Here is a 111,006-nt window from a genome sequence, read left to right on the forward strand (position 1 = left end):
TTTTAAACTCTCTCTCTATTCCTCAGAATGTGAATGACAATGCTCCAGTGTGCGACCCTGTTTCTTATGAGTCAACCATCTTCTCCACTCGGTCTGAAAAGTTGCCCATCCTCACACTCAGCTGCATCGATGCAGACAATGATGTTCTTACAGCTACCATCACCAACGGTGTGTTGCAGGTTACAGAATTCCATAACAGTTTCACATTATGCAAAGTTGTTTTGTGTCTTTCTGTTACACACTGTTTCTTCACACAGGTGCTGCAGTGGATCGTTTTCAAATGACTGGTTTGAGTCTGTTCTCCAAGAATGTTTTCTCCTACGTAGTGGACGGTGTGTATGACCGCACCGTGTTTGAGGTGACCTTGTCTGTGTCCGACGGCAGACATCAGACCAAGGCTGTAGCCTATATCTACGTAGTCCCATGGACTACCACAGCTCCTACCACCACCACTACCACCACAGTAGGTGCAAGTCTATAGACGTGTTGGAACGGGTTACTCCACAATCACAGATCCAGAATAAATGGACACAGTTACTAAGAAGCAGAATGGAGTTTCACTTTCTCTGAGGCAGAGCTGCTCTGGAGGCTAGCTAACTGGCAAACTTTAATGGCAAAGATGGAACTCTGGTCAAACTATAAATAAAAGAATGTAGTTAAATTAAAAGCAGTGATCAGAGCCCCAATTTTTACCAGTGGATACCAGGTGTGATTATAGAGCCTACCGTATATAAATGTGTTGGGTAGATTCATTTACTAAATTGTGTCACTGAGGAAGACGTGATCCAAATGTTTGAGCACTTGAGCACTTTGCACTTTATAATTTGAAAAGCATCATGAATTATTAAAGAAAATATATAACACCTAAGTGAAAAGGATCTTTTTTCATATTGTGGAGCAGTGTGCAGATTCTTTGCATGCTCCTTTATTTATATTTTGAGTTCCTTCTTTGCCATTCCAGTTTGCCAGTTAGCCAACTGAAATACTGTGGTTCTTCTGTAGCTCAACCAATAAGAATATTTCATATTCCTCAGAGAAAGTTTGTATGACGAAAACTCCAACCCTGCTACTACAAGGTTTCATATGTCTATATATGTATGGATTAATGTTATTTCTGCTGTAACTGATGGGCCCTCTTGGCACTGTCCATCCCTCAGACTAAAGCTCCACTGGTGGTGACTGTGAGGTCCGATTACTGGGATCCTGACCCCTGGTTTGTTGCTGTGGTGACCCTCACTGGAGGGCTGCTCATCCTGGGCCTCAGCCTCATCACCTGGGCCTTTCTGAAACGGTGACCAGCTTCCTCCATCTCTCTCTCTCTTAATATCAACTCAAACATTTGCAATAAGCATGTGTATCTTAATACACTCGTAGTAACGGCCTTATATACTGTGAATGACTGACAAATTTATTTTGACGGATGTAAACATGCACCACACAATTTGTCATAACAGACATCCAAGAATAAAAAAAAGTAGTCTGCAGTTCAGTTAGGCTGTAAATGCATTTCAAATGAATTTGTGCTTTTTCAACACCTACAGAAAACTTGGCTGTGGGACAAAGGACATTGCTGAACTTCCACTTACTGAGATGTGAGTTTTATAATCAAAAACAACAAAAATGCTCATTGATTTTGATGTGCAGTAGGCTATATTTGCTGGGAATTTGTTCAATCCAACCAGGGAGGAGATCAACAAACCAAATTCCCCTGGAAGCAAAACTGACTCCAGTGAGAATGACCAAGTAAGTCTGAGCCAGCTGGTTATTGTTTTGTGTATGATTTTTTTTTCGGCACGCTTAACCATTGACTCTCTCCATCCCAAAAGTCTTCACTAGATGGCGCCCTCAGCCTGTCTAAAGTCAGCCTCCAGGATGAAATCATGGTAGGTGCACAAATGTCAACTGTGAATTTGTCTGCATTGAATTGAAGCCTGAACAGGAGAACTGATCCACTTCTAATCTATTTCCCCTCATTCAGAGGTTTGATGGGAAAGCTCAAGATCCAGGTAAGCCTCCTTGTATTTCACAGGTTTACGTATACTATACTACTACTAAGCATTTAAAAGAAAGTATGCATTAACCTAGTGTAAGCTGATAACCTCAAACACTTGGACAATCTCTCTGTGCAGTTTCAGGGCGATGTTACCTGTTCAACTCAACCACTGGTGAGCGGCGATGGCTTTAATTGGAAAGCTGCTGTCTCCTTATCATTCACCTGAGGAGAATTTCAATGGACGAGGATACACACACACCTGTATATTAGAGCAGTGTTTCCAAACCACGTGCTATCCCAAGAGTATACAGGTTTTTATTCCAAACAAATACCACAGCAGCTGATTTCACAGATTAGTTCCTTCCTCTCTGGTTGAAGGTGTGGGAATGGGTGAAATCAGCTGCTGTCATGGTTTATGGTTGAGATCCACTTGATTAGAACACACTTTCAGTATGATTGATGGTGTGAAATTTCAACCAACTCCTTTTTAACAGCAGTATCATGGAAGTTATGATTGAGAACCCACGCTCTCTTCCATTGTATTGAAGTTTGTAACGAGAGCCTCCTGTGTAACACCAGTGCAAACAAGCACGTGTAAAGCCTGCAGTGTACTTCAATTACAGTCTATTGTCATCATGAAACATGAGTTCAATCAGTGTTGTTTAACCACTAATAACTTAACACCACTACAAATGAAGAACTGATGCGTTAAAAATACATATGTAACAAACCGGAGAGGAAAAACAATGTACAAGAGTCAGGTGATCTCTACTTTTATTTAAATTAAATCATATAGGACTTTAAAGCATTTTAATATTTACCAAAAACACTAACCTTTTTCTCAATTAGATTTTGTCTCTCATTAATAATCACTATATATCCATAGGTGGTATGCAGAAACTGGAAGAAAAATATAGGCGCACAGTAGGTCAAACAGTACTGAAAGCATATCTGAAGGCACAAACATACTGCAACAGACATGGAAACTGGTACTATAAAAAGTAATAGAATGTTAGGTACACACATACTTTAAATATCAGTTAGAATTTTGCAATACTTTCCCCCTGGTTGTGAAGCAATTTTTTTTCCTTTTCAACTTTTTGTCATTTTTTATTTAATTTTGTAGGAATGTTAAGATAATTTGTGCAGATTACAGAGCTAATATATTTGCCATCTTGAGTCATGCAGGACAATATGCGGGTTGGCTATGAATGATGAACTTATGTAAACATTATAAAAAAAGCACTTTCCTTTTTCGATCATATTCTGTGTCCATGCCTGTGCTTTCTTTTTCTTAAAAAATATGTGATTAAAAGTTTAATAATTTGCACATCAGAATTTCTAAAGTAAAATGTATGCATTTATATAAAAAAAGTTTTCCTTTGCCTCCTCTAGTAATTGAAAATAAACAAAGAAGAAAAAGAACAACAAAAATACAATAATAAATGTTGATTTGTGGTCATAGCCCAAAGAGTTAACAATACGAGCAACTGGATCAGCAATCATTGAAATTCTGCAGGGCTCGTTGAGTTCTCAGTCTCTTAGGTGTCTTTATAAAAAGCAGATCGAAGCAGAAATCGTGGTTGGCCAGTGCAGTCATTCATGATGTGTATATTCCCCCATCTTTCTGGTCATCAGAACTGTTCAAGTAACTGTTCAAACAAACAAAAACAAGTCAGTCATTTCAAACAGGCTTCATTGTGTAACTAGTCAGACAGCTGTGAGTCTTTTCTCCTGGCTCACCTTGAATCTTCCCCACACTTCGCTCTAGAAGAGACCACAGTCCTTCAGGTTGTTCTTGATGATGACGTCGGTGACGGCATCAAACACAAACTGCACGTTCTTGGTGTCGGTGGCGCAGGTGAAGTGGGTGTAGATCTCCTTGGTGTCCTTCTTCTTGTTCAGGTCCTCAAATTTGGTCTGGATGTAGGCCTGGGCCTCCTCGTACTTGTTAGGGCCTGAGGGAGATGGAGAGTTAGGAGAGGTCTGTGAGTTTGAGACTCCTTTCAGGCTTTCAGCTTAGAAATCTATTGAACCCTCTTCTACAAATCTGGTCATTAATAGTCAGAAGATGTTAAGAAGAAATGCAAACATTGATTTTAATTAATTTTAGTACTGAGTCAAAATCTTATTTTCCTTAATACAGGTGAAAGAAATTAGAAATCTGCCAGTGGGGTCAGACAATTTCAACTGCTTCCAATGGAAATGTTCTTGAATTGTGGTTTTCTTGATACTAGTGGATTTACCTGCCTGATTCTACCTTGTTTGAAGATACTGACACAGACAAGTAAAACTAAATTGGAAACAAGTGGAATTATTTCACCCCATTGGCAGAATATTTCACTCGTTTGAAGAAAAATAAGATTGTAAAGCTAAATTAGACTATATGACTTTTTAAGATGGACATTTTTTGCATTGTTCTTAATTGGTTGCACAAAAGAAAACAAACAAACAAACAAAAAAACCACTAAATGGAAACAGTCAAATGTCAGTCAGCCCTGGCCTGTGGTCGTATTGAGATGGTCCTACTGTACCAGAGTACTCAGGGAAACAGATGGTCAGAGGGCTGTGGGCGATCTTCTCCTCAAACAGGTCCTTCTTGTTGAGGAACAGGATGATGGAGGTCTCTGTGAACCACTTGTTGTTGCAGATGGAGTCAAACAGCTTCATGCTCTCATGCATCCGGTTCTGGGTGGGACAGGCAGAAATGTGGAGATAAAGAGATTATTAGAGAGCACAACTAGGGCACATAAACGAAATGAGTTTGTTGAATCCCCCCCAGATTATCCTGGGAATGGGTATGGACTGCAAAATGAGTGTGAAGCAATTTCCTTTGGGGGGGGGGGGGGGGGTGAGTGTTTAAATCTAAGGAATATCAAGCCTAGTCTGGCCAGGAGAGTCTGCGGTGGACTCACCATCTCCTCATCCTCAGCCAGCACCAGGTCATAAGCACTCATGGCTACACAGAAGATGATGGCTGTGACTCCCTCGAAGCAGTGGATCCACTTCTTCCTCTCCGACCGCTGGCCTCCCACATCGAACATCCTGCACAGACGCAGACAGTGTAACTGTGCTGTTCTTATAGGAGACAGCGGGAAGGACTGAACACAGCACAAACAACACTTTTTAATGATGAAGCATCCACTCTACCCTCCGCAGTCGGGTCAGAGAGACAAGTGAAGCAGCTTGAAGGTCTCCCTCTGGAGACCCGTGCTTGCTCCCGCTCTTTCTCTCTCCCCGTCCTGTGAGTGCGTCTCCCCCTCTCCCTTACTCAGTTCAGGGCAAGGCTTTCACTGCACAGACCTTGTCATTTCCCTGGCATTTGTTGGCATTTTGGTACAGTGCTGTTGCTGTGGCAACGGGCAGCCTGAAGACAGGCTGAGGCATGGAGGCTTGTTGTTGTTCACTAGGATCCCATATGACTTATTCATGAAGATGGCGGGTACGTAGACGGATGAGAGAGGCTGGCCGTCTGGACAGTGCCATCGAACATTGACAGGGATCCTTTCAACTAGCAACAAGAGGAAAGGTAGGGGAAATCGCAGCGGTAGAGGAGTAGAAGTCTAACCATTTTTACCATCTCATAGTGACACTTTGTTTTTCATGACGCTTCATTCTTCATTCTTAGCAGCTTTAACTGTGCAGAATTTGGTTCATTAGAGCAGAAGTTTGACTCTGATGGACTGCCAACTTTTGGCTGTGTAAGCACAGCTCATTATAGCAGTGAGTAAAGAGTGAGTGTTTACCGCAACTGCACGCTCAACTCCAGCATCCCTTACAGTCAGCTAAATACATCACTGCACTGCAACACTGATAAGATCGCTGGAGGTGAACATAATGCTAGTTGGATTTGTGTTTTCATCATTTCCTCTACAAAGAAACAACCATCCACAGACATATCTTAACACATGCGCACAGACATAAATATCTCACACAGACACATGTAACAGGCAGATATACAAGCAAGCGCACACACACCTTTTGATTTCCACTGTTGTGAAAAAGTAACGAAAGTGAAGACTGCCAGGAAGCGTTTTTTGATCTTTGATATTTTACAAGCAATTTCCTCTGCTGCTTCCAATGCCTTAGTAGTGCCTAATGTCTCCATCAGATACATATATATATATTTATCTTTATTTTGTGTGTGTGTGTGTGTGTGTGTGTTTGAAGGGTGGCTATAATCTTCAGATTTCATGATGTCACAATAATGAAGATACTATTAGCACAGCACAGACACACACTGACATAACATGGATATTATTTATATTGTAAAAGACAAGACAAATGTTGAGAAATTATCTGTAAGTTGGCATTCAAAGTAACAAACACAATCAATGCAGATTGCTAGGGGGAATGGGGAACACATTTTAGAGACAAGCTGTCATCACTGGAGACATGTGACATTCTACTGTGTTAACCACCCAGTCACTAAAATCATCCATGTATCCTTGTTTGTGAGAGGTAACATAAAACATAATTTCTGCTGCTGTGTTTGCACTCGAGCGAAACAATCGATATTCATGGTTAGCTCTCCATTGCAATTGGTGGTGATGGTTACAAAGCTGTTAATAGAATTGAGTCTCCAGCTGTGATGAGTGTCTCCTCTGTTTGTTTTTTGTGGGGTTTTTTTTATATTTTACAAAGTGACACATCATTTTGTAAGTTTGCAGTTTTTTTTTTGTGTTTGGGCAATAAGTATGGTGTTCACAATGAAACAGTATTGAGTGGGGCCAGCTGTGTCTGGTGCAAACAAGATAGAAACTCCACAACAGCTCCACAAATCAGTGAGGAAAAAAAAGCTCTTCTCTCTGTCTGAAGTGGACTTTGTGGAATTTGAAAGAGGGGCTTCTGATTAACAAAGGGGAGTCATTGTGCATGCATGCATGCACACATACACACACACACACACACACACACACACACACACTTTCAGTGAAACTGGAAATGCATTACACACACACAAGCTCACACACAGATTAAAAGGGATGTCTTACTTGAAGTGTAGGTCCTTGAAGGTGAAATGTGTTTCCACAATGCCGGTGGTCTTGACCCGAGTCCGCAGCACGTCCTGCTGCGTGGGGATGTAGTCTGCCTTGGCTATCCTCTCCAAGTCATTTAGGTAACTGATAGGACCACACACACACACACACACACACACAAACAAACACAAATTAAATATATACCAACATAAAAGTGTTGTCCTGAGATGGCATGGTCATTGACAGAGACAACAGAGAGACCGGAGCTGTGTTAATGTCTCATCTGAAACAGATTACCCATCCGTTCCCTCACAGGGAGCTGAGAAGTGAAGTGCGGCCTCATGACGGCCCTCCGACTCTGCTGTGTGCTCTCAACACAGTCCGGCCCGGATTTACCAGTGGAGTTATGTGGGGAGATGAGGTGCTGCCATAAACGAATAAAAGGCTGCTTATTTGGATGCTATTACCTCTGCTTACCCATCAACTGAAAACTCCATCACCATGCACACTGAAGTGCATAATATCTGCAGCCACCCTGTTTCCCACTTAAAGGTCACCTCATTTTTAACCTTTTTTTTTTTTTTTAAATCCTCACCAATCAAGATACTGAATACAGAGATTGTAAAAATTTATATTACATAGCATCCAAGCTCTGGTAGTGCTTGAACTTACATAAGCAAGTTGTTTTTCAAAGTTCTGGGCTGTTTTGGGCTCCAGTTGCAAATTACTTTAGGGAGGATTTTTAGGAGATAAAATGGCTCTAAAATCTTCAGAATCTCCTAAAGATATTCATACTCTTCGAAAATGTTCTCCTAATCTAAAACTATTCACACTTATGTGTAGTCATTATTTAATGCTCCAAGATGTTAACAGTCAACCCTACCAAGAGACACTCTTAGCTTGTAGCGTATTCTCTCTCTCTCTCTCTCTCTCTCTCTCTCTCTCTCTCTCTCTCTCTCTCCCTCTCTCTCTCTCTCTCTCTCACACAAACACACACAGATGACAGTGACATTAGAGGAAACCATCTGATCTGTTGTCTTTTGAGAGACAACAATTCTGTTAGTCCAAACAGTGCAGACAGCCAGGGCAAAGAGCCCAATTCAATTGTAAATTATTACTGTCAGATTCCTCCCATGTTCCCTCTCCCAGCTAGCAGGAAGGTAATTGAATGGTTTTGAGGCCTTTAATTCATGGAAATTCTGCTTTGTTTGACAACACTGTCTCCACATTGATTGTTTTTTTTGTTTTTTAAATCTATTTAGAAGAAGCAGACTGTGGCGCAATTAGAGGACACTTCCTGGTCATGCCTACAAGGATGACGGACAGCTCCTTTTCTCTCTCTGTGTGTGTGTGTGTGTGTGTGTGTGTGTGTGTGTGTGTGTGTGTGTCTGAACAATACAGACATCTGCCTCTTCACACCAGTGTACCTAATAACCTGATTGAAAGAGAAAATACAAGACCATGATCTTTCACAAACATAATATCACCATGGAAGAACCTGGGAGAGAGACAGAAGGGCAGAGGCCAAAGGATTTTCTGTCAATCTTTCAACATAGTATTCAATCGCACAAAAAGGCTGTGTTGTATAACAAAGTGTTGGTGCTGGGTGTAATCCCATGCAAGCCACAGCCTGGGTGTAGATATTACAGCCTTCGCCTCACTACTTCATCATGCCACGTGTCTGACAGTAGAAGCATAATCCCACACCCCACAGAGAGGGTTAGGATGCTTTTGTAGTCCACAAATCAGATATTGTAACACTGCTTGATTAAGCCTTTTGGTTTATAAGCCTTGAAGATTAATTGAATCCGGTAGGCTTACACTCTAATAAGAAAAGGTGGTGAATTGTGCTAAGTTGTGGTTCTGAAGTTCATAGACATCGCTGAACCTAGACAGAACCTACTTTTACGGTGCTATACAGAAGTGTGAACACAGTGCTATACTGCAGCAGCCCAACCAAAGCAAATCGGTTCTTTATTCCGATTCAGTGCAAAACACTGAAGTGCTTTTAGGCAGTGTGGTGGAGGCCCAAAAATGTGGTTTGAACTTCAGTCATCAATGGCCAAATCAAGGCGACTTCAAGGTTTTAAAGCAGATGCTTAGACCACTTCATCGCCATAACATGCATCTTTTAGTCCGTTGGAGTAAACAGCTATCAAAGAACCACTGAGGAACCACAGTAGATTCATATGGTTCAAAGCCAGCAAATATGGCTATACAACATGGAACCATTACTGTGCAATGACAGACCATTTGATTCTATACAGAGGCACTTGTGAACCACAGTGAAAAGGTTCAATTGTTTTTTTCAAATGGTCGCTATAGGGTGAAAACATCATAACTCCAATTTGTTTGATTTTCCTGTTTTAACTTCAGTTGAAGGATTACATGCTTCAACTGACATTTTGGAAATATAAGGTTTATACCCGACCCGTGAAGTAACAATAGCTTCACGCAGCCATCTTTTTTAGAGTGTACAGTTCAAATCATTTTCTATCACTACAATGAGAGGGGAGAGAGAGGTCCCTGTTACTGTGAGCTGTGCCATCTCGCTCTTTATCTTTGCCTTTCTTTCTTTCTCTCTCTCTCTCTCTCTCTCTCTCAGCAGGTGCTCAGATATGGATCATGGTCCAGTGCCAAACTCATATAGTCCGCCCCTACAGAAACTGTCTCTCTGTAAGCGCTCTGGAGAGCCATGATGAAACGCAGTAAATTGTCCTCTCCCCCGGCTCCTGAATGTGAGGCCATCTCAGCAATATGCTTCCGTCCAGCGCACCCCTGCTTTAATACGAGCAGTGGAGTGGGGATTAAAAAGTTATGATTATACTGGCTAATATAAAATGGGAACAATATCGCTCCCACTGGTAGTTAAATATTGCCTTGACTGCAAAGCAATCATTTGTGAGATATTACCCTGCCGTAGAGTTTATAGCACATTCTGGAGGCGGCATAGTATCACCGAGGCCCGGTGTGTTCAAGAGACAAATGCAGTCCATTCTGCGACAGCTTGCAGGAGGCTGGTGGTGAATGAAGGGAGGCTCTCTCTGTTTTCTCTGGATTTCCATTTCAGAGTAACGGTGCATCCCAGAGGGTCAGAGTGATAACAACCTCTCACCTCATACCAGAAGCCTCTCACAATTACCTCATGCTCCCCCTGTCATTACAGCGTTGCCTTATAGCAGCACGGCGAACAAATGGAGCACTCAGAGACGAGGGTCGCCGAGGTAATGAAGACGTGCGTCAAGGGGGCTGAGGTTGGCTGTGTAGTCACAGATTAGCAGCATGACTGGTCCTAAAACCAGCAGTTAAACAGAGGAGTAATGTCTTCTCTATTAATCACCGTCACGGTCTCTGTGGGGCCCTTCACCATGGCCAGTGTCATGATGCGGAGAAATGTAGTATGATGGCATATTAACAATGTGAGGAATATCAGAAAAAAACAAAAACAGAATCCAGCATAGAAAATACTTCAATGACTATGAAATCAAAAAGGAGAGGTAGGAGTTGTATGGTGAGAGATAAATAGAGAAAAAGAGATAGAGAGAGACAAATAGAGAGAGAAGCAGTGAGATACAGATTACCCATCACTGTACAGCTGTATGTGTGCTTATTAAAAGCAGGCAGGCAGGGTGGAGGACATGGTTTTACAGTGACTGCTCACATCCTGCTCTGCCCATCACGCTCTTATATAAACCTAACCCCAGGAGCAACTAAATGGATCTTGTAGAGCGAGTGCTTCCATATTAATACTAATTGTAATTTACCACTATGATAGTGATGACATTGTTTTTTTTTTGTAAATCAATGCAATCCTGTTATCCTAGTTTTGTCAGTGCAATGCATTCGTCAATATTTGCTCACTTGATGCATAAAGTTGAATTTAAAGCTGCACACGTCTTATCAGCCTAAATCAAGAAGTGAGGCGGCAACAGAGAAGAGAAGCCCATCAGCCCTAATTGATGCCCACAGATTTGCCCTACTTCCCTAAATGAAATTCTGGTGTCAGGTATGGTCACTGGCGGGAAATCTTCTCTGTGCACAGAAAGTGAGAAATCAAAACTTAAGAGCTAAATACTAATCTGTCTCAGAGCTGGACTCACCAATGTAAGATCTTTTGGCTCTCGCCTCCCTTTGGTGTCCCTTGGCATAATGCAATCAGAGCAGCTGGGTTGGTAAACATGAGTGTGCTGCTGTGTGTGACATCATGTTACATGATTTCTGGGTATTGGAGTCCTTATATTTTAACCTCTGCCAATTGCGCGGCTGCCAACATGCGAAATTGCCAAGTGCAGCTTTAATCACGTCTACAATGCCTGCTGCAGCTAGCTTGGACTCCGGTCTCTCTCCTCACTCAACCTAATATGAAAAGCACAGTGAAGGGCTGCATCTCTCATTTGTCTCCCATGAGCTGTTCCAATTATCTGTTGCAATGCCATTTACACCTTCCGCAAAGATCTCACAAGCACTTCTCAGTTCTTTACTCGTACAAAACCGGTAAAATAGGCTGAACTGATATATATTTTGACATTATTTTGACACCGATCATGTTAATATCAATAGATCACCACTAACATTTGTGCATGTCAATTTAGCTATGAAACATGATTTTTGTTTAAAAGCTTCTCTCTCTAATCTAGCATGCACCATGTTCCCCTAAACAGGATACTTCCATTTATACTCTTATCAAATTGGATTGATTCAATTTATTATCTCGTAAACAACTCCCCTCATCAAAAATTGATTTAAAGGAAATTAGGCATGAGAAAATCCCTGGAGGTTCAGCCAACCTCACCCCTATTTCAAAAGCAATTGGTTTCTCAATGAAGCAATAACACACACAGCACCCACTGGCTTGGTCTCTTGATCCCCTTACGATATTTATGGGAGATGAGGGGAATTCAAAACCGCCGTCACAGTTTCTGTGGGCCTGCCATACAATCATTTTCTTAAATTTTGCTTAAATGTTTTTGATAAAAGTTTTTAGGAGAAAACAACATGGGGTTGATGAAGCATGTGTACAGCATGGATTTCTTTCTGATTTGCAGAACGCTCCCTTTCCAGCTTACTGGTTTGCCGTGATTAGACAAATGACACAAAACGCAATAATGTTTTTTTCCAGGCATGTGAGCCTGTTAAAGTAAATTGCTAATGAGGAGCATCAACTGCAAACGGTGCACCTTGGTTGTGGCAAAATGAGAAGGTGATTATTTGAGAACAAACAGTGGGACACATTTGGTGAAATAATCATGGCTTGTAGGTAGGATTTTTTTTCATGAGAAAAAAAACCAGCTTGCAGAGACCATGGAAAGATTGAAACTGTAATGCATAAACAACTATAAACAGCGTCGTGTGAGGTGCTTTCTGAAAAGCTAAGCTTAAGATACACAGTATAAGTTATACAGTTCATCTTGTATGTTGTCATGAGTCCCGAGCACCAGTAGAGTTTGTGCATACCAACAGACAATTCCAAATTAAGAAAACTCGTTTGATGTCAGAATTTTCTTAAATTTGCTCTTACATTTTCAGATCAAAGCCTTGGATATGCTTGAATGTTTTACTGTCCCATAACCACAAAAAAAAACATAATGACTGCAGGAGTTTGATAGGATTATTGATCAGCACCAATGACTCAACGATTACTTGGCCAGGTGCTGACATTTCTGCCTTTCAAAACTCCCTGTCTGATTTATACTCTGTTTTGCAACAAAAACTTCCCACCCATTGGAATGTCAAGACCCACCCAATCACAAGCCACCATGAGCTGTGCCACAGACCTGTCAATGTTGCTGTAATTCCTTGGTTGTCGATACAGGTCGATAAAGGTCATAGATTACATAATGCCCTTTTAAATAATCAATGTAATGTGAAGCTGTCAATCAAAGCATCTCCAGCACTGATATTCGGAAGGTCAGTTGGTGATGCAACACTCTTCCCTACTGCATATCATTAAAAAATGTGCTTGCTGGCAGTTAACACTAAAGGAAGGCTACACATCTAATGTCGTACAACTAGCAGTTGTCTGTTTTAATCTTTAATTATTTTCTCTAACCTTTTATTTATTGACTTTTTTATTTATGATTCTAACTATTTTGTATGCACTGTCTTCTCTTTCTTTCCAAAGAAACTGTTTAAATGCTATATTATTAATAGTAACAAAAAAAATGAAAGGTGCTATATAAATTAAGTTCATTCATTCATTCATTCATTCCTTAGGTGAACATAGGAGTGTCAGTGCTTCTGCTAGCAAACAATGATTTTCTCTCTTGTGCTTGTCCCTTTTTTAATTTGCCATGCCCATCGGTCTGGGGTAGTGTCTAGTGCTCAGTGTAGCACAAGGTATGTTGGGAAACTGAGTATCTAAACACTTTCAGAAAGCTGGCTACTCTGTTTCATGCAGTTTCTAGCAAAACTGGTGCACAATCCAGGCTGTTTTGGAATATACAGGGATTGTTAACCCTGTTGATGTCTGTTAACCCTCCCGGTGTTAGCCCTCCTTTAATGTTATACATTTAGGTGTATAGATTGGACAAGCCACTCACTAGGCTGCCGAGTCGTTGAGCTGGTACTCGCGGGCCCGTGTGAAGCAGCCCTGGACACCGCCGTCGGCCCACAGCCGCTGGATGACGTTGGCCAGGTCATCTGGCAGGACGCCCTGCTCCTCTGCTGCTGCTGACAGGGCAAACAGCTGGCGGGCATCATCCTGACAGGGAAAACACACACACACAAAATTAGATAGGTGTCTGGAAAATTGAGAGAAGAAATATAGTCCATCTTACACCTTCATTATTTTGCTTGACTAGGCAAGGCTGATAATAAGCATACCATTGCAAGGTTTAACATTAAGAATATTTTCCATTTGGCCAATCGAGCCAGTAGGTTGGAGTTCTACTTGCCCTTGGTATATGCCAAGCACAGCACTACTGGCCCAGCAGGCAAAAATGAAAGAAAAAAAAAAAAAATTTCAAAAATCTAACCGATTTATTACTAGAAAATATATGATATTCACAGCTGAAGCAGCAAAATTAATTAAAAATCAAAAAGTAAGTAAGTGACTTTAGTATAAATTGTCCCTTGCTGCATTTACGAGTACAGCATCGTAACGAGGAAAAACCAAACAAAAACCATAGTGGAGATTCATGGTGCTGGTAGTCTTCTCCATTCATCTGTCTTGCCAACAGATAAATCAGATGTGATGAGAGGTTGTCAGCTGGCTGCTTTGCCAACATGCAGCCTAGTTGCTGCAGGCTGTTGTGGGCAGTGAGTGTGCACTTGAGGTAATTGTCAGTGCTTTTTTAAAATTAGCTAGTGTGATCTGCTTTACTTGGAAATTGTTGACAAATGGTACAAACAGTATGGGATTGATTCATCCTTTTCAAACCAAGGACGCTGTTGCTTCGTCAATGAAAGCACTATTTTTCTTTTCATGTCATATAACGAAGTTGAATGAAGTAGTCATGTAGGCCCAAGTCAACGTCTCATTGTCCCTGGGCCATCGGGCAATCCTTACTGTCAAACTCTGCACTGTAATAAATAAAATAAAAAGGTGCAGTGGCCTGAAAAAATGGTGAGGCATTATACGGCAGAGTCAACATATCAGATAGCAAATCCGCCAGGGACAATAATTGTCCTTTTCCACTTACATTTACAGTACATTTGAGGCATTTAGCTGACGTCGTTACCCAGAGCAACCGGCGATGAGTGAGCAGGTAGGGGTTCAATATAACTCCACTACTGCACAAACAATGGTATGAAGCAGTTGTTGGCGGGTGACTTGGCAAACAACTATCTCCTCCATATTTGTTTTGCCTCTCTATGGTCTCATGGTCCCAGATTTCCTTTTTCCTGTCTAGGGGTTCAGTGTCTTGCTCAAGGACAGTTTGACAGTACAGATGGCTGTTGATGAACACAATGTTAGGTACTGAGGGGTTTAGGGTTAGGGTTAGGGTTAGTCTCTTTAACCACAAGGCCATCATGCTATGCTATCCATTTCAGATGGACTGTTATGCTCACACACACACACACACACACACACACACACACACACACAGCCTTGAAATGCACTGTATGCTTTGCCTATTTGAGCTGTGGCCTGGCCAGCTGAATAGGAGCTCATCAGTCAGTGTGGGAACAGGTAGCCACCCAGGAGGAGGACCATTTTCTCCTCTCACCTCCAGAGCAGTCTGTGAGGACAGGATTAATTACATCTAGGCAGCGTCAGGAGCCCAAGAGCGGAGGAGGAGGGAGAGAGGAGGAAGAGAAAGAGTAAGACTAACAGCTATGCTCGTGCTGGTGCGGGTTTATGTGTAAATAAACATGTGGAGTTGCAACCGCACACACAAGGAGCATGAGAAGGGCATCTTCCGCAGCTCCCATCAGCTTCATCATACCACCCACACACACACACACCCTGACCCTTCGTGCCTTGACACTAGACAAGGACTTATATAAACCTCTGATGTTGGCTAGCGAGAGCTGACTTCCGTGTGTTGGTTAACCTGTCTGGCCCTTACCTCCATCAAGGTACTGGTTAATGACCCAAGAGTGGCGGGGGGAGAGAGGGACGAAGTAGAAAGGGATATGAAAGGGATCAAAACAATCCCCAGCGCCAGGTACTCTCAAGGCCTCTCAGAAGTAGGGCAGAGGAAGTCAGCAGCCCTTTACTGTGTACCACGTGGTAGTAATTAAAGCCTGTGATAAAACACAGTCTAGTTTTATGTGGACTGTCAGGAAGAAGAATAGACTGCAGAGTACTGTTTGTCTGACACCTACGCTCTCTGAGACAAACCCACAGAGCAGACCTTCAGTCAACTTAAAGACTAACTCTAGTCAAGTAGAGTTGTAAACTGAGTTGAGTTGTAAACTGGTACTTAGTTCTATGTAGTTATGAAATACGACAATGCAGGTCATATTGTCAACATTTGAGCACAAATGTGCCGATGCCGTCTCACTAAACCTGGCTCAGTTCGCCCTCAAGTGGTTAAAACAAGCAGCCGGTGTTCACTTGGAGATGCAACCGTGTACAAGGACAATTGTTCCAACAACTGTTCCAACATACGTCATTTGGTAAAAAAAAACATTAGACACTCTAACCCCGTTCCTCTTCTCACCAACCCGGCCCAACCCCAAACCCCCCTCCTCTGACCTCGCTCTTCATGCTCACTTTCTTCCATTTTTCAAAACCATGCAGTAGGCGGAGAGAAGCTCAAACTGGCTGCAAAATTACTCTTTAAAAAGGCATAATACTAAAGGAAAATTGGGTTCTAACAGTAAGTGGAGAGAAAGCAAAACAATATAGCACGCCATGATACTGTATGCACGTGCGGTGGTTGCGGAGGGTGGCAGCCCGTTCCATTTAGAATCAAACTGAAGAACATCCATATCTTTGGCCCTGGAGCTCGGCCTTGGATGAGAGGTCAGCTGATGCAGCACCTTCTCTATAATCTGACAGCTGTATCTGCAGCAGTAGAGCGGGGCTGTGGGCATATAGAACTGCAGGACCCCTACAGAGCAGCACACGGGCTGAGTGAAAGAGCTTGTACAATACCAAGAGGAAGTGTTGAATAAGTGTTAAATAAAAATGGCCAAGCGCGTCTAGAGATAGAGATAATAGCTGAGCAGGCAGGCAGGCAGGGAGACAATATGAGAGGGGTGGGAACAGAGGAGCACAGAGGGATCTGACACAGAAATGATCCACAATCTATTCCATCTATTAAGAGTCTCTTCACAAACTGGGATATTTTCCAAAATTTAACATAGCGGTTTGGAAAAGGGGTCCCTACAGACTCCCATACTCCCATCTACTAAAGGCTTAAGAGGCACTGCAAGCTATACACTTAACTTTTTATGACATTGCAACAGCATAATAATGTACCAGCTATCGGCTGTGTGAAATTCAAACAGAGCTCTTCTTAGAACAACATTTATAAACCTTCCAGCATGTTGTTAGAAAGCAAAAGCTGTCATGTTTTGTAATCTGCAGTGTAATCTCCTAAGAGCTCAGTTACACTAGACAATTTTCTACGGCAATTGTAAGTCTGACTGGACCATTCCGACTGTCGGGGTGAGTGAGGGCGATTCGGGGCAGATCTGAGGCACTCAGGACGGGCAGTCAGAGCGGATTATCCTGTAGTGTGAAAGCGTTCAAGACTCTGGCCCTCCTGACTATTCCAGACCAGAGCGATCCTGGCAACAGCCAATGGAAGATCAGCTCAAGGGGGGAGAAAAATATGATGAACTGGAAGAGATGTCACCTTTAATAAACACAACAACAGATAGACAAAAGGAAAATGGCAGGAGCTAACACTGTAACTCCACTGCTACACAAGCAATGATAAGCAGATATTGGCAGATAACTTAATGGCAACTACTATGAATTTTGAGACAAGATGCTCACAGAATGGGATAGTGTGTGATCTCTCATCTTCATGTGTGTGACGCCCCAACTGACAAGATACTCTTTCTTCACTCATTACCAATAGCTTTCACTAACTGCCATGTTTAGGCAACAACAAAGGCATCTTAATCCTTATATAAGTAAATAAAGAGAACTGCCTTGCTCACCTTCCCTCAAACATAAAAACACACACAACAGCTCAGTCACATCATGACTTCTGCAACATTGCTGAATGTTGATTACGTGCCCTCCGGCTGTGTGAAAACTACATCTAAGATTGATTGAAATCTGTGAAATGGTCCAGGATGCTCAAGGCTCTCTGAGGGCAACTAGTTTGAGGGGAAAGATGTAGCTCAAATTCTAAATTTATTCACGACACACTGCCAGACCTACAATATGGTCTTGCAGAATCTGCCATGCAAAGCTAGCTGCCTCATCTAAACCAATTCTGACACACACCAGGCAGTCAAGTCTTCCCACATAAAACCCTGTTTATCCAAACCCTCTGGAATGAAGGCCATCCAGAAGAGTGAAATTTGGAAGGAGAGTTAAGTTTGAAATAGAGAAATATCCTGAAATTGTGAACCAAACATTATTAAAAAATTAAACCAATATTCTAATATACTTTGAAGAGTCTTATTTGTAGAATACATGCTATAAGTTGCATGTACAACAATTACACAGTCCATCCATGGAAAACTTTCTATCACTAATGCTTTACTCCTTGGTTCAGTTTGGCAGATTATTTGACAGTCTGAGGTTCGGATACACCAGATTCCCCTATACGGCACTTATCCACAGTTATAAACATAGATCTAGATTAAAAACAAGAAATTATGTCTACAGTATGTGTTTCTATACATCTATGGTCTCATGTTGAATTGAGACAGTTCATATGTTTCGGACGGTGTAAAAGCCAGCACACCGTAAGCTTCTCTCTTTCTCCTCATTTGATCAAATCAAACAGTTTATTCAAATTTACTTTGATGTAGGAGTCGACAGATCGCTTCATCCTCTATTACTTTGAAAAATTATCTTTCAAATGATCTGTGAAGAGAGGATACATAAATCACATTTGCGAGATGGAGGTGCCAGGGTGAAAGGATTTTTATTCTCTCTTCCTATGAGTAATTGCTGGATTTTTATTTCTCTGATGTTATCTTCTCCCTGGGTGGTGCCGCGTTGGAAGGCAGCTCTGCACAGGTCTCTTTAACGGCACACACACACGCATGCACACAAACACACACACACACACACACACACACACACACACACACACACAGGCACAGAAAATACATGGCACTGCAGGAGTCCATCTTTAAGCATCTGCTACCCGGAGTAGCTTGCTTAGTATAAACTGTCACATTGCACTCGAAAGAAAAATACTCGAGCAGCATAATTTCCTCAGCCTCACCTCCTCAAGGTTAGACGCAAGTGGTTGAGATGGATGAAGAGCGGAGAAGTCTTTGGTGGGGATGAGGTGAGATTATATCATGGAACAGAGTGCGGCTACATTATACTAAACTTCAGTGTTCAAAGTGTTAGCACATTAACAGCTACTTTTAAACTACATTACGTTTCAAATCACAAACAATACGCAATTTCAAGATGCGTTTGTGTCCGTGTTTAACTGCATGTTTGTTGTCAGAGACCTACCGCTCTAGCAGTGTCGTCGTAGTCGATCTTGAGGTTGGCCATGGCTTTGATGATGGCCATAATGGACTGGATTGTGTTGCTGTAGACCACGGCTCTGTACTGCTTACACTCGTCTTCTGAGTAGCCATCCTCATGGATAATCCTGAGAACAGAGGAGAGAGGGAGGGAGGGCGGGAGAGAGCAAGAGAAAAAGGACCCATGTGTAATTTTTGCTGAAATCACAATGTGACAATAAAACATGCACAGAAACAGTGACGTTATTCCTATATGAAAAAATAAAAACAAAATAAATATTGTACTCGTGTCGTCCCGGAATAGAGAACCTAGAATTGATATGTGCACTGATTCTTTGTTGTTTGGCAACAGTTACCAAAGAACACACAATACTTGCCAAATAACATCTCTCACTAGGAAAACTATGTCCCTGTTGTCTATTATTTGTTATAACAAAACTGATCTATGGTGCATTTTAAGTATTTTATGGGGATTTTCATCAGATTCATCACAGATGGTCGAGTCCTGCATATCTGTTCATTCAGAAATCAGAATACTGCTGGGCTGAGGTACAGGGGGCAACTCAGGCCTTTTCACATCTCTCAGCTAGAGGACACTAAAACAAATATTTACAAGAGTTTGGAGTTGGGGAAAGAGACAGAGAGAAAGAGGCATACGGTTGAAAAAGCATAAGGCTGCTGGGCTGTAAACCAAACAGAACCGTCTCCCCTGGCCTGTCGAAGCCCAGAGGACAGAGCCGCACAGCCAGGATGCTCATTTGTTGTGTGCTGTGCTGAATGGGACCTCATTGAAATGCAAGTGTGCCCACTGTGACACAAGAGCACAGCCAAAAAGGGCTGAAAAAGTCCACAAGTGGTTTTTCCCCCATTCGAACAATAAATTGAATAATTTAATAAAAGGTTTTTTGTTTGTCTGGATTATGAAGCACTTTGTATACTTTGTTTTAGAAAAGTGCTGTTCAAATAAACTTATTTAATCCAAACCTAACATCAAGCTGGCTATGTGGTCTGGCTAGATGTACGTATGACAAGGCGTAGCTGGACAGGACGGGTCTAGAAGTTGATGAATTTTTTGTGCCCCACTCATAGATGCCGGGCAAAATTACAGCAATCCTGTGATCACTGGTGCATATTAAGCTGGTGGCTTGAAGGCATATTTCACATACCGACACAAGCATACCTGACTAGGAATGCTATCTTCCAGATGGCTGCAGGTATTCATATATGACTAATTGTTAATAGTCAATGTTCTTCACTAACAGACACGTTTGCTACGACACTGTGAAGATACACATGCCGACAAAATCATTATTTAGTTGGGATACACAATGCTCTAAATATACATTGTGTTTGAGAGTGCCAGAGACGTGTGCTTTCCGAGGCTGAATACCCTGTCTGTCTCTATGCAGATTTTACTTATTTAAAGGTAGGTTATGTAGGATTGTCTTTAAATATGTCATTGGCAGATGAATTGTTAACACAGCTACAACTTCACTCTATAGCCCCTGTGGGTTGCTTCCTGTGCATCTAAATATTTCATTGTTGTTGTGTTTGAAGCATCTAGTGTCGGTCAGAGGGGATTTTTCACATGGAATCATGGAGTCATAAAAACTCCAAAATTGGATCAAATGAGCACATCACTGGTACTGCTGTTTTTTGTGAGCATAATTATCTTTTTTGCCAGCATTATTTATAAGAAAATCCCACACATAGCATCTGTGAAATATTTTGCTTTGCCCATCTTAGAATTACAAGAAAAACTTTGTTCATAAAAGCATGTTCAAAGTTAAAAAGCAAAACAAAACAAAAAAAACGCGAACTAGCCTCAAGCTCAAAGGGGACCGAGCATTTCTCATATACTGTGGAACAACCTGACTGAGGAGCTTAGATTTGGTAAATCAGTCTTTTAAATAATAAACTTTTTTTCTGTAACAATTCTTTGATTTTTTTAATGTATATTATCTGTAAGCACTTTAAAAAGTAAAAAATAAAAAGTTTATTATTATTATTAGAGATTATCTTCTAGATAATTATTATGATTATAGAATTTCTTCTAATGATAGCTGTATTTAGAAATGCTAAGATTATTATTATAAGTCCCATAAGTTATCTTATTATCTATTTTCAGGTATAGCGTTCACTCAAACTGCTCTGTGACAAAGAGAAGAAAGTGATGTTGCACTTGTGTCACTGCAGTGTCAGTGAAAGTGGATGAAAGATTGAAAGCATGTCACATGCAGGAACTCAGAGAAATAATTAAGCCATTGAGTGACACGTTTGTGTGTGTATGAGCATTGCGTGCACTGGCATGAATGCTTGTGTGTGTTTGCTTATGATATTTCAGGAAACAGCATCATGTGTGTATGTGTATGAATGTGCACATTTGTGAGACTGGGATTTAGAGTGCAATGCATTTGAGTGATTTGTGAGAGTGGTTTAGGCTGAGCAGCAGCAGCACTATACAGGGACACCAAGAACTAAACAGCACTGCACATTCATAACCATCAGCTGCGGACATGCAGATTTAGCCCCATCCTCTTAACCCTTGGTTCAAGGACAGGTGAGGAGGGTTTTAGAGAGAGGCAGGAGTGAAGTTACACAGGCAGGAAACAGGAAATTTAATTCACGTTTTGATAAATACACAAGGAGAAGCTGGGCTAAATAGAACAACAGGAGAAAACATATGCATGTATTTTTAGATTGTCAGTGAACCCAATCTAAACATCTTTTTTTTTTTGTATTTTTGTTATCTGCCATTGGCCATGTTGACTTGACCAGAATAAGCGATTCCCACTGTCAACAGACTGTAAAATTGTTAGAAATAATGAGTCTGTATGCGAGAACCGTAGCATCATTAGTAAATTAGATGTACTCCACAAGAACCCAGATGGCCCATGTGAATCTATCGGTTGTGTAGCACAATGACCTGTAGCATGTCTGCGCTTCACAATATATTTACAACTTTATCAAAAGACATCTGTATTCTATGCAGTAACTGCCTGCTCCCCAATATCTGAACAATATGTCTCCCCCTTAAAACCACTGAACATCTAGATAAACGTTGACAGTGCATTGTCTGCATAAGAATAGCCTCTTTCCAGCCTGTTGGCCCTCAGCCAAGGAGTGCCAGGCTAACTGGGCCAAACTTTATATATTACACACATTATCAACTAGCAAGAAGATTGTATTTATCAGAGGAGAGACACCCCTATATCAGCTGCAGTGCAGAGGAAGATACAGCTGGCCTGTGTGTGTGTGTGTGTGTGTGTGTGTGTGTTTGTGTCCCTAACAGAGCAGAAAAGGATATCCTCGCATATTAAACTCAAGTCATCAATGGGAAACTAAGAGCCTTCATCTGGAACCTGCATTCCTGAAATTTGGATGTTGCATGGCAAGCACCTAAATAAACGTAACATGACTTTCAAAATCATATTAACTTCCAGTACACATGTATTTGGTAAGGTTAAGGGAAAATTATGATCTCTTATAGATGAGGTGTGGAAAAACTGATAGTTACTGGAGCTTAAAAGTGCCCATCACCTTCTTGTGTGCCTTGTGTGCCTATTCCCATCTAACTGTATGTTGTTTTTGATTGTAACCTGATGCATCAAAGCAGGTACTAGATGACCATGTTGCAGCAGGAGGGGGTGTTTTTTGGGCCTTGAAAGTTTAATTTTCACGCCTCCCAAGATGCAGCCGTCACAAGTTATACTTTGCCAAACTCATAATGTTTTGATGCATATCGTCCATAGTCTTTCAAAGGTCCTAAGGATCATAGTGACAATTATACATACATTAAACACATTTGTGGCCCTTAATATTTAACTATGCACAATTCAAAGCACAGCTATTATTCTTCAGTTTACATTACATAATGCTCCTAGAATAAATGTTGGAAAACCATGTATTGCACCACATTGCCATCACATTAGTTTATCAAGCCTGTGGCCTTGGCTTAAATTATTCTGTATACATTTAATTATGTTGACAAAGAAATCTCAGTCTTGTTGAAATACTGTGTTAATTTGTCAGGCGTGATGGGAGGAACAGCAAAACAATGAGAAGTCACTCACTTCATCTGCTTCACAATGGTGCTCTTCCCTGACTCCCCGGCACCTGCAGAGAGAACAAAAACAGGCAGAGGTTAAAAATACGCTCCTGTTGGCTGAGAAAATGTAAACAGGCAGCCAGCGAGGCCGCCTCACATCTGGACCCTTGTCTTGCTGCCCTCCCTTTACCTCCCAGCCTCCCCCTCCTACGGCCTCAGTGCTGCAAAACACATCTCAGCTCTCCTTCTCGTCCTGATTCAACCCAGCAGTCCTGTTCATCTGCAGCCTGCATGTAATCAGTAGTATCTGGGTGCCTGGGAGGCTTACTTCAGTGCATCATCCTCTCATATGGTTTCATAGTTTCCTATAACCGTCATTCCTCAATGCCAGCAGTGCACCATGTGCCTCGACCTCTGAAGGAACTCAAAATTCTGAAATTCACACCACCCGGTATTCCCTCCACCTCTTCTGCTTTTGAGACAAGGCACTTTATCATCGTTAACGTTTTAATGGAAACGTCTGAGCGCTTGCACCGACAGGATATGGGCTTTTCTTATCCACTGCTGTGTTTATTCTAACAGCCCGAGGCGACCAGAGAGAGCTCATCTGCCACAAGGATTCTCAGTATACACTACACACACATAGAGACACACCCAGGGGTGACTGTCAGCACACTTTCCACAAACATACTCGCCCAGGGTGAAGTCTTCCTGGGATGACCCTCAAAATACACTACTACGCAGCATGCAGCACGCACACGCACAGTGAACCCCCCCGGGTAGGACTGGGCTAAGATAGATTCTACAGACAGCTGTCAACCCATACTCCTTCATGGTATATGAACTCTGACGGGGTAAGAGAGCAGATATATATATATAGTTTGCCTTGAAATAAAGCCAGTTTGAGCAAGCATGCACCAGATCTTAATGGTCTTCTAAAGTTCCTTGTTGTGTATTGAAGTATAGGAGGAGTGGTATAGATGACGTCAAGAGAACCAACAGGGACACAACGATTTCCCACCACTGACCAATTGCAAAATCTGTATAGCACTCACTTATGTATTCCTTCTCTGACTAACTACACACCACTGCAAATGGGGTTGCAATGACCGCAATTTAGGTAGAGAGATACAGATACATTCTGACATTCTCCATTTAATGTCCTTATCCTCCTCATAGTTTTGAAGTACCTACTCTCCCTGCCAAGCAGTTAGCATATCGCACGGCAATGAAGCACTTATCCATCCGCTGTACAGTATGTGGGCCATATTGTTGAGCAGGATGAGAATAAAGAAAGAAATCGTATCTCTGGCTGCATGCCTTGAGAGTGAATTGAAATTGTAAATAGATTCCCCGCTGAACAAAATGGGAAGTAGGCGTACACAATGGAAATGGCTTGAAATTGTGTGCATGCAGTATGCACTCCATATACATTTATTTTGTCAGAATGCAGATGGAATAATAGCTATGAATAAATACTATGTGCCATGTCAGAAAAGTATTGTTCCATCTCAGCTGAGCTGGCTAAGAATGTTATATTGGTTTAAGCAAAAAGGCCATCAAAGCAAAGGTAGATATAAAACAGTCATCTATTACCTAAAGTCTGTATAGTCAAATTTATCAAACTCCTTTTCGGTTATTGTTGACCAGAATTCAACACCGGTACTGGAAACTAATAATTTATAATCTTAGGCTAAAAGAGGAGAAGGGAAAGACACAGCTGGACAGACATGACAGAGTTTGTCCCTGGAGCCTCTGTGGCTCAGCCACAGGTATGTGTGTCTGGAGCCAAGCTGCCAGAACAGAGAGTTCATAGACCTGTTTATACACCAATGGAACTGACCAGAACCCAGCTAGCAGGCCTTTCTCTCACCACGCATGCGCACACACGCACGTACACACACACACGCACGCACGCACGCACACACACACACACACAAACACACACACACACACACACACACACACAATAAGAACATGCTCTGTTGATAGTAGTAAACATGCCCTTTGGAGTTTGTCCAGTGAACCTGAAGCTGCGAAGAGCCAGAAATGAGCGGTGAAGTTCTCCACATACCTGGGTGCCAATGTTGTTTTGATTACCACTAAGACAGTAACTCTGTTGACTGTACAATGTAAGTACACTTAACCTCTTGGGCAGACTCTCTATACCATGAGTAAGTGTATTAGTGAGTTTGCAAGCATGCGCATGTGGAATTTGTCTACAGTTAACATTTTTTGCCCGTAAGCTACAATATGTTCCCCATTACACATGACAGTAACTTTAATGTGAGGGGGCACACACACTATCTCCACTGACACCAACCTCATCCCAAGTTGTACACAATAGGACAATAAAAGCTGATGCTGTTATGCTCAGCAGAACAACAGAAACACAACAGAAAGCATGATGGATTGTGGAATCGAATATAAACTGAGATTTTGTGTACACTCCCCTACAGATGAACAATGTGCTGGTGTAATCATACTCTACTGCTGCAGGAGTCCAGAGTATCTCTATTTCAATAACCACAATCTGCATGCACGTCTGCAGAGCCACAGTACAGTCCTGCAGTGCTCTGCGTAGCTTTAATATTTCATATTTGTCAGCCGGCAGTAAAAGGCTGACAGGAATTGCACACGCACATGTACTTTAATAAGACAGGTTAGCTGAATTCTTTTGGGTGCTGTATGCACTTTTTGCTAGATTTTCCCTTGGTTGTTGATGCTAAGATGTTAACTGAATCAAAAGAGCATAAATGAAACACACATCCCAATTTAGCGAGACAGCCTGGACTGGGGTTATGCTGAAGGATCATAGAAGATGTTTTGGTCTTGGTCTCAGATGTGATGTGAGTGGCAATTGCCCTGGAGGCCGGAGTATGTTTCTGACGGTTCCATGGGAAGAAGCTGTGGCAGGAGCTCAGGGCCTGCTGAGAGTCGGACTGATAGCACTGATCCTGTAGCTCTTACACAACAGGCTTTGTCTGATCTGTGGCTAATGCTGCATCACCACCATATCTCCCTCTGGACTGTGGTGGCTCGGCACTACAGCTGCACGGACCGCACACGCACACACACACACACACACACACACACACACACACTAAGCACATGCTCTATTGATAGAAGTATTTTCCTACATATGGTGTTTGGAAAAAATGTTTTACAGTCTTTTATGACTCACTGTTGAACAGACGGAGCTTCTCTCTGTGCTTCGACTAGTGGCCACACTGACTGGCTACACTATCAGCATCATCACATCTCACACACTGTCTGGGTAAACCAGCCATCTGGAGTACTGCACTGTGTTTTTCTGTGTTTGTGTATGTGTGTGTGAGTAAAGTTAATTCTTCATTCAACACACGCAGAGCAAGATGACTAAAATTAATAAGTATAAACTAAAACTTGATCTTCACAAAAAAAAAATTAGTAAACTGACCTCAAGCCCATGCCTTCTAAACACTAACTGATATGAAAACTGAAGTTGAAATGAAAACAAAACTCAAAATTAAAAGAAATACTAATGCAATCACTAAAGTGTCAGAACCCAGACACTGAGGGACCAGACTGCGTGAGCAGACCAAGACATTTCCAGAATTTACAGGAAAATAAATACAACCCACTGCCTAGCAACTGGGCAATGTAGGAGAAGTTGTGGTTGTATTTGACTCATGGCGGAGGCTTGGACTTTCTAAAATTGAGAGAAAGAGGAGAAAAAAGAGGCAGAGGGGGAAAAAGGGGGAACAGCCAGTTCGGCTTGCAAGTCCATTTGAATGAGATTAGTGGGCATCTGTATGTCTGTCACGATTACCTCACCTCTCCCTCATTGATAAAATACAAAAGATGTAGAAATAGAGAAAAAGGGACAAGAATGTGTGTGTGTGTGTGTGTGTGTCTACCCTTCTGTGTGTTGAGGGAGAAGGGGGTATTAGCATGAAAGTATGTAGTACTGGAGGAGAGCAGCAGGGAAGTTTGTAAATCTCTCAGCGGGACTCAGGAAATTGCCTGATTACCAATGGGTTACAATGTGACTGGCAGAGAGGCAGGACCAACATGGAGATGGGTGCCAGCGAGGGAGCCTGTGCCAGGGAGCCCACTGGACTAATGGGGTCCAGCTGCAGCAGGATGGAGCCAGAGCCTGGTCCATGATGGATGGACTATATTCACCGGTGGTGGGTGTCATTAGCAGCGAGACAACCAGGTCAGTTGACACTCACATTAATGCAGTTCAAATGGACCTGAGGAGTATTGGTAGTAGCTGTGGATGCGTTCCCTATGCACATTACATAGTCACATACAGTCTAAACAGAAGTTGATTTAAATCCTGAGTGGCCAACGACTAATGCGAATCATCACTAATTACAAAAAAGGAGAGAACACATTGATCCCTTTGGGTCAAGAAAGACATCGATTTCAATGTGTGTTGTTGCCCTAGGGTACCTGGTGGTTTCATTAATTTAATTGTTAGAGAGGTGATAAAGGAAATTACTCCTGCTTGTATTTCTAGTCAACATGGGACTCTACGGAATATACCTGTAATTGGACATGTAACCTTGTTTGAAGAGAAGGTAGCTGCTTTTGGCCAGTTGGGAATTAATAAATACAATTATTATTAGACCAGGGGGAATCCGCCTGCTGTACAAACAAGTAATGTTGGGGCTTTGTCACAAATTATCCAGTATAAGTGTTAATTGCTAAGTCAAGATATAAAAAAGTCCAGTAGTAGACCAAGGGTGTGCGCACATTATAGCATAGAAAAGGATGAGGCAGAGCGAGCTGCTGAACACAGGCTGTCAGATCACAGTGGCTGGGGAGAGATGAGGAATAATAGCACTGTTAGTATTTCAATGCCATACAGGCACACTGTCAGCTTAGTGAACTTCACCAGCTAACACAGACAAATGATTCACTTGTCGTGTATTGTATCAGCGGGCCTTTGAGCCATAGCTCAAAGAACAGTGTTTTGTGACTTGTTTGCCTTTATAAAGTCAAACTTTTTTTCTGTTGAACAATAAGGATTTATTTTACAAAGGCACTGAGAGAGTGATTACATTCATCTCTTTGCTGAAGCTGCATTTTTCTTGGGAAAAAAATAAAATAAAATGGCACCTTGCACTAGCAGCTATCATCATGCGTAGGCTAGAACTTCTCAGGTGGTCCAGGAATCTACCAGTGCTGTCCCAGACAGAGAAAGGCTTGATGACCGATTGAGGCTCTAGTGGTTATGTGTGACACGCTGCAAACTAGGTAGATCTATGAGCAGTAATTAGCTCTCCAGCCTGATTAGAGGGTAGGAGAGTGAAGCAGTGAACACCTGAACATCTGCTGATGGCTGGGATACTCACCAGGCCTGGGAAACAGGACCATTCATTACCAACAAGACTCACAATGAGTGCCCTGCCATGCATAAACCGCTCATACCTATTACACACCAGCTAAGACTTGCAATGTTGGAATGACAAACCTAGTCTGATAAGGAATGTGTTTTGTTCTGCAGAAGTAGGATGTGAGAGGAGCTGATGAAGGCTTATCAAGTCACACATTTGACCAGTGACGAAACCTGAGGAAGAGTGCCACCCAACTCTTCTGCAGAATTCCTAGCATGCTCACTCCATCATGTCCAGAGCTCCACGCTATTCACTGGAGCATGATGAAACTGAGTCCAGACATAACAGGAGGACAGACTGAAGGGCACTTGCCACTGTCCTGTGCCAAGGCTGAGGATCAACGGCTTTACACCATCAACTGATTTCTTTATCCATCTATGTATAACCAAAAGGGCTACAATGCCAACATATTGAAGCAGCATCCTGCAGCCAGCCTAATCATTTTCAAAATGGAACCGTTTCTAAGGTCTGCTTCCCATGGCATGCGGTTGGCTTTGACTTGGTTGGTGTGTGTGTGTCTGTATAAAAGTGTATGTGTTTTGAGCTAGTGTGTCCCATCCTGGTGGGACTGAGAGTGGGACACAAAGGCAGCAGTGTGGGGCCCCCGCTAGCAGAGAACACAGGGCCGCTACTGTTTACATTCAGGCCTGGACCGTTTCAGCCAATGGCACCTCACAACAGGCCCTCACCCTGCTCCATCCCCTTTTAGTCAGCATGACAGCTGCCTCTGCCAGCCACAGCGGATCACTAGCAAGAGAAACAGGTCGAGGGGACAGTTAAATCTTATTGTTTATCAAAGGAGCATATTAAGTTGAACTGTGAAGTACGTTCAGACAAGAAGTACTTAAAACAAAACAATGTTGTAACCAGGACAGTTAAGCTCTGATTTGACTGCTACACAGGCTGTCAGTGCACATCCTGTGGATATTTTCACCTGACACAATCACTGCGTATAGGACAGTTAATTACTGATTCAAGTAAATTATTTAATTCAAAAGGTGGTTAGAGATGCATTTGGCCCCATTAACAACAAAGTGTAAATGCAATGCATCTCCAGTTCACATATAGGAGCTACTTAAACGTAAATAGACATTTGCACTGGGTCCAACCAGGAAGTGCAAGGCATGCAAAACAAACAGGCAGCTCAGATAGTAACATACTTGAACATGCATGAAATTAAGGTCACCCAGATTCTCAATCTCACAATCTGATATAATCTGCTACTTTTATTTCTGCTCTATTCCTATTCCTGCAGCAGGCAGTTTGCTATAGGAATAAATCAGTCTTGCTGCACATTAGTTTACACACTCAAAAAAACAAACATGCACTTATTAGACATGTTAGATATCTATGACACACCAAGAAGGATGTTAGCTAACCTATAATGACCGCTAAAATGCTACGTTCAGCCATCAAGTGTATTCATCAGTGGTGTTGGGCAGTCTGCTTCATCACATTACCTACGTTATGATATGCCATTGATTAAACACATCTAATCTTGTTCTGTTTAATGTGTTAACTTATTACTGAATTCACATTCTTGACTTTCCATGTGGAGTTCAAACTCAGTTGTCTACTCGAGGATTAGCAGCCAGTGACACAGTGAGAGGATGATTGAATGTGGGAGGAGGATGAGGAGGAGGGACATACCAAAGTCAAGAGCGCTGATCAGCTGGGAAAATTACATCACACAATTGTCAATCATTCCAGCTTCATACCTTGGCTACAATTTTTTATCAGGTTGAAAAAAAAACACAGGGGCGTACATTTGGTGTATTTTACAGTAAGAAGTCGTATCAGTGATGTTAAAATGTGGAGCTGTTACGCAAAATGCAAACAGGCTGGCAAGTCTGCAGAACAATCCTACAGATACGAAAGTAAGTAGCCTTTTCTGGTCAGAATATCCATACTGATAGAGGGGATTGTGGTCGATATTACTCCCCCACCGTATTCTAGTAGACTTCCTATGAGAGGCTTTTACAAGCTATGAAAGTGTCCAAATGAAATAGGCTGGCTGACTATAATTACTGAGGTGCTGTGTTGTAATTGTGGTGGCCGTTTGTATTGAACCCTCAGGCATGCAGACAATGTACTGAAAAATTTATAAAGCTTTGGCTCTGCTCTGTAAAGCATAAATATCACACACTTGAATGAGGGAGTTAATCGCTCAGTTCAGCAAAAGTTGAACAAAAAGTGAAGAAGATCTCAGATTAAGGTACAGTATAGTATAGGATTAAGGTACAGTATAGTATAGGATTAAGGTGCAGTGCAGTATAGGCCCACGGGTCCTTCCTGTCCACTTTAGACCAGCACTGTTAAATCTGCTTAATAAATCAATATCTCACCCCCTGGAGGCTGACCCATGAATATCAAGTACGCATGGGCTTCAAAGCTCAACTCTGAAGACAATAAAGACAAACCCTGGATGTTATGATTCTTCAAATCAATATCCACTTAGTGAAACAGAGCCTAAACGCTGTGTAGCTCATTTGAATGCCATTTATCCTGCTCCCCTCGAGCACTGGTAAATACTAGTCGCAGTACAGGCGGGGCTCGTCTCTCTGTTAGACATCACCTCTCACAGACTTGTCATCTCCATTCTCACTCGCAGCAGCCTGAGACACAGAGACTCAAACAAACAACACAATGAGAGACTCGCATTCTCACCACCCACTCGCTAATGTACATACACTAATTATGCAGGGGAAAAGTGTTGAGACGGCCTGTGTTAATGCCAAGATGAGTGGCGAAAATGAGGGAGGAAGGAATGGGAGTTCAACAGTACAAAGAGATAGAGAGAAGAGGGGTACAGGCGTGGCGGGAGAAAACTACAATAAAAGCACTGACTTAGCAATTAAGCCCTGCTGCGGGCTCCAGTGAGACAAGACAGTCTCACTATGCTGAGCTGTCTAGCACACAGACAGACACCTCTTATGCAATAAAATAGCCCTTGTCACTTCTCTATCTCCCCGGGGGGACCACTCTCTGTATTCTACTATCTAATTCATCTCACTTCCATCATTCCTTAAACTCTTCCTCCCACTCTCCTCAGCCGCCTACACACCAACCGTGAACGGCCCAACGCCGCCTGTCCCCTCTGCTAAGTGTGGAGAGAGAATCTGTGCCAATCCAGACTCTAGAGACCAGAGGCCCTCTGAGGGACGCATGTGCCACTTCCTATTCTCAGCTCCAATCAGGGAGGAAATGGAAGCAGCTTGCGTGAACACACATGTATAGAAACACACACACACATATCTGTCCATTTGAAAGACAGAGGGAGGGAGACCTTCTCTCTGCTCCGACAGATGGCTACCATGCCTCGGGCAAAGAGCAAGTCTGGACGGCACACTGACAACTGCTGCCAAAGCAGAGAGGGATGAGAGGCGAGAGGACCCGATCTAAGTCCTATATATCAGGGAATGTGAAGCAAGAGAGATAAAGATGGAGGGAGAAAAGGAGAGAAAAAGTGACAAATCTGTGGGACCATAAACATGGACAAAATGGATCAGTAGAGTTTGAAGTGCTATGTGATAGATCCTCAGAGAGGCGTCAGTCACAAGAGAACCTCATGTACATTTTGCGCTTCCCCAGCAAAACACTGTGTCCTCCTTGAAAGCAAGGATGCCTCACAGACAGTCTTCCTTCCCTCACTAACAGACTGAGGCGGAGAGGGCTACTGAAACAGGAAACGAAAGTGAAGGAGAGGGCAAGTAGACTGAGGTATCATGTTGAAATGCGTCTGAGAAATGTTGAGTCGATAATGGAGCTCGCCAGAACTCTGGGTTCTGTCAACCTCATGTCGCGGGCTCAGATGGAAAAGGAGGGGAGTTTGTCATTTCAAACATACTGTAGGACACCGTCATATCTGAAGTATGTGAGAGGTAATATGTCCTGACAGGCTACTGGGACCTCCGGAACAAAATGTCTCTCTCTCCCTCTCTCTCCCGACTCCTGCTGAGCGATGTGGGGAGCAGAACATCGAGAAGGAAGCAGCTGTCTGTCTGACTGACAGACTGACAGCTCCCTGCTAGTAATCTCTTATTTACGCTTCTCCCCTCCTGCAGGTGCTGCCTCACCATTCCAGGCCTTGACAGCTGATCAAACAGCTGATCAGGGTCCACATTGCCGAATAAAACTCCTAACTGCCCATCTTATCTTATCTGAAAAGTCAAAGACAGGGAAAGTCCCATTTTCTGCATTACAGTAGCCCATTTGTAATGGCAAAAATCCTAAATTGCATTTTTTAGCGAGATAAGATTTTGCCGTTGGGATGTTTCTGCAATGGCGCCCCAGGTGTCAGCAGTTTTGATGGGACTTGGATGAAATAACAAAGCGGGGGAAGAGAAATATGACATTTTTCTTATTATTTCACACAGCGGTTGGGCAGAGAAAATTTCCAAGGTTAGTTTCCGAGGAACCTCCAGGCCTTGCCCTATCCGCTGATCTCCCTCTCTCCAAAGGCAATCTTTCTCAACTCCCCTGGCAACCGTTTCTCCCTTCTATAGAGATGTAGCATGTAACACGCACACACACACACACACACACATCACACACTAGTGAGGCTGTTAAAGTAATTAGGAAATAATGTGCTTCTCTAATTAGATAGAAGGAAAGAGGGATGTGGAGCAGGTAATGTCTCGAAACCACCTGCTTTCCTGTCTTTGGGGAGGGGACGCCAGGGCCTGCTGAGACAGAGGGCTGAGGGAGAAAGTCAGAAGAGCACAGTCAGAGGTGGAGAGAGCTGTGTGGAGGTGGGAAAATGGAGGTGGGAGAAAGTCAGAGTGAGGGTTGAGGAAGGAGAGACCAGAGAGAGAGAGAGGAGGGGGGGGGGGGGGGGGGCAGAGGGAGAAGGTGTTGATAGGAGACTGAGAGGAGTGAGACAGCAAACCATTAATCGTGGCAGACAGGAGAGAGGAACAACAGAGGGGACGGTGAAGAGAAGAGAGGAGGGCGAAAGAGAGAGAGAGACAGAGAGAGAGAGAGAGATGGCCTTAACAGGCCCAGAGGGGACAATGGAGTGAGATCCCACTGTGCTTGTGCTAAATTAACTGCCCAGTCCAGGGCCATGGATGGATGTTTAAGGCCCAACGACCGAAACATCCTCCAGAATCCACAACACTGCTAAAATCAACATGAGGAACACTACATGATCACTCGCAACTACACATCTCTGTCAGCTGTCTGAAATATGTTAGCGTCCTGCAGTAGCTAGTCTAGTCTGATATTCAATAATGTGTGTCAAGTATGTATGCTAAGAACAGCTAAGTGTTTGTCCTCACTGACTCACTGGCTGGCTGGCTCACACTCTCTCTCACACATACATATATACACACACACACACACACACACACTTTCTTCTTGGCTTTGATCCAAGCGTCTCTCCCACCTCCATTTCATCAGGTCTAAAGTCCAGTAGTGAAACTGTTTCACAGAGCTGTGAGCAAGAGCTGCTATCAGGCCCACTACAGTACCAGCGGCGCTAATCACAGCCCGCCAGATGGAATGACTCCATAATTGATGTTGATTAGCTGACTGTTTGTAGGAATGAAGGAGCGTCCAACAGAACTGTGTTGAAAATCTGCAGTAGTCTGAGCTTGTGGTAATATGTTGGAACATCTGGAGCAGGCATAATTGGCCATGGGGACACTCTAAAGCAAATAAACAAGCCAATCCGTTTCCTGATAAAGGATGACTTCCAAACACAATGATGACGTGTTTTCCTGCAATGATTTACATAGTAGCTGGCATCCAGTGGTAAAACCATATTGGGGCAAGGGTAAATACGTGTATGAAAAGGTCTCATGTCTTTCTAATCAATGTGACAAGCACGCTGCACTAAAGGCCAAGTTCAGCTGCTCATTTGAACAAAAAAATTCTGATTGTTTTAAGCATTTGACATTTGGTATGTGTTAGCTGGTGCTGCCTTATTTTTTTTTGGTGAACCAACAGGCTCCACTGTCATGAGGGAGACGCGAATGTGACGGGAATGCAAAGAGACGTGCGTCCATGTTGCCACTTTCATTTTATTTTCTCCCTTTTTCTCACTTTCTGAACACGGCTCTACTGTTATTGATAATTGTTTGTAGTTTTGACTGATCTGATTGCATAGACCCATTTACTAATGTACTTTAGATGAACTTTGTCTACTTAGAATAATGAGTTAAGAGCATAATAGACCTTTGCAAAGAGATATTTTGTTTTTGGATATCAACCAGCAAGCAAGTGATCGGTGTTTTTTATTTTTAATGAGCAGATCACTACAGTGTATGGATAACTCAAGAGTATTCAATTTGAATCAATGATTCATGGGTGTGTTCGTTTGTCCATAAGAGCCCTTGATCTACTTTGGTTCCTACTTGCCATATAATTGAATCAGAGTCTTGCAGGCATCTGGTGAGGTCGGGGTTAGGATTGTGTTACATGACCTCTGACACTGCAGCCGCCCTGGTGAGAGACAAAGACCTGGCCTAGCATCAAAGGTATTGAAAGACAATCTCTTTGCACAAACACACAAACACATATACACACTATGGGTATAATAACAGTCATCTACAAGAGGACCATGGGCTACAGACAGGGTCAAGGGTCACACATTGATTTAATACCTCCTAAAGATGTTCAATCGGCTTAGATGGACAGAAAATATACAAAACTCAGGCTCTTCTCTAGAAGGGTGAGACAGAAAATGATGGAACACATGTTTAAGGAAAACCACTGTACCACCCTAATGTGTCCTGCTTCGTATTGTTTCTTGTCAGCCAGGAAGCCACACCGCACACTTAAAAATAGACTTGGTTTGAATACTCTCATAGGAGGGACCGCTCCACACAATCGTTATCCGAGTTACAATCTCACACCAAGCTCGTAACAAAGCCGGGGGCTTACAGTCACTCTTAGCATCGACAGTACACAGACACAACAGCTGCAGTCTCAGAGTGATGAGGCTGAGCCAAGAGTGCTAGCATATGAAAAAGGTGACGACAAGATAATTCATAGCACGGTGATTCATTCTACTGATCATGCACGTAGGTGTTTCTGACTGCATTGTAGTAGGAAATAGACACAGGTCTGGCCTAGCAACGGCCTGGAGGCTGTCATCCTCTGCCTTCAGTATCAGCTGGAAAAGGTAAAAGACAAACACGGACACAGAGCCCAGTGGCCCTGAGCTCACTGGAGGCATCTGCTGCATCATGGGCCATGGGCCACTGGAAATGTACTGCTGATGCATTATACATCCATCCATTACCAGCCCTAACCTTCTTTGTACACACAAACAGGCACATACACATTCACATTCACATGTACAGACACACACACACACACACACACACACACACACAGACACACATGCACACAGGGAGAGGGAAAAAGAGGTCTGATGAATTATGGATTGGTGCAGCAAAATATAGGCGATGAGCTGCAGAACAGCAAGGCCCAAGCCCGCTTTGGACAGAAACATAACAAAAGCCAGACAGTGTGGCAATGATAAAATTAGAAGCTTCCTGGATATTTTTCTGACACACTGTCATTCTCCAGATGACTACATGAGATAAAGCACAGCTTTTCTAATAAGATGTACATTTTGAACCCATAAAACAGTAACTCTCAAATATTTAAGTCGCAGTGAATATAAAGGCTTATGAAGGCACTGTAGTTGTGCAACCTTTGAACTTTGCTCTGCAGAGGAATGTAGAATCACTTTTCTTGTGAAGGTGAGGACAAACACTGAATATAAATGTCTGATCGATTCAATCATGTTTCTATTCATCTCAGCATGCTGACCAATGCCACAGTGAAGAACTCAGAATAAGTCACACAACCAGTATAATATCCTTGATAAAAAAAAATGAGCCCACACAAAGGTAGTACCTTGGGAATACAGAAAATGAAAATCCGATCAAGGCTGAGTCTTGAAAGGGCACAGACATAATATTCAGCACTTTGTTCTTCACTGTTTCTTGGCTGGGAGACTGGGAAATAAATATGGATGGAGAGGGGTTTGTTTTCCTTCAACCTGAATTCAGGTGTCTCCAAAACAGAGGTCTCTGTGCTACACCTACAGTGCTTATCTTATACATGTGCATGAGCATACGCATGCAAACACACACACACATGCACGCACACACACACTTGCACGCTAACAAAGTCACTGGCCTCCCAGTCTGGTGTAGGATAATTACTCTAAACTGAAAGGCCATCGATCAAAGAGCAGACGAGACGATCAAGGCTGCCTGTGATGACTGGCCTCCTCACAGCCCCGGAATCAGAGGCCATCCTGGCCTTGAAGCCTGCAGAGAAGAAAGGGCCGGACCAGACCAACGCACCTGACATGCCGGGACAGACACCATCGCTCAGCATTTCAACCGAATTGAAATTAGATTTTCCGTACTTAATAATGTCAAGACAGACACTGTGACTTTGAATGTAATTCCAACTTTCATATGAAAGTCAATTAGTCAACTGATAAATATATCAATTGAAACATAAGGATATTTGTTCTGTGATGGGTAATTATAAGTTAAAATACACAGCAAAGCAAAGCAATCAGCCATGACAAACAGGTGTTTCTCAAGCAATGACTTACTCACTAAGTTGAGATATTTAGAAACATCTGCCTAACAGTCAGGAATGGAGATAGTTCTGGAAATTGGTGTGAAACTCTAGTTCTACATGACCTCTGGCAGCATTATTAAGAGCCAGATCTTACAATATTATGGATAAGTGGCTACCTGGACTAGATCTTGTAAAGGCTGTTTTGATTCTCCATATTAAGATGGTGGGTGGTAAGACAGGTGTAAGGAGAGCTCCAAACTACAAAGGGAGTTCAAACTTAAAGGATTCAAACAAGTCTAACATCTAACAGCCCATCAGCTGTGCTCTCTCTATATGAAATGTCATTTGACACCAAGTCCATCATGTTTTAAATGAATATCTGCACAGATTATATCTTTTTCTTTACTTCTCATTAATATTGTTACATGGTTATTTTGTAGTTAATTACAATTTAAAGTATAAAAGTGCAGTTCATTTAACATGATTCATCCAACCAGATGGGACATACTTTTGCTTTTCTCGTCTTTGCTTCATGGCATGCAGTATTTGACCCCGGTCTAGATAAGACGCAGTGAAACTGCTGCACCCTATCACGCCCGCTGTCTCTATGACAGAATCTGCACCCTTCATCAAATGCTGTCATATTGCTAATATTATCTTGCATTGCATTGCCAGTAAATCTGTCACTTGGGGCATCAATCAGAGAACAGTCTTTCCATCACTGATCCATTATATCTTTCAAATTAATCTGCTGGGGCAAGTTTATTTTCACCCACACTGATGGGATGTGTGACATTGGACATGACATTGGCATCAGTGTTGGAGGGGTAGAAACCGGGCAGGACAGGGCAGAGGAGGAGCAGGAGGATTAAACTCATGGATAATAAAAAAGTCACATGGGCTATTTTTAGATTAGACACACAGTAGGCAAGGTGTGCTGGTGGCCAACAGATCAAGATTTGTCAGCAATACAAGTTTCTGTCAGTAATGTTGATGGAGATAGGTGGCTGCTGAGGAATGACAATGATGCAGTCCAGAGGAAATGATTAAACCGCAGGGTAGGAGGGTTAGGATATAAAAGAAAATTTGTATGCCACTTGTTTTACAAAGATAGGCCTGCTGGTATTCCTATACTGCCTTGCTGCATGCTGGTAATAGAGTATGCTAGAAAACTTTCACTCTACTTTTGATAAAAGTTTGCAAGTCCTGAAAGAGTTTCTGAAAAAGTGTTCTGCTCCGCGATAAGGTATATTATAATTATCTGCATGAGATGACGAACAGGGTGTGAAATCAACATGTTTGAAGTGTGCAAGAGGTGGTAAAGAAAAAAAAAGAGACAGGAAGTTTATTCCTACTCCACGTCACTATGGCAACCTCTACTCGTAAGTCTGTTGAAAAAAGGCACAGGAAATGAAAAGAGGAGGGGTGAAATGGGAGGTTTCTCAACGGCTCAAACATTCTCCTTAGAGCACACAGGCTGAAGCTCGCTTTGCTAATACCTTTCACTGAATGAAAGAATTCAAACTGACTCGTCACATCACCAAGGCACATGCAGTTCCTGAATTACTGAATGAAGAACTGGTCTGAAGTCTCAGCCACACACAATTTGGATAACCTGGACTGAGCAGGCAGTTACTTACGACTCTTTTCTCTGTATCTTGTGCCGTTTTGGGAGATCAAATATCAGATTCCCCCTATTTTGAGCCATGATGGAAGCATCACTCTGAGATGCAAAACAGATATAATGGAAACATATTACAGTTCTGTATCTAGCACAATATTCTCCACATTAAACTCATCATGCAAGGAAATGCACATCAAAGAACCAATCCAAGAACCTCAGGTATTAAAAGAGACAATTTCCAGCACATGAATCTACGAAGACAAGGTGTTATCCCTCAGAGAGGCCCTCAGGGTTAGTATCCTGTCCCAGGTTAGTATCCTGTCCCAGGATACTAACCCTGTCCTTAATTCAAGATATTGTACTGTAAAAACCTTCTGAAACAGGTGAAACTGCATTAGAAACAACATTGAATGGTCTCACCCCACTAGCAGATTTATTTTAAGAAAAACAAGATTTTTAAGCACTAATACTAGACTAAATGATGGATATTTCTATGTACCTGCAGCCACTCATCCATCAAACTGCTTAAGTTTGCAGATGACAGCAGGTGTGGGCCTCATTACCAACAATGAGTACATGTACAGGAAATAGATGGCATGCTTTGTATTGTTAAGTCCATAAACTGGAATTGAACATGCTCGAAACTGTTGGCATGAGGCCGACTTCTGAAGGAACCTTCCTGCTCACCACCCATGGAGACCAACCGAGTCGACTTTGTACTTTGTTGGACTGTTCCTATTCCTGGAGACCACCATAACACTCTCAAATGGGATAAGATAAGAATAGTTCCTACTTAATCAAAAAAGCCCAACAGAGGACGTCCTAGCCACAGCAACTGAGGAAGATATTCAACAGAATCCGCATATCTCCTATCACAGTCTGTTTCTGTTGCCTTCCCCTGATCCAAGAACAACCTTCAGCAAGTTGTCCTCACTATTGGCTGTCAGCTGCCCTTCATCATGACGCTGCATGACACCACGGAAGAGAAAACAGCAGGGAAGACTGCTAGTGACCTTGCCCAGCCAGGCCCCCATCGGGTTCTCTCCTCTAAGAGATGATGCAGGTGCATTAAAACTGAGAGCAGCTTCTTCCCAAAATCTGTCACCCTACTTCACCAACTCATCTATCCTGCTGAAGTGTCCTTGAGCAAGACACTGACTCCCTACCAGCTCCAGTGGTGTTGTACCAGAGCTGACCTGCGCTCTGACCTCGCTGTGGAAGGGGGCAACAACAAAGAATTCCCCTACAGGGATCAGTATCACATTTAATTTCATTTTCATTTTTACAATTTACCCCCAATAATCTTTGGACTCTTCTCATCATGCATTATTCTGTGACTGTAAACCTGTTTACTCTTATCCATACACTATAATTACCAGGGTATTTATTACCACCCAGACAGTATTTACCCAATTTTGGCACTACTTTACAATGTCTGCTCAACCTCTTGCACACTTTGCCACTTTAGAGCCTCATGAACTCTCTCTGCTCTATGACCGTCATAACTTATTTCAAGCTGTTCCTGCTATTCATCCAACCTCATGGTTCACTAGAGTCATGCACTACTGGGCACTCACTTCTCTTTCCACTGCAGCTGGAAGAATACTGTATGCCACAATATGGCATGTATTTGGGAAATAGTGATTAGGACCATATTCAATTGTACTATATAGTAAAGTCATGGAACAAGCAAGGTTTGTATGTTTTGTCATTTCAATCTTAGTACATGAATAAAGCCATTCCTTCTCTCTAAATTTGTTCTTAGCTCATGCTCGTATTCCTGGCCATTACCTGCAGGAGACATCATGTGAGCCTGTTTTGTAGTTTAGGAGATAAAGCCAAAACAGCAGAGCAGAGAACAAGCTAAGTAGCAGCCCAGACTTCACTGTACACTGCTGGTACTGATCCCTCTCCTCCCATTAGGCTACAAACTACTGTACACAGTATGGAGCAATTTATTACAGAGAAGGGGCAGGGAAAAGGAATGAGGGAGATGGATGGAGAGAGAGAGAGAGAGAGAGAGGAAAGTCTCAGAGGACATGGGAAGAGGGGTTATAGAGGGAGGTGTAGAGAAAGATGAGCAGCAGTCTACCTCTCTGTTTATCTGCAGCAGTACAGAGTGGACCAGCTTTACCGTGTGTAGTGCGACGCACCATCTATCCTGCACAAACAACTTTGGCAGTCTTTACACCACACACACACACACACACACACACAAGGCCCATGGAGCTCAGCACATAACTGCTGAGAGCCAAAGGTGCAGATTAATAATGTTTTTAATTGACATTGACATTAACATTCAAGGAAGTCTTACAGCACAAGCAGTAACAGAGACACGGATATACAGCTGCGGCAAGCCAGGCAAAAAGATAAGTTTCCCTCTAATTGGATGAGTCATAAATAACCAGAAAAAAATTAACCACAAAACCACAGTCATGTTGCACCAGGATAAAAGTATAATTCAATACTGATTGAATGAAATTCTAAAATGACTGAAGGGGCCATTGATGGAGAGAGGGCTCCAAGACTTCCTGACGTGATGGCCAATTATCCTCCGACATTGACTATACCGGGTATCCATAGAAACCACCACTAGCAGGGTTTCATTTTGAAAACCTAAATGTAATATTTCTATATACAAATTCACTAATGGGTACTCTGAACATGTTTTTGTCTAGATGTCATACTTTTCAAGGACTCATTTAGACGGTTTGCATTTACTTAAAATGGCAGTTTAGAGTAAGCCTGCTACTGACTACAGATGTCTGGGAGCAGATCTCTCCTGCTAATGCCGAAGGTTGACTTCATAAAGTCCGGATGTGTGCGCGTTAAAAGGTGAAAATGCTCTACGTAAGTCATATATCACTTGAAAGTGCAGCTTGTGTGTGCGTGTGTGTGAGTGTCCTATGCTGTGTGCATAGTGTGTGTGCAAGTACTCCACAGGAATACGGAGAGGGTTGCACCACCACTCTCACAGAGAGTTCTTTGTGTACGCACATTGCCCCTGAACCAGCGTGTCCGCTACAGCCTCGCTGCAGCTTTGTTTGGCTTGCTTTCCTTTTGTTTATTCCACTTCCTTTCAGGTTCCTCTCTCTGCAGCTGACCAGAGAGATGGCCATGGACTTCGGGAGAAAGAGAGAGAGAGAGACAGGCAGGCAGATAGACAGACAGACAGACTCTTTAGTGAGGCCATAGAATAAGCGGCCATCTCTTTCACCCAAAAGGATAAAACAACAGTAAATCCAAGGGGGTAGCCACTCAACATTTAGTGCCGTTAGTATCTTAAGCACATACTATTCTGAGAAAAACACTCACATAAAGTATATACTAGCACAGAGTACTGAATATATATTGAATATTTGCTATATGAGTAAAAAATCAAGATGCATATTGTGTGTGTGTGTGTGTGTGTGTAGTTGCCAGCACACACACACACACACACACACACACACACACACAGAGTCACCTTCATTTTACCATCAGTGACATCCTCCCAGCCAGTTGTAGTGCCAAAACAGTCCTGTTTGCTTTCAAAACATACTCTGTTCCAGTGATAAATGCCATGGTAACCAGAGGGCTGAAACTCTGAGCTACCCGGACCTTTCCACACATTAACAATTAGAGTTCACTGAAGCTGACATGCAAAAGGCTGCCGTCAAATATTGGGTCACAGATGAACAGACAAAGCAGATTAATTCATTAACAATATTTCACTGCCTCGGAGTTTACTCTATCCACAAGGAAAACATTTCCTTGACAACGTGTGCAACGAAGCCTGACGACGGGGCCCTCTGGCTCCATCCAGCAGATGACATAAAGAAAAGGTAGAGATAAGGTCGCTTTGTTGAGTGCATATAGCTGTTGACTGACTGATGGTGATGCTTTTGGTTCAAATCAGCAGTGGGTTCACCATTACAGTGAGAGCACTTTCAACATCAATTTGATGCAGTGATGATCAAACAGTCTGCTGTCCTTTGCCTTTAAGAGGACGAGGATTCTGGTGGCACACAGTGGCTCACTGCTTAAAGGGAAGTTAAAGTCAATGGAAAAAAAAAAAAAAAAAAACACACAGAAGACAGCTTTGCAATGACCCAATATGCTTAACCCCCCCCCCCCCCCCCTTTCTGTCTACAGGAAACCAGAGCAAACTGCAGAAGTTCCTCTTGGTGTCTGCTGAGGCACAAAGACACACATACACACACATCAACGTCTTCCGATAGCATTCATACTTCATGTACAGCCTACTTAACATCGCCCAGTAAACCTCCCACCATCCATGGTAAGCTCTCAAGGTTTTACCTGGCACAAACATCAAATATTAAAAGAACCATCCGGTAAGGCCTGTGCAAAGAGCTCCCGCCCTGTGTCAGAGAAGGATATCGGAGCTGTGTGGAAGATAAACTGGATCGCAGAGAAGCAGTAAAATGCTCTTCAAGAAGAACAGAGCCGAGATGGAACAGGATATTTTCAGCCTGTATCTGGAAACTTCACTGCAGATACCTTTAGCACTGTCTCCCCCTAGGATTTCTTCCAGCAGTGTGCATGTGCTACTCAGGGGCACTCAGGTTTACCTGTGACTGGATTTTGCATGCACACACACACACACACACACACACACACAAACACAAACACACAGACACCTGTGTACTAAGACCATGACTAAGATCCAAAACTTCAAGATGCATCACAATATTTCCGTTGTTTGAGGTCTTTTTAAATTAGCAAAACCTTTTCATTTTTGTCAGCAAGAGTTGCCACTCAAAGCGAAAGTGACCCTGCCTTCAAGCCGACGCACATGAACGACCAAAGAAAATGGTAAATACACCTGGGAAAGAATTTTCGATAAGACTCGAGCAGCCAAGATGCGATGTTTATGGGGTAGAGAGCATGTTAGCCATGTCAATAAATGATGGGAACAATGATGTCATTTATTATTTGTCATCCCATGTAAATAATTAGTATTGTATGTTTCTGTTTTCACTCTTCGTATTTACTTTTTTTGTTTTTAATAAAAATAAAATAAAGCCTTACAGAATAGGATGTCCCCAACTAGTCCATCTTCAATCACTCCATTGTTATTTTGTTTTTATACCATATTGGTTTTATTTTTTGTTGATGCAGTCAGTGGTTTGTGTGGGGTCAGCATTGTCTTCTACTGCTGGCTGTGTGGTGCCAACATTTTCTACTGCTTCAGGCTGTGTACTCTGTTGTTTTCTGATCAAAACAGCTCCATTTTTCTCTCCCAGAATGCACTGGAAAGAATCACCCAGTCATAGGCTCCCACAGATCAGCTACAGTGGCCCATAGGACATTCATAAGGTGAAATGTAAAAAAGGGTACTCCTAATTATCTGAGGAATTTTTGCCCCCTCATTTCAACTTTAATGGCCATTTCATAAATTTTCAAGGGAATTTTTGCCCAAGCTGCTGTTAATTTCTGACCCTGGCTGAAATTCTCCAGTTGGGCCTGCAAACTAGTGGGTTGGTAGTAATGTAAATGTAATGTAACTTCTGTGAACTAATGGTCCATTTGCCTCTGAGTAGCCTGTGTTTGCAAACCTCATAATCTCATAGCAGCAGCACAAGAGATTCAGCTGCGGCGCTGCGCCTCTATGTAAGAGAAGCATCGCTGAAGCCAGAAATGACAAGAGCCTGTCACACCCCCTAAGGGAATATCACAGCAATGTACAAATCCACAGAGAATGATTTGGAATAGATAGAAAAAACTGACTGTCCTTGCACCCCAGGACATAAGGGTATGTTGCTGGTTTAAAAACTAATAACAGTACTATAATATGAAGACAATTTTGGTGTAAAAGTTTTATGTGAGTCCACAAAGTCAGTCCATTTCAACCAATGAAATTGTTCAAGCCTGTAGTAAAGTCTTACATCAGAAAAGAGATTACAGTCTTGGTTCTCTGGTTTATAGCTTTCTAAGAAAAGTGTTGAAGTGCAAAAGTTCTTTTTGGCCTGTTGGAGGCAAAATGATATGGTCTGAAATGGTCAGAGGTATATGCAACAAAAGTGCACACATACTGTTTGTTTGCTCTCCAATGCAATCATAACTTATGTCACAAATTATATTATCACTGTTTTTCACAAGTAAATAAAAAATTATATTTTAAGAATTTAAGAATGCTTAATGTAACAGAATGCCACACGTCTCCAATATTGACAGGTGTCTCAAAAGTGTGCTTAGAAATATGCAAGTGATGTTCACCGTGTATTCCTTTTAATAAAACATTACAACAACCCGTCCACACCTGATGCAATGCTGGAGTTCACATCCGGGCAACTTAGTAAATGACTAATTTAAAAGTTGTAATAGCTGTTGCACAACAGTATGAAGTTTCACCTTCCAGTACACTCTCATCTGCACTGAGTTTGTGTGTATGTGTGTGTGCGCACGTGTGCACACAAAACAAAAAAGGAGCAACTGAGCGCATGTCCAATCCAGCGCTTAATGTCATCATAAACAGACTAGTCCCAAAGAGCTGAGTCATCCATCTCCCTGCTCCTTTAATTCTCCTCTCCTTTCATGTAAAAGGTCAGGGTTTGATCCTCCAGACTAATGTCAGGTTCCTACCCTCTGTCATGCTGCATTACTGACTAACACTATCATTGCCTTTCCTGTCAACAGGTGAGGAAAAGCAATTGATAAGGATGTTTACCAAACAACTCCATCAGTGAGATATTCTATCTGCCTGTGTCAACCCCGGTCATCTGGCGCAGTCCGGCAAATTGCACGATGACCCTTCTGATAAAGAGTCAGTAAAGTCAGTCAGTGTCTCCCTGCAGCATCACAGCTGACCTGCCAGTATGAAGTGATTGATCAAATGATAGTAGTAGTCCAATCAGAAGTATGAATTAAGCGGACCGAGTGAGGCATCAGTGGATTGTTTATTTAGGATTTCATGTGATTAGAATACCACATGCTCAACTCCCACTTCACCATAATGTGTCGAATGTAATGCCGAAACGCCCGTAGTGACACGCTGCTGAAATAAAGGCACGAGACGTAAGATGAGTGTTGGTTTTTCCTGATTATTTTGGAGTTCGGCAGCACAGCAGAAGCAGTTCAGAGCAATAACTCACAGTCGTTCTGTGGTCTGACCCCTGCTCACTTCCTGCCTGACAGGAAACACACTGCACAGCCTCGGCCCTGCCCTTCCTGCTCCCTGTGCCTGCATTCATGCATACACACACACAAAGACACAGACGCACACAAAGTTTCCCTCTCCCTCCCTCTCTCTGTCCTTTCCTCTCCCTGAAGACATTTCAAACAACACTTCCTCTTCCAGGTAACTATCACTGATATAGTGTGTGAACACCACACACACACTACTCCTCACTGGTTCCATTTACCCTGCAGTGTGTAGCATCTTCAAAATGAGCTTTTAAACTCTAGACTAACACACGTACCAAAACTCCTGAAGGTTTTAAAGCTCATAACAGGGGCTGGTCTGGCTTGCCCTTCCTAGGCTGCAAACCCAAACCACCTTGTCTTTGCTCCTGAACCGCAAGACGAGACTGATCCAGTGAAAACGCTGAGGCGCAGAACTTGGAAAACATCAGGATTACACATGTGGCTGGGCTGAAGTTGGGCTGTAATTGCGTAGTGGCAATGTTAACAAAACAGTTCCCCTGTAGAGAGGAGAGAAGCTGTGTTTAGGGACTTCTGGAGAAGGCAGGGAGGCCCTCCCCCACGCTGCCGTAGCCATTGTCTCAATGCCTCATTTCCCCACAGTCTTTAATCAAACTCCAATGGAAAGGGCAGGCCATTTTTTACCGTGGGCCTTGGCCTACCACTGAGCTCTGCTGGGGAATAGGGATCTACCCTGACAGACTGTGTGCCAATGTGACTGCATCCTATGAAGATGAAGGCAAAATGTACATCAGCACTTTGGAAGGTTGAATCTAATCTACATTCATCTCATAAATTAGATCTAATCTTATATTTCTGTGCATGTGGCTACATGAAGACAAGCAGGCCTGTGTGTGTAGTGTGTGACAGAGGAAATAAGCAGCAGTTCTATACTGCCTGAAATCACAAAACAAGCAAACCACAAACAAGCAGAAAAACAGGAACTCAACCTGCCTCAACTGGCAGCCTTCGTTGGCAGATTCGAGTCAATGCATGGCCTGCTGCCTTTGGCTCAACATGCTTTTGAAGTGCAGACTCCGGGCTTTCCAAGAAGACTGATCGATAAGCAGAAACAGGGAAAAAGACTTTGAATTACTGTCTATACACACCATGTTAGACTTAAAATTAACTACCTCCAACTGTAAACAGTATGTGCAATCCAACCAAACTCAGACCAATATGAAACAAATCACGACAAACGTCATGAGCTATTTCAGATATGCAGCCTGTAGTAATGAATGTTTAGCTCTGCAGTCACTACAATTAGAGTGGCATGCAGGCCTTGAGAGAGAGAGAGAGAGAGAGAGAGAGAGAGAGAGAGAGAGAGAGAGAGACCTCTGATGGATCCTGATGTCCTCCAGCTCCTCTCGGTACAGCTGTCCACTCTCTTCAACACAGCTGGTACAGCTCACTGACTGACTGACAGCAAAACATGCAGCAGAGCAATTCAACACTCCAATGCTTTGTTTTCACCTCTCCTCTGGCCTCAAGCTCAAGCCCCAAGCTCTTTCCTTCATCCGCCCCTGTCTATCATTCCCTTCATCCTATTCATGTTCATTTGGGAATTGAGATTTGCTAAATTTGTTTCTCCCTTTCTCTCTTTTCATCTTGCTGTTTTTTAGCTCCCTCTTCTCCCTACAGCCCATTTGTCCTTCCTTCCATCTTTCAGTAAAGAGATCCTCTGTGGGTCTCCAGAGGCAGCCCAGAATAAAGACTAAGGTCTCATTCAGCACAAGGCTGGCAGAGCGGAGCCATTCCACAGCAGACTACCATCGCTCATTCACAACACAAACACACACCTGACCTGCAGCCCTCCAAATTTCACCGGCTTCCCATAGTCTCATAGTCATGAATGAAGATGCATACATAAAATGCTGCTCATCATAACTTTGATTTGTGTTTATGTCATTTACTTAGCGATGGTACCTGGAGATACTGGAAGGCAAATGCTGCTCTACGTTTACTCCGTAAAACACAGCACAAGTGGTTAAGGTTATGGCTTAAAGCTAAATAACAATGATAAAGTTTATAATATGTTCTAATTTTATCACATCCAAGGGCTGTAAAAATAAATGACATTGGGTAGCAGCCAGCTGTTATGGGGAGGTTTATATCTCCAGAAAAATTGTTTCTGATTGTCTGAGGTAAAATAATGTTCAGCGCCTCTTTTGGGGCGATTAAGTTTTAGTGCTGTGCCCCAATTTTTTTTCAAACCTGTTCACTTTCTTCTTACAGTTTTCAGTTATTGACCAGTTCACAAGTGCCAATCATATCTATTAGTTTATTCAGCTGTAATGCAGGGTTATTCTAATCTTGACCTATGGCTATTTTTTCAGTGATAGTACAAATGTTTCGCCCAGTTCAAACATCTTATAGACCATACACAAATCCATCCCACCAAGGAAAAACTATTGTGAAAAGCTGAAGAAGGCAAACTGAGTTATTTTTCTTCCAACAAAATGACTTTGCAACTGAATATAAATCTGCCCTTCGAGATCAGTCACGACAGTCTGTTCCTGGATGCCGGCTCCTTGCGTGGCTTCAGTTCAACACCCAGAACCCGTGGAGCTCTAGCCATGTCTGTTCATTCTGGGTTTAACTGAAATGGTTAACGGTGACCCGAGCCCCACCCTCTCTCTGTTCTCCTACTCAGTATTCCCTGGCTAAAAAGAGCCTCAGTGTGGGAGAGCACCAAACTGAGGCCCCACAGAAAACCACATAATTACAAATCACAATAAAGCCCTCAGTGCTGTGTCCCCGCCAGAGGCTCAGCTGCACCCTGCTCCGCTCCAACTCCAGCCCCTCCGTTCCCTCTCCCGCTATACACCCTCCCCCTCTCACCACTCTCTTTCACTCTGCTAGCCCATGCCCTCCTTCGCCCCTCTCTCTCCCTCTCCTGTCCCTGCTGAAGTGCTTGCTCACTTTCTCCTCTGCTTTCTTTCCCCCCCCCCCCCCCATCTCCTCTCTTTCTTCCATTCTGCCACTACTCTCCTTCCTCTACCTTCACTCATTCTCTCCATCAGAGCCAAGACCTGCTTTGAGACAAAATGTGTGTTCAAGGGTCCACCTCACTACCGCCACTTAATATGTCCATCTGGGGAATGTTGAGCTGGGCTACATTGTGGTGGCCTGCTATAACTTTGATATAGCAAGACACTGCATCCCTACCAGCTACATAGGAGTTGTTCTGCGGCTGATCCTGACCTCTGACCTCCCTGAAATTCCCTATAGGGATCAATAAAGTGTCACATTTTTATTATATCTCCATATTAAGTTAAAAAGGAAGATTTCTCACCAACAAACTTGTTACACTGACCACTTCAGATCTAAGAACCACTCAGGACGCCACTGTCAATCAGCCTGTTTGTTGTCTCAGTTGCTGAGTGCTGAACTGCACAGTTTATCGGTTTAATTGTTTAAACGGTGGAGCTCTCCTCTTTATTGGACAGAAGATCTCCAGTAAGCCGATTCTAATCACTAAAACCCCATCACACTTACAAACACACACTTACCAAGCAAATTACCTATGGCAGCCATGCACCAGTCACTTAAAACAAATACACACCCAAACACACTGAAATACTGTATACAAGCATTCCCATGTAAAAGGAGACACAATTTAAGATATTATAGGGCATGATTTGCAATCCCTGTGGAAAAAGATAAAGTGTTTTCTATGTAGGGGGGCTGAGAAGGCAGGATAGTGACCTAGAAACCTTTAAGTTGGGGCATGATCGAAAGACTGTGATGATGATGGTAAACCCAAGCAGAATAGAATACACACTTCTGGTCTACTACTACTTCAGGTCTGACCTGTCTGTTTTCACAATGCACATACATGGGAATAGACACTATCTCATTTCCTTCAACACAGCAGCAAACCATGAATCCTTAAAGGGCCGTTATCTACTTACAGTAGTGCATGTAGCTATATAAGCCTACAATCTACGTCGAAGCTTTTGATCAAAATAATTAAAGTAAGGAAACGTCATATTTCTGCTTGCCATGCAGTATGGTTTGTCTGTGTCAGAAAGTACTGGCTAGGGAGCTGAGAGACACACACAGGTTTATTTACCAAGCTAGCCCTGTATAGAAACACAACAAAAATGTGCTTCTAATGCTGAATGAATGAATGAATGAATGAATTTATTTGATGATTAAAGAACACATATAACACTGCATTGCAGTCATTACATACATTAAAAATCGCAGAGGATGAAAACACAATAAAGCCCGAAGGCTTATTTCCATTGCGGTCCTCCAAGTGCTAGTACTTCCAAGTACCCAGGGTTTTATGCCTGAGCAATAAAGACCTAATACAAGGTCTAATACAAAGCTAGAGCTCCAGCTTTGAGCAAACAAAATGAAGGCAATCATTAAGCCGTATTAAAGTGTAAGTGGCAAATCTCTCCTGCAAGTTAAAAGTCAATTACACTTCAATTATTCCCACAGTGCATCAGTGGTGGTCTGAGACTACAGGCATACAGCTTGAGTCGGCTTAGGAGAGAGTTGCCGGTCCTTATAAAATCGCCATGCTTGTTAGTGTGAGAAGTAGACAAGGAAGAATAACCATTGTTTCCAAACGATGAAGTGGAACCCACTTCAATTTGTAGACATGGCGTACAGAAACACACACCATGGGTCAATGAGAGGACCATGCATACAGGCAAACTAAATATAGCCAAATAAACAGAAGAACACATGTAAGTGTTGTTGGTTTTTTTTTTACTTGATTGAATGTGAAAAGTAATCATCCACTTTGTATTGGCCAAACATTGCCCCTCTCCTCCTGACATTAGTTCACCCAGCCAGAGGGAATTGACAGAAGGTGGAAGACATCACAGAATGAGTGACCTCTGACCCCAGAGTTTTAGTTTTTCTGACTCCAGGCCTCAGGGCACCCGGTGTCTCCCAGCAACAGAGGGACAGCAGGGAGAATGGTGCAGCCAAGGATTCAGCACCAGACGCTGAGGTGAAACCAAAACGCAACGCTACAGCATGAATTCACTCAGCCGGTCACTTCGACTGTCACCTCTGCTTCAGTGACACCATCTTTCCACACTCTGTCCTCTTTGTCATCCAGCCATCCTCTAACTAGCTATAGACTGCAAGTCTGACCCCAATGATTCAAAGGTTGAAAAGGGAAAAAAGGGGTCATAACATGGGACAGCTGGGCTGAGTGCTGTACAGAAAAGAGTAGGCTATGCAAACCTGTGAGGCCATACCTTGCTTCGCAATTATCCCAATTATTCCTGCTTAGGCAGCCATGGTGTGTGTTTATAGCAGCTGCGAAATACAACCAAAAAAGGAAAAGTAGGGCTTCCTTGAGAACATTGTCACACTTTTCTTTTTATTCCTCCTTCTCTGTCCCCTCTCCCCCCTTCCACAGCATGGAGCGTTCACCAACTGGTGAGCCCACGCTCACTGATATTGGCTTGACTGTCATCGTTTATTGCCTTATGTTGCAGTATAATTACTGTGATTCCACCAACACCAGCATCATTTGACCGACAATGAACTCCACTGTCTGTGGGAAAGAATTTATTAATAATGTGGATGAGACCATCATATGCTCTACTTATTAGTTTTCCTAACCTCCGGCTCACTAACATTCGACTACTGTGCTACGAGTGGCAAGCAGACAACTCCTAGAGCCATTGGCAGAGCTGTTTCAATTTGAGTTCTCACTGGAAAGTTCAAAACCAGTGCAATGGCCAGAGTTGACATTAAAATAAAATTTAGAATGAACCATAGAGAAGTGAAGACTCCAGCAGAGTTTCTCACTTTTCAAAGGGATTTAAAGCCCACTGCAAGTAATCTCATTGTCATTCAAATTCCTAAGCTCCTCTGAATTGTCCATCCCAAAAAGTGATCTATGCTTATATCAGGCAGTCATAATCCCAGTCAAAATGAGGATCAACTGTGCAGCGGGGGAATTGGGGGAGAAAATACACACATCTGTCTGTTTCAGTTGGCATGTTTAAAACAATGTGCAACATTATTGATGAGGCCATTTCAAGGAAACCAACCTTAAGACTTTCCCCTGGGAGGTTCTCAAAACCATTAGTGCTTTAGTTTCTAGTCATTGCTAATGGAAGGACATTCATTTTAAGCTGAACATGGGACAGCACAAAAACACAGGGGGGCAGGGTGGTACGTTCTGATGGAGCCACTCAGCCTCGGGTTAAAGAAGATGTTTTCTCTTTATCATGACCACTCCAAGGTGCTCTTCTTCCCACGTAAGCACACACACACAGACAAGCAAGCACTCACAGGCACAACACTTCTGCAATCATAAAACTGTTACAAATTGTGTTGTGGCGCTGGCTAAGGAACTCCTGGGACTCAAGCATGCTCACATAATAACACACGCACGTACGCACAAACACGTGCACACATTGCAGCAGCAAAGTGCCAGCAGCCCCCTGGTTGCCAGCAGGTCTGATTAAAACCTTCCTGGGAGGACACATAATCCCTGTCGATGAGAGAGCCGTTGAAAGGCAGGGGCTGAGTCAGCCTTTTCTTCCCACTCCCCCACACATGAAAACTCAGGTGATAGTGTGTTTCTGTCTGCCTTTCTTCTTAAACCTCGCGCTATCTGACTCACTTTTTAGCCAGAAGTAGTCAGAGGTAGCCAGGAGAGCGTGTGTGTGTGTGTGTGTGTGTGTGTGTGTGTGTCAGAGAGAAAGTCAGAGAGCGTTCCAAATGAAATGATTATCAGGCTACATTTCAATTTATTTGAAATACACCGAGGTAGAAATAATCAAATGTCAAATGTGATTAGCTTTCGTGGCTATTGTTGATAAAATATGTGCTGTCAAACAAGGTTTCAACTCAAACTGAAATGCAGTCCACAGATCAACATTTTAAAATATCACTGTGTTGGCGTTAAAAATTCATGCAATAACGTGAACAAATTTGTTGCCTGTGAGGAAAAACTTACTTTCCTGATGCTGGGCTCCAATTCAGAAATGAATCCAGCAGAAGCTTTCCACTACATTTATACACCATAGCCCATGTTATTAGTGTTGGACAACACATCCAAATGTCAAGGGCTTTTTTTTAACTTCTGGTTTTGCAGAGCATATTTATAACCAACCAATTAGATCACCTCCTTTTAACAGACAGACACCAGCAACTGTTTATGTGTGTGCATTACCTGCACAGTTATTGATTTTTGTGAGAGGAGTCACATAAGCAGCAAAATGCTTAGCAAAATATATAAAAATCGCCCTTCCATCACTGCATGTGCCAGGCAGAACGTAATCTACATGCTTTGGATTTGCTGTGAAGTATTGACATCATTTGATCCGTTCACTTCTAGGTTATTATTGCACAAGAAAAAAAATTGGGCTGCACAAGTGGGCTTGAGGCTGGAGGGAAAATAAAGAGATCCAAGCTGAAAAATAAAGTGAGAAAGAGTAAATCTCTCATCATTATCACATCCATGCAGCAGCACTTCCAACACTTAGCTGTGCGTTTTATCATTTTTATTGTTGTTAATTTGTTTTTACTGTTTGATTTATTATGTGCTTTTACTTTAAACCGTCTCTGCCAACAATATTTCCCTCATGGAACAGTCAAGTTTTGAATTGAATTTGAATTGAATACTAGTACTTGTGTCGTATCTGAGGGAGGTTCAACCTGCCTCCAATATGCCAAGTTATACACCCCACACAAGACTTCCAAAACACACACACACACACACACACACACACACACACACACACACACACACACACACACACACACACACACACACACACACACACACACACACACAAGAAAAAAAAAAGTTAGACAGCTTTGCATGGGGTCTTGCCCACATTTCTTCATAGTGCCCTGCTGCTTTAGGAGTTGGTTTTATGGGGTGGAAAACAAAACAACACACCAAAGTACAAAAACGTTCTGGTCCTACATTCTTTCCAAAATCTTTAATAGCCCGAGGGGTGTGTTCAGACAAACAACAACAGTGGGTATGAGTTATGACTGGAAGATGAGTTATGAGTATAACAATCCCAGAGTATCACAGCTAACACCGTATTAAATTGCAGTCATGGTGAGCACACAGCGGCATTCTGTTGGCCAATCACGCGGCGTGTAGAGCATCTGTCATATTCTGCACCCAGTTCAGCTGTGTTGCTGCATTATGCTGTTGGTTATAACATGTGGACAGGCAGGAATCTCTGGTATGACAAAGAACAAGCCAATTTTTTAATAGTTTTTTCACTGTGGATCCTGCCAACGAACGGGCTGTAATTCACACACTGACACATAAGCACTGTAAATACTGCTGCCATGTTCACAGGAATGACAGGGAGGGAAAACAGGGAGGAGGGTGACTGCTTCCTTCACTGTAATCCATAAGTAATCGATGTTTCTGCCCTCTGTTGTGGACAGTGTAATGCAAAAAGGGGTTCTTCTGACAAACGAGACTTGTTTTAAGAGCTTTACTGTCGCGTGTTTGGAAGTCTGAACACCAGAGCCAGGCAACTGACACAGGATGGGTGTGCTGGTTTCCTCGACGAGCCGAACAAAGGACTAACATCTACTTCTCTTTTGCATGCTCCTGCAGCCAGCTGAAAGAGGAAGTGACAGATGACGGGGCTGAAACAGGAAATGACAACAATTCCATCTGCAACACAGCAACCATCTTGATCAAAAATGGTGACAGAGAGAGAGAGAGAGAGAGAGAGGGGGGAGGAGGAGGAGGAGGAAGGGTGAGGAGGAGGAGGAAGGGTGGGGGGGAGGGGCAGGCATTATCTTAACTGAACAGCAAAAGAACAAAAAGCTTTGAAAGTAACATCTCAGGTTTAGCGTGTAACCAATTTGATATGGGAAATAGGCTAATAGCTTATTTTACTGTGTGTAATAAAAGCCCTGCACAAAGAAATTTCAACAAACCTTATTAAGAGAGTTATATAAAAAATGCAGCAGTATTGGAAAAGCCAATAAAGAAAATGAGCTAAAAGGATCTTCTCAAGAGAAGTGATGGTTCAGATCTCAATTTCTTCTCCATATGTGCTATTCTTACTCGATAACCATGAAATTACTTGGTATCCAGGGACAATCTTAATTTGAAGAACAGAAGGGAGCTCTGATTAGTTTTGGAAGGTGAACACTGTGTTTTGATGTACCGAGTAATTTCTCAAAAAGGAAATCCTATATTTCGTTACGGTTCCAACAGTCTAATTTGTTGCCCTAAATCGATTTTGCAGTACCTATTTGAGTCTTTTGGTGGCATTAATATTGATGAGGTCATTTTGGCAGTAGGTGCAGCTAAGGCAATGAGAAAAATAAGTTCAGAGCGGCAGAGAACATGCAAGGCTGCACAGAAACAACAACAGCCTGTTTGTGTGGGTCTGAAAAAGACACAAATGGGACATAAGTTACAGCTGCTGAGCTAATAAACTTAACACGAGATAATATACAGTAATTCAAGAATACATTTACAGTTATAGTGTTGTTAGTCATTTATATAAGCAGTAACGACAAGTTGTGAGTAACACTGGTTGAAAGTACAGAGAGTACAGAATGCCACCACTCGTATGGATTATATTTGTCCAGTTGTCAGACACTGGAGAGCAGAGGAAAGCCAATCCCACTGAAACAAATTGACCTTTCAATTACAGTCTTGGCAGGGCAGCTGTCACAACATTGCCACCTTGGGCCCCCTGGGGAAAAGACATGCCTCACCCGGCGTGACATCTCAGCTATCCCCACCATCTATCACCTTCACATAGGTGCCTGCTGTTCAGTTATGTTAGGGGCCTCGCTGGCCTCTGGATACACTTTCACTACACGTCTTAGATTTTGGATATCGTAATATCGTGATATGGCATAAGTGTTGTCTTTTCCTGGTTTTAAAGGCTGCATTACAGTAAAGTGATGTAATTTTCTGAACTTACCAGACTGTTCTAGCTGTTCTATTATTTGCCTTTACCCACTTAGTCATTATATCCACATTACTGATGATTATTTATCAAAAATCTCATTGTGGAAATATTTTGTGAAAGCACCAATAGTCATCCCTACAATATTGTCACAATATCGATATCGAGGTATTTGGTCAAAAATATTTTGATATTTGATTTTGTCCATATCGCCCAGCCCTACCTACAACTGAACATTTAGCTCACTTCGTAGAAAATACCAAGATATATATCGTGTATCGCCATTCAGCCTAAAAATACCGAGATATGATTTTTGGTCCATATCGCCCAGCCCTAGACCAAACTAACACCAACAGAACCCAGCAGCTCAAAGCCAGTAGTGTGACAGATCCAGTGTTGGGCAGTAACGTCGCTACAAGTAGCGGCGCTACTAGTTTAACTACATTTCTCAGTAGCGTGGTCGTAGCGTCGCTGTTTTTGAATCAAATAGCGTTTTCAGTAGCGAAGCTGTTTTATTGATCAAGTAGTGCGGTAGCGTCCACAAAAGCTACATTCTCCCAGGCATTTCTAAAGCTCAAGCGCAGCGGAGCTTTCTGTTGTGGTCTGGAATAAAACTAAGGATAGGTACGTGACGCTGGCGCCATACACGGAGGAACTGTGTCTGTGTAGCCGACAGAAGCACTTCCGTATAACGGTGACATCACAGACCAATCCTTGGGCTGATGCCTGCGACGTCTCTGGTGCAGGGGAATACAGTTAACACGGAGTTAAAAGAGTTTGTTAAAGTAAGTCTCCACAGCTTTATCCTGCTAATGTGCCCAAGTCTCCACTAGATTGAGCATACACACGTAAACAGGTATATATATACACACACTCACACACACACACGCAAACAAACATAGCTAAATATAACACAGCTTTTTAATTGAACTGAACATTTTTTTGCTGCCTATTTGTTTGACTGACACTGATAACATTGATTTGGCATGAAGTTGGCCCAATGTAAAAAAAAAAAAATTTTAAAAGTAGCTTCGATGTAGCTCTACTTTTGCCATGTTGCTCGTAGCTTAGCTAGCTACATTTCTCTGGGGGATAGCTTCAATGTAGTGGAGCTTCATTTAATGTAGAGTAACTGGTAGCTTAGCTCACTGCATTTTCCAAGTAGCTTGCCCAACACTGGACAGATCCAACTGAGGTACAAAGGAAACCTGGGCTTAATTCATCTGTGCATATTAAACTAAATCTGATTCTGGGACAGTTTTCAGAGGAAAGGGTGGTAAGGGCAGTGTCGCAGACCAAGGAAAGTACATGAAGCCCCACCCTGCACCTCCGGGAGAGTGACACCTCCTCTCTCCTCTACTTTCTGAGAGCTTCACCACATCTCCATCTGATGCCGCACCAGTATGCCGTCACACAGCTGAGTACATAGATAGTCACACCACCTGTTTAAGTCACTTTGTGAGATTACATCTCTGATGTAGCTCACTTCTGTTCTCATCTGCTAGAAACTGCCAGACATTTTTTTTCCTGTGCCTCTTCCAAGTTTTCTCTGCCACTCAGAACATATTCGCACTGAAGTCTTCTAGCAACTGTACTAGAGGAACGATGAAGACACTGAAGGGATCAAACATGAGCTGCGTTGTGAACAAAGGCAGCTGTGATAGCTGTGGTTTAGCAAAGCTAGCCTGCTGATCATACAGTCCTGCTCAGTCTCTTTCCCTTGGTTAAATATGAACTGAAGCCCACCCTCTGCTCTCTAATCCTCTCTTTTTTTCCTCATGAGCTTTTCTACAATGATATTCTTTTGTATCCCACATTAAATTCATCCTCTCTTTCATCCCCAGCCCGCCACACACCCAAGTGCTCAAGCCCCTCTCTCCTCCTAGAGGGAGGTCATAAGGGCAGGATGTCCCAAAGAGTTGTGGCCTTAATAGAAAACTAGAGATCTTTTCTTTCAGTGGGTGACAGTCTGACATTTGACAGCCTATACACTATGGCTGATTTCAACTTGTATACAGGCATGAGGCTGAGAGTGCATTTCGGCCCCAGGAGAGCCCAGGAGCACTGGACCTTCCAATGCAGCAAATGACAGGATAACCCAATGAGGAGGAGGGGGGGAAGTGAGGTGAGCTCATTTCCTATAATGGCAAGAGGAAGGAAATGGATTGAGGCGGGGGGGGGGGGGGGGGGGGGGGGGCGAATGGTTTACAGTATGTGTGTTTAATGACATGGACAGACAAAGAAAGCCCCCATCCCCCACTCCCAAAAGACACTTGAGAATGTAAACAATCTGATGAGGGGAACTTTGACATTTGTGGTGTTGCTATGCGGGTCATGAACTTGGGGAATGAATGGTTTTCCGTTTCAGGCCCTTGGCGAAATAAGATGGGTTTTAGGGAGCGGTCAATGGATTTGCAGGGTCATGCTGGTGGATCGTGTCAGGGCCGACACTAGAACACAAAGGTTTATCTTGCCCCGGGCCACAATATGGAGGGACAGTGGAATAAAGCAAAGCACTGAGACTGACTCACTGATGCACATGAGCTTAGAGGCATCAAGAATAATCGTTCCTACACTCTTCACCTAAACTTCTGTTAGTCTCTTTCTCCGTCTGTCTGTCTCACTCACACACACACACACACACACAGTTTTGCAATTACTCAACAGTTCCTGTGTCTCTGTGCACGGCTGTCTGCAGGCCTACATGCTGCAGCATCTACTTCCCCCTCCTACACATATTATCGGAGGTAAAGGGCAGAGCCAGATCAGCCATGTGATCTGGCCTTGTCTCACACATCTCCACATCCTGACACCCCGGTGTGAGCAGAGCTGAATCCTGCTTAGCCCGGCACAGCTAACCAGGGCCACACTCTTAACAGTTACTACTCACAAACCTCAAGAGACAACAACAACAGCAAAAAAAAGACGGCATACTGACAGCCTGGCCTTCGCTAAAATATTAAACTCTATGCTATTCTAGTACTCTTATGAAACAGTGGGAAAAAAGCAGGGATGTGTACTGTGTGTAGAGGCAGGAGCGGAGGGTCAGTAGTGGTGGATTTGCTGTGCTATCAGTGCCTCCAGAGCGGAGTGGATAGTGCTGGCCGGTCCCTGCGGAATCACACTGAGACACGCAGTCTGCAGGAGCAGGCTTTATCTTCAGAGCTCTCTCTCCTCGTAATTGCAGGACATTCAGCCCGTCCACATACGCACGCACAGATCTGCTGTCCAATACGTCATACAGCTAATTAGGCAGCACAGCGGCGCAGACGGTTGAGTAAACAAGGTAATGTCACAGAAAACATAGGGCAGCAGTTCACTTAATAAATTTAATGGGACACGGCCAATATTGCCAGCATTGCTTGTTGTGAATATTGGTCACAATCCACTTCCAGCTGAGGTTCATGAGATTTCTTGGGGATGCGCGGCGCTGCCAAAGCGTCCGCAGATGACGGGGCAGGCATACAGACGTAGAGTTGTTTATACCTGAGGAACAGGTCAGCCTGACTCACTTTCTCCAGAGAAACCCAGCTCTGTATAATCAGCCTACTGTAATTACACCAAACACTCACTAAAACTCAGCCACCAGCTATAATGAGAGGGAGGAACTCGATGTCTATGCAGCGCTGACCACATGGACTGACCGGCAATAGAAAGTGTCTCCTCATGTAGCCATCAAACATCTAATGTATGTTTCTATTCTATACAGACAACTCTACTGGAGACACGTTCTGTCAAGTCTTTTTAGTTTGGTCCACAGCGAGCAGCCAAAAGTGAACTCTTTCACACTGTACAACACATGCTCTGTGATATGAAAACTGAATTCTAATATTCAAGGATGTAATTTTTCAGGGCTTTTCCAGGATTTCAGCTTTTTTGGACAAACAACACCACTTGGGAGATTATCATTTTTTTCTTAACTCCTGTTTTTTTCTTGCTTTCCCGATCACACCCCTGTAAACTGGAGAGGTATAGGAACAAATGGAAAGGGAACCGGGTCTGTTAGAAACAGCTTTCCAGCATTTTGCAGAACAGTTAATCACCAACTGGCAATAGCTGATAGCAGGATAAGATCAGACAGAGGCTAGAGCCGTCTGCTACTCTAACCATACTATCACAGTTGCTATAGCTCAGGTTTCCATCTCAACTTTGCTTAGATTGATGGCTTTCACAAACAGTAGCGGTGGCTGGGCTGGTCGATAGAGGCCCCCTCTCTCTGATCAATACCGAGTCTGCTGTGCCAAGCTCTGAAAAAGTTACCCAATCAAAGCATTTAAGAGAAATAAAAGGTAATTGTTTGTTCCTCAAGAACCCACAGGAGGAAACTGCCTGTGCAGATGTGTGACAGTGCTTACAATCTAATCAGGTGAGTTTAACTGAAATCTCACCCTGTTGCAGGCGACTGCCTCCTTTATTTGCCATTGGGGAAGAAAATACACATACCAAAAATTTAATTCTGAGAGGGGGGAAAAAGCATGAAAAGATAGGTATGTGTGCGTCAGACTTCACCGCTACTACACCGTTTTAAGAGTGATAACTAGGAAACACAGTGGTGGCTGGGTGGGAATACAGGATGTGCTTACAATATAGCAGACTAAACTGTAAAACAGTTGGAAAGTATTGATTTTTGTATTCAAAAGCCCAGTCTATTTGATATTTGGGGTTGAAACAAATTACTGCAGGATTATGGTTTTATATGCCTTTGCCAGGTTAATGTTTTTATTACTATCAGTCTTTTGGAGGAATATTTACAGTAAAGCGAACAGACTTCCCACTAATTGAATCAAACTCTGTGTCAAATGACCGACTCAAAACATGACGGTTCAAAGCAAACAGTAGGTGTGGGTTAGTTAACCTCTGTTTTTGGCCTCTATTTCTGTCTGAGCCTTTAAAAGCCCACTCAAGAGAAAAGGCCATAACCTCCCATTACTTCCATACCAGTAGTTTATCAGATGGGTACTGAGGCAAGACCTTGGCACAGGTGATCTGAGACTTACTGTAAGACTAGATAAACAATTTCAGGAAAATCCACTTGTGACAAGAACGGACAAGCTCTGATTTCACAACGTTGTTATGACTGCCATGCTAACCTTTCTTGGATTAAAACAAAAAAAGACATTGTTGTCTCACCCTTCAGGTGTTGACAGTGACACTGGGTCACACTTTACCACTGCAGAGGCTGGTGCAGCTCCTAATAATAAGCTTTATCACTGTACCAATGCTGTATGTAAGTAATTACATAATGCCAAAAAATGTTAACTGATATAGGAGTTTTTTCCTGAACTGAAGCTGAACAGTCCCTCTAAGGCAACAACCTAGGAAATGAAGAAGAAGGTGAGAAAAAATGTTACTGTTCTTAATAACTACTGTACAGTCTTGTTATTACCTAGGTATAGAACAAGTGAGATGCAGTCTTTCCATGGGTGACAGTACAGTGACAGTACTGTACTGTATGGCCAGTGACAGGCCTGACCAGTTTGCAAGACAGACGAGAAAGGCAAATGAGATTTATTTTGGTGGCTGGGGACATTGTGTAAAATAACAGTGATGTGATTATTTGCCATTTCTCACTTCTCTCTTAATATTATTTTTTTCCCCATCGGTCTACTAAGGTCGACACAAGGAACCTGGGATGAGTAATGAAGAGACTAAAAGGCAGAAAAGAGAGAGAGAGAGAGAGAGATAGAGAGAGATTGATTGTGTTGATAAGTCTTGGCTTGAACTTTTTATTTGGCTGGCATTTGCATATTATCACATCGGGACTCTTTTGAACAACTGAAGTGCAACCACTATCATTATTTTACTAAAACAAAGTGAAACAAAGTGTGGAGATAGATCTGTCTGATGATTAGATTTGGGGGAATTGCACATATTAAAAGTAAAATTGCTGTTAAAAAGTAGCCAGCTGGAAAGGAGTCCGTAATCAGTTATCTGGATAACTGGTAGAAAACCCTGATTACCACCAATCTGCATTATTGGAGTATATGCCTATAGCAATTTATCTGTGGTAGCTGATATCAGCCAATAAATGCACCAAAATTATTTGGGCCCTAGTACAGAGTCCCATGCCCCTAATTTCTAACCAAAGCTTAAGCAAAGCATGCAGATTAAAGTGTGAGCAGCCTTGCACGCTCTGCAGAGCTGATAAGTAAAAGAGGAAGAGAAAATTACTGTTTGGTTTTCTGTCATGTGTCTTTTCTTTTGTCTGTGGTCAAAAAAGTCAATGTTGGTTCATAGTAATGGCCACTGTTTGAAAAAAAAAAATAGGTGACACTGCTAAAGCTACACAGGCTTCTCTTTAAAATCCCTCTCCACAGAGATAATATTATACACTTAGCTTCGAAACATTTACGGCACATTTCCCATCCCAATGGCGTGAGTGATGTAATGTGGCTGTCGCCTTCCATTTTAGGTTAACCATTTGACGCTTTCACCATGACTAAAAGCTGCTGTAGGCAAAACAGCATATCAGTCTTACACTGTTACATGCAGTGGCCTTGAGGAGCTATATGATGGAATCCAGGCCAATCCCATATTGGAGCAATAAGCATGTGATAAATTGAGCCTATAATGTGAAAAGCAGTGCATGCCTTGTATATCATTTCATAGAAGAACAACACTTCTTTCATCCCCAATGGAAATGAATAACTGAGATGCCATATCAGCTATTTTTCCACTCAAAATAGACCGTGTTGTTTCTGCTCAAAGAATCTGATCAGCATTTCTGTAGCTACAGCCCGATAAAACTGTCCTTTATTTTCCTCCATTAATCACCTCTTCCCTGTCAAGCAGACAGCTGTGCAGCAAAGAGGGTATTCTCCGCTGTAGACCTGCCTCTCGAATCGCACTCTAACATATGGGGCACAGACTCCTTTAATGTGTACAAATTTGCAAGCACGCATATTAAAAGTTATTTACAGTACATTGTCTATATATCCATAATAGAAGTGGACATCCTTGTCTACTGTGCCCACAGGGAGCATGCATGCATTCATTATGCCAACATATTTACATAACTGCATTGCTTGTCAAGCCTCAGAGCAAATGTGTTTATGTACATTTACTCTGGAAAAAATGTGTGAGTGTGTGTGTGTGTGTGTGTGTGTGTGTGTGTGTGTGTGTGTGCATAGTGAACCATGCAGAAACGCTGCTGTTCTCGCAGTTAAGCAGAGCAAGCTGCCAAAAGGAACTTTCCATTTCTGCTGAACTGAAAAAAGAGGTTAGAAAAACTGAAGAATAGAGAAAATAAACTGAAGTGAGCAGCAAAATTTATTCCAGCTTTAGTTGTAGAGGGGGAGGAGATTAAATATCAATCAAAGACCAGAATCCGAAAGGAAGCCACTGAATGAGTGCTTCCTGTTAATGAAGGCTTAAGCCTCAAAAAAGGTATGAACTCCTCTCTGCTACATTAACTAATGGATTCCTCTGGGGACAACCAACAACGTGTAATTGGATAAAAACAGTTACCATGGAAATATCTAATCACATCCACTTGTTTACACCGGGTAAAATATACAGTGCCAACGTTTGACAAAGCTGTTTGTGGTTCGACTTCCTCGGCTCTTTGAAGGAAGGCCCTGATTCAGAGTTGATTCAGAGAGAGATCCATCACCTCCTTATATCTGCCTTTAAGTAGCAGCCGGGCCCATGCTTCACCTAAACCCCGCAACACCTCTCCAAGTCTCTTAAGTTGGCTTTAGGAGGGACGGGGGAGTACAATCCACAAGTCATGCTTTATTGGACGGGCGGGATAGATTTCTTTCTGGTGTTCCAAGGCCATGTGGAGGAAGCAGCAAGGCTTTTCTCAGCTGTCCCAACAGATTCCACGGCAGCAGATGTGAGGGCTGAAAGGACTTCTTGGAGGCGTGATGTAGCACCTCTAGAAGGATGTCACACTTCTATCACACTGACTGCTACACACTCTGTAGTTCAGGATTTATCCGCCAAGACTGCGGTGTGCAATATAGCACCCTTTTAAGACCTTATTTAGTGCATCGTATCTTTCAAGAATGAATAAAAATAGCGCTACACTTCAATGAAGTCTGGATCACCGTACCGTCAACTAGAGTGTATTAGAGAAGCAAAAAAAACTGCAAACAGTGCAGACACAGTGTCAAATCAGTGCGCAATAGAGCTTCATTTCATCTTGAAGTCATTATGTCCACAACTGCAACACAGATGCATTCACTTTTTCTGATAACTGGTACTTGAATTTCACTAATCAAAAACAAGACAGGTTTTTAATCCGAGTGCTGCCTTCATGTGCCGTGGCATGTTTTCAAACTGCACAAGTGAAGGGAAGACTTTTTTAGTTGCATGACAAGAGTCTTGATGCACAAATTTATGCAGCCTCAGTTCAGATACAGACTTCTCCTGTAATTCCTCTCAACTCCCACACACACTGCACCAGATAGTAATTACTGATACGAAACCTATAGTACAGAGCAGAGTATGTAATTAGCCTCCTAACCAGGGGCACAACTTGGAAACCAGCCGTCTCATCAAAGACTCAGGAGAGAGTAACACAGCATGCGCTCACTATACGTTTAAATAGAATTTTCTATGTTCTGTCAGGACAGAAAATGACAAATCCATTTAGTGTTTCTTTGCTCACCAGACTGTTAACGCATGTACTGCATTAGGGGCACTTATCACTCAATATTTCTAGTTTAAACAAGTAACAGAAAGAACAGTGCTATATTTAGGGATGGAGGAAAATCAAAACACTAAAATAAATTAATAGTAAGCCCCACAGAATTGCACCAATGTAGTGATGCCAAGTATTGATATTTGTCTTTACTTAAAGGCCACATACATGCTTGAATTATGTTCTTGAAAAACAGCTTTGTTTTTATTAAGGCAATAATTGAAGGGAGTTCCTGAATAATGTTTAAATAATCAAGCACAAGGGGAACCACAAAGTTAACACAGGAAGTAATAGATTGTTTCATTCACACAAATTATTGCCCAACCCCTAGTTCAGGCTTAAAGATAAGAGGACCCAACATGAACAACAGGCGGAAATCTCAAATCCTGGGACTCTGTCATTCTCTCTAATACCAAGCAATGCTTGTATGTTTTGTGTGTGTGTTTGTGTGTTTGTGTTCTACTCATTGCTGGGAACAGTCAGAGCTGTTCACCCTCTGTCCAAACAGCAACCCACTCATTATCAACCAGACACTGTCATGTCTGACCCCACAGTTCAGGCCTGGTGGGAGGAAGCCACTGCAAACCAATGACTGGCTATTTTAAATGACACTACTGCTGTAACAAGAGTAAAGACAAGCTCAATGAACTTGCCGACTATTAGCTGAAGAGTTACAGTATCACAGTGTTTGTAGTGTTTACAACTGCCTGACCCAAACAGAACTAGGGAGTGCTGCTCTGACTCTAGAAAACATCGTTGGGCAGGGACATGAGCTCCAGACTGCTGTTTGGACTCCAGACTTTCCTGAGCGTTCTCGATGAAAGCGCTCATGTTTCTGTCAAAGCAGTGCTAAGAGTGAAGGCCAAGTACACACAGGCAGCGAGCCTGTCTGTCAGCGCTGGACACAGGGGGGCAAAGCGGGTGGCCATCGACCTTTGCCCCGGCACAAGCCTCTGTGGCAAGATGACTGTCATTCCACTTCATTCCCTTTTGACACGCTGCTTTTTAGCGTATGACTCGGGGCAGAGGCAGCGGGAGGTCAGGTTCACAGGACACCTAGTGCACTCACACATGCCATTTCTTATGGCATCACCTCCTGCAGTTGTCTCTGCAGGTGAATGAATGAAGGCTAAATTTCAGTAGGGTAGAGCAATACTCCTTATGATATTATGGTGTTTAGGCCTGAATATTTTGCTATAGTAAGCCTAATTACATCACCGTTATAAAAGGATTAAGCAACAGTGGCAACTGTTGCTTAAGCCTTGGTCACACAGTTTTGATCCAATGTTTACTTTCATATTCCTCATGATCTACTGAAGGCTACTTATCCAGCTTAGCAACAAATAAACCAAACAAGCTGACCCTGGCCAAGACACTAGCTAGGATAATTGTCCACTGTACTTTCGAATCATCTTTGTCAGTTGCATTATGTCGTCAATAGCCATCATTATTTAGGCAATACTGCTACGTATCATGACTGAGCTGAAGTAGTAGTGGCAGGCTACTCACCCAGCAGCAGCAGTTTCACTTCTCTCGCCGCCTTCTCCCCATCCTCTCGCAGGTTTTTATCAATCATTTTAGACCTCTCGGCCGCGGCTTTATCTTCCTGACTTACTGTACAACCCATGGTTCCCAGTGCGCGCTTCAGGACTGCTGCTTAGTGGGAAATATCACCAGGGAAATGTGTTGAAGGTACAGTAGCTGTGTGTGAAAGCCTTTATTTAAAAACAAATAAAAGCTTTCCGCAGCTGCAAGTTGAGCGGCTCGAGTTCCCTTTTTGAAGAGTGGTGATAAACGTGACGGAGTTTGCTCATCCGCGAGAGGGAACAACAATCATAAAGCAAGCACGAGTGCTTTCCTTTTGCAGTGTGGACTTGGCAATGATTTCTAAGATATTCCCAAAGACTCGTTGTAGTCCAGTCAATAAGCCAGCATCGGTGGTGGTTTCCTACGCGAAGGGAGAAGTTGTCATGCGGACCAAAAACTTTGAAGAACTTTTTTTTTTAGATGGCTGGGTTTTAACAAATTCAGCAGATCCTTCAGCCTACCATCCGCACAGGTTAGACGCACGAAAACGGGCCACGAAGTTCAGCAAAAAGTATTCCAGCTGTTGAAACCGAGCAGACGGATTCCTGGTGCCAGTAGGGCTATTGAACCCACAGTCATGTACCCACTTTGCATAAGCTGTTTGTTTCTACTCCTCTTTTTGTTTTTTTTAATTTTAACCTGTAATGCCGTTATGCATTCTTTCCCCTCGTTGAGATTTATCACGTTTGAAGCCACACCCGTAGCCGCTGTGAAGTTCCCCTCCGCCCGACAGACCAAGACAGCCGTCACCTCCCAACTCAGCAGCAGTGCCAGTCTTCACTGAAAGGAAAAAAAAAAAGAAAAAGACAAAAAACGCCCACTCCTGATGCTTCATGGGAAATGTAGGCTACCGGGAAGTAATGTTGCTTTCACGTGCTGTCGGGAACATGGTGACTAAGCCGGAATTTAAAACTTTCTGTGAAACCCGAGTTGACGAGATGTCACGTTTAGGGCGCAACTGATGGTGAGAGTGATATATTTTGTTGCATGCAATGTTATTGAATAGACAGCAGCATTTGGTTAAAAACACCAATTATATGCCTGATTTACTTGCACTTCCTCCTCTTCATTCTGAAACACAAACTATCTCTGCGCCACTTGAATTCTAAAATAAAACAAGAGACTCCAAATATGAATTTTTTATAGCCTCCATTTTGCTTTTATTTTCAACCCAAAACACTTGAATGAGTGTCAAGTTGTATTGATAGCTTCAGAAGTAGGAGCTTATGATGAGCACTTGAAGGCAGCATAAAACTCACCATATTTTTAATTATGGCAATCCTTGTTAGATCTAGTAACTAGCTTCAGTTCTGGCCTTTAATGCAGGATCACCATTCATAGCTTTTTAGAGCAAGACCAGCTTTTAATTATAGGGGTTTAAACAACCTGTGACAGTGTAAAGTCACTACTGAGACTCAAATAAGCCCAACACAAACTAGCCAATTAAAACTTTAAGTAGAAACTGTATCAAACCCTAATATTATGTTGCATTATTTGACAAACAGGTTATTAGATTGTAATGCAGAAGATACTGTATGTAGCCAAGTCTAATGCATAGGTCTAATTCCTATCACGGCTCTTTAGTGGCACCTTGTGGACTGTCTCCTGAAGTTCACTCTACCTAAAAATACTACTCTAAAATAAAAAAAAATCAGTTTGAAAAACTCACAATGTAAACTAAAAATCTACTGTCTGTTTCCAAAAATATTGTCAGTGAAGCACCAGTCAATGAAAAAAAGGCATGGGTGGTGTCAAAGTGATCATTATTTAAGAAGATGAAATTTCCAAAGTAATGTTACCTCATTATCTTTATTGCAACATTGTTTACAGTACAATAACTGCCAGCAATGTATTAAAATATATAGAGATACAAGAAAATAGACATAAATTGAAGGACAAAAGGGTTTAAAAGCACTTTAAAAATGATTACATATATATTTTTAATCAGACTAAAACTGTACCTGCTATTTACATTATACAAACTAGATATGCATATAGAATATAAAGGGTTTACATTTATATACATTATTTATAAATGCTGGCTGACGTCAATATTTAATATGTTATTATTCAATCATAAACATTTCAATAAATCACACAAAGAATGAGGATATAAGACTAACCACATTGAGGCCTAATGAGAGGTTGTCAGAGGTCATCATCCTGTACCAGCCACTAACACAGTGTCTCTCCTCCCGTTGCTGCCTCTTATTTTTTTGCGTGTTTTGAGGTTTCAAAGTGTTTTGTATGCATGCACCATGGAACAAAGTAACTGTTTATGACACTGACTGGACTCGCCAAAGGTGTAATGCCTCCATTTTTGAACATACACCCAAAAACTGAGGTCAAACTAGGAACAACCCTTGCACTGGTTGAACAATGCCTCCACTAAGTTACGTTCCAGCAGCTGATGCAGATGATTCCTTCTGTATACTGGTACATGCATCCAGAAATAACAAAATAAAAAATGATTAAAAGACCTTTGATGTGTTTTATCACCAAGTGTAACAACTTGACAGAACACTTAGAACAATTGTACAATACTCATACAGCACTCACTGTAGTCTGGTATAATATGATTTATCATTAAAAAATTATTAAATGGGGTCAGGGATACCAGCTCACTAGCAGCTCTATGTTAGTACTGTATCCCAAAAAGCAGCAATGAGGATGTGTTAGAAATGACCCAAACTAGTTTGTCACACTGATTCATGTCGGACAAGACTATCAAAGACAAAAATAAAACAAAAACAAAAACAAAACAGATTCATCAACAGGCTTTTGAATCTTGCATTTAATCACTGAATCAGATTCAACTGATATGCCTGAACAAGTATTAAGTTTAAAACAACAGTTAATCTATCAATGATAAAAGACCAACACTTCAATACTTCTGATCTGAGTATAGGTCCAGGTTTGACAATACATATGCATATAAGTACCACAATTCAAATACAGTAGAGCCATGTTTTCTTTTCAAACAACACGGACACTTGACCCCTCACAGTACATCCACCAAATTAGTTGTTTTCTCTAAATAATGGAGCAGAGGAGGGAACTAATGATCACAGGAAAAAGCACAGGAAAGTTAATTTCAAGATAACTTCAAGTAATGTTTGAGGAAACATCCTTATACCATGTTAGACCATAGATACATTGCTAATTTTCTTGTGCTCTACATAAGATTGATTAATTTATCAAAGATTTAGTTATACATCGGGACATTCCCTTAGATCACATCTATCAAATATATGAGCATCTTACAAATAAATTGTTTGCATGTCAACTGATTAATGGCTACACAAAGTTGTGCTTATCAGATGAAAGTGCTATAGCTAACCACCAACTTTGCAAGGTTGTTAAAGAGACAGATGCCATGTCTGTGTGCCTATGGCACATGTCATTTCAGTTAGGGATCAGGCTTGTGCTGGGCACAGCAATATTTACAGACACCAAACTGTTACTATCCACTGAATGAAGTGACCCTGTGGTTTTATACATATTTTGGTTATCTCTGATTACTTTCAGTAAATGTTCAGAAACAACACATCAAATCCCAGGCAAAAATCATCCCTGTTCCATGAAGAGCATTGAGCGGTTACCGTTCTTATTTTCATTACAATTATCACTTTGATCAATACAATCCAACTGATCAGGTTTTCAGTACCCTTTGTCATGGTATTTTTAACATACAGTAATACTGAAACAAAGCTCCTATCCCAGTACAGGCTTTCTTTAATAGGAGGCTGTAATCTGGACAGCCAAGAACCATTTAAAAAAGCTACTGATATGAAACCTGCCAGTCTGATATCATTAGCCTCAATAAGCCCTAGCTGACGATCAGCTCTACAGTCCATACTGTATACTGTAACTTGGGTGAGGTTTTTATCAAGTAGAAATTATGAAAAATATACATTTAGATTATATTGTCTAGGAATGTTATGATAACTGGTGTGTATACAACTCTTTTCCTCATACATTCTGTGGCTCTGCCCCCTGCTCTCTCAGAGTGAGGTGAGACTGTTTACACCACCAAGCCACAAAATGAGCAGTAGCAGCACCAGTCAGTGGAGCAGGGGATAAAGGCTATACTTTATCTCATCTTTCTTTCTGTACAATAGCTTTTACTATCACATTTCCTCTGCAATTTCACAGAATCGGCAAGATCTAGTTATTCAAATAACTTAAATAGACTTAAAAATCATAAAAGAAATGTCTATCACTCAATAAATTTCTGTAATTCCAGACAGCTACCAGGGAGGTGTCTCAGATTTTATATGATGGTTTGAGTGGCAGTTTGCAGACTATAGGTCATCTAAGGACAGGATGGGGATAGCAAGTGGCGGCAGATGCACACAACCAACACAATTCTTGAGTGGGCCAGGTGCATAAAGACAGCGGCCTCCTAGGTTCACGTTGTTACTTTTTTCATATCAGTCTCACAAGGCACAGCCTCCAAACATCAGCAGCTGTCTTTATGCACCTGGCCTATTAGTGAATGCACTATCAACTTTCCAAGAAAGTCTACTGGCCAGGATCTGTTGTCACTGTTTGGCTGGATGCATAACTTCATGTCATCAGAGTGAAAGCTAGTGCGGAGGGAGAGAGAGCCCTCCTGAACTCTAGACTGCTCCTCTGTGGCCAACACTTTCTACTGGAAAAGACAGGGCATCTTCAACATCAAATATGATCCAAAACAAAAACAGCAAAAATACAACACAGATCTAAATCAACAATATAAAACCTGAAAAAGTAGAAGGTGGTGACTAGTGACCACTGCTGGCTTTGCTGCTCCCCGATGTCCAATCAATGATGATAAAGCTGAGGCTCATTATCATAAACAGGAAGCCTATCCCAGCAAAGCAGGCAGCCTAGAAAAGAGAAAGAAAGAGAGTGTGAGAGAGAGAAAGAGAGAGAGAGAGAGAGAGAGAGAGAGAGTGAGTGTGAGAGAGAGAAAGAGAGAGAGAGTGAGAGAGAATGAGAGAGAGAGAGAGAGAGAGAGAGAGAGAGAGAGAGAGAGAGAGAGAAAACCCATGAGAAAGAGAAATGCGAGTTTGTTGCTGGGTTGACTGCATCAAGCTCAGATTCAGAGAACTCCACATGAATACAAAACCAAACTAAATTAAACTAAACTAAACTAAATATAATTTTCTCAGATTCTCAGGTGACGCCTCACCAGGATTTTGGGGGTTGAGCGCAGGGGCTCCTCTTCTTTGGGTACAATACGAATGTAGAAGACTGCAGGGAAGATGAAGATGAGACACGGGGCAGATGTGGCACCTGGAAGCATAGGAAAAACACAAAATTAATTCATGTAGCTAATTCCCCATGACTGTACACTTAGAGAGTCTTTTTAGTCCTCAAAAGTGCTTCTGGATTGACTGGGAACTAACGATATTATCACCAAATACAGCACTGAAATTTACAGGGAGGATATGGAACTAAATATATAAGGAAAAAATATGCAAAATTGAAATTTATTTAACATCCATTTAAATAAAAATGAATATTTAGTTGCATAAGTGTCACAAGAATGTAACGGACCGTTTGATTGATGTCTGTAATAAACTAAACATTCCCCAGGTGATTTTCAATCTTTTTGCCCAAATGTCTTTATATTTAAATCCATCACTGTACAGCTGAGGAGTACTTAATTCAAAGGAGATCAGAAGTGTATGGTGAAATGTTATGTTAAGATTATGATATGCAGGTTTTGAATTTAGTGTTAAGGTGTGTGAGGGCATGTTGGACGGTCGTGATAAGTATTGCATATTACCCCACACCAAAGTAAGTCAATGAAAAAGATCTCTCCAAATGTTTAATTACTGCTCTCAAAATGCAAAAAAAATGCAAATTTTGTACATAACAAATTGCTTTACCAAAGCATGTTACATACTGTGTGTTGGAATAAATTACCTCCAGAGCTGCATGTGTTTGACAAAAGCCTGTGGGCCAGATTTAGCCTGCCATACATTTTTAGCCAGTCCACAGAGCTGTTGTGGCTGACTGTAGATTTGTTTAAGCCTGCTGCCTCTTCACAGCTCAACATGCTTCCAACACATTAGACACACTTCCCCATCCACTGCTTGCTAACCAGCTCAAACTCCCAACTACAAGCAAGTACTCAGTTATGCAAATGATTTTCCAGGATGCAGGGACTCAATGACAGGACAGCACACAGTGTTCTCTCTCTCTCTCTCTCTCTCTCTCTCTCTCTCTCTCTCTCTCTCTCTCTCTCTCTCTCTCTCTCTCTCTCTCTCTCTCTCTCTCTCTCTCTCTCTCTCTCTCTCCCATCCATGTTCAGTTATCTTTTGTCATGTGAATTAGCACTGCACATGTAGGAACAGGGCTTTTTTTTTCTAGTGGTGTTGCATGTTAAAAACTTTGTATTATTGTGCAGTTTAAAGTGAAAACTGTGAATTGGTACGATAAGAACTGAGACTGAGAGTCGGGAAGCTGCAGGAAGAGAGGTATAGGTGTCTGAGTGTGTGTGTGTGTGTGTGTGTGTGCGTGCGTGCGTGCGTGCGTGCGTGCGTGTGTTTTTCCTCATAACAGAATCTGCTTTGTGAGAATTAGGCTTCCAAACTACATGAGGTGCATAATTAAGTGACACCTAGCTGAATTTTGTTCACAAGCTATGAAAATGCTAATAGATGCCATTTTAAAACAGAAAGGATGCTGAAATTTGTTGACATTATGCAAAATTTGAGACAGATAAACAAGATGGCCAATTAGGTTAGTGATCTATGCATAATGCACTCACATCTTGGCTTAAATATAGATCCTGAAAGTTCATCAGGATTTGTCAGTGTGCCTCTAATAGTAAATGAGTGTCGAAACTTTAGTGCCTCAAGCGCCGTTCAACTTTAAAAACCACCCAGGATTTGTCTGACCTACCGATGATGCCGAAGATGCCCAAGATGTTGGGGGCAAAGATGACCAGCAGGTTGATGAAAATGAGTAGAGTGACGGCAATGGCGATGTGGCGGGGCCAGTAGAAGGTCTTGTTGGGGAAGAGCATCTGCTGAATCGCTCTCCGTACCTGATCACAACAAGAGGCAAGCCACCTTCAATGAACATGCTTCACTGGCTTTTGAATCTAGACAGAGTCACTGTATGAGGAAACAGCTGTTATTATAAGCTGCCAGTCAGCCACAGTGTGTACAGTGTGTGCTAGAATTTGACTTACAGGGAAGAGCACAATGGGCACAGTGAGCGTGACAGCGGTGAGCACAGCCAGACGCACACACAAAATCAGATTGTCATACGGGTCAATACGGCTGTAGGTGTGCAGCAGCTCAGCCTCCACCTCACCTAGAAGAGACAGACACACTGGATAATAGAGTAGGTCCGAGGATGATGAGGCTCCAGGAAGAACACTCCCTCCGACACCAGCTGGCAAAAGCTCAATTATACTTAGAATAATGCAGAAACCATTTACAGGCATAATATAGGTGAAATAGGGCTCCTTTGTAATGTGCCAGCATAATAAAACCCATTTTATAACACCTTAAAAGTAGCTTAGCATAGCAGTGCAAATGGTTATTGTATGACCACTAGAGGGGGTAAGTGCATCATGATGCTTTTCAACCTCAGGGATAACTGCTCCCTTGTAATGTGATAGTGATTCAGATAAAATAAAATGTATTGATATGAAAAGAAACACTCAACAAATCAAATTCAAAACAATGATGTGGCTTTGCTACTTTTGTACTTTCACTATTAACTCACTGGAAGCATGGATATACAAATTTAGAAGCAAATGAGGCAGTGGAGCAATAGGACTGACAGAGGATGGATATAGATAGAGAGAGAGCGAGAGAGAGAGAGAGAGAGAGAATATTCTGCCATGGGAGGGGGGCCAGGCCTCACCATAGAAAGTCAGGTATCCAAAAAGAGCAGCCAGGAAGTACATGGTGTACATGACTGCAATGGAGATGTTGGACACATGCTGCATCTTTTTCTTGGTGGGGCTGAAATCAGAAGATATTGCCATGTGATGTCACACACACACACACACAAACACACACACACACACACACACACACACACACACACATACACATACACCATCAGGGCATCCACTGACAAAATATATGCCCACACATATAGAGCTTGTGGCCTAGTTATTCATAAAATACCATCTTGAGCTGTGGGGTTATTTTTGTTACAGTTTATGCAAACCGAATATGCCTCAAAGATTCAATAACCCACCCAAATTAATCTTAGGAAAACACGCAACAGTGGTTCAAAGCAGGATGATAATTTGAAACTAACAACATGCTACATCATACAAGCAGTGCATTTGTATCTCAAAATAAAGTGAAAGCAGTGCATGTGACTAGGTCATGATCAGCCAAGCACAAAGCAGACGTAGTAGCTTTCCTCTTTGTCGTGTTACTGATTTCTTGTCCAAAACTTAGCAGGAGTTTTGCATCCTGGGAAGGGGAACATACTTGCGCAACTCTGTGTAGATGGGCAGGACCTCGGGGTGGCACACAAAGGCGAACGCCAGAATGGGGATGGTGTAGGCCGTCTGAAAATGAACCCCAACAAGTCACCATAGATACAGCGGCGCCATCCCAGACGTCTTACCACCAACCTCGCGCTTTACTGCCCATTACTCCCTCAGACACATCACAGAGAGCTAATTGTTTCCCTGTGATTAACTTGGACCTGGCAACTGACCAGCTTTAGCCTATTTAAGAATGCCTTTCTCGTAAGCTGCTAAGCAGCAGGGATTGGGTTTACTAGCCTGGGTTAGGAAAATCTTTCACATCTTTAAGGGATGCTAATAAAGACTTAATAGGATTTCATATTAGGAACAACTAGTCAATGCTCGCTAATGCACTGGAAAGTAAAACAATATACAATTCAGTGACACAGGTAATGTTACAACGGAATCAATTCAAGCAACTAGCTGCAATTAAGAGTCTTTATGGGCCCTGTCCTGTGGTGAAGGCAGGTTTTGTAACTGAAAATTAGGCTACTTAGAGAAATGCCAGGTCTTTCCCATTTCACTCATTCCCAACTCATTTGACCCACAGAGGGCAAACTTCATCACCCCGCTGTATGCATTAGAATGCCAAAGCAATTTTTACTCTACTGTTAGCAGGAGTAGACATCTGAGGGGTCACTGTCCATCCCTTGAGCCTTACGTAACTCTTATCCTGTTGCTTATCATAAACAGCTTGATAAAAGCTCTGACCCCCTTTCAGAGGGCACCGGGGTTTGCTGAGTGCTTCAAACCAAGTGTGATTTTCATGCTGCCAAGACGCTGTGGTGTGTGATTTGGATTGTAGACCATCATTAGCAACATGCTGAAGATGACTATGAGTGCAAGTGGGTGGCTGTGGGTGGCGGTGGAGGTGGATGTGATGGAGGTGACAGAGTGACATGCGTAAACCTACTTGTGAGTTGAGGTTGACCATTTTGGGAACACAGGCAGGATTATCCTCCCCACCAGGGTCTGTAGCATTGACATTCATCCCACTGACAGTGCTAGTGTTAAAAGCAAAGTCCACAAATGGACAGGGGACAGTGAACTTTTTGTAGATGACCTGTCGAGGGCAGAGAGGAAAGGCGTTAACTGGAAACAAAGGCTGTGGGACGCAGCTAGCATACAGACAGGCAGAAAATATGGCAAGGCTCTGTTGGGCACTGAGAGAGAGAGAGAGAGAGAGAGAGAGAGAGAAAGAAAGAGAGCAGTGCGTGGATTACAGCTCACACAACCAAAACTAGGTCAGAGAAACACACAGAAGCAACGCAGTCTGGAACTGCAGGGTACAAATACTAGCCCATCGAAATGGGAAGAAGGAGAGGGGAATACAAAAGAGGTGATGGGAAGAAAAAATAACATCTTATTACTGGCTGATCTCAGTGTATCTGTATATGCTGCCTATTTATTTCTGCCAGTAGGCAAGAAAAGAACAAACAAGACATGACATCTTGACAGTTGTAGTTGTATTGACACCAAGAGTTGGAGGACTTACTGAAATGAGGAAGAAGACCATGCAGCTGAGGGAGAAGCCACTGGTGTATCCCAGGTATCCTGAAACACACAAGCGTCATTAGCATCGCTCCCACCTGGTATCACACTCCTTCATTCCACTGGGAGAGCATTAATACAGTGGCATGACACCATACTAAGGCTAACATGGTGGGAAACGCAAATGTAGGCTCTATGCATTATCTCCCCTCCCTACTTGCTACTTATAACTAATCACTGGCAAACAGTAAAGCAGCATTTTCCTGTTGAATTGACCATTTGCAAAATGATGATTGACATAGCGATCCACCAATCCGTGCTTAGCATCCGTCTACTTCCTCCGACATGAGCCTCCGACATCGCACTGAGAGTATGGCTCAGAAGTACGAAAGTACAGCTTTTGTTGCAGTGGTTTGACTCTGACAAGGACATAACACGGTAAAAATGTGTTTTTGGGGAACCACTGAGTCGGATTGTGGCGTCTATGGTAGCATCCATCTTCAAATTTTGTCAGACATAGCAACAGTAACTAAGGGGGGCGGGAGTTAACAGAAATGTTGCAAACGGTCAATTAAGAAAGGGGAGATCTTCTGGTGAATGTTCTTCAAGTCTTGTGGTGGACTAGGCTGATCTAATGTGCTGGGAGCTGGAGTCCATTACTGGGCTCTGGTTGCACAGATTGGTTTTGCTGTTCTTGACTTGATAGACTCCCAATAAAAGGTCAGCCAATCCGCCTCTCTCTTTCTCCTTTACTGGCTGCCCCTGGCTGCTATTTTCTTCCTTTCTTCTCTCTTTCTTTCATGTAATTGCATAATGATCCATTTTTCCACTGTTTCAACTGGGGCTGAGCTTACATAATTATGGCTCTGTCATGCAAACAGACTATGAGAATTGAATACACAGGAAACCTGGGGAGAGGCACTTGATACATGTGTACATGTACACAAGAGCAGGTTTAATAGAAAATGAATATGTTAAAACGAGAGAGCTCTTGTTATTCTAGCAATGTTGACAATTATCACACATGATCACACATGGCTACACACTGATATCTGGTCTGAGTGAAAAAAGCAGGGGAGTCCGCCATGTAACAAGGGACAGCTCAGAGAGAGAAAGAAGGGGGACGTAGTCAAGGAAAAACAGAGGAGAGAGGAAAGGAAGGAGAGGAGAAAGACAGAGCAGGGTCACATAGCTCTAAAACTGTATATCATCTCTCTGCCAGGAGGAAAAATTTCACATTGTGACAACTTGTGTACAAACTTTGCTTGTAGGCACAGACTGAAACACTGATTAGATGGGAATCACACTGTAAGAGAGACAAGATATTACACACTCACCTAGCTGTTTCATCAGAGCCAGTGGCAGAATTATTGCAATTGATACTATGATCACGAGGTAGTTTCCGTTCATGTACCATTCGCTGAAGAGAGGGAAAAAGACACAAAGAAATCAACTGTATTGATTTAGAATTACTTGACTTAAACACTCCACTCAATCTAAATACTGTTTAAGCATTTTCAATGTGTCAGATATTGACTGAGAAGACAAAAACTGTACCGACAGCTAGGAAAGAAGGTGCACATGGAGAAAACGTAAGGTAACTACTCATTATGTGGTGGAAACAGCAAAAGTACTGATTGGGGCTGATCATATATCTCTAGGCCTGTGCCAAGCAGTTTTATACACAGCTAAGTAAAAATCATACACAAATCAAATTCCATTGTTGCCGTGAAATCAGACCTTAGGTGTGCAATATCACTGTACTACCGAACTACAGGACAATGAAAACTTAAAGGACAACGCTGGTGTTTTCTAATGCATTTCTTACAGTCAACAAATCCTATGACTATAACAAAATCAACAATGTGTTTGCTCTACTCCCATTACTTTCCAACTTCCACGTTCCCTTTTTAGCCTTCAATCCAGAAGTCATTGGCTCCAATTGTAAGCTAAAAACCTTTAAATACAGCTCACAAAGACATAGTTTCTATTTTAAAACTAATTTTAAAACTAACTGTTACCTCGAAAAGTCAGACTGTTGTAGTTATTACCAAATCAAATTCAAATGGGAACAAATTCTTCATTACGCTGGGGACTATTTTCGGTCCTATGGAACTACTTTCCTGAGATCGACAACGTGTTTACGGTCGGCTTATTAAGTTGTCTGAGGAAAAAGTCGGCTGGCCCGGTGAATTGCAATGATGAAATATGCTGCCCAGAGCAACGGCATGGCTCTCTGATGTGTTTTTAATCGTTTTTTTTAATACAGTGGAGTTCTATGGCTATTGGGACATGGCTTTATTGGGCATCAGCTACATGGACGAGACTTGTTGGCAAAACAAATTCATTACTGATTTTGTTATTTCATAGGATTTGTTGACGGTAAGAAATGCATTAAAAAACACCAGCCTTATCCTTTAAGAGCACTTACTAACGCAAACCTCTGGAGGAGGACATGGCTGACTGACTGACTGACAAATGGGCCACTGAATAGCACATTGGAATAATTAAAGTTTATAAGCCTTAACAAACAAATCATTAACTGAGTTAATGATGAATTAGATAACAATAACATGTTATTTATCATATAATAAATATTTGTAACTGAGCAGTACATCTAGTAGTATATTATAGCTTAACATTAGCATTAATATTAGCTAATGATGTACAAAAAATTATGTAGTAAAAGGATTAGTAACAAATGTTTGTAATATTATGCTAACCAATTTTTGTTATTTAATTCATCACTCCTAGGTTGGTAAAGCTTATGAACCCTTATTATTCTAAAGTGTTACTGGCCATGGCGCCATTCTTCTGGCATCCAATGCTCAATGGAGATTGGGGTGGAGACTGAGGTCCGAGGTCTAGACGCTACCTATGACTGCAGGCCCTGTCCAGGCTCTGTGGATACACATTCCACTGGTGCACTAAAAAACACCCCAGCCCGACTGGATGGAGGAGATGAATAAGTGAAGTTAGGCAAACATATGACACACAGACTCCACTGACACAACCCATCACATGTTACTTTCTCACACACAGCCGCGTCCAGGGAAAAAACACAGCAAGCTATTTTTAGATCGAAACAGTAGAAGTGATTAATTTCATGTCTTCTGTGAGGTGGCAGACGTCACGGCGATACAGCATCTGTAGGCTACACACGCTTCTCTAAAATGAAGAGGTTCATCTATCCTGTCAGCCTGCCCTCTAGAGCTGCCCAGCCATCTGGCCCAGGGATACAATCACTCATCAACACTGATACACACACACACACAAACCTATTTACACATACACACACACACACATACATGCACAAGAATTACACATTATCACATATGTACAAGCAGTGACAAAAACCCGATAAGACGGGCAAAAATGCATAAAGAAACACCAACTAACACTCCATGCTGACCCACCAGTGGTAGCTCTGATAGCCTGACTGGTTGAACAAACACGTACACAAACACACAGACAGAGCCTCGGGTGTTGATTGATTGTGAAGTTCATTAGGAACCCTGAGCAGCTCACACGCACAGACACAAATAGGCACACACGTATGCGTGCACACATACAGTATATCAATGTAAAAAAAACACCCACTGAGAGGGTGACATGCCACCGGGACAATCCAGTCTGTCATTTCAAATAAACACACTGACTGTTGGCCATGGCCCACAGCACAGAGCATTGGTACACAAGCAAAACAACGCTGACACCAGAAAACATAGCAGAAGAGTTACGACCATCCTCTTAGCCAATCTACTAAAATACATTTTAGAGTTTCAAACAGATGTACATCAACTGCATAGTGTATGGTGAGATGCATCAATCCTGGCCCTAATCTCAACATTTCTGAGCAAATGTGACAGTATCAGTATTTCAGGTAGAAAGCATGTCTTCATTCTCCTCCCTACTAGTTGAAATCAGCATCCAGCATTCTGTGCCAAGTGTATACATTTAATAGGATTTCTGCTTTTCTGATACTTCTGTTCTAATATTCGTTACACACTGTAAAATGTAATCACCCCCCCACTGTATATTTAAATGAGAGGGGACAATCCCTCTCTGGCAAAATTACCATGAAGCTCTGTGCCACCCTCCAGTTATCCAGGCCAGGGGTTGTGTAACAGAGCGCACCGCTTTATCACACAGATATTCCCTATCCTCCTCCCTGTTCCTCACCCACTTCTTTGCGTCTCTCAAAGAAAGGCTCAAACTGGGGTGGGCGGTTTGGGGAGGTGGGGTAACATTACACTTCAAGTCCCATCCATGGAAGTGAGTGCTGTTTGTCTCCAAGGCCACCTGCACTAGCCAGTGATATCCTGTGGTTTACGTTTGCAGCCCTGGAGTCTAGCTGTGTTTTGATGTGCGCCTCTCTCTGTGGCCACGCTGCCCTCTCCTCCCGGGGGTCAGTCTCACAGCTGTTCTTAGGCCAGCTACTCGGCACACTCGGGGCACCAGGCCCGCCAACTGGCACAGCCAGCCAGCATGACTGTGTGAACTCACAGGGAGAAGTGATCGGGGTACCACGTCGCTTTTTGGACTAACTAGTAACTTAATGCATTAGTTTTTCAATTCTTGAAATCTGTTATTACTTACTTTTTAAAATTAGAAAGACCTTAATTTTTCTTTCATATTGTTTCATGTCTGTTAAAAAAAAAAAAGTGACAATCCGGCGACACCTCGTGCAGACAACATGCTTCTAATTGAAAAATGCAGTCCAGCTATGCTTGATATAAAGCAGGTTGGCTTGGTGTTTTTAAAAACAGAGCTATAGTCTTGCATTGCATTTTAAAACAATGATCGACAGAATAATTGGCAGCACAAGCCATGTTGCTACAGTATGTTCTTGAAAGTGGGTTAACACAACACAACGTGTTACTTTTAATAAAGAGTAACTTTATACCGGAACTAGCCACTTTTTAAAGTAAGTAACACAGTAAAGTAACAAATTATTTTTAAAAGTAATTTTCCCAAACACAGACAGGGAGCAATGGATTTTCTCTCCTGTACATGTAACTACAGACGTGCACTCCTCTCCATATTATATTTGTGTCAGTATGTGTTCCCTGGATCTGAAGTCATTTATGTTACTGCACAGTGTGAATTAATAATTTAGTGTTATGCATAGAGCGGACCACTCACCCTGCAGGCTTATCCACCTTCAGGAAGGCCTGGATGACCAGAGGAAACTCATACTTGACTATGTACAGGTAACTGGACATGGCTGTGGAGGGAAGGTACAGATACAGCCATGAGTTACTACCAAGACACACAGAGGCTAACACACATGCACAGAAGCGCACACACCCACAAAAACACACACTCACTCAGCAGCAAACACACATATACACACAGAGTACAAATATTAATCCCGAGCAGGACGCAAACACCCAATCACAGGATACTATGAGTATTATCCTGGAAACACAGGAAATAAAAACAAACAAAAAAAACAGGGATGACCACTTCTAAATTTAGATTATATTGCAAAAGATAAGATACACACACAGACGCACGCACACACACATTCAAATCAAATCCAATTCAAATGCACAAAACACACAGTTGTTTTTTCATTATGCAGATATTCTTGTGCAGATAAATTGACAGAATCCACAGAATTAAATAGCCTCATCACCTCATTATACATAATTAACAGAGCGTAGACAGAGAGGTCCTCTACAGATACACACAGAGAGGTGAGGCTAAGCAGAAAACACATGCTAATGAGCTGCATATCCCCTGCTAATAGACACTTATCCAAACCATGTATTTTTAGATAGTTCGTGAACCAAATCTCAACATCTATTTTGCATTTGTGTCATTATTTTGTCCATGTCAGCTCTTACATATATCTGCCTCCACTGTCAACAGATTCTAAAATTGTAAGAATTACTAACTTTATAATGCTGACAGCCATAAAGAAACGAGAAGCAACGCTGGTGAGTTAGTTGCACCTTACATGTACCTGGATGGCCCGTGCGGGTCTATACAGCAGCTCAATGTGTGTCTATACTGTGTGTTTGTGTGTGTGTGTGGACAGATGGCAGTGTGTGTGACAGAGCCCTCACCTCCAATGTTTTGCAGCGTGATGGCAATGCCTGCAGCCATCTTCCCTGGGGTCCCAAAGGCCCTGTAGCCCAGCTGCTCATAAGCACGGATACCTGAGGCACAAATACCAGACAATAACATAACTCGTTCAAACCATAATAACAAGATCTGGGATTGTAAAGGACACATTTTGATTAAACTTATACTGATAAGTTTGAAGGCGTTGGGTTTGCAATTAGGAGTTGGAACATTGTGATCTGACATTGGAGGGTAATTTAGAGGTTTGCTAATGAGAAGAAGCAGACTGTCAGAATATGTCTGTATGTTTATGCCTGACATTAAGCATCAACATGGGCTTTAAGGCGGTTTCCTCCATAACGTTCAGTACATACCTACAATACCAGATGACTTGAGCAGTAAATGGATGGAATATGATGACAGGCCTGCAACCACTGTTAGGAGTATCCTGAAAAAGACATAGACCATGAATAATTAGAAAAAATAATCATCTGAATCAAAATATTCATCACCAGCAAAAACAGGATTACAATAATTATTATTCTTTTTTTTTTTCTCAATGATAATAGATTTTTGGAAACAATCTCGGTCCTATAGATTGCATTCTTACACTGTACATTACATTGTAAAGTATTTATACAGCTGCAGCAGCATACAGATACATTTCCTGCATGCTGGAGCATAGAATGTGTTGGAGGACTGGACTCCCTGTGGTTCCAGTTCACCCTGCGCTGCGCTCCAGCTGAGCCAAGGAGACTGCCCTATCAGCCCATCTGCCCTCTACCACAGGAAGTAACCACATGCATCAGAAGGACTATCTAAAGGGGAAGGAAATGCTGAAATTGGTGGGATGGGGAAAGGCCAATGTTCACGTTAATCTTCTCCCTCTTGGCTCCACAATGGTGGAATAACCCATCCCAGTCACAACAGCAGTCATTCCCCAGCTTCCCCCCAAACTCTCCTCAAAACGTTCCTCACATCACCCTCTCTCCACTGTGTCATATTCCCCTCTCCCACATCTTCCTCCTCTATTGCCCTTCTTGCCTTCTATTGATGTGCTTAGCTTTTCTCTCTCACAGTAATGTTGTCAGGGAACTATGGCTCTGACCCTTGCACACGTCACTACTTGTTGCTTGAAATGATGATGATCTAAGACTAAAAGCTTATTCTAATGTTGCACTCATTATAAATCGCTCTAGTTAAAATTCTCAGCTAAATGTAAATGGAATCAAGAGGAAAATTACTGGACTCTTTGGTCCACATCACCCAAACATACTGTACTCACTTGGCCCAATATGGTCTGAACTACGAAACCTGATCTACTGATTTTCCCAGAACAAGCCCACCTCATTCCAACTATTTTCTATTTTGTCTCTCTTTTGTTGTTACTCTTGGCAACCTAAACTCTCTCTCTTTCTCTTTCTCTCTCTCTTTGGAATGGCCAGGCTGCATGTCTTTCACCTCAACTTCAACTCTTGGCCCGTTCACATGTGTTTTTTTTTGTGTCCGGGCAGTGTGGAAGAATGCAGGGCTGACTTGTGGTGGAGGATTCAGCTGGTGCAATGGTGGTGGGAGGACAGATCTGCTGATAGTCAGACAGATTGACACACTTGGGTTACTGTAGCTCTCCTCGCAGCGTTCCCCCCACTGCATTCCTACCCAGGCCAGGGCCAGCGACCCACTAAAGCCTCTGCACCCGCCAAGAAAAATTTGTGTAACATGAAATATCAGGCCACTAGGAAAACGGAAGGTTTCCAAGCTTAGCTACAGCATGTGTTAGATATAAAAACACTATCTAGTATATTCAACAACCTTGAACAGACAGCATGAGTCACATTTTGGCTCTCATTGTGGTACTAAAAGCGTCCTTACCTCACACATGTCCTTAGTGCAATGTGCATGATGCAAGTTGTATTGCAATAAACCATAAACACGCTCTTTGTTCAGCTGAAGCCCAATAAGCCAGATTGTGTTTCTCACAGCTTCAGCACTCTGACAGGGGCCAAATCGGGTCATACCCTCATATACAATTAGGCACAAATGACGACAAGTGTGGGGTGAACTGACGCATCACGCCTCACAGCAGTCTGCAGAACAGTGGATGAGTGGAAGGCTTGATAATCCTTCATGGTTCAACTGTGCAGAAGGTGTCCCCAGTAGGTGACCGGGTCAGTGGAGAGAATAAGAACAACCTACTTAACAAAAATACAGTACAATGGGACTATTTTTTTGTTGTTGGGTTTTAATTTGTCATTGTTTTCCTCCCTGTGTTCAGGGAAACATGTACTGCTTTCATTTAGGTCTTCTGTCCCCTTTGGGAGCGCAGCCTACAATTCAGAATGACACAGTACATTGGCAACAAAAAAAGTGAGTATAGAGGCGATCACCACCCTGGAGCTCATTGTGGACCGGAAAAAAACTGCCTGTATTCCTTTGCCGAATATGTCACGACCCTGCGTCTATCTCTCTGTAGCTTTCATGTGATGCAAGGTAACACTGACGTGCACAGAAAAGCTGTAGGGCGACAGAGGGACATAGCTTTACATCTATAATAGGATAAATAAATACATACGGCAGCTACCTGTCGCACTCAGTCTCACGTTATTAATTTACAAAAGCTGAAGTGTATTCATCAGATATTAAAGCCTAGACTAATCAGCTACAGAGTTAATTTCAGCTCCTTTCTAGCCAAGCATCAAAGACTGCAGCGTTTGGTGACACAGGGTTCAGCCAGTCCAGACAGCAGACGACTTGAAAAACCACAGTCACACCACTCAGCTCAGAATAAGGAGCTTTCTCACACACGATGGAAAATCCTCTAGACATGACTGCCTAGGAAATGAGCTTGAATACAGTCCTTGAATAATATTTTAGTGGGTGATGGGTGTCTAGCTTTGAAATTAGCTTAACATTTCTCCCAGAACGATTTGGATCTAGAATGCTAACATGAATATGCTATTAAATAATTGAGTCTGGTGTGAAGTAAACAAACTGCCTGTGACCTAAAAAGGGAAGAGAACATCTAGGTTTACACCCTAGTTACAAATCCACTTAAACCGAGCCATGGCAGTAGTACAAATATCCAAAACATTGTTTGACCCCTTACCAGAGCTTTGTATCGTAATCTTATCCAGGGATGCTTGCTTAAAAATTTGGGCTACCTGAATTTTCTAATAAAAGAAGTATTATGAGGGCTTACAGCATAGGCCGAGATTGTTTCACAGAAAAATACTTGGCTCAGCCAGATTCAATGCCAGACACCTTGCAATATAACACTGATAGGAAGAGGTGTCAAAACAGCATGAGGAGGAGGTGCAAGTGTTGATGTTGCCTATGCTATCTAGTGAGATTACCTTCGAGAAACATGAGCCTGATTATTTTGAGAAACACTCAGGCAGTTCAACTTTAAGGCAGGCAGACTCATGAAGAGACGGTAATTTTTGAATGCATTGACCTGTGCATGGCTGTTAAAAAAGAATGATTGTTGCAGGAGCTAAAGAAAGGTGAAAACTTGCTATTCAAATTGTCACATATACAGTATGATATACAGTATATGAGTTGTGTGCTGTAATTTTGTTGACAACTCACCACTCAAAAAGCATATCATTGTGTTGGTTTTCGCTTTGTGATTTGAAAAAAAAAAAGTCTATTCCATCCCTGATAGCCAATATCTCTCATTCCAAGTGATTGGTTGACTATGCTGCTACTGTCCATTCTGTCACTGTTCAATCCTTGCATGGAGACAAAGTGTGAGAACTGATTAGAAATCTCTGCAGCTGAAAGGTCATGGGACCACCAGAGCATCTAAACCAGAGAGAAAAAAAACATCTACATAATGAAATCTGATATGATCAGTCTAGCAGCTGCATTAGACGGTGGCGTTCTCACATTAAGACCCTCATATGTATGCATATGGTCTCTGCAGAAAATAGAGCATGCAGAAACTACAGGTTTATTTTCAGCATCCATCATGGTAATTGCATTGGTTTAGCACAACTATGCTATTTCCATAATAAGTCAATCTGAGCCCTACCTCTATTATACTTCATTATTCTATAGGGCTTGAAAACAAATTAATCTCAGCATATTTATTTATCAAACATGCTCTGCTTCATCAGTTTCTGTGTTGCTGTCATAAACAAAGGCCTGCTACTGGTTAATAGTCTTTAACAATTAAGTGCTATTTCTGTGTGAAGCAGACCTCCAGTGGAAAGACCTTAACGGAAAACAAATGAGTCAGATAGCATCTGTGAGACCTAATTTAGCTTTAATGGTTCCAAACATGCAGTTACGTATTGACGTTCCATCTACTCATCCATCCATTCATACTATGCATGACTTACAAAAACAGGACGACACCAGTGTTGGCCATGGCGTACGCCAGTCCCAGGATTCCACTTCCCATGATTGCATTGCCCAAGTTGAAGACTGACATCCCAAAAGAGGTTTTCCCCTCAAACTGATGCCATTGTAACAGAGATGAATAAACAGGTTAGATACAGAGGTATTATATGCAAGTATATACAGTAGGTAAGCTACAATTAAGAAGAGTTTGTAGGCTTTGTTTGAACTTACATCTGTAAAGCGCGTGGTCTTCTTGTCCTCCATGCTTGATAAGAACTCCTGGCTCTCTGCAAGGTTGGCCTCTGTATCCTCAGTTCTGTGGGGACTAATGGGAGAAAACACTCATAAGAACAGGAGGGAACAACACAAAGTTATAAAAAGCCACTCAAGGACAACCCCTGGGTGCATTCGTATCACAACAGCAGAGCTAAAAATCATGTTACTTTTCTGTCCATCTGCCCTAACATTTACTCATGAGTAATAAGTGAAACAGATAGCACACTGAATTTGAAACGCTTTTTTTGCTCATCATTGGTACATACCTGGCATTCTGGACACTATTGGGAACAACTTCCCTACAAAGCAGTGTAGAGAGACGTCATCCATCACCCAACGAGAGCACAAAGTGGAAAAACAACACCCTCAGTGATATTGTAATAACAGGAAAAATTACAGTGAGGGGACCTTCTGTATGCAAATCAACTGTGTCCTGGACAGATACATTTTAATAGAAGCATCTATTGTATAGAAGTAGGTGATAAAGAAAATACTGCAAGAGAACCAGTGTCCTGATAATTTAGGCATTCTGCTGACTCTCTTGGAGGCCTCCCATACTGATAACCTTTTACTAAATCCTGTGGCTGACCTACATTAAACTGCAGCCAGATACATTATACATTGTAGACAGTCCATCTTGTTTGTTGTGAGCGAGGGCCAGGTCTTTCCCATGAGAAATAGAACACGGGCGTTAATGCAAGCTACACATGACACCCATTTTCACTTCATGTGCTGCTAACAAGGCACGCAGCATGTAATGTGATGTGACACATGAGAGAAGACATGTGATACCTCCAGTAAGTGGTAGGTTACAGCCACAAGTCAAAGCACCAAGTAACACTGATCACCTCTCTTAAATAATGACAACTAGCCATGACAGTATCTTCAAATGAAAGAGTTTCTCAATTCTGTGACAGGTTAAAAGTGTGACCATGTAGCAAATGTATGAGTGTGGTGTATATCAATGCTAATAATTAGTATAATTACAAGTATACTTACTTCTCAGTGTCCTCTGCAGGTGGTGTTTTGGCTGATGCTGTGGTCTCATCCCCAGGCTCATGGCCTTTCCCATTAGGAATCGTGTTCACCTCAGCAGGGGCAGTTTCCACAGTCTCGGCTGGTTTATCCTCACTCATCTCTGCACTGGTGCCTTGGTGTGTATATGGGGATGTGAGGTTGTGTGTGTTGTGCGAATGTTTTGAAGTGTTCTGTGAGTGAACTCTTTATTTTCCTCCTGGGATCTGTGGCAGAAAAAATATGGGGCAGTTGGCAAAACATTTAAAAATGAAACAGGCTTTTCTATTTTTTTGTAAAGAGAGCGGGCAGCCCACCGTCCTTTGTTATGAGTCTTTCTGACAGTGCAGTTAACAGAGACAGGGAAGTACGAAGAGGGAAACACGACAGCAAAACATGAGCCAGATTCACACTCCTGTCATCATAGTATGTGGGCAGTTTAGTCTTTTCTAATAATAGAGGGTTAGTGCAATTCATATAAGGCTGAGGTTACACTTACAATTAAGAGACAAGTCTGGACGCACAAGCATCGGATGTTGCTCATATTCCTATTGGATCTTCATCAAAACCCAATATGAACATGGTCATGACAATATGTGCAAAAAAAGCAATGTAAAGAGATGTGAAAGGGAAAGCAGGAAAATGTAATACACAAGAGAAAAATAACAGCCATTTTCAAGCCAAGTGTGGACATATAGGGATGTAATCTCATAAAATCCAATATATATTGTGCTTGGCTTATTATATGGGTGGACATCCAATTTATTTTATATTGACCAAATCACCAGAAACAGTCATTTCTTCAAACATTTCTTAGGATTTACATGTAGGCTATTTGCTAAATCATTTTATAGTATGCCACTAGAAACAATGTGTTGTTGTCGCCTTGATCAATTTTCCCATTCACAAAATGGAATGAACGCTAGCATCAGCCATCTAGTCAAATCTTGACACTGAACGCTTTCCAGTTGCTGCCATCAGATGCAACACAAAGCAGCCAATGTAGCACGGTCAACTGACTTTAATGGGAGCGTTCACGCGATGGGTCACACCTAATGGCAATGTCTGACGCCCGATGGCTCCAGTGTAGTCTGACTCTAGATAATGTGCATTCCTAAAAAAACAATAGTACAAGCTTAGTAAAAGTTAAAATGACTATTACTCAATGTTTAATCATTTCCAATCAGAAAGTGAAAGACCAGTGTGGTGGCACTACCAACGTCTTAATTCCTGGGTGCCAACCATAAGAGACTTGTGGAAAGATAAATGAGGCATGCCACCCTGAGGCCATTCAAATGAGCCTGTAGCTTCCTTAAAGCCCCATGGGGACGTGACTGAGTTCCAAATCACTTTCTAAGAATGCTAGAGGAGTGGATGACAACAGAGACTACGATGGATGGATGGAGCAACACCACAGAATTCCTTGCAGACTTCTTGAACTAATTACGCACCAAAGCTGCCAATCCAACTAGCTATTCAAGACCAAGATCAATGTCAGAACAACTGTGAAAACATTGATGACACGAGGTTTTCACCCTAATCTTCTATATTTTTGAAGCATGGCTTAATTGGAACTAGCTATGTTCAAATGAAGATTTTGACCCAATTATCCCCAGTTACAACCTGTCACAAAACTAGGGATTAGGATGAATATCCTGTGTCAACATTTTTGAACACCATTTTTGTTAAACCCTGATCTTGAAACTTTGACTTGGATGACATCACTGTGCTTGAAGAATAACTGCAAGAAATCTTTTCAGACACACAAACACAAACATTCTCTCTTGACACAAAAACACCAACCACCATTATGTCAGTAGAGTAGTAGAGTTGATAAAGAGTGGCTGTTTCCGGGCGAATCCTATGCGTAATTGACACATCAACTGACAGGTATTTTTCTTGTGCTTCCTCTGTGCATGCAACTGTGACACACTGGGCTTTGCCTAAGGCCTCTATATCCTGGGTCTCCTGTTGTGTCTTAGTCGGCCTACTAGTGTGTGGGGCCCTAAAAGGCCTCTGACATGTATCTCCTGGAAGCTGTTGCCCAAGGCCCCCTACCTGGCTGGCCCTGAAAGATCTCATTCGCTATGCTGCGTAAACAGCAGTGAAGGGTAGAAGGGAGAGCAAGTCGGGGGCCTTAGAGGAGGTACACACACAAATAGTGGAACCCCCCACATGGAGATGAAAGGAGAAGAACCAGCTAGGACCAGCTAAGAACCAGTTCTAGCCCTCTTTGTGCCTCCATTTTTCTGCTTGTCACTTTTCTCTTGGTTTCCTCTTTTATTGAGAAGGGTTCAGCATGGCAACAATGCTCAGGGTTTTCTGTACTACCACTCCTGGCAACCACTCAGCTGTCCTTTGCTCCCTTGGGCCTCTTCCACTTCACAGCCTGCCCTTTTAAATGTAGCTTTTTATAAAATTATTTTAAACACCAAACGTAGTTTGAGGTGAATAAGCCCCGTTTTTCATCTAGCAGCCCTCTGAGCCTGTGTTACCGACCACGTTGCTGTGAGCTTAACTGCACAGCCAGGCCTCTCGGTGTCTCTGGCTAAAGCCGGGCAACGTGGTTGGGCAGCAAAGCATAGCGCACAATGGCACATGTTGTGCGGTTTCCTGGGAACGGGTTGGAGAACAGTGGTAGTATTGTGCCAGGCATCATTATACTGCCGGGGCCCCCTTGGCTGTAGTTCGCCAGGCCACTCGAGAGGCTCAAAAGGTATTTCATTGGGCCCTAATTGAAAAGATGCCACCTTGAATTCAGCAGATGCCAGTATCCCGCATTCATGCACAGTTGTAGCAGAGATGCTGACGGTAGCAATGGTAGAGGCAGGGCCTCTCTCATGGGACAAATCACTAGGAAGGACCACACTGTCACTCACGCAGTCTACAAATCATGAAGAGGCTGGGGGGAGCCACTGGAGAACAAAACGCGATTGGCTGCCTGGTTGCAAGAGTGCCTCTTCAATGGCCTCAAGCAGTGGAGCTTCAACACACCAGACCTGATTGGTCGGAGTCATGGCTCCTACAACCATTGTGTTAAATAACAAAGGCAACACGTGACATCCTTGAAAATACAGTAGCTGAGAGTGAAAACACACTCATTCAGCAAGATCTCTTATAAGGACTGCTTTCCAGTCCTCCAAGTTGTGGGCAACAGAAGGTAAAATTAAAATAGGCAACGTGTGGAGAAAATGCTCCTTTAAAAGTAGGGCAAACTTGTGCCAGGAGGAATACTGATACTGAGATTTATGGCTCAGAGGCCCACATGGCATCAGGTATTATTAGCTATAAAAAGACAAATATAGCATGAAATAATATAGATTTAGTTCAAGCCATAAATGCACTGATAAAGATGTGAGAGTCTCAGGGGTCAAGTGCTATATGGGAATAGTTAACATCTAATCTACTGGCACTCACAATTTTCGCTGACATAGATGGACACCGGTCTAATAGGATTGTGACATTTATAATCTGTGTACATCAACTTTCATGAAATTTTGTTTACACACATTCATAGCTTGGATATGACCATTTTCAAATTGGTTTATAGCAACCATGTTTATCCAATTGACCTGGTTTATAGACCATTTGTGCATTTAGGTCCACTAATGCTATGCTGCAAGTTTGGTGCTGATAGGTCAGAAATTGAGAAAGCCTTGGGGGAAAAATGTTTTTCAAAAAATGCAGAATGACTAAAATTCAACATGGTGTACTTTGGTGGTCAAACAGGCAAATCTTATCATGCAGATTATGAAATACACATTTTTGTTATTTTTAGGGCCCCTATGCAATGAATATGGATTGTCAACGCAGACATGCTTGATGACCTCGGCTGTCAATTAGAAAAATGGTCACTGAATTATGGCTGGTTTTGCACCTATCTCAACCTCACTGGTTTATATCTGCAATGTTGTTTAATGAAGTTGTATTATAGTCCATTTGTGTATATAACCACTAATGTTATGCTGCAGGTTTGGTGTGGATAGATAAAAAAAAGAAAAACCCTTAGGAAAAAAAACTGTTTTTCATAAAAGGCGAAATGGCAAACAATCCATCATAGAAGACTTGGGTGGTCCCATTAGCAAAGCTGTAGAGCTAGGTCAGCTGAGTACTTGTACAAATCTTTGTGACAATCACATTTACAGTGTGGGAGATATGGTCTTTTAAAGCTTAACATGTTTGAACTTTAATTACAGCACCACTGTCTGGTGGATTGGGGTCATATTTGTTGAGTAGCAAGCCATCACCATTACCTATCATATTTCATGTCTCTGTCATATAATGTAGAGAGACTCCTGCACGCTGCTTCAGACTTGCAATGTTTCGGTTGTCAGGCCTTCATAAGGCATAAATTGAGTGCCTCTGTCATATACCTGCTATATCTCACGGGAAATTGCGAAAACAAAGGAAAAGAAGGAAAAGGATAACCAGCACAAAAATAGTTGGGTTTCAGCCCTACAGGCCTGAACCCCCAGTACTGCAGAATAAAACATGGTGAAAAGGTTGTGTGTCCATGAGCAAATGTCCAGAGAGACAAAGCTCAGCCAACAGAACTGAAATCACATGCTCTGTAGTCTGTAGACACTATGTCATACTAAAACACATGTGCAATTGTCTGCATGAGCAATCACCATTTACCCTGATTTCAAAAAGCATTGTTAAGAGAGCAATGCTTTCTCAACACATGGAGGGAGGTGTACAAGTGCATCAGTGTAATTACTCCATACGAGTTTAAAATCTGTGTGCTGTTAATTTAAGGTCTCCACATAAATAACGAGGTGAGTATATTTTCCCCAGCTCTGCCTGCAACATTACAGAGCACAGAAAGGCTGACAGGGAGGGAATCAATCTTGCTCTTCAGTCTGATTGTTGCTCTCAGTATAAGAGGATGAAGTGGGTGGGTAACTCCAGTAAACCACATTTTTCTCAATGTGCAATCATTATAGGTCTATGCTTTGAGTGGATAATAATAATAATAATAATAATAGATAATAATGGTCAATTTAAAGGTGGGGGATGAGGATAGGAGACAAAATCATTCCATGCAAGAGTTAATGTCACATTGCGATGCTCTTTGTGGGAGTAAATGAGTCTTTTCACAGCTACGGCAGAGGCTGTGTTTATTCAAGCCCTCATCCAAAAACAACCTCAGTTTGCCACCCTCAATACACTGTGAGCATGTATACGCTTCAGTTCGCCTGCTCTGACGTAAGCGACTCTGCTGAGAGACGTCATCCCACATGAGGGCAAATAGGGCCAGGCAGTTTCACCAATGGCTAAGAGTTCCCCCTAAACTGATGCCTGACCCAAAACATCTCTGCATACTGATTACTTTATCCTTACATGTCGCCATGCATGTGGTGCATTGTGTGTTTGCAGTTGATTCAATGAATACTCAAACTGGAATACTGCCTCCTCCACCACTACTTTACCACATTCTCATAGGCCTGTAAGCCTAAGCTTCATTAATTGAGTCTCCAGTGTAATTTTCAGAGGCTCTTAATCTCCTGAAGTGCCTTTGGACAATCATCAACTGTGAACATCGTTTTTTACTCACACCCAGGTCAGGGATGGAGTGACAGTAGAGCTCAGCTGCTTCACATGCTATCAAGAAACTACTGGTTAAATCCTTCAAATCACCCACAGCATCATCACACACATACAGATCATGTGAAAGGCAGCACAGCTGTCTCACCAGACATCAATACTAAAAACAAAAATCAAAAGAAAAACTCAGAGTTTTTATATCAGCTGCTAAAAAAGTTTTTTTTTCAGTAGCTGTGCTGAAAAACAGACTGACAGTGAGCGTCAAAAGCAAATACCTCATCCTCCCTTTCTGTCCATGAACAGAGAGAGATTTCCTGCAGATTAAGAGATTACACATTCCCACAATTTCACTGATGAGCAGCTAATAGAGAGGCCTCCTTCAGAGAACATTTTTATCGTAAAACAGTGGGCTGAGTCTTGGGACCCCTGACAGCCTTTCAGCCCCCAGGATGACAGACCGGATCAGATTAGGGCTCATCTCGCTCAGGGAGGAAATCGGGATCAACCCTCTCATGTCACTCCGTACACTCTCATGTACAAAAATAGCTACAGAAGAGTGAATAGCCTTGCTGTACCCCCGCATCATGTCACACACAAAGCTGTGTTTAAGTGCTGCTGCATGTGCCACTGAACACAGCAGCTGCCTGAAATAAGCATGCCCAGTAAACATTCAGGGAAGATGCTGCTAAACACTGTGGAAGAGTCGAACAACCATCTGTCTGTATTCTGGTTCTTCACACAAGGGCACACATGCATATACAAACACAAACACACACATATAGTGTAATCACAGGAAAATATGGTGATTTTGTTAAATGAATGAAAATTATTATTAAATGAATGAAAATGAACAGCTAGGGGCAAAGAATAAAGCTACAGCCATGACACAAATGTGTAATTGAGAGAGGTGTGGAATTACACTTGCTGCAAAACCAAGCATGAGGCATTAGCACTGAGTGAGTTTTTCTGTTTTTGTGAAATCTGCGCAATTTGGTTTCTGCTTTAACAGGAATACTACTACACTTCAGATTCCAAACATGCTATTTTTTTATGATCAATGACAAAACACCCTGTATTTCTAAAACCTTCCCTACTGTCTCACGTAACCCAAAACAAGAGTAAAAAATGTATCCTGCCCACTAATCTGTGATGTACAGCTCTATAGAGAATGTCTTGGGAAACATGGTAAAGGTGAATGTAACCCAGGATGATTTTTTGAGGATAAGGAAATGGCATACATTTTTTGCTTTGACAGTATTACTTAAGTATGAAGCTCATTCGGATGTAAAGTTTGAGACAGATATTGTAAGAGTTCACAAAGTCAGTCTTCCACTTAACGTAACCGGAGTAAGACATCACAGGTCAAGAGTCTTGCTTCTCTGGTGAGTAGCTGTGAGCATTGCTTCTGTTCTCAAATAATACTGAACTTTTTTGTTTACCTTAGGAAGAAGAATAACGTGAATTCTTAAATTGAGGCGTATTCTCCTTTAACCGCGCTCAAGTCTCTCTCCCTCATCAGACATGACTCGCCTCTCTTTCCTGTGCTTCCTCACAGTGTTGCCCTTCATCACTAATAGTATTCCTCACCTTCTTGATCTCTGATTTTCAGTGCCAGTGTCAACTCTCTCTCACTCTCTCTCTCTGTCTGCTGCAGGCCTTGAGTGCCAGTGTGATTAGCCAGCAGGGTGAATAGGAGATTAACTCCCGACTCGGAGATTTGTGTGTCAGCTTCTGAGATGCTCCTCATCTCTGAGTTTCCCTAAGCTGTTGTGAGAAACACACGTCAGAGACTATGAAATGATGCAGGGGGTGGTATCTGCTTGGCAACGCATTTAAATATCCACTATCAAGTGGAAGGTATTATCTCCCACAGCAAGTCAAGTGTTTATCACACAGTGTCTCTAATCAGGATTATACTGTGTGTTGAGAGTAGGGGGAAAAAAAGATTACATTACAACAATGATGTGGCATCAGAAACACGTCACCGCATACTGTACTTTCCCATTTGCACTCTCAAATATGCGCACGTATAAACGATTGTCTATAGTTAACCATACAGTAATCCATACAGTATTTTGAATGACGCACACATAGACGAAGCTATAGAAGCAGGCCATTCAATGCTTTTTGTGCACGTTTGGTTATTTACTCACCACAAACAATCTGATCAGCAAGTATAAAGATATGTTGTGTTTCACAAAGAGTGCCTACAAAAGGCAAACATTTCATTTAAGAATACTACTCTTGATTGAAGATAGTGGGAGAGATATTGACATGACAGGGCAAATCATCATTCATCCCTATTCCATCTTCTGTGACCTGTTTTGTGACTCAACTTTCATTTCCTCTATGAGAGTGAGAGAGAGGCCAAGAGTCAGTCCACTGTTTTTGTCGGCCGGAGCTGACCAGCTGGCTGTGGCCTGTGGATTAAGGGTGTCTGGGCTGCAGTGTGGGGCTTGGCCAGGACCAATGGGGTGTGAGGCAGAGTGGATTGTCTTTGGTGTCTCGTGACATGCCTGCGTGGGAGCTCCAGCCTGGTGACTCACTGAAAATGTGATTTATTTATAGAACAACACATCACATCCTGTCACTCTGGCTCAACTCTCACACTGGACACCCCACAGATAGGAGGGGACAGTGCAGCAGCAACACGACAAATGCACAGAATAGGACTCAAAACAATGCAGACAAGAGGACAGGTGACGGGCACAAAGAGGTACGAGGATGAGGATTAGGATATAGGCATAGGCCTACGACCCAAGACAAGAAGTGAATGGTGAGATGTAGGGAAAAGTAAACAAGAAAGAGTGTGAGGAAGCGACTGAATATTGCAATGTCATTGCAGGTATGAGCTAGAAGCAGAGGGGCTGCAGTCCGAACAAGAATAGTGTGAGAAACAAACAGTAGATAAAAATTCAGAGGTTCTAGAGAAATGGCATGGTTATTCAAGGCATCACCAGGATAAACACATGTGGTGTGGAAACAAACACAGTTCAAGGCAAGGATGCTAACGGGGATATTGCTCTAGTGGTGCAAAGCAGCTTAAAAGATGATTGATTAAACAAGAACAGATTCTGTCCTGTCCCGCAGCACATTTGTTGTGACATTAATCATCAGTTTATTTGAATGTGATCTCAGCTCTCTGGCTCCCTAGCTGATGAGCTGCTTTCGTCTCCTCTATGGAGATTACAGTTACACTGGTGGGCTTGCTAGTTAAAGTTAGCAACTGAACTGTTAACAAGCATTGTTTATAACACATTACATACACACACAGCTCATACAACATGTTTTATTACAACATTCCAGCGTATGTGTTGTCTTATGATTATAAAAAGATTTAGCTATGCATCCCCATAAATCACTGTATTGCAGCAGACCATGCCAGGGAATCAGTGAAGATCCCAGAAGTACACTCTGTGAAAAATCACAGCTACGATGTGAAGCTGTATAGTTAAAGTTAGATTTTCACAACAATAAAACTTTCACTTATTTTTATTAATTAGATATAACTCAATAAAGAACGGTGTTGTTTTGTAGAGAATGATTTTCACCAGATTGTTTGATAGTGCCCAGATAGAGAGACATTTTAGCCTGATTGCCTGATCTGATTTAGGTCCTAGGCTCTTGGCCAAAGCAGCAAGATTTGGGATGAATGAGGTTGTGTTTTTTTTTTTCCTTTTTCTTATAACATCCACACATACATAAATATGTGTTTACCCATACAACATGTTCTCCCCACTTGAACAAGGTCAAAGTGATAAATAGTGGCTCACATAGTGGCATCCGAGTGGCAGTAGCCTAAATGAGGCTAATGGAGCTTGGGACCAGAGGGTCACTAGTTAGAACCCCCAGAAAAATCTTGGCCGGGATGAAAAAGCTGGGAAAAAAACAAAAAACTCTCCTACCTCATCTACTGTTGAGGTATATTCGAGCAAGCCACCAACTGCTGCTGTGGAATTGCTTAGTGGCTGTGTGAACAAGACTGTGATTATGCTGCTCAGCTCCCTAGTGTGACTGTGTGCAGCATTCAACCCCTCCCCAACACCCCCAAGCTACTGCTGTTTTCAGTCAACTTGCCTGATTAGACAAGCTAAGTTAGGAAGGTGAAGATGATGAAACGGATCTTCTGGTGGAAATATCATTTTTGTCTTGCCTGATAACACAGATCACCTGCTAAAGTTGTCCCCTTACCACATGGAGTTGTTATCCCTGATACATGAGGACACCTGGGCAGTTAGCCACTACAGGGATAGTTAGAAGTTAGAAGTGTTGACATAGCTGAGGTGACACAGAGACACCCCCTCTCCCTCCTCTATCTCTCTCTCTCATACACACACAGACACACAAACACATACATCCACTTTATGGTTGATTTTACATCTAAATTACACAGCAAAGCTCGAGATTACATAAGGGATTAGGCTATTGTCAAAGAAGATTGAAGATACTCCTGCTATCATGTTCTGTGTAATTCAGTCAGCTGGTAAACTATGGAAGAAAATAAGAAAAATCTAGGCTACACTGTAAAAAATGTTCTTTGAAATAATCTTACTGAAGTCTATGGTCGTTCAGTCAACTAATAAAAATAATCCCCAGTTTTGACATCATAATTGCTTTATAAATTCTCAGAATTACAGGATTGATTATACATGACAATGTGTGTGTTAAATACTTTTGGTGGTTCATGTGGAGGTGGGCATTGATTGCCTCTGCAGAGTCCAGTAAAATCAAATACCATCACCCAGGTGAATACTCCAGGAATGCGTGCAGAGCGCACTTCAAATAACCGGATATCTCTGGTACAACTGTTAAATCACTGTTCATTAGTTAAACTAGCAAGGTTTCAACATTCCATTTCAGCCATAATCTGGCATGTCTCGATTAAATGAGTTTCAATACACTAAAGTCAAGTTCATTTATTTATATAGCCCTTCATCACAGGGTTAGGGTTAGGGTAAATTATTCCAGGTTTAAGATGTCAAGAGATTTGACATCTTAAAGAGAGATAAGAGACTTTTCAAAACAACTGGTGGCTACCTAGGCCTGTTCAGTCATTCTCTAAAGTGTCACCCACAAACAATATCTTTTGTTTCTTACCTCAATGTGGATATATTGGACTATTTTCCAAAATGTTTCCTTTAGATTATCCTACCCCTGTTCTGTGACATGCTAACAATTAGCTTTCCTCCATTATCTGCACTGGCAACAATCTCCCCCAGCGAGGTTTCCAAGAAATATCCCTGAATTTAACATAACATTTTTTTACAGTGTATGCTTTGGTAAGATGCAACTTAATCCTCAGAGGACTCGTGAAGGAAAAACTTGCTCTAGTTTGAACCAATGTCTGAAGCAGTCTGAAGTTCATGCATTGCATGTATTTTTACTGACAGCATTTGAGGATAATTCCCTTTTTTTTCATAGACAAACTGGTTAAGAAGAGTGGGTGACCTAAGAACCAACCAGAACTGGAATGCATGGTTTGGTTCACCGGTCAATCACTTCACCACTACATCAAGTAAACTGAGCCACCACTAAGGAGGTGTGACTAAAAGATCAGAAAGGGAACCATGACATACTCCAAAATCATCCTCATTTAGCATATAACAAACTGTTGTTGCTTTAATATTATTTGATGGAGAGAGTTACTGTGTGCAAAATGCCATTGCCCCTGCGACTCACATTCACTTAGCATCAGCAATGGCTGATGCTAAGTGAAGTAAGCGAGTATCAAACCATACACTCCACTTTCATATGGGCAATGGACTGCACTCAGGCTAAAGAGACAAATTAATATTACATTATCATTACATTATCCTTTAAGTGTGAAAGACCATTTTGTTCAGAAACTGCATGACACTTTGGACTAGACATCTAATAGGTCTATATAAGGTACAGTGTGAAGGAAATATTATTGAATCCAAAACCAGTGTCAAATACCTTGGAGTCTCTCTCAACCAATCTGTCTCTGGGGAGGAAATTGCAGCTACAATCTTATCTAAAACTGCAAAAAAGCTTAAGTTTTTATATCGTTACACTTTAATATTAAGGTTAAGAAACTTTTAGTTGCCTCATTAATCCAGTGCCACTTCGACTATGCCTGCTCCGCATGGTATAGTGGACTTTCCCAAAAGCTTAAAAACAAAATGCAGGTAGCGCAGAATAATGTTATCAGATACATGCTCAATGCTCCTCAGGACACATATAGGATCTGTAGAAATGAAGGAAGTTGGATTATTACCTGTTGAAGATCGAGTTAAACAACTGAAATTTAACCATATGTTTGATATAATTCACAAAAGGGCCCCAGAATATATGAACTGTCAAATTGATATGGTTGGAAGCCAACATAATTGTAACACAAGAGTAGGGATGGGAATTGATAAGATTTTATTGATACCAATGCCATTATCGATTCTGCTTATCGGTCCGGTTCTTTATCGATTCCCTTATCGATTCCCAATCAATTTTCTGTGTGGAAAAAAAAGTAGGCCTACACAGGTTTTCAGCGGCAACGCAGCTGTTTTATTATCTCTTGAGTCTGAACACAGGTATAACGTCTGCCTAATAACAGTTGAACATGTTAAAATAAATTACAATGCTCCTTTTCTTAAAATGATATAATTTGGAAAACAAATAAGATGGTTAGATGGTTACCCTAAGATGTTTCAACATATTGCTGGTGTTTCCACCTTAAGGCTGCGTTCACACAGCGTTTTTTCCCCAACTGCCAGCGCCCTTTTCTCATTAAAAGCAATGGAAAGCGGCCGCAAGGCGCACAAAAGGCGGCAGAGCGCTTTCAAAAGTTGAGAAATGTTCAACTTTTCAGAAAAGCGCCAGATGACGTGAAACGCTTTTTCCCAGCCGACCAATCGCGATGACAGAGACGCTGGCCGTTTCCCATAGCAACAACAAATATGGAGAACGTGAAAGTGCCGGTGGAGAAATGGGACGTTGTAATAAGTGAATTTCCGTTACTGTAACAGCGATCTTAAAGGCAGTATGGATTATACTGGACATGTATTGGAAATATCTGGTAAGCCTTTGCTTGTTGCACAACACTGTTCTGTCTGCTAGAAGAGCTAACCAGCTGGTTAGTGAGCTAGCAGCTGCTCAGCTAACGTCAGGTGACGTTGCCGTGATCCGCTTTTTATTTCTCCTCACAAAAAGCGCTCCAGGCAGCGCTTTTTCCACATCAAAAAACGCGATGTGTGAACACAGAAATTATAATTTTACAGACGTTACAAGTAGCACTCTTTCTTGTTGCAACGCATGAGTTTTTGCAATGCGCATGCGCAACTGTCAGAAAAACATGCCGGCATCGATAAAAGGAATTGATAAGCTCGGAGGCATACGATTCCGATGGATCAGACAATTTGGAACCGGTTCTCAACTGGAACCGGTTCTCGATTCCCATCCCTACACAAGAGCAAGCATTATGTCATGCAGTGTTCCTCGTGTTAAAGGTAAAATAGCAAGAAGCTCATTTTTCTATACTGGGATCTCCTTATGGAACAACCTGCCCCTGCATATTAAACAAAGCCAAACAAAGGCAATTTTTAAGCGGGACTAGTAGGTTTATCCTGTAATTTTGTTTGTTTTCCATCGAATTGTTTGTTTCCATGTATTGTGTTTGTTTGTTTCCATCAAGGACCACTTTGGAAATAAGTGTTTTTAGTAATGCTTTTAAGTGCTATCCTCTGGGATTTTTGTGTCATGATACTCCTTTGAGTTGTTGTGCTTTTAAATTCCTAATAAAAAAATAAATAAATAATATCTAAGCTCTAGCTTTTACAAGAGATTGCTTACCTAGCTAGTTAGACTTGGCAGAACTTGTTTTCTCCTCTAGAGAGCCAGCTGTGGTTAGTTTCCACCGTGACTCCAAGTGCAGCACGAAGCAGCTTGTCTGGGGGAAGGACACTGAACATAAAGGACAGCATTGACACAGCCAAGGACAGGGTGCTATGAGGAAACCTTACGCTCGTTGGTATGTATGTTACTGTTGACAATGGGAGAAAGCGTCATCAGCTAACAGGCCTTCCATCCAGACAGTCCTCCCTCACCACCACACCACTCAATGCCAGCACGTCATGATTGGTCACGTTGGTTGGTCACCCCCTCTCTCTCATCCCCATCACATGGGGAGAGAAAAAGAGAGAGAGCATCATGGGGGCAAATGCAATCATTCAGCTGGAAATACAACTCACGCAGTGCGTGGCCACCATGGTGCATGTAGCACTGCTGACTCCATCACATGCCACAGCACCATGAAAGTCCAAATCCCAATCCACTGACAGAGAACTCCTGACCACAGCAGGCGCACTGTGTAATCAGATCAATGTAAGGCTTAAGTATAAAACCCCCATCCTAAGAACTGCACTGAGTACAATAGAGTCAATGCAGTCATACAGTACCACGGATAAGAAGTCAAAACACAGCTCTAGCTAAGGCTTAATGTACTCAGAATTTGGGGTGGCAGGGTGGCCTAGTGGTAGAGACTGTCCTTCATCTGCCCTGCTGAAGTGTCCTTGAGCAAGATACAATCCCTACCAGCTCCAAGGGTGCTGTCCTGTAGCTGACCCGTCACTCTGACCTCCTTGTTAAGTGGGCAAGTGAAAAGAGAATTTCCCTATGGGGATCAATTAAATATCACATTATTATCATGTATGCAGTCACACCCTGGCAATACAGGACATGTAGGCCTACTTAAACCAATAGAAAGCTTGCAATCCCAAACAGCTATCCCAGCTAGACGTAGATTTGTGCCTCTCCTCACTCCATTGCTGATTATTAAACAGAATAGGGTTGTGAATATAATAATTTTCCCCTACTTAAAGCTCATCCTGTGACTAGCCAACAGGCATGCACTTATCCTAAGTGGTGTGACCTTATGCCAGCTGCACTTCATCAGTGATATACCTCAAGCATTTCCTCAGATACTTTAAATCTTCCATGAACCAGTTTGCACTCTCAGATGTAGAAATACTGAACAAGTGACATGACTAGTGACAAACACATGTTCCTGCTGCTATGCATTGCCCTCAACGGGATGGACAAAGCTGAAGGCTACAATGTACTTTATTGAAGCTAAGGATTAGATGGAAACTGAAGGTCTACAGTATGGATGATTCAAAGTTTACCTTTTTTGAACCAGACATGAGCAACGTCAACTTCCCATGGCAGCAATTAGCTACATAGCCTAGGCCAAATAATGAGACTACAGGTTGGTAAAGGACAGATTTAAAAAGATCTATATGTGGACACAAAGCAGTGCAAGCATTTATCAAAATGTCTAAACTTTTGACTTTTGCACTTGAAACATTGACTGTTTTACCAGATAGAGGAACAGGTTAAGCAAAGGTTTCCAATTAACCGTTTTAGAGACCAAAAGCAAATCCCTGCAAAACCAGACAGACACTCATATCCCATCATAGTCTAATACTGTGGACGAAGTCATAGTAGGGGGGTTTGTTTTTCTTACAGTAGGCTACATTGCATTCTAAGACTGAACAATTCGCTTTATGTTTTCTTTTCATTCCTGCACAGCTAAACCAACACCTGCAGGCGGGATAGGGGTATATATAACAAATGGACTCAGGACTTTGATAAAATTAAATAAGAACTGAGTGAATCCCTGTGCCCATTTAACTCTGCATTAATTTTCACACAACTACAGTGAAGAAAACAGTAGCTAGGAGAAGAAGATATCAACAGTCCTGATCCACTAAACTGGGATTCAAAGAGAGCAGGGGAATCTATGCTGAAGAGATCATTGAGATTTTGATAGCAACTTTGCTATTAGCTAGATATAACTGCTAAAAAATTTAAATTCCTTGATTTTAATTATTTTGACACTGTAAGACGAAACCATTCACAATCTGGTGTGACTGAGTGGACTAAGGCATTTACCATGTACTGACATGTTTATGGGTTTAAATCAGAGCCATGACCTTTGTTGCATGGCAACCACCCCCCCCACACGCACACACACACACACATACATACACACTCTCTCTCTTTCCCACCTTTCCCGTCACTCTATACTGTATATTATCTAATCAAGCTGAAAGGACATGACATTAATGTTAAAAGTGACAAAAGTCTATTGTCAATCTCCATAACAATCCTCACTTATCCATGGATGGATGCACACACGACCACATGCACAACACACGCTGCACACACACACACACACGCACACACATACACACACAAATACACTTTCACACACATGAGCACAGGCTTTATCCTCACACACCTGATCAAAAGATCAGAGTGCAAAATGCCGGCTGAGACAAGGTCAGTCTGCTCAGAGTGTGATTTGAATCTGGAGTGGGGTAGGAGGGGAAGAGGAGGCACACGGCCGCCTGACAAGCCAGTGGACTCCGTCAAATATAGCAGCGGCGGCAGAGCGGGCCGGACGTGAGCTCTCGCCCGCTCCAGCCTGTCAAGTCCAGCAGTCACAGTCTCACCTACTGCTCTCAAGCCGTCAGAAGGGACTCAGCTTGGCAGAGTGTGAGACTCGGGCCGTTGCCTGTTGCAGGTGTTGCCAGAAGCCATGCCACATTTGGAGTTTCATCCACTGTATGAGATTGTCCTTGCTGGCTAGATAATAAGATTAGGTAAATGACAACCCACCCACACACTCAGACACCCTTGAAGGATTGCTTTATAATTAATGCTTGGGACATACCCTCTTCAATGATGATATGCACATCACAAGACTGTTTAACGATGTGCTTGTTTGAAAATTCAATACTTAAATGCATTGCCTTAAACACAAATAGGCAGTCAGAAAAAATAATACCTAAGTGCTTCATGGTAGCGCTTCCTGCCGCCAGTAATGTCAGACACTGAACTGCTTTTGAAAGCGGCTTGGCCCTCTTCCTAGCCAGACTTGCCATCTGACCAACAGCCTGGGTACATGGCCCACAGTCTAGGCTAGATCACCAAATATGAAGACCAGCTGGCACCTGTAGCCAAGCTGTGAAGTGGTGTGAGCCAGCTGTGGATGCTTCAGCAGCATTAACATAAAAATATGACATGCAATCTGAAAATTAAGCCTGATATTGTGCAGCTGCAGGAAGCCAGCTCAGTAGTAGCCCAGTTACTGGATGCCTCAAACACTCATTACTGAAACAGTGACATTTCATGAGTGCCACAGCCACAGTGAAATATTAAAACGTTGGCTGGGGTGCAAATGTGCCAGTTTGGTTCGTAGCGTACAATGACTGTAAGCAAATTTATGAAAATCATGGGGTCCAGGAATCCCCAGGGGTCCTGGAAGGGCTGCCAGAGGGTCCTCCATGTCCAACTATAATTTCACTATTATTTCATTTGAAGATATGACAGTGGCAGAATGACTGAGCGTGGCTGTTCTGATAAGAGGCTTCACTCTGCAAAATGTTATCTCCCCGACTACTGTGTAAACATTTGCCCAGCTCTGTGCCAAATCATATCTACCGATGAAAATCTTCTCACATGGGCTCCGTGGGGGGAAATCTTTTCAAATGGGGTCCGTGGCCTAAAGTGCATTCAAAAGGAAAGCTGGAATGGGTGTGAAAACGTGAAAATGTTAGAGAACCCTGCTATTCAGAAAACATGTGCTGCACGTTTCTAATGTCACCTCTCCTCTCCGGCAGGTTACCTGGCGACAGTGGTACATGGCGCGCGCTTGACTGGAACCGTTACTGGTGTTACCTTGACTCGACTTTTGCTTTCCATAAAGTGGCGTTTTGTAAATGCTACATGCTGGCATGCAAGCTAGCTAGCTGGTATCGTATATTTATTTGAAGCTTTGTTTCGTTTTTTTATTAAAATGATACATTTTGGGTCACCTGTGAAAAATGTGCATATAAAGTTTAAATATGGCTACATGTGAGATTACATGTCAACGCGAAAAGACCAGCCATTCATTGAATAAATATAATACGCCGCAAATTCTCAGTGCCTTACCAGAGAACTACGGTTAAGTAGGCTGTCCTCAAACTCCAAATATTTCCACACAGATCTAGCCTCCGCTGGCCGGCTCTGCCTCGACCCGTCTCGTCTCGTCTTGTCTCACTCCCACTAGATCCGTATGTGTTCCCTCCAAATTGCGTTAATGTCATGTGTTCCTCCGTAAATTGTCTCTTCAAAGTGGGATGTGGAGAGGGTCCTGGTTCCGCCTACCGCACGCAGCGACTCCAATCAATCTATTCTTGTGTACAATGCCAGAGCGCGCAGGGATACCAGCCCCGTATTTGGCACGCGCCTTTTTAAGCGTTTATAAATGGGCTTGCACTAGATTTATTATCTGCGTTCCGTTATTATGTCGTTGTGTCTGCTTCGTTGACGTGACACAAAATTAACCACCGTTTCACGTGGTGGTGGCGGGGTATTTTTCATGTGCATGGATTTATCGTCGTGCCTGCGCGCGCCTCAAAAACAATGACATTGGCTCAGACAGTGAGTGGACCACAGAGGACAACACAGACCAAGCATTGCGATTCTCAGATGCCGTATGTGATGCTTTCGATGGTTTTCTCCTCCGTTAGTTCCAGAAATATACAGGCCTGCGGTTATCGATTCAAATTCACGAATCTAATCTTTTTTTTGTGGCACGTAACCAACAACGAAAACAGCTGCCTGTGCCATGTGTCCAAAGCCCACTCTTGCTTACGCACAAAGGATACGCACACCCCATTTCTAGGTCATTGGCGGTAGCGCGTTTTGATATCACACCGCTCCGGGGATTGTCTCTCTCTTTCTCTCTCTTTCTCTCTCTCCCTCTCTCTCTCTATCTCATGTTCACTGAGGGAGATACACCTGCTTGTAGAAGCCCGTATCAGTTTACCTGACCTATTCGCAATATTGATTTCAAGTAAACCTCTATCTGCATTCACTGAAGATTGCCTGTGGGCTATTTTTATCATAAGGCCTGGCCAACCACACATTTTCCATCGAAAATGTACTTTACACAGTTCATTCATGTCATAAGGCATTAATTACACCACCCCCATCCCCAACACCAACACACACACTCCTATGCACCATATGTATGTATTTGAAACTCAAAGCTGAGTCATTCTACTTTTCCACAAATACCAGGCTCAAACATGCGGCTGACCCTTGCTGTCCCCTCAGTGACCATTGCTACATGGACAATGAGCGACCACTCACTTTCCTTTGAAGCTGTCAGCATAAACCTGACCTTGTGGAGAGGAGAGGACATTTCACCTTTGGGATATATACGCGCAGCATCTGCTCAGGGGTTGACCCAGTGGGGAACGGCTACCCATAGAGGAAAGGGCCAGAGATGCTGAGAAAGCCCCTTGAGCAGTTCAGAGGTCAGCAGAGGAGCTCAACAGATGTATGCTATAGCTCAAAAAGAGGATCTCGAGTATATGAAGGCGAGATGCTTTCCTGTCTGTTGTAATTTCACAGCGCTGTCCTCTAGTTATTCCTGATACAGTTCCTATTCACAAATAACACACGTTGGTGAATGAGGGGAGGTGAGGGTGAAAGGAAAGGACATCTGGCAGCTGGTTCTGCAGGCACAGTATTTTTATTCATCTGTATGCACTCCCCCTGTTCTTCCCTGCCTTAATGGTGTAGGTGAGTCTCACCTTGTCTCACCTGTCGACTTAAAAAGGTGATGCATATGTTTTGGAGGATTATTTCTGCCTCAATAAATCAGCCGAGTGCAGGCAAGTCTTTCTCCTATTACATGTGTGAGGTGTAACAAAAATCTGCACCACAACTCAACATATGACCTGAGGTACTAAATGACTAATGGAATATATGGCAGCACTGCTAATGTATTTTATCACACAAATGACATTCATATGTCAGAGCTGAGCACTCTTAAACGTTAGAGGTCAAGCCTGCACAGGGTCAATTGTGAGCCAATTGATTCAAGTAGCTATATTCTGAAAACTGGCAAAGTAGGTTAATTTGGCAGGAACAAATGGTTGCTCTACATTGGTGTTTACAGCAGAGGATCAAGTTACATATGATAGAACTCATTAAAACACAAAAAACACACTCAATGTTTTGGCCATAACAAGGAAAGACGCCTGTTCTTTAGGCTGTGTGTGCTATTGATCAGAGACTCCACACCTTAACAAAAATTATCTAGCCGGGTGAGCGGTAGTCTTCCCTTGATTGTCTCTATTGAGCAGAGATAAAATTTTAAACTGCCCTCAGCCTGTTTGTCGAACGAGGGTCTGTGCCAAGGAGGCTCCCTCCCAAGTGCGGAGCTGGATATGTGGCCTACCTTCCATTCTCTGCAGCCCTACAGTCCCGACCATGCACATAATTAGGAGAAAGACGAAGAATAGACCTCATCACAGACCACTAAACCCATTCAGTTTGTTTTGCTGGGCCCTGCTAGATGCTGCAATCAAACTCAATTAAGGTCAGTCCCCCAATGCATTCATCAATTGGGGAGGAGATGCCATCCACTCTGTCATTATCACAGGCAATATGGCCCACCCATAGATGAGCAAGTAGTGGTCATGCTGTGGGAAATATGTAGCTATGCAAATACTCACGAACTGTTTTTCAATGAGATGCTTATTTATGTAGGAGTGAACACATTTTGGTGAGGAAGTCTCAATGCTGTGTGAAATGGTGGTGACTCATAATTCCTTTCGAGCTGCGCTGAACATCAGCTAACACTGATAACACTTGACATGGTGCCTGGGGGGCTACAGGATGAGTCATTTGGTAGGTGTTAAAGAAAATAGCTTGCCTGCTCAGTTGGTCAGGTTTGTTTACATATAAGATATTAGTAATGAAGATGAAGATGATGATGATGACAATGATGATCCAAATCTAACATGGTGACATCCATTTAACAGGTTTTTTGAGATTTTATATTTTCAATTCTATAACGTCAGCAGTGGTTTCAATGCATCCTTCAATATTTTTTAGGTTTGTGATGGACAGCTTTGCATAAATCCTTCATAAATGGTTCTCATTTTCACTTTATTTGTTGTTTTATCAAAGTAGCCATAATATGGGCCTTAAATCCACAGAGAAAATGTTAAGTATGTACCATTTAATGCCTTTTTATCCTACAAAAAAGTTAACTGAGCTTGAGATCCTATACTCTTTTGACTCTCAACAACAGAGAAATGTGTCTTGGAATGGAAATTAAAATTCCAACCCTGAATTATAATTAAGCTGAATTTTCAAGCGCAGCTATAACAATGTAATGCTCCTGAATATCACAACTGCTTCAGGTGTGGGAATGTTTGTATAGTTTTATTTTTGATTCCTCAAAATGTATGTGATTAACAGATGCTGTTATGCACAACAAAAATTGTGGCAAAACCATCAAGGGTGTTTGGTTTGATGCGCTCCCACATTTTCTGATGTGGGAGATTTCTGATGTGTTAATTGAAATCACCAGTGAGGAAAAGATTGCACTGACCCATTTCACATCCCAGAAGATGAATTAATTTGAACTTCAGTAACACCCACAGCCAATACAGCCTGTGCGGTCTTTATAACAATCACTTTCACTGTGCAAACCACTAGCCTACTCTGTAAAGTCTCCATAAATACAGGATTTGCTACGTAAAGTTCAAATAGGACATGAGATTTTTCCAATCTCTGACAAGGATAGGATAGGACAAGGATTTAGGACTTTTCTTCTGTAATGAGGTCCCAGAATTACAATCACAATTCCAAACATGGAAGGCTTACTATCAATACCAGTTGAATCGTCAGGAATTGTGACTGTTGCATAATGCAGCACCAGCCAGCCAGAGTAATCAGTGAGTTTCTGGAGCCTTTATCAAGAGGAGACATCTGTCATACCAGGGAAATGCTGTTTGTTATTCTCTCCAGACTTCAATCATCCGAGAAAGTTTTTATAGAACAAGTTCACAAAGTACCCCCCTTTTACACACATAAACACACATACGAGGACCACCTGCCCCATTCTCCGCACAAAACGCTCGGCAGGAAAGAGAGAAGCCCTGAGCATTATTCCTCTCTGTGGGAGGAATTCCATGAAGGAGCAGCCAGGTGCTTCTCCAGGAGAGAGCAGACAGATGACCGAGGCCCAAAGAGGGAGGAAGGTTGGGTTGAACATGACCATGGACAGCAAAGATCAAGGCAAAAGAAATACAAAAAACAAAAGTTAAAACTTTTACATTTACGTGCAGAGTTGCTGAAATTAGAGTCTTTCATGCGTCAATAAAAAGTTGCCTTTTCTGCAGTTGTTCTGTGTTGCTTACCATGGTTGGGAAGGTCATTAAAAAATTTTAATTGGGTACAGAATACTGATTGCCTAATGACAGTTTTAATGGGGATCATGTTCCAATTTACAAACTGTAAATCTGCAAACTATAAATTACATATTTTTATTGGTATCATCTACATTAACCTTGCAAATTAGCTCTTTCTTTTTGTTGGTAACAAATCACAATAAAAATGCATTTTTTCCCTTTGAATATCCCTTTTTTCAAAAGTATCTATAACCTGAATATTGGGTTTATTTGGTAACTGGAACTAATTACAATTAGCATTTTGTGCAATCAGATTACAGTGATCCTGATACTTGTAATCACCCCTGCTACTCACTCAAGATCGAAAATGTCCCAAAACTAGTCAAAACTGAAAAAAAGCATCAGTCACAGTAATATGACAGAAATCTTTACAGACTGCAAATCAATCTCAATCCTGACAACGTCTGATGAGTGCAGCAGTAGAAATGCTGGGGAACCGTGGGATGCACCACAGTCCTGGGGCAGCTACAGTAAAGATGACATGGCTCATACAACAGAAGTCACACAAGTAGCAATCTCCTGCTACAGAAATGAACTCTGTATGAACTTGGTATGGTTGGCCACTCGGTTTTATTGACTAAACAAACAGTTGTGGAGTAATCTGCACACAGTGAGGTGGTGTGTATGGGGCATATGGCATTAAAAGGAACAATAGCTGTAAAGAGTTGCAGCCAACACAGTGACATTAGTGCATCATTTGCTGTAGTAGCCCTTGGCATGCTCCTTAATGACCAAAGCAACATTTAAAACTACATAAAAGAGCATACTGTATATAATTAGTATATAATTAGATGGACAGAAATTTCCAAACTGACTTGTGAGATCAACTGCATAAAAAAAACCTTTGTGTTCAAATAATACCACCAAAAACTGGTGCATTCATATGATAGATAAAGATAGCAATGTAAAAAATATCCAATTAGATTGGCCCTTATGTTGGCTAATAAGAAATGCAGACTAGACAGTGAATCAACCTGGAATTTACGTACAGATGTTATCAAAGTCTCAAGGGCATGATATGAGAAATATCCCAAAAATGTTTGGAAGGATAAATAAAGAATGAAGTAGAAATGCCCCAGAAATGCCTCATTTTATGAATGCTAAAATTCCTAACATATAACAATATATAATACATCTAAACTCTTTGTGTCTGTTGTATGCTCTTCAGTTATTGAATTCAGTTGTGTTCTGTTTGGACAGCTGGCCAGAGTATTAAACAGCTTGCCTGCATGAGACAAGTGTATTACCAGTGTGGGTTCTTCTGTTTCTCATGTATTTGCTGTGAGTATAGTCTTAGATGTATTTCCTTTTAGATCCCCGAGGGAAAAAACACAAACATTTCAAATGGGGACAAACACTAGACAGTATGTCCTTTGGATCACTGTGGCTCCACCACACTCCACCTGGCAGCATGCCACACTAAGTTTCCCCGTTTAAACAGGCAGAAATTAACTTAAATTAATCCACAACAAATATTTAGGTGCATATATAAACAGATAATACAGTTCTTCCAAAGAATATGAGTCAAAATAAATAATCTAGCTCAAAAATGGAGCAGCACAGTCATGCCA

The 111,006-nt window shown here is 42.2% G+C and overlaps 3 protein-coding genes across 3 annotated transcripts; 1 reads left to right on the forward strand and 2 right to left on the reverse strand.

Annotated features, from left to right (window-relative positions):
* The first annotated feature begins 280 nt into the window (after nucleotides 1-280).
* On the forward strand, nucleotides 281-3,049 carry LOC144539308 (cadherin-related family member 4-like). The gene is made up of 7 exons (XM_078283371.1): nucleotides 281-463; nucleotides 1,158-1,291; nucleotides 1,542-1,592; nucleotides 1,683-1,743; nucleotides 1,827-1,883; nucleotides 1,979-2,006; nucleotides 2,130-3,049. The coding sequence occupies exons 1-7, from the start codon at nucleotides 281-283 to the stop codon at nucleotides 2,183-2,185; spliced, it is 570 nt and encodes a 189-aa protein (XP_078139497.1). The 3' UTR covers nucleotides 2,186-3,049.
* Nucleotides 3,050-3,090: 41 nt separating this feature from the next.
* LOC139925265 (guanine nucleotide-binding protein G(i) subunit alpha-2-like) lies at nucleotides 3,091-66,681 on the reverse strand. Its single transcript, XM_071916553.2, has 9 exons — nucleotides 65,840-66,681; nucleotides 23,109-23,151; nucleotides 19,022-19,163; nucleotides 13,512-13,672; nucleotides 6,988-7,116; nucleotides 4,909-5,038; nucleotides 4,528-4,681; nucleotides 3,737-3,951; nucleotides 3,091-3,645 (listed from the first exon to the last, which is right to left on the reverse strand). The coding sequence occupies exons 1-8, from the start codon at nucleotides 65,955-65,957 to the stop codon at nucleotides 3,761-3,763; spliced, it is 1,068 nt and encodes a 355-aa protein (XP_071772654.1). The 5' UTR covers nucleotides 65,958-66,681; the 3' UTR covers nucleotides 3,091-3,645; nucleotides 3,737-3,760.
* Nucleotides 66,682-70,674: 3,993 nt separating this feature from the next.
* Nucleotides 70,675-105,247, reverse strand: LOC139925232 (sodium-coupled neutral amino acid transporter 3-like). Its single transcript, XM_071916506.2, has 17 exons — nucleotides 105,111-105,247; nucleotides 87,597-87,838; nucleotides 86,864-86,896; nucleotides 86,553-86,646; nucleotides 86,321-86,436; nucleotides 82,352-82,425; nucleotides 81,980-82,072; nucleotides 81,051-81,132; nucleotides 77,243-77,325; nucleotides 75,910-75,968; nucleotides 75,328-75,477; nucleotides 74,374-74,453; nucleotides 73,790-73,890; nucleotides 73,107-73,231; nucleotides 72,815-72,959; nucleotides 71,094-71,197; nucleotides 70,675-70,788 (listed from the first exon to the last, which is right to left on the reverse strand). The coding sequence occupies exons 2-17, from the start codon at nucleotides 87,731-87,733 to the stop codon at nucleotides 70,684-70,686; spliced, it is 1,581 nt and encodes a 526-aa protein (XP_071772607.1). The 5' UTR covers nucleotides 87,734-87,838; nucleotides 105,111-105,247; the 3' UTR covers nucleotides 70,675-70,683.
* Between the last annotated feature and the right edge of the window lie 5,759 nt (nucleotides 105,248-111,006).

The sequence above is a fragment of the Centroberyx gerrardi genome, chromosome 5 (assembly GCF_048128805.1).
Source record: "Centroberyx gerrardi isolate f3 chromosome 5, fCenGer3.hap1.cur.20231027, whole genome shotgun sequence".
NCBI classification, from domain to species: Eukaryota; Metazoa; Chordata; class Actinopteri; order Beryciformes; family Berycidae; genus Centroberyx; species Centroberyx gerrardi.

What these genes read in the sequence shown, in the direction of transcription:
- LOC144539308 (XM_078283371.1), top strand. Translation starts at nt 281, where the DNA reads ATGACTGGTTTGAGTCTGTTCTCCAAGAATGTTTTCTCCTACGTAGTG. An exon ending in ACCTGGGCCTTTCTGAAACG is followed by an intron (nt 1,292 to 1,541) that starts GTGACCAGCTTC and finishes CAACACCTACAG; the next exon opens with AAAACTTGGCTGTGGGACAA. An exon ending in GAACTTCCACTTACTGAGAT is followed by an intron (nt 1,593 to 1,682) that starts GTGAGTTTTATA and finishes CAATCCAACCAG; the next exon opens with GGAGGAGATCAACAAACCAA.
- LOC139925265 (XM_071916553.2), bottom strand. Translation starts at nt 65,957, where the DNA reads ATGGGTTGTACAGTAAGTCAGGAAGATAAAGCCGCGGCCGAGAGGTCT. An exon ending in CTCAACGACTCGGCAGCCTA is followed by an intron (nt 7,117 to 13,511) that starts GTGAGTGGCTTG and finishes TGGTCCTATCAG; the next exon opens with TTACCTAAATGACTTGGAGA. An exon ending in CTGTTTCCCTGAGTACTCTG is followed by an intron (nt 3,952 to 4,527) that starts GTACAGTAGGAC and finishes CATCTCCCTCAG; the next exon opens with GCCCTAACAAGTACGAGGAG.
- LOC139925232 (XM_071916506.2), bottom strand. Translation starts at nt 87,733, where the DNA reads ATGAGTGAGGATAAACCAGCCGAGACTGTGGAAACTGCCCCTGCTGAG. An exon ending in CAAGTCATCTGGTATTGTAG is followed by an intron (nt 82,073 to 82,351) that starts GTATGTACTGAA and finishes TTTGTGCCTCAG; the next exon opens with GTATCCGTGCTTATGAGCAG. An exon ending in GGGCATCTTCGGCATCATCG is followed by an intron (nt 71,198 to 72,814) that starts GTAGGTCAGACA and finishes CTATGCTTCCAG; the next exon opens with GTGCCACATCTGCCCCGTGT.